Raw genomic sequence first — 144,179 nt, forward strand, 5'->3', positions numbered from 1 at the left:
TCCCCCACTTCCACTCTTATGGACATGTTCAGGGGGGGGGGGGGCGAGCTAAACTGGCGCCATTGTTAAGCAAGTCACATATAAGTGTCACTTTTTGTTTTTGTTTTCTTTTTGGCTTTTATCAGGCCGACAACATGAAGGCAGCCTACCAGCATATAAGACTTAGTAAAATGCAGCCCATATTATGCCTATATGAATTTTTAGGGCCCGTTCTGTATGAGGCAACATTTCTTTGGCTTTAATACAAAGGTCAAGACGCATCTATTGAGCCATCCAACAAAACAGATAGTACGTATAATCTCCGTGCCAACAGTCAATATGTGCGTATATTCTGTTGTCGCCTTCTGGTTGTGGCTGTGCAGTGCGTTCAAAGAAAAGAAAGGTGCTTGGGTTCTGCACGTGACCACACGCGACGCTGTGATGGTGTCACATGAAGGAGAACCTGCTTAGAAGCGTATTGGTTGCATTCCTTCTTCTGACAGAGGCCCCTGGGGAAAATGGCGCAGGCTCCAGCCATTGAAGGTGTCGAAGAAGTCAATCCTAGGGAAACGTCAACGGTCGGCAGCTTTACCACTTCAGTCGAGGAAGGCGATGATGTCGGACGCCGGTCGCCATCCATCGGTAGCCACGAGCTGGAGCTGGGCCCATCCTGTCCGCCGTTCGAACCACGAGCTCTGGAGAACGTAGTCTTCGCCATCAACAGCTTCGCCCATCAACTGCTGATCTACCTTCCACGCCAGCGAAACCTTGCCTTCTCGCCAAGTCACATCTATTGGCTGCTGGTTAGCGTATGGTTGGGTAGCAAGGGCACCACCCGGGAGCAGCTCGAGCAAGAACTGCGCTGCTCCGAGCTGCCCGCACCCGCTAACAAAGTCCAGAGCTTCTTCAAGAGCCTCATACGCTCACTGAAAGCTCGCGGAAGACAGCAGCGCGTACAGTTCATCAGAGCCCTGTACGTGACCTCGGTGGACAGCCTTCAGGACACCACGAGTAAAACGCTGCGCGAGTATTCCTACGTGTCCATCCGCGCGTTGCTGGTGGACGCCAGACCCGACCGCACGAGGAACGAGATCAACCGATGGTTCGAGACGACGTCCCGCGGGCATGTGCCCAGCGTGATGAGCGGGAACCTGCCGACCACTGGCGGGGACAGAAGGTCTTCGAAGGTGTGCCACTTGATCGCGAGAGCAGCGTACGCCGAGCACACCTGGGGCTCTCGGTTAGACCACCACAAGACGATTCTGGCCAACTTCTACAACAACGACACCAATCTCTGCAAGCCTCGCATTGTTCTCTCCACGTGGTACTACCACTACTGCACATCCAAGGCGCTCTCGGCTCGCTACTTCGTAGTCCCAGGCGTAGGAAGCAAATGACACATGCTGCTCCTGCTGCCCAATGACCGCCGCGGGCTGCACGCCGTCGAGTACCGGCTGGACACCGAGGCGCCGCAGAAGGCAATGAAGAGCTGCGAGGAGATGCTCGTCGAGCTAAGCATGCCCAACATTGAGCTCGAGAGCTCCGTGTCGCTGCGAGATGGGCTCAAGCGGGCTGGCCTATCTGATCTCTTCGACCCCGAGAAGGTTGACTTCAGCGGCCTGTTTGAGGAGGCTCGTGAGCCCCTTACCAAGTTCGTGCACAAGGCCAAGCTTAGGGTCGACAAGGTGGGCTACGAAGGAGAGTACCATGGCGTCACGGTGTTCACCGAAAACTGCGAATACCCCAGCGCGCCCATCGAGTTCCACGTGAACCATCCGTTCTTGTGTGTGCTGTACAAGCCGGTCAACAACACGACCCTCTTCATCGGTAGGGTCGTCGATTTAATTTGGTGACGGAACACCCGAGTCGGTGCAAGGTGGATTCGCTCTATACATAAGTATGTTAAACGGTTCTCCATCTTTTTACGTATTACTATATTTTTGAATATTACTCCGTGGTTATAAATAAACGAGTCTTTCATGTATTGTAAACATATTAGCACTTTTTTCTCGTTGGTGTCTTTATCTGTGAGAGTAAGTATTTGAAAAGAGCATGCAAGAAATACCTTTGTAAGGCACACTGTATTCCGCTGAAGTGGTTTTCGAAGCACGGTAGAAAACTATGAAGCGCACGCAGAGTGCTGGGATTAAAGCACTGTAATAGACCACCGTATGCATCATCTATAATGAGACAACTGTATTGGCCACAAGATTTTAGTATTTATTTGCAGCTACTTCGTATTAATACCGCTTTTTGCGACTAACCGTCTTTACAGATAATTCCAAACAACCTATTCAAACCATCCCTGAACCAATGTCAGTGTGTCAGTCAGCACTTTACAGCGCTAATTGGATTTCTACTCTTCCTTTGCAAGTCATGGGAACCTCCCGAGGCCGCCGCTGCCAAGCGGGTAATTGGCACAGTAATAAGCACGCCGCCGTAAAGCGTTAAAGGCAAGCTTTCATTAGCAGTCCACCCAAGGCGCAACTTCGTTCGAAAGACAAGCGTGGCTTAAGGGTAAGCTGTGTTCATATTCGCGCACGGGGGATTTCTGACACTCCTGAAATTATCGTCGCGATGAAGCCATTTTCGGCGCGACTTACGCATTTTGTCATGCGTCACTCTGTTATATGTGTGTGATTTGGCCAATTTTTAGGCAGAAGCATATTCTGAAATAATGGTTCTTCTATTCGCCCAGGTGAAGCTTGAGGCCGAGACTACTCGTAATCGTCCACTGTTCGCCGTTTCGTCTCGATCATCGTATGACCTGATTACCGTGTTTGTTGATCTGTTCGGTGCATGCTCCACAACTAATCCGTAAACGAAAGTGGCGCGAAGCACCTCACGCGATAGGTTTAAGACGCATGGAAACTGACGAACGGTAGGCGATTCCAAAGAAAACCTATAATGCGCGATGGATGTTAGCGTTTACGCGATTAGCATCTAAGCACTTTAACGACACATCGCAGTAGCATTGCCGAAATGCGTAGAAGCGAGCAGTGTGTTGCAGCCGAAGTATACTCGTTCATGCCTTCCCTCTCCACTTAACGGTAGTGTGCTGCGGAGTACCGATAACCGTTACTGGATTAAACAAGCAGTGCACTTCAATATTGTAGCTTTTGTGGAACAGATCTTTTATACGACCCATGTAAACGTGAAGAGTGCTGCTGCGTTACAGGTGCTGCTAAATTAAATTAGTGTATGTCTGTAAAAGCGTGCAGACAACATGAGCTGATCGCCGCGAAACAGCAAAGAATGAAAACTAATGAAAGGCGCAGCTCTGGGCAACGTACGCGAAATGACGGTTTCCAGATCCCGATGACGCTAGTAAGCTGTGAAAACGTATACAAGACCACGAATAAGGGGCAAAGGGGAGATGACAAAAAGAGGAATGGGCAAACGGTTTCTGTATACCAACCTTCATAATAATACGACTTCTATAAGCGGCAAACAAATGAGAAACAAAACGAGCACGCTGATAGATACAGCCAGCGAGAGATATAAATTGCGATTGTTCCTTCCCCTCTTCTCAAACCGATGATTCCTGTGGGCGTGCGTCAGCAATACATGGACGTCTGATATTAAATCACAAAACGGTGCCACGGTGACCTCGTCGTCGTCTCGCAATCGCTCACACGACCCGCAAGTCTGGGAACCCTCATTAGTTCCTCATTTCCCTCGTGCTCGTCGCTGGCCTTCTTCTTGCGCTCTGCGAACGACACACGGGACCCCGACACCGCCGGTAACCCGGCATTTGTCATTCTTCTTGCCCTTCCTTTATTCCTGACAAAATCTTTCAATGTCAGCGACGGGGATGGTCACAAAAAGAGGGAGAAAGGTTGGAACGATACCTCCCCGGACTGGTACTATTGCGAGGCTGCATGATCGACCTCGTTTCGTAGATTCGGTTTCGGCAAGATCGAGACCTTGCCTCCGGCTGCCGTAGTTCCACTCCCGCGGTTCCCCCATTTATTCTTTGTTTTTGTTTTTGTTTTTCGTGTGACCGCACCGCGAACCCCTTTCGCTGCGTCAGGTCCACGCGAGAGCGAAACGATGTCCAGTCCCCTTATGGCAGCACAATTTACTCGGGAAAATAAATGGCCATGACCGCGGCTATCAAATCAAAGGAAAATTTTTGTGTCTCTCTCTTTCTTTCTTACTTTCTTTTCATTTCATTCGTCTTGCCCCGTAAACCCCTGCGTCGATGTTCAGCTGCTGCTCGGTGCCACGGTCGTGACCTGTGGCGGGTCCTACGGGAGACCAATGGTGGGCAGAATCTTCGACTTCTATATATTTTTAAAGAAGAAAAGAAGAAAGTAAAAATAATAATCTGTGGAAAGAGGTACAGTGTGGAAGGGTTTGAGCGCATGGACACTGCCGAGGGGAGGCAGTACGTTCCCTGCAGCAGCGCAGAAAGGAAACCTTGCGAAATGGGAACAGAGTCGAATGGGGAAGACTGACCCCCGGGGTTCCCTATTAGGTTTCGCAGAAGACCAGGCATTCGAGAGGCAAACTGCGCTGCTGGACGACGTGAGATAGCAAAACTGTGAAGAATTCGCAAAGCAAAAAAAAAAGGGGGGGGGAGGTACGTAAAGATATCGTCAGCAAAAATAAAGAGTGTAGCTACTCTAACTGAGGACAACGTAGAAAAAAGTAGGATTTTTAGCGCAGTCTTGTAAGATAGGGTGCAACTTCTTTGCAACAGATTTTACGCGGGGAAAGGAAGAATTCAGAGAGCGAAGCTGCAGCAAGATCCGTTGCCTCACAAAACACTAGGTGCTTTTCTTCAAAGCGGCATTACTATCGGCTTCCACGTTCAGCAAAACTTCCGGCCTGCGAATTGCTTATGACTGCACAGACTGTCGTCGCACAAGTGTTGAGAATTTCTTTTTTTCTTAAAGGTGAGCTTCTCTGCATATTCGACCATATTAAAATAATGGCGTTTTCAAATAATGTCAACAGTCCAGTAACAGCTAGGGTGGCTCAATTTTTTCTGAGAAACTCGTCAATCTTTTTTTAAGTAAGCAATGAACTATAAGTCCAAACCGAAACAAACACCGAGCTGATCCCGTGCTGGCTATACGATGACGTCATGAAATATTCGACGCACCGCCACGGCTGGCCATGGCGTAAACACGGCACACGTGCTTCTTCAACCGTGTTTAGAAAAAAAATATGGCATATCCCACGTACCTGGGAATGCGAAGCATGCGGAGAGAAGGTAACCATGTTGCAACTTTTTTTTTATTGAGCGACACGTCAGGAAATGACGCTAAAGTATATGTACAAATGTTGCACGCACAGACATATGTTGAAGAGTTGAGGATGTTCATATAACCAGTTGTTTGCACTTGTGCAACGATGCCAACTAGAACATGCGTCTAGCAACACCAGAAGCTGATACGAAGCGTTGATGCTCGCGAGAATGCTGGTCCCAGGAACTATTACATGAATCAACTTCAACGCATGGCAACTGACCACAATTTACGTTAACCCGACGTGACGGCTGTATGAAAGGAGTACATGTGTAATGTTTATAAAACTTGGTAGACAGCACTGCGACCACTATTGACGTCTCACGAAGATTGGCGTCTATTTGAAAAATAGTTCCGAGGTCTGGCGTAGCTCTGTAGCAAAATGCTTCATTGCCAGACAGAGTGCTTGGGTTGAATTCCAGCTGGGACCCTGACTGTTATTCTTTGCATTCGTCGGGTCGACGCTACCGATGTCGGGTATTTCTTAACGCTCGCGCGTTAAAATTGTTCTCGTCGTTTCTGGATACATACTAAGTGTAAATCACCTGTGGCACATATCCGCATACCAGCGGCACATACCCTCGCGTTGGTATGTGCCACTGACAGGCGGGAAGTGTTTGACGACGTACGCGACGGGATTGTGACATTATTCAAGTCTTGACCAGCACGTCATATTCGTTAGACCACCTTACCCTCCCATGCTAATTTTTGTTCACGCAAAGACAAGAGGGTGACCATGAGCGCACCCAAACGTAAGCGGATAGATAGATAGATAGATAGATAAATAGATAGATAGATAAATAGATAGATAGATAGATAGATAGATAGATAGATAGATAGATAGATAGATAGATAGATAGGTAGATAGATAGATAGATAGATAGATAGATAGATAGATAGATAGATAGATAGATAGATAGATAGATAGATAGATAGATAGATAGATAGATAGATAGATAGATAGATAGATAGATAGATAGATAGATAGATAGATAGATAGATAGATAGACAGGCAGATAGATAGATAGATAGATAGATAGATAGATAGATAGATAGATAGATAGATAGATAGATAGATAGATAGATAGATAGATAGATAGATAGATAGATAGATAGATAGATAGATAGATAGATAGATAGATAGATAGATAGATAGATAGATAGATAGATAGATAGATAGATAGATAGACAGACAGACAGACAGACAGACAGACAGACAGACAGACAGACAGACAGACAGACAGACAGACAGACAGACAGACAGACAGACAGACAGACAGACAGATAGATAGATAGATAGATAGATAGATAGATAGATAGATAGATAGATAGATAGATAGATAGATAGATAGATAGATAGATAGATAGATAGATAGATAGATAGATAGATAGATAGATAGATAGATAGATAGATAGATAGATAGATAGATAGATAGATAGATAGATAGATAGATAGATAGATAGATAGATAGATAGATAGATAGATAGATAGATAGATAGATAGATAGATACGCTCAAGGTCACTGAAGTTCGCTAAGAAATGCTTCGCCTTTAAAATGTTGGCGATGTCATTCGAAGCAAAATCAAGCTGTACCAGCCCGTCTGAACTTACCAGTGACGAGTTCAGCCATGATTGCAGCCAGAACAATTGCCTTTTGATTTCGACTTGCCGGCGCGTGAAGCAGCTGACGTACCCAGCATCGATCTCCTCGTCACTCAATATTCAATCATTCAAACTTTATTTCCACCACAAATAATACAATATATGTGTTTAGAAAAAGTTGTTAACGATTTAGAGTTCGAGGTACTCTACTATGGCAGAGCATAAAGCCGTCCCGGGGGCACACCTAACAAGGCCGCGGAGACAAACTCTGAATCGCCGTTCGTGCACGTCTTAGGAGGCCTAAGAAAAAAAATACACGCATATCTAAAAAGTGAATGCTCATGACAGGACAAAGCAATGCACCGGCCGGATCATTAATTGTGGCCTTCTATCTTGTTCTGGTTAACAGTTTTTATCCTGTTCTTGTTAACCTTTTGTTCTATCATATCTGTTGATTGATGATTGGTTAAATGATGGTGATGTGGCCTTTATTTTGTTTTTTCCGATTAACAGCCTTTCAACAACCTTTTTGTTTCACATATGTTTCGGTTTCTACATCTGGCTCCGGGCGGTGGTTTATGAATCGAGGAACATTGTCGATCTTAACGTGATTCAACTCTAATAAAAGCTGCTTTCACGCAGATAGACTGTGCTCGTCCTTTCAGCAACATTGACAATGATTTGCTTCTTGACTCCTACACACAGACTACTTGGTTGTGCCCGCTTACTGTTAAGACTCGATGTCAACGACGACTAACACGCTACGCAGCTGACAAAGTCGAACAAATGTACTTGAGTCGCCGTCACCTCGTAGAAGAAAGCGCGCTGCATCTGTCGACTGGGCGAGGCGGGACTTCAAAATAAGTAGGCACGTTAGGTCACACCCGCGTTTACAAGCGTCTTTCCGGAATCGGCTAGCAATTTTTAAAACTCGTTTTCTAAAAAAAAACTAATAGACTAGCGGCAGTATAATTTGGCACTTATCCACCAAGTACCGAAGAAAATATGTGTAGAAAGTATTGTTGAATCGGTGAACACTAAAAAATTGCCGGAGTTTCTTGGTTTATCTCTGAATATTTACCTCAAACAGTCATCGAATGTCCATTCTTCTCAATGCATGGAACAAAGTTTCACAGAGAACGTTGTCGTGATATCTAAAGAAGCCCCATAGAATAATGCCCTATTTTCTATTTTAGATATTTTCTTACACAGAATAAAAACAAATACGTTATCGTTCAACTGCGAGTCGACTAAAAATTATTCGAAGTTTTGCCAAATCATCGTTATGCTCTGCCCAAGTTATTTTAATTTATTTATTTATTTATTTATTTATTTATTTATTTATTTATTTATTTATTTATGAATACTGCAACCCTAACATAGGGTTTTGGCAGGGTGGATATACATTTGATAAGTTTACAAATCGGCAAACAAATAAATATAAAACAGGTAATGCATTTACACACTCTATCATTTTTAACACAAAAGTGTTTTATGCCAAGGTCCACCGCGGCGTAAAACACACCATGTGTGTGTGTGTGTGTGTGTGTGTGTGTGTGTGTGTGTGTGTGTGTGTGTGTGTGTGTATGTGTGTGTGTGCATGTGTGTGTGTGTGCGCGTGCATGTGCGTGCGTGTGTGCGTGCATGTGTGTGCGTGCGTATGTGTGCGTGTGTGTGCGTGTGTGTGTGTGTGTGCGTATGTGTGTGTGTGTGTGCGTGCGTGTGCGCGCACGCACGCGCGCGTGTGTGTGTGTGTGTGTGTGTGTGTGTGTGTGTGTGTGTGTGTGTGTGTGTGTGTGTGTGTGTGTGTGTGTGTGTGTGTGTGTGTGTGTGTGTGTGTGTGTGTGTGTGTGTGTGTTTACTACGTGCATCGATGTAATGGTTAGCGGTCCATACGAGCCAATGTTATCCTTTTCTGCATTAGCTTTATAGATTAGGTTGATACTACTCGTTCGCCAACTGTTAGGTGTTATGCCTGTGTTTTAAGCATTTTTCTGCGGCTTTGAAGTGCCTTTTGAGTGCTACGTCCCACTTCGTTAACGAGGTTAATTAAAACAGCCTCAAAGCCCGGAGCAGTGCACTTTATAATTTCACGGGCGAAGATCTCAGCTTATCGGCATGTTATGGTTCATCATAAAAGGGTGCGTGCCACAAAAATTGAATAAATCCCATTACTCGCCATTGGTTCATACTGTAAGTTAAAGACTCGTTGCTACTGCTTAAAACATTAGTTTGCCTTTGCAGCGCCGTTCGAGTTCTTTTATCTAGAACAAGAGGCACAAACATGGATCTCTACAGTAGAGCTGTATACTTGAAACAGCACTCCTTGAAAGATGTCTGCAAAGTGATGGTGCTTTTTAGACGTCACCGTTACACCAAAAATCGAGAAGGTCACCTAATAGCCGATGAAGTAGGTGCTGCTGAAACACACTTCCTACATGCCGTAGAAAACTGAAAAAAAAAGAAGAAAAGCACTGTACTGTCTGGTCGGAATGGCAAAGAGTAACTTTTGCACTCTTTCTGTTTTTATTTACGTTCTTTCCTCTTTTTTTAGGATCATTTATCACTTGAAAGGCCAAAAATTCATACAAACAATTCTTGGCGAATACCCCTGAGTGGGTATGAGCCATAGTTGATGCATCATCATCATCATAATCATCATCATCGTCATCATCATTAGGGTAAGCTGCATTTCGACGCCGTTTTCCTAGGACGTTAGTGGAGCGGTAACAGCCTTCCCAGCATTCTGGGCTTCAGGTTTGATACCATACAGTGCCTCATCAAATAAATCACTTTCAAAACAATGAGGCGACTTACATCAGTTAGGTTCTTCCTCTTATCCTTCACCTTTTGACTGTGGCGCATACCCCCTGTGGGGTATGGGTCGTGAATTGGGTGGTTTTATAGAATGGTTTGAAGTGTTAGAATATTGCAGGTTATTTAATAGAAAGACTACAGATTACCTAGAAAATCATGGTTATTGATCTAATAGATATATTTATTTAAAAATACTTTTTATTAAAGCAATAACCTTGTTGTTTTACACGATTATTTTATAGACATGTTCGTATAATAATACTGATTAGTTAGTCAACCGATTAACTTCATTAATATAGCCCCTGACAACCACGCATGCCTTCGCATTGGAGAACCAAGAAGTATAGGCTCCAAAAGATAAAATGACAGGCACAGATAAATCCATTTCAATACCACGCAAAGGTATTTCTCAAAGGATTTATCGTTCTGTATGTAGTAAACCACCTGCAGGTCAAAAAGAAAGAATATATTCTTTTTTTTTTTCAGTTCACCACAGAACGCGCACAGTAACAAAGGTGCCTGAGCAGACCTGTGCTTGTAAAAATTTAAATTCAGTACCCGGTAGCGCACTGTCGTGATGGCTACTTCTTGTTTACTAGTTTGGCAGAATACTCTCTGTCAGGAATATAATAAATGTCAATAATCAGTGGACTTTCTCAGTGACGTGTCTCCAAAGACTTCCATATTCGCACGTCTGCGAAATCAAGTAGCAGTCAAATGAGCGGATGATGGAAAGTACTGTAAGATAGGTCCCCTTATTAGCGACTTCGCCAATTAATCGGCTATTTCTTTGATAAACAAGCCTTTATGTCCAGGCATCCAAACTCATCAAACTTTTCTCAAATGCGCAGGTACTAGTGCACGGAACGCCTTCATTACTTGGAATTCAGTACCAACAGAAAGTGCCGAACAGGGATGTAGAGAACTGCTATTAAAACAGCTGATGTAATTGCCGCATCCAACTTACGTAAGGCGAGCACTACTGCCAGAAATTTAGCCACAAAAACGGGTATGAAATCGGGTAGTCGAATGGAATAAGATCAATCTAAATTCGGGCTGAATATACCAACACCTGAGTTTTCGTCACATTGTGATGCGTCTCGTTATCATGCTTATTAGCAGTGATTTCGCTGTGAGATACACCGCCACACAATGCATGCTTCACCCCTCCCCAGTTCTATTTTCGTTTGTTACTCATTTTTCCAGTTGAAATTCACAAGGGCCAGGTCTTTCTCGGTTGCGTACTCCGTCATACTTTCGCTCACCGAGGAAATCCCACGGACGATCAGAGGGAGCAGTTCAGAGGCGCCATCTCGTCGGGACTTCCATCAACAGACAAAGTGGCCCCAGAATCAAATGTTGGCGCGCTTTTTGTCTTCGTGCTTTGTATAAATGGTCCCACATTAACCGTCCGTCACGTTGCGCTGCCCGAATATTTGAAAAAAAAAGGCAATGCCTGACGTCCCAAGAGTTTTTCCTGAATTAGGTACAGAACTTCAGTATTCAATTTAAATATTGGTTTGAAGAAACCAAAGCTTCAGTTTCTCCGAATCAGCAAAGTTACGTGACTGCATCAGCATACTTCGACCTGTTGTGTACTGATAATAAAGGGGGACATTGCCGGCAATACGATAGCCGCATGAACATAGAACAGCCTAAGAGTTTTATGTGTATTGTAAATATTAGCAAATCCATACGAGTTTCTAACTACACATTACGGGTTTCTTCGAAAAAAAAAAGAATCGACCTGGTCAGGGCTCGAACCCAAAACCAACATTTCGAAATATGCTTGCGAAGGTGAAGTACGTAAGCGGTACAAAAGCCGGTAAGGATGGAACTGTTTATCGGGCGAACCAGCTGTTCCCAGCAAATGTGTCACTCACAAAGCAACGGTAAGGGCCCAAGGTAATCGCCAGTCGTCGATAAAAGTGATAGCCCGTGAAACGCGTCCACTGACAGAACTTTCCAAATTTAACGCTATAGTATTCGCGTTAGCTCCAGGGTAAAACCCACTATACTCGCGCCCTGTTCTTACCGGACAGTCTGAAACAATCGCGAAGTTTCTCAAACATTGTAGCGCGGCCGGTACCTCACAGTCTTTCTAGATTATTCCCAACCCCCCCCCCTTCCAAAAAAAAAGCGGGATCGGCACTATTGCAGGCACCATCTGAGCTAGTCAAGCGATTACCACATCGCGAGGCAAGGTAGAATCAATGAGCAATTCGCTATAGAGCAGGAACGCAGAAACATTCTACACTAACCAAGCCTGAATCTCCCCCTTGGTCTGACGTTTCTTCAAGAAAGGATAAATACGGACTTGACAGGAGGTTGAACGGGACATAGACGACAGGAACTTCACAAAGCATGAACTCCCCTCTCAAAGTCAGAACGATAGAGATAAGCAAACGAAAGAAGTGCCTGCAGACGCGAACAGGGGAGTCAGGTTAAAAACTGCAAGGAATCAATAAAGATGGGACACCTTGCGACAGCGAGGGCCTCGCATTTCACAAGAGGTACGAGGGTAAGTGACCTTGCAGGCAAATCGTTTGATCAACGGTGAAGTTTCCTCCTATAAAGAGCAAATAGGGCGCTCTCCGTTAAGCGCCATATACACGGTCTGTGTGTAAAGAAGCACGGAGATTGTTAGCTCCGGAGAATGCTGTTCAACGAAAGCGAATAAAAAGAGACAATTTCGGTGACTTCTGAGGCATACTTCAAAAGAATATTGCTATATCTCTGTGCCAGAGAGTGGCAGAGGCCCATTTGCTATCGTCTTGTTTCCGTCATTTGTATCTCTTCTCCGCTGTTGCTGCTGCTGCGAGACGAAACGAGACACGCCGTAATTGAAAGTTGGGCTATTCCAACAGCATGGGTTAAAAAATGAAGAGGGTGCCGAGGCAAAAAATAGAGTTCCAACATTTTCACTCAAACTAGCTGGAACAGCTAGAGCATTCTCTTAAAAGCACCTACACAAAAGAAAGTGGTCGAGTCCGGTCTACAGTGACAGTCAAAGTGGACACTGGCAGTGTGGTTTCAAAATAACTGTCTGCCAAGTCGATCCCGTCCATCGAGATGCCATCGTCAGTGATTGCTCTGGTTCCAAGTTGCGCAGCAGCGGTTGTCTGTATAGCAAAGCGAACACGTGTCAGCTAGTACATAGGATCGGTGCTCCGCAGTGATAGCTGATATACCGGTGACTCAGTGTCCCTATGGGATTGCTATACGGTTTCATCCAGGACACTGCAATAAGGCGGACCGCAAATAAAACCAGATTTTCGGTAAATGTTTATTTTTGGGGGTTTCTAAAGCGAGCCCTTCTGAGTCTCACGACATCAGAACAGCCTATGCAGTCTTCGTTTTCTATTCTTTTTCGTTGTCGCTGTGCTCGGAAAATCGGGCCGAAATATATTCACTATATATAGCTGTACACGTCGCTGTTCTCTTGCACGTGGGCTAGCAATATATGAACGTCCACGAATCTTCCTAAAACGAGTTTTCCAATACTTCGTATCGTGTGGAACACAATTGAACGAAAATACTGCAGCCGCGTCGGCGTGAGGTGTTGCGAGGCGCGTCTGAAAGCGACAGCGAACACGTTTGAGATGCGCGTATACCACTAATCTGGTTTCCGAGATTCGAACAGGGGATGAAGGTTATTGCATCAGCGGCAGGTTATGATTCTTGCAGAGCACTTCATAAATTTTTAACACAGGTAGAACTTTGATTGATTGATGTGGGCGGTATGCTTGATATGGGCGGACCCGCATCTTTGGACAATGCCTCAGAGACGTATTACACGCGGTGCGTAGTTTCATTCAAGCCACTATATAGATGCTAACATAATGTCCACTTTAATAAATACATGAAAAGTATTTCTGAATTATATTAAAATGTGATGAAATGTAATACAGACATCCCAAATTATTCGGGTCAGGCACACACAGCTTTCTGGTCGGCTCCAAAAGTCAACTTATTTTGCTGAAACAGCCCTTATTTTTACTTGTTTGCTCTTTTTTTGTATAACTTTTCACACTGTTTTTTTTTGTAAGCAAAGAAAACAGTTACCTTTCATAGGTAACTTAATTCTTGGTGCATCCCCCAGAGTGGGCACAATGCGTATGTGCCACTGTCTTCAGGCTACAAACAAACAACAAGATGAAGTCTGCGTAATTCAATTGGTTTACTAAGCAAGGCACCGTCTGATCTATGGCCTACTTCCCGAAGAAGGTGGCGCCAAGACGTTGAAGAACCCACCAAGCAACCAACCAAGTCTGCGGTACCGAAGGCGAGCGCAAGAGTTATAAACATAAATTTAAAAAAAAAAGAAAAACCGTGCTTTAGCTCGCATAAAACGCAGTTGTTTCGTCTCGTTTTGCGACACTTGCGCGTTCAGAATGGTCAGCCTTCTTCGTTCTCCCGATGAAGAAGCTGGCCGATGTGATTGCCTGCAAGAACTGACGGCGTAACGGGCTAACTCAGTGCGATTTCCGGTATGGGATTAGTGTAGAGGCTGCGAATGTGTCAATTGATGTTCGGACAACTGTGTATTGCCTTTTCATGAAACACTCCTGATGACGTAGCCACTGACACGAATCTTAACCGAAGGCTTCTTCGTAAATCTGTGTACAAGAACGGTACGGTCAAGATATAACACAACTATACGAACACGTCAAAGCTTAAGAAAATCAGTTAAATAAAAAGCAGTGATACTTCGCAAACTAAAGACTTGCAAAACATAGAAACGCGATGGCCTGGCGAAGAGAAGACCGCCATCTTCCTTGTTTTACAAGTGTCCACGAAGCGGGGACCTCCGCTTCGTCAACACTCCGCGTCGTTGCTTAGCACGCGCCGTTGCCCAACAGCCCCGCCCACCGGTGAAGACAGTCCACACCAATTGATTCTAGAAACGTGGGTGCGCACCGTCCACAGAGAGCCGCGCCTAGATTCCCGCCAATTTCCAAGCGTGGTGCGAGCCAATCACGAGCTACGAAAGACTCACGCTTCTACTGGGGTAGCCACAGCCAGCTCTGCACGTTGGTTCTGGCGCTGGAGTTCAGACATTCTTGTATAGTTTGTTACAGGCGGTGGTTCGACTCTACGCCAAGGAAAAATCTAGCATCGGTGAAGAAGGTCACGTTGAGGCCCTAAGAACAACCGGCCTGGCTGTTTCTTAAGCTTTGCACCAATAGAGTCAACTTCTCCCTCATTCATTCAAATTTTACTAGGATCTACAACACTGTTCTCCCTGTGAGCAATTGGCCGATCCCCCAAAGTGGACATGAGCCATGTATGAAGAATATAATCATCATCGTGTGCCGTAGGAGCGCACCCGTCCTAAGTGCGGCCACAGAGGCAAGCGGAAAGCAGTGCATCAAGCAATGTTTCGATCTGGGATCGCCTGGCTGAAGCTCCAGACAAAGCTGAGCATCGCCATATTTTCCCTGCAATGCTTGGTGAGCGCTGCGTGTCATAAGCATGGTTCGAAGTACAACGGCTTTGAGAAGCAAATCATTCATGCCAGACGCAACGACTTTAACTTCAACTCACGCCTCCTCTTTCAGCTGATAAATTCCATCCTCCTGTTCTTCACGCTCAAAGACAAGGTGCTCCTGGAATTCGACATCGAGCAGCAGCGTAAGTCGGAGAGACTGAGCAGCGAATTACGTACGCTGCAAAGTTGACGAAGCGACGATATAGCTAAAACCTTGCAGTTTCAAAACGTGGGATGCGTGACTTGCTGTAAAGAATGCGATTAATTAGTTACTTATACTGATCTTGTAGCTCAGGTTGTGAGGTCCATACACAATGTTTTGCGACTGCGTGGGATTGTTAAACTTAATGCTCACCATCAGACAGCCACAATCCTCCACATATCGCGCCGGCAGTGCGACTGCTAGCTCGGATAAAAAAGTGAACCCGTGAGTGGTTTGCTGTCGCAGCAACCACACATTGGACTGCGTATGCAGTCTCCGTCCCAGTACGTTAGACGAAAAGCACACGTTCGTTGTTTCCATCGATGGCGTAGCCATTGCAAGCTATGGGGAAGGCTTGAGATACCCCAAACTTTTTTTTCAATTTCGCATGTTTATGTATGCATGCACGAACCTATAAAAAAATGTGACCAGCTTGCACTGGTGGTGCATGGCTGGCCAAACAGCACAACTTGTGGACGACTTTGCTTCTGTCGGCTTCTAAAAACTCGACGAAATTGTTGCTAGGTTTGGCTAGGAGTTTCACGGCTTGGCTATGTGGCGCGTGGAACAATTTTGCTTAGCAAGATGTCGTGGCTACCAGGAGCTAGCGATTAATTAGTGTGTTCATAATTAGCTTGGTCTTTATAAGCTGTATCTACATTAGCGAGATTTTAATTAGCGATGTCATGACTTACAAGTTCGTATTCAAGATCGTAGTTATGGCACCTTAATTACCAATATTTTAATATAAAATATATTAGCGATCTCTACAGTATAACATTAGCTAGAATTATCTTAATTAACAAAGTCTAGGTAACCAGTTAACGGTAGAACCTAATTTTTATGGTCTCAAAGATGACAAAAAAAGGACGAGAAAAACGCGCCCGTCAAGCAACGCGCTAAAAAGTCGGGGTCATTCATGACGATAATAGCTTCTGTGCACTTTAAACGACCTAACGCCAAGTCTAAAAAGCTGTGGTGCTAAACGGAGTAATTACCCCCCTCCCTGGTGGGGGGGGGGATTTCCGTCTATGCCTCTGATCAGTGCGCTCCCCTAGAAATCAGCACGTTGATGTGTTCTCGCAGCACAATTTAACAGAGAGGAATGTCGTTACGTGAAGCATACCTGGTTAACGTCGTTCCCAGCACACTGTAGCAGCTACTACTAATTTTCGTGAATTAGAGCTAGTTATGTTTCTAACTCAACCAATACTCCCCTAGTTGCTAAAATGTCAATGAGGCATGTTCTAATGACAATTAAGTGCGCTTTTTTAACAACGTACTAATTGCGTGCTCGCGTTTTTGGCTAATAAAGAAAGCACTCTAAATCTAAAAAAATGACATGTGACTAGACTCCAGCGCACTTCCGGAAGCAGCTCCCTAAAACAAGAGGAGGTAGCAAGTCAAGACAACGTTCCCACTTTTTGCGGGTGTGAGCGTAGTCACGTATTATTTTTCATATTTCGCGTGCTTTCTTCACCATTCGGGGAAAAATTAGCACTTAATTAGCAAGCTGATGAAAATAGTGCAGTCAGGTGTCATTTGAGCATGCCTACGTATGTCTCACCGACGTTTTAATAATTAGATAAGCACTTGTCGTTTAAAAACATTATTAGGCCTAAATAAATAAAACTCATTAACAAATATTAGCAGTGGCTACTACAGTATACTGGGAGGAAAATCTACTAAGCATGCTTCGCATAATGACTTTCATTTTTTTATAATTGTGCCGCATGACATTTGGGACACTTTGTGTATGTGTTGTCCAATGAGCAATATTACGGTGAATAATTCTCATATGTTGTTTTTTTGCATTTTTATATACTCTTTGATTGTATGAGATCAACTACCTCATTTCCTCTCCTTTCGTCTAAATTCACTGCAACAGCATGATCAGAATGCTTCTTGTACTGAAAGAACCGATATCTTGCAGCTCTCTTGCTGTACGTGATAACACTCGTTGTCCGCTTCCTCGCCGGCGTAGTGACTGACCTGGGCCTCCTCATCGGCGTGTACTTCGTAAGTGGATCTATGAATATCACTCTTCACATCTGCACTTGTGCTCTCCGCGCACCGCGTGCGCTTACATCTTTCAATGTGGTCCTTTGCTCGCGGTTACGACGAGGGAGGACGCTCAACGCTGGAATGGCCCTGCGTTTTAAAAGATTGGCTCAAATGCGGAGAAAAGGAAACTTTATAAACGCGCAAACTAGCAATAACAAAAAAGCAATGTGTAACTCGCATACCCGATCGGAATGAAGGTGAATGGCTCGTTAGAGGGCTTTAAACCAATACCAGCTTGAGGACAATAGTGTGGTTTCTCTCTTGTTTTCGCTACCGTTCTTAAGATGCATGTGCTATCTTCCCCTCGTATTTCTTCATAAAACACCTGGACAATGTCAACTGTAAGCGATGAGCCTGTCAGGATCTTGCGTTCTTCGGCTACGCGCTCTTATATCCGCTTTCGCGGTCGAAAACACACAAAAAGAACTGAAATGAAATGATTGCGCTCGATAGTCGGGGGAGACACGGCAGAGCGGTCGTGGGACTGCATGGCAAATTAGGCTTAGAAACAATTTACGAAATATATTCCTCACATGTCGACCAATCGAGAGCTTATTTCCTCGTGAACATTGATGAGAACCTACAGACAATAATACCAGAGAAAGTATAGGGGATGTTACTATAAGTAACTGTAACGTAAATGGAAAGAAAAAAAATGGACGAAAAGGTAACTTGCCAGCGACCGGATCCGAACCTACGGCCTTTGAATAAACCACGACCTTCGAACCTAACAGAGAAAACGAGCCCTTAAATTTAAACTTTCCTTTATTTCCTCATGACGTCATGCGAACGAACTGTTGGCGTCACGAATTACGTCGAAAAGATGAGAAACACCAGGAGAAAATAACACGCTCGTTCTCCATATCTTCAGAGGTTGTTTAAGGGTCATTTAAGCCCTGTCGTAATAATTTTCGCCTAGTTATGTTGAAAGACTGGTCGCAATTGTTATAATTCACGTTTTTATAAAGGTAGAAGGTAGTAACTGCGAGCTAAAAATAGTAACAGAAGCGGTTGCTAACCTTCCCAGACTACTCCTAACCTTTGGCTACCCATTGACTACCAGCATCGTTGGCAGTTGGTAGCTGCAACCATCACCACTTTTTGCTGCGGCAAGTGAACATGTATCAAGTGAACATGTAGTAACTGCAGCGGTTACTAACTTTTTCTGCCCAAGCATTGAATTCTTAAACTACAATGATCGTTAACGTCCAGTGTGGGAAGTTATAACCGGAATCGTATCGACATATCACTTTTCAGTGGGTCTAATCGGCGAATAACGTGTACATGAATCAAGCTGGAAAATCATATTTAGCGCCTTGTCTCAGCCGTCGTATGCGATTTATTGTGGTGGTAGTTCTATAGAAAATAAACATGACGTATTATTCATTTAATACAGTTGATTGACAGTCTTGCGCTACGTCCGGATGCACATAATCAGGTAAATGAGTATGAAATTATAGGTCAATGTTTATAATTAGTCGCCCTAACAAACAAGTTCTCACCGGCACCAAATGTGTACTCCAAGCTTGAAAATATTACTGCAGTAGCTCAGGAAATGCGTCTCAAGTGTAGTGAAGTTTTTGTTTCGGAAGTAAAGGTTCTGTAAGCTTGTATAGTGATGGCTCACTGCTGTCCCATTGTTATTGAGTACGACGTACAAGTAATCATTAAATATGTATCCTTAACACACACAGCTTATCGCTCTCCCATAGTCGAGTACATCGTCTCTAAATCGTCGAACACGTACTCTAAACCTAAATCTTCGAAGATTCCTTTTAAACGCATACTGTGCCTGTTCCTTGTAGCTCGACTGGGACGGCTTTCTGTTCTCCCATAGTAGAGTACCAAGTACTCTAAATAATTAAACACTTTTTTTAAAGAAGGCGGTCTTTGTATAATAACTCGTAGTTTTTGTCGTGATGTTCATCTTCAGAATTTTACTGTTACCAACAATCGCCCCGTCGCGGTGGTCTAGTGGCCAAGGTACTCGGCTACTGACCCACAGATCGCGGGATCGAATCCCGTTTTCAGCGGCTGCATTTTCAATGACGGCGAAAATGGTGTAGGCCCGTGAGCTCAGATTTGGGTGAAAGACCCCCGGTTGTCAAATTTTCTGGAGCCTTCCGCTACGGCGTCTCTCACAATCGCATGGTGGTTTTGGGACGTTAAACGCCACGTATCAAGTTATTGGAACCCGAACATGGCCACGTTTAACGCTAGAACCTTATCCAGTGAGGCAAGTCTAGCTGTACTATTCGAGGAGCTAGATGGCTGTAGATGTAATAGGGCTCAGTGAGGTTAGGAGGACAGATTAGGCCGATACAGTGCTACAGAACGGGCACGTCCTTAGCTATCGGGGCTTGGCTGTCAGAAGAGAACTGGGAGTGGGGTTCCTTATCCACAGAAACATAGTTGGCAACATAGATGAATAATATAGCATTAAAAAAAAGGGTGGTAGGTATCGTAATTAAACTCAATAAGAGATACAAGATGAACGTGGTACAGGCTTTTGCGCCTACGTCCAGCCATGATGACGGGTCAGTTGCAAGCTTCTATGAAGACGTGGAATCGGCAATGAGTAAGGTAAAAACACAGTATACTATACTGATGGGAGACTTCAATGCAAAAGTAGGGAAGAAACAGGCTGGAGACCACGCAGTGGGAGCTTATGGCATCGGTACTAGAAACGCCAGAGGAGAGCTACTAGTAGAATTCGCAGAACGCAATAATTTACGGATTTTAAATACCTTCTACCGAAAACGAGAAAACCTCAAGTGGACATGGAGGAGCCCTAATGGCGAACATAAGAACAAAATAGACTTTATAATGAGTGCACACCCAGGAATCATGCAGATGTGGAGGTGGTTGGCAAGGTACGATGCAGTGACCATAGAATGGTACGGTCTCGAATTCGCCTAGACTAGAAGAAGGAACGACAGAAACTGATACGCACGAAGCCGATCAATGAGCTAGCACTGAGAGGGAAAGTACAGAAATTCAGTGTCGCTTCAGAACAGGTACTCGGCTCTTAGTGAGGAAACCAACCTTAGCGTAAATGCAATGAATGATTATCTGACGAGTATCATTACGGAGTGTGCAGTGGAAGTTGGAGGCAGGATAGTTAGACAGGACACTGGCAAGCTTTCCCAGGAAACGAAGAATCTAATTAAAAAGCGTCAAATCATGAAAGTCTCGAGTACAACAGACAAAATAGAACTGGCAGAGCTTTCTAAGTTGATTAATAGGCGTAAGGTATGCGATGTAAGAAGGTATAACATGGAGAGAATTGAACACGCTATGAAAAACGGAGGAAGCGTCAAAGCAGTGAAAAGGAAATTTGGGATAGGCAAAAGTCGAATGTATGCACTAAGGGACAAAGAAGGCAAAATAACTACCAATATGAATAGGATAGTTAAAATAGCGGGGGAGTTTTACAGAGATCTGTACAGTAGCCGAGACAACCACGACGTTAATACTATAAGAACTAGCAGTAACCCAGATGACACGCCACCAGTAATGATAGAAGTCAGAAAAGCTTTGGAGAGCATGCAAAGAGGCAAAGCTGCTGGTGAGGATCAGGTAACATCAGATCTGCTGAAAGATGGAGGACATATTGTGTTAGAAAAACTAGCCACCCTGTTTACGAGCTGTCTCCTGACGGGAAGAGTACCAGAGTCTTGGAAGAACGCTAACATCATCTTAATACATAAGAAAGGAGATAACAAGGACTTGAAGAATTACAGGCCAATCAGCTTGCTCTCTGCAGTATACAAGCTATTTACAAAGGTAACTGCTAACAGAATAAAGAAAACATTACAATTCAATCAACCAAAGGAACAAGCAGGATTTCGAACAGTCTACTCAACAATCGACCACATTCATACTATCAATCAGGTAATAAAGAAATGCTTAGAATATAGCCAACCACTATACATAGCCTTCAGAGATTACGAGAAGGCGTTTGACTCAGTAGAAATAGCAGCAGTCATGCAGACACCGCGGAATCAGGGTGTCGACGAAGCATATATCAACATCCTGGAAGAAATCTACAGGGGATCAACTGCTACCATAGTGCTTCATAAAGAAAGCAACAGAATACCAATCAAGGAGGGTGTAAGGCAGGGGGACACAATCTCCCCAATGCTATTTACCGCGTGCTTACAGGAGGTTTTTAGAGGCCTAGAATGGGAACAGTTAGGCGTAAGAGTTAATGGAGAGTACCTTAGTAACCTGCGCTTCGCCGATGACATTGCATTGCTGAGTAACTCAGGGGACGAATTGCAACTAATGATTACGGAGTTAGATAAGGAAAGCAGAAAAGTAGGTCTTAAACTTAATTTGCAGAAAACGAAAGTAATGTACAACTACCTCCGAAGAGAACAGCGCTTAGAGATAGGTAATAGTGCACTTGAAGTTGTAAAAGACTACGTCTACTTAGGGCAGGTAATAACAGTGGAGCCGAACCACGAGACTGAAGCAACCAAAAAGATAAGAATGGGGCGGAGCACATTTAACGTTTATTGTTTCTAATTTTGCTCATGTAACCCCCCCTATGTAATACCCTCTCACGAGGGCCTTTAGGGGTATTATGAATAAATAAATCAATAAATAAATAAATAAAATTGGCAAGCACTCTCAAATCATGACAGGTAGATTGCCACTATTCCTCAAAAAGAAGATATATAACAGCTGAATCTTTCCGGTACTTAGCTACGGAGCAGAAACCTGGAAACTTACAAAGAAAGTTCAGCTTAAATTGAAGACGATGCAGCGAGCAATGGAAAAGAAAATGGTAGATGTAGCCTTAAAAGACAAGAAGAGAGCAGAGTGGATTAGGGAACAAACCGGGATTAAAGATATCATAGTTGAAATCAAGAAGAGAAAATGGACATGGGCCGGACATGTAGCACGTAGACAGGATAACCTCTGGTCATTGAGGTTAACTAACTGGATTCTTAGAGAAGGCAAGCGGATTAGGGGGAGACAGAAGGTTAGGTGGGCAGATGAGATTAAGAAGTTTGCGGGTATAAATTGGCAGCAGCAAGCACAGGACCGAGTTGACTGGCGGAACATGGGAGAGGCCTTTGTCCTGCAGTGGACGTAGTCAGGCTGATTATGATGATGATGATGATGATGTTACTAAAAAACATGTGGGAAAATTAGCGCGTTAATAAAGGTTACGACGGTTTTCCTAGCAGCCTTTATTTTACGGCTCATATACGGTCTTTAATGTTTAGTACAACATATAAAATTTAATTGTTAGGGTTAATTCAATGCTACTAATTGCTGTTAGTAACGGCAAGCGTACTAACAATTGCTAGCCTTCTAATTACTAACTGAACTGCAAGGTAGCCACGTATGTGACAAGTGCTCACTACTGAATGTTCGCAAGTACTCTACTGCCTTTTAGATGCAGAGCTTCGTATGTCGAACTCTATCCGGTGTGCGGCGTGACTACCCTTTCTGCGCATGTGCGCCCCTCCTCATTTCTCCTCCCTTACGTTCTCTCCCCCTCTCTCTGCTCTAGGCATCCCTCCCAACGGTGTTAACACACCCATTACGCACATGCGCCCCCTCCTCTCTCATACGCTCCCCCTCTCTCGCTTTGCAACGCCGACGCAGGCAGCGTCTGCTAGTCTGCGCTCTCTGCTCTATCCCTGTATCTCCTCTAGGCATCCCTCCCCGCGCCGTTTACACCCCCCATTGCGCATGCACGTCTCCTCCCCCTCTTTCTACTCTACTACAGCCCCTCTTTCGCCTCGCAACGCCGACGCAGACACCGTCTGCTAGCGAGTTTCTTGTTGAAAAAAAAAGCGACTGCTCGCGCTGCGCAACCGTTCACCGGCCACTCCGTGTGTATAGGCACTGGATCTTGACCTCCAAGGTAGTGCCGGTGAGAAATTTCTTCTGTGCATTGTCGAACAATGAAAATTCGCAGCGCGCACGTTAACTAAAAGCGAACTGTGGGTCTGTGCGTCCAATCAGAGTTTTCTCTCTCTCATTGCCCATTAGCAGCGATGGGCATGTTCCAGTAGAAAACATTCATCTATGACTCCGTGATTAGCGCCTCCCCATGGTTCTCTCCTGCGACACGCTGCGATGAGAGCCAGCGTCAACGCTGCCGCCAGTGTAAGCGTTAGCTCCCGCTGCTTCGAATCAACGCATGGTTCCCTTTAGCGGAGATGGTGTAATTTTAGTCAGTGCTGGTCTCGTTTGTCTGTTTGTTCGTTTTGAGAAAAAAATGCGCAACTATAACTTGTCAAAGGCCCCTTCCACCCAAGCTAAAAGAGCGAGCGTATTTTTCTGACGAGCTGAGTTCATGTGGGGCTTTGTAACCAGTTACAACAACTCCGTACAGTTCCGCAAAAGCCAGGGATCTTTTCATCCAGTCTGCGACGACAACCAACACCAACAAGAAAATGGCAAGGTCTGCCCACCACAAAACCATCCGTGACGGGGCAGTACTGTCGTGCTCCGGAGGATTAGCGACGCATTTTGCGCAAAGCGGATAAGATTTCTTCCTTTTTGTCTCCGTTCTGATCACTGGCTGGCTGGCATGGCCAGTATTATAGTATGGGCCTTAAAACGTACGTGTGTTGTTCGGTGAGTATAGCATCTGCACGCTGACATATCGGTTAACGCATATTTACCATTCGCATACTAAACTAAATAGAAAGAGTTTTAAAACGTTCGCTAGTACTGCTTACCAGGGAAGTGCGAATGGCATAGGGACGAACTCTGCGTAAAGCGCATAAGATTTCTTTCTCTTTGTCTCCGTTCTGATCACTGGCTGGCTGGCATGGCCAGTATTATAGTATGGAGCTTAAAACGTACGTGTGTTATTCGGTGAGTATAGCATCTGCACGCTGACATATCGTTTAACGCATATTTACCATTCGCATACTAAACTAAATAGAAATAGTTTTGAAACGTTCGCTAGCACTGTATACTAGGGCAGTGCGAATGGTATATGGACGAACTCTGCGCAAAGCGGATAACATTTCTTTCTCTTTGTTTCTGTTCTGATCACTGGCTGGCTGGCATGGCCAGTATTATGATTTGAAGCCTAAAACGTGCGTGTATTGTTTGGTGAAGACGACGTCTGCAAGCTGACATATCAGTTAACGCATATTTTAAAAAGAAACCAGTAGTGTCACATTTATTTATTTATTCTTGAAGTTAATCTTGTACGCTACGCAATCCATGCACTTCGCAAAAAATGCGAAGAAGAGTAAGCATCGAGCATACGGTTTCTTATGCAGCCGACACCATCTGAAAGCGCAAGCTTTTTTTTTTTTCTCAGTCGATTGTGCACAAGTTATGGTATGCGGCGTCGGGATCACGTCACACATTTTCGTGATCTGTGATGCCATTACATAATTTTTTTTGCGTCATTCGTGATGCCGAGCCGCCGACGGTCACTTTCTGCCTTTCATTAGTTAATTAAGGCGTGCTTGTTATTCGTTCCGTGCAGAGCATGAAGGCTCTTATAATCGTGAACGTTGTCTGGAAAGGAACCGGCGCCATCTTCGACATCGTACACGGCGCAACATTCTTCCCTCTCGTCTACCAACAACTACGCCAGCTGATAGTGAGTATACACAAATCGAATGCACGGCAGTGCGCGAACCAGCCAGTACAGTGTCTAGGAATATACTGCGGCAGTATATTTCTAGACACTGTACAGCCAGTTATTTCCACCTCGTCGCTACAGCCCAATTGATGACGTCCGGTTTCATGCACCGATGTGCCAAAACATCGGTGGGCAAAAAAAACTTTAGAAAAAAGCCCGCTCATTTGCTACACTTTCTTTCCCTTATTTGGCAAAATATATTCAAACAAATGTTCTTTTCAGCTAAAAAACCACCTTTTCACGGGGTTGCGTGCGGTCTAATATTAGCATATTCGTTCATTTCTAATGATTGAAAGTTTCTAGTAACTCAAGTTCGTATCGAAGCGAATTCGAATACAGCAATATTCGTTCGAATATTCGAAGTACCCGCATATTCGCACATGCCTTCTGTAAACCAACAATGCCACATCCCTTTCAGGACCACATCTTCAGCAACGAAGGCCTCGCAAGTGTTGTAAGTGCGCTTTGCCGCTTCCTTGATTTTTCGCAACACTAGCTTGTTACGTTTTCTAGCATCACACAATGCTTTTTCCTCAGGGGTACGAAGAAACGTTAACCTGTACGCTGTACCTCGGCCTTGCCTTACTGATGGTAAGGCACTCAATTTCTTTATCTCATTCTGACGCTACTTAGTTCACTAAATAAGGTTCGAAAGTTAGAATCGAACACGAAGCAAACTGACATAGCTGGTGTCTAGATCCAACTTGCAAGATCTAAAAGTTGGCTGCTTGCTGTACCGCAAACGCAGAATGAAACCACTTGCGAACGCCGAAAACACTTTTGTTACTCGACACCCACTTGTAGAGCTTTTCTCATAAACGCAACTTAAGTGTCTCCCAAACCTTGCCTTACTGGTGGGCACAGCGCGCACCGGAACTTGTTTATATTCTTAGATGCGAATCAGCTTTTGCTCGGGACTCTGTCCGTCCCTAGGCGACCGTCTGCTCCCCCACTGCGCATGCGCCAACTCTCCCTCTCTCCGCGTGAGTGCAAGGAGGTGGCAGAGCGCTGCCTCCATTTCGTTTCTCCTCCTCTGTTTTCTCTCTGTCACAGCTGTGCGCTCGTATATAATACTGCGCGCGTTCGCCCCGTGGCACTCTCCTAGCAGCGCTTGGTGTTCCTTGCTGCACACACACGGTAATACACACAAATGGGAGGAGGCGTAACATAAGCGGTGCACAACATATACACACTTCGCAAACAAATGAAACATACACGGAAACGTACCAATGGAAACACAAGTGAACACCAGCGCTTCCCTTTAGTGCGAGAAAGTGTAAATTTTTGTTTATTCATTTATATATTAGCAAATATTTGTTTATCTCGTATAAACAGCAGTAATCAAAGCAGATTACAAACCAAGTAACAGAGAATGGATAACTTACACGGAACATCACGGCGATGGTGACGGCAAACTTTCAGAGTGCCCCTGTAATCGTCACCGTAACAATATTGTAACGTTCATTACATGTACACCATTTCCATAATAAAAAAGAACACCGGCCCTGCACGGAAAGCGCAGCACATTCACAGCGAAAGCTGAATGAGCGGCATTTCTAGAGTCTAGGGCTACTAATACAAATACACTTGCAAGATACCCTTACACCATTAGTCATAATTTTTTGTCTAGTTTGGAAACACCCATTACGCCAATATTCGTCATTCTGCGTAGAAGCGAGGCACCCGCTACACATGCGCAAAGCATTTGATAACGACGATGAATTATGGCTGAGCCATTCGCCACGAGTTGAAAGCTTTTGGAACGACCCACGATGGAGCTCTCATGAACGCGTGGAGGGCCGCAGTCCGCGTTTTCCTGAACGCCCCCAACAGGTTTAAGAGAACCGCGCGCTGCAGGGAAATGACGCGGGACTTCAGGCGACGGTCAGGGCGCAGCTCGTCCCAACAGACCGACAAACCGTACGTGATGGCGGGTAAGATGACGCTGCGATATAACATCACTTTTTGCTTGGTGCGCAAGAGGCCACCGTGCATACAAGCTAAGGTCCCAATCTTTGTTATTAGCAGTTCCGTCTTTTAAGAATTCAGCGTGCTTAAAAAAATTGCCCGCAGCTTCCCTCGGGGGAACACTGAGGAGGATGCGGAGCATATAATTGGTTAACGGGGTGTTAAAGTGCGACTTACTTGGGTCGATGGCTAAATTGGTTAACGTGGTTGTGAAATGGGGTGTTAAATTGCGACTTACTTGGGTCGATGGCTAAATTGGTTAACGTGGTTGTAGGAGGGGGTGTTAAATGAGTGAACACGTACACACGTATGCGAAAGGGCGGCGCTGGTCGAAGGGACGTCGATCATTGTGTTTGTGGATTCGTTGGAATTCATTTCACCGCGACCTTGGACGTCGACGCGCCGTACAAACCAACCGACGAGCGGCAACTGAGCGAGCGAGCGCCGACCTTGAGTATATATACAGCACGACGGCGCATGCACTGTCAGCTGTTGAATGTTCTCGAAGCGCGACGCCACATGCGCGTCCACTGGAGAATCAGGAGAATTGTAGTTGTCGAACGCGGTGTGTAGAGGAGGAAGGGTGCACAGATGGTGGAGCAGTGAAGCGCGCGCGGTGTGTAGAGGAGGAAGGGATGCACAGATGGTGGAAGAGTGGGCGACGGCGCGACGGCGCATGCGCGCGCGTCAGCTGTTGAATGTTCGAGAAGCGGTGTGGACGGCGCGGACGGCGCGGACGGCGCACTACAAGGCGCGAGTATAAGATGCTCCGCATCTAAAAACGAGAGACGCGTGTCGAAAGTGACCCCAAGAATCCACAACGAGTCGTTGTAGGGCAGGTTTTTGTCATCTGGATTCGGGCGTACCAACGGGCGCCACTTCTACATGGAGGGGCATTATGAGGAATCATCGACAGTAGGCCGCAAACGTGGGGCGACGTTAATAGCCTTCGCACGACGGAGATGGCCCGATTGTTTTATATCCGCTGCAGCCGCCTTCGACACGCGGAACATACGACGCGCGGTGCGATGTAATGGACTTGGTCTTTATACGGAACATGACGGCGACGGCGAAAACCGACCGAGAGTGTCCGTATGATTGCTATCGCAATAGAAGTGGATGTATGCGCTAAAATGGCAATGCAAAGGACGGGGATGCCGCTGTTCCGCGCAGCGATGGTCATGAAAGGGTCGGTTAAACGTGGAGAATCTGACTGGTGCCAACACCAACCAACGCGCCGCCTTATGTTGGAAAACACGTTATTTCAGAGAAGCGAGGCAATGCGACATGTACGCTCAATTGTGTATGCGTGTTCGTTGCTCCAGTGTCGCGAGAGCCAGCATTAGTAGAATCCGGTGCGTTTGCACTTCTCTGTGCAAGCACGAGACTGTGCTCTAGCTGCAACTGATCATACATATACATACATACACGAACCATGCATATACAGATATAGCATTTATCCAAGGCACAGCTACAGACGATGCTTATAAATTTGTTGTTTTCCCACACTGCCGAGTCTCCAATACTACACTCTCTAAACACATTCTTGTGAACGCAAGCTAAGGTACCTATTCAGAAAATAATTTTTCTGGTGAATCAGGCGGTGCACTGCTGCTCAGATTTTGCACCATTTTGCAGCACAACAGCACACAAATATTAACAGAGGTTAGTTGAGAAACAAAGCTCTTTTATCGCATTTGCAGCATCTAAGTTAGTTTCACCAAGTTTACCATACCTGTCCTGTTGAAATGAAAAAGCCAGGGTAAACAGAAGAAAATAAATTGATAAATGTTTTTTTCAGTATGACACCATTTGAACGACTCTGTTACAATCATATTAACCACAGTTACTTAGAGGAGCTCATTCAACAGATATACTAGTATTTAATGAATATGCTCAGTAATACTGTGCGACAGCACGGCGGGAGACTCGCGCCTAACAAGTCATGCCAAATTTGGTGAATGCCAGCACAATTCCACAAACCTGAGCAAACAAGGAATAGCGTGCCTCATAGTCTAATGGCATTTAGAAACAAGTGGGCAATGAATTCTGGTGTTTTATATGCCAAAACCATAATGAATTTGTCAGCCAAGCCATGTTAGGAGAACTGCAGATTAGCTTTTATGTTGGTGTTCTTAAATTGTACTTAAATCTAATTAAACAGTTTTTGCATTTCTCCCCAATTTTAAATGCGACCCTCAAATTTGTAACATTTCTCTGCCAGGCTACTAGCATCTTACACACACACTCACAGCACAGATATTTGCGGCATCTCTATGCAGTGGCATCACATGCTACATTTTTGCCAAATTAACCATGTCTTCAACAGCACTGTACTGCTTTCCTCTTACGAGTGATTACAAATCTGACGCTGCCTTTGACAACTGACCACAGACAATCAGACATATGCTAATCGAAACTTATTAGACGCACGTTAAATCGCATGTCATATTTACCTTCGAAACCATGAACGAAACAGCCTGAAATCATCATCAGACAGGCTATTTTACCTTGAGGTGTCCTAGTATGCTTCATCTCCAGCTCTTCCAGCTTCACGTGAAATGGAGTCCCAATGAAACTTTCGTGTGCATGTTTTGTTTGCCTTAAGCAAACTGAAACTCTATGTTGTGAATGAGTGGCACCTGTATGATTATATTGAATATACTTAATTTATTTACTGATACTGTAACCACCATTGCTAAACTTGGCATCATCAAAATTGAAAATGCTGTTCATATAAATGTAGATTCCTCCAAGCATGGCAATTATAAATGGACTCGACGGTATGCTACCTCTCGCTTTTATTAAGATGGTCACAATACACTTATGGCACAACTTCCTTGGCGGTTTCAGGGCTATGGAACATACAGGATCAATCTTTACTACAGAGGGCTCTACATGGAGGATGCCCGGATGACAACGGTAGATGTCGCAGCTTCTTGTATCATTTCAAGTGTGTCTAGTACGTAGCAATTGTGACACTTCCAGTCCGGTGTTGTGTATAATGGAAAATCCTTGAACAGCAAGAGAACACCGGTGGAGACAACGTTCCGTGGACTTGTATTTGTGAAGTCCACTTGAGAAAAATGTTGGCTTCCGTGTCATTCCCTGTTCAACAATTTTTCATCCCTTCAAGATTCCATCTTCCCCAGAACTTGTGTCTTGTTTGAACACTGCATGTAGTATTGCTACAAAAGGTTTACAAGGATAGGTTTGTACAATTGCAAGGTTTGTGCAACACCACTGTGGTGGTATTACTTGCCACATTAAATGCACAACCCATGAATTAAGCGAGGTTTTCATGCATTTCAGATGCTAAATAGAATTGTAAAAAGTTCAAAAAATTTATCCTCGTACCAACATTGGTCTAGAAGCCAGAGCCAGTCGCTGAAAGCCTAAAGGGGCCCTTCAACACTTCTTCAAGTAATCAACGAGCAGCTTTATTAAGGGAAAATATGGTACCTGTGGCTATCTAGGCCATTTTCTTAAGGATGCAATTTTAAACCAGAAATATTTTTTAATCAGTTTACATAGAAATAAGATTAGACATTAGACATAATTAAATGTTACTTGCTATTGTTTATTGAGACAATAGATAATAAAATGGACAGTAAGTTATGTTTAATGCATGAATAAAAAGCAGAATGAATAAAGATCAAAGTGCTGCAACCAGTTTTCAACTGTAACAATAGTTAGCGATTTAGCAGCCCATTAAAAATCAACATTTACAGCACATCTACTAATTATCAAGAACAAAAGCATGTTAAGAAATTAAAGAAGGAAAGAAAGGATCTCCTTGCAGCACGAAGTTTTGTAGATTTAGTTTTATATAGCAAAAAAAAAAGAATGTTACAGCTATAGCTATCGTACAGCTTGAGAAATTGTCGCACCAAACAAGTGGGGCAAAAGCTTGTTTTGAAAAAAATTAAAATAACATATAAAGCTCATTTTCAGCTACACGTAGTAAAAGATATTCAAACAGTTTTGTTAGAAGATTAACAGCCAAAAGAGACATAACCAGCACGCTTACTGCTTTAGGATATGTCATTCAAAAGGAGCCCGTCATTAAATGAGCCTAGTTTTTTGTGCTTCTTCTCAATGAAAATATAGCTTGTGTTGGTGTCATAAATTGCTGTTGTGGCTGAAATGTCAATCTAAAGTTTAACAATTTTCGTCAGCACTTGTGGCAATGTTTGTGTGTTGAAAAAACGCTATATTCAGAAAAAAAATTTTTTCTTGGTTTTTCATTTTTAGCACCAGTGTCCCCCTTACAAGAGCTTATTAGCTAGTGAATCAACTGCCACAAAAATTTTTCGAATCCGTGAAGTACGAGCAATGTTGCAGTGATTCGTCACATGCTTCAAGTGCTCTCTCTCCCTTTTGTACTAGTGACACGGGGAGGGGGATGACAAGAGAGTGATAAGGTGACTGTCAGAACTTTTTCTCTGTATCTTCAAATGCACGGCTCACCTTCAACGTAATTGTTAGCAAATGCACAGGCATGTGGCGGCATCTCGTGCCGGCCACAGTAACTATGCAGCTCACAAAGCTCCAATCAGTCTATGCCTGTAGACTTTCTGTTCACAACTTGGCCATTTCGGGTATACGGCATCATTTGTCAAGAGGAGAGGAAGCGATTTCTAGCCGACTTTGAGGATCAATTGTAAATTGCAGGCCACATGATGTGCTGTAATTTTTGGCTTACGTGTTCTCAAGAGCCTTTACTGGCGATCAGCATTTTCTTCTGACCATGCTTAAAAAGTGTTGCAGGGGCCCTTTACCTTCACATACCAGTTTATAACAATAATTGTTGGGATTTAACATTCTAAACCACCACAAGAATATGAGAGACGCCGTAATAAACGGCTCCAGAGATTTCAAGCACCTAGGGTTCTTTAACGTGCACCTCCACACAGGCCTCAAGCATTTTCGCCTTCGTTGAAAATACAGCCGCCATGGCCGAGATTCAATACTGCGACCTGCTAGTCAGCCGCCTGCAGCCACTTGACTACCATGGCGGGCCACGTTCTAGTTTGGTGCCAAAAACAAAGCAAAATGTGAAAACCCAAAGATATACTTCACATTTTTGTAACGCCTTAGCAATTCAACTTAGGCTGCTAGCATATTCATTGTTGCTGTCTGTGCTGCGTATGCAAGGCTGTAGTACTTGCCTCAACGCCTAGTCATTTAGCATTGGCTCCACAAAAGACTACAAAACGCAGCTTTGTTATGAGAAGTACCAGGCATTCTTTATGACAACTAACCATGACATTCATCTTTTTTTTTTCTCTTCTGTTTTTCCAGATTCTAACGACAGACACAAAATAATTTAAATAAACATTTATTTTCATCTTCTCGAAAAACAACTGTGGTACTTGTTTCAAGTTTCAAGCATGCACCCCAAGAAAAGCACTGTTAATCAGCAACAGGGGACAGCTAGTTTCATTGACGTCACTTCCTTCACTACTGAGGGCCTGTCAGATAGAATGATGACTAGCGCAAATATCATTACAGCAGCACCACAAGAAAACAAGTTAGTGCATTATATATAAAATATGGTGTACACAGTTGAGCCCGCTCTAGTTGATCTAAACAAAGCAATGCAGCACCACTTCACACGAAGTCCACAATCAAGAGATGCTCCCAGTGACCAGGAGGTAGTCAAAACAAGGTTGCAGTTAAAAGCACTCGTCAGAGAGCAATGGCCAGTTGTACACTGCGGTACGAGGTGCCCGGATAGTGACAGCAGCTTGGGTATCGTCCAGTGGCAATGCGTACTGTACTATCCTGTGGACTGCATACTATCCGCAATAAACTAGTAGTCCTCAGTCCTTATTTCGAGGATGTTTGCACACCAACATAGTTCAGCACGTCACGACACATCCCCAGCAATGCTGCTTTTTGTACCAGCCTCCCTCCCACTGTATTATATGTCAAGCTAAATCACACTGGTATTACAGTTAAACCTCTTTATAAGAGACATTCTCCAGGCATCAATTCTTGTCTTTTATATGAAATGCCTCTTATAAACAGGGTCCCTCATATGCATTTTCTTATCAATCCGTATTTTACTGTAGGCACACTGGTGTCTCTTATACCCATTTGTCTCTTATATGAGTGTCTCTTATAAAGGGGTTCGACTGTATATTGCCAAGTGCTATTACTATAAAGATAGGGGGAAAGCAACTCACTTGAGCTAAGGTGTTACCAATCTAACAAGCTGCCATTACATATTACCTCTAAGCTTTCGGCCACATTTGTCGATTGCCAGCATTCATCATAGTGCCGTTATAGATAGATACAGCGGCCACACGTGGGACAAGTGATACAAAAAAAAAACATGTATTGCAGTTAGCGCACTAGTTCAGCATAACCAGTGAAGTGGCACATGAAAATGCTTCAAATGCTGTAGTTCCAATAGCGCTATTATAATGATGCACCATATATGCAAGTTGCAGCTATATATATTATATACTGTACACACACGCATGCACTCTTTGTTTTAGTCAGCCTTTCAAGATACATGGATGCAAGGTTACACGGCTGATGTTACTTGCTGGAGGGACAACATGGTCTTCCTAGTAATGCTTAGAGTTTGCAATTTACACCGTTGCTTTGAAAAATAACACAGTCACACACACGCAACACACTTGACAACAAAGCTAAAACGAAATGCCACTGAATCACAACGAGTAAAAATTGCACTTGGCAACAGCATGCATTGCCAATTCCACTAAAAAGCTTTGTATTTTGAGAAGGCTGCAAAGCCAACCTCATCACTGCTTTTTATAAGCAATATCCAGTCAAACAAAGTGACACAAGTGCCCACGTAACATGCGGGATATTTCTTGGGCAAAAAATTTACTCCCACCATCACCATAATCCCTTCCCGATATATGTATTAAAAAACATAACATGACTGGTCGTTGGATGTTTGCAAGATAAAGCAAGATAGTATACAGACGATGAATTATGAATGGATGCACAAAATTACCACTCTCAACATGCACGTTCAAGCACCAGCATGAACATAAGGCATGAAAGTAAGTTGAAATGATATACTAAAGATCAAGTTGATGACGAAATGTTCATATACCTTCAGACCTGCTTGTCTACCTCACCACTTCGCTCTCAAGCAACTTATTTGGTAAATTTCTGGACGCGAAAACATGACTGACAACTAATGACAAAATTACACTCACTGTTGTTGCTATGAAGCAACTGTTGAAGACACTGATGAAGACACGTCTATATCTATGCCATAGATACCAAAAAACAGCTAATAGAAATGTGACATTCGTTTCTCAGATGCTCAGATAAAAGTATCTTGACAAATTTACACACCAGTAGAAAGCCTCACAAATCACACAGCACTGCAAGCGTACAGTGCAAACCCTTGCACAGTCAAAAATCTGTAAGCTTGAGAGTCTCCAGATGCTACAAATTAAAGGCAGCATAACACACACATGCACACATATACTATATGCTCAGTGCATGAATTGTTCCAGATCGCTTGTCAACAGCCACAATCAATATTGTCGGTGCCGATCGCCAACCATGTACATTACTACTTCATGAAGGAAGCTGGTTAGGAGGCTACCCACATAGGAACAAGCCAACAATCTTAATAAATGTAGTTAAAGGGCTGCGATTTTCGCTACGTCAATTCTGTTCACGAATAGTTCTGCATGACCCTCTCGCAACTTGAGATGCTGCCCAGCATTGAAAAATGACTGCATGGACCACTCACGAGCGCAAATATCCAAAACATGCTACACATGCAGACAAGCAAAATAGCAATGCTGCAAGACACTGCCAACCTCAACTGTATTACAATCATTTATGCTGCGCCACTTTACTACATAGCTGCATCAGTGATAATTAAAACACCCACCACTAGCAATTTACTAACGTCAAGTAAAACAGTTTCTCGAGATTACCTTGATACACCACACACAAGCAAAGCGTGAAGTAGGAAACAAAGTCGCCAAAGGGGCCTGGCCGAGGAGTAAAATTTGGACTGTGGAGAGCACGCACACATTTCAAAGGCCCGAGTCCAGTTCCCTTTTGTGCGTGCTATACAAGTGTGCAGGCAGAGGCAGGCAGCTATAAAAGTGCATAGCTCATACAGTTGTATCACTATCACGTTGGTGTTTGAGAATTCTATTGGCTCCCCTAAGCCATAGTAAACTTTTACACCTCGAGGTGTGCACTTTGGTTCCCCACAACAGCCAACATAATTTCAATGCTGCACTTCCAATAACACGCATTACCTGCCCTATTTTCATAAATTACATCACCACCTCAAGCCTTAGTGATGAGAAAATTGCTGCAGACATGATACCACTTGTACGAGGATGACGCAGAAACAAGCGAACAGGACACACAAGAATCTTGCGTCTGCGTCATCTTTGAACCACCAAGCGAGCAAACGTACAAACTAGCGCAACTTTCATACAGATGGACTGCTCACGAGAATGGTGGCGATTATTGTTGTGCGAAAAAAAAGTACACTCCAAAAGGTACAAAATTGCCATAGAGCACGGTAATTGCCCTGCCCACGAAAAAAACTAATTCCTACCTTTTCAGCGTATGCGCTACAACCGCAAATGGTGCTGGCTTTCACCTTGTGTACTTGCGGACTGGCTAGGCCTGACCTGCACTTCATCCTCAGTGCCACTGCCAATACTGCTGCTGTCAATGTCGTGGTTTAGGGAATGTGCTGTGCTCACGTGCGTTGGGCATGAGCTACTAGTCGGCATGCCACTGTCCTCATGATGGAAGCTTGCCGTGTGAATAATAGGGCGATTAGCAGAGCCCCGTACAACGAGTGTAGCGCCTGTTGGCTGATGAAATGGCAACGGTGGGCTATCGAATGTTCCGCCGCCTCCACCACCAGAGCCCGCCAGCAACGGTGTGCGCTCTGTGGCATTGGCCCCTTCGTCTTCACCTTCCGAGTCAGAGTTGGGGTCCATGCCTGGAAGTACCACCTTGCGTTTGCAGATAGGGCATGTACGCCGGTTGTGCAGCAGCCATGGCTTGATGCATTTGCAGTGGTATGCTGTAGTGCAATGAGAACAAAGGGTTTGGTCTTTTACCACAAGTGCAAAACAGCGACAGTATCACGGACTAAGACACTGACTGAATTTCGTAAACTTAATTATTTATTATGCAAAGCAGGTATGCACTTAAACCTCCTTATAACGAACCTGGTTACAGCAAAATATTGGTTCTACTGAAGTAAATTAAAAATAGTCTTGCAATAGCTATACAGTTGAAGCCCGTAATAACGAAATCGCCGGGGAAACCGAAAATTTTCATTTTCGCGAGAATTTCGTTGCCGCGAGTATGAGACATAAAAACAGTGATACAGCCAGCAGAACGAAAATTTATTGCCAGCAGTCGGCCAACTTACTTTGCCGACCCTTGCCATGCAACAACTTCAAAGCTCTCCCTTCACACTGGAAAAAGTAGTCCATTGCTACGTCGTCATGTGCACTGAAGAAGGAACAAAGGGTGTCCAGCGCATCCAAAACAACCCGCTGGTTGTTTTGGATGCGCTAGCGCGTCGTTCTTGCCTGCAGTCTCGCTGTCAGCAGAGTTAGGGCTAAAGCCGACTCCGATGAAGCGCCGCGCTCGTAGTAATCTGATTGTGCATCCGGTGTGGCCACTTGTAGTAATCTGACCACACTGCCGCTTACAGCTTCGTTGCTTGCGACGAAGCACGTCGCCATGAGTGCACTAGCGCATTGTTCCTGCCCACAGTCTCGCTGTCGGGGGAGTGAGGGCTAAAGACGACTCCGATCGCCGCGCTCTTAGTAACCTGATCGCGCATCGGCCTACTGCTCCTAACTAAAGCGTAATTACATCTTAAGTGATCATCGAGCCGTGAACACGTCACAAAGTAGCAATTTTCTAGAGCCATGTCCTCGCAACGCACAAGCAGCAGACGACGATTTCCCGGAGCGAGCATAGGGCCAATGGCGAGGCGAGCTGAGGCAACATGGCGGCCACAGCCAATCAAGGGCCTCGAAACAACCTTCAAACATTTGCTTTCTGTGCGCTTGTTTTTAAAGGGAGGAGCCAGCTGAGGCGGGAAAGTTAAACATGAAGAAATGGTCTTTCCGATGAGCCCAAGATGCCGGCTCCCGGACCCGCCATCACGAAGCCATAATTTTTTGAAAATCACTGTTTTCTCGCGATTTCCATAAAAAGTTTCGCTACCTAGGTGAATGAAATGAATTTTCCGAAGCACTTCTGCACGGTTTTCATTGTAGATATTTTGGAATCAGATAGAAAAAGGGTTCCAGAAACTGCAGACTTGATTTTCAAAAAGTCGATTTTTTTTGCCATTTTTCGCGATCCCAAAGCCGCGTCCCCCCCCCCCCCCCTTCAGTAAAAAAAAATGGCGGTGCTCACGCTAGCGCGGCAAAAGCAGATGTTTACAAATTTTAAGTGCGCATAACACGCATACGAGCATATTTTCGACAGTTAACATTTGGTGGGAGGGTAAAATAAGGCCCGCGCCATGGTAGAAAATTCGTTAATGCGGGATCGCTGTCCAAGAAACATTTCGTTGCCGCGAGATACGTAATACGTGGGCTTCTATGAACGTTCCCCGCGGATCCGTAAATATTTCGTTGCCGCGGGGATTTCGTACTTGCGGTGTTTCGTTATTGCGGGTTTTGACTGTAGTGTTAAAAACAAACCTTTATAACGAAATTTTTAATATAAAAAACTTTCTTTTGCAGAAGATTGATTGATTTGTGGGGTTTAACGTCCCAAAACCACCATATGATTATGAGAGGCGGCATAGTGGAGGATTCCGGAAATTACAACCACCTGGGGTTCTTCAATGTACACCCAAATCTGAGCACACGGACCTACAGCATTTCCACCTCCATCGAAAATGCAGCCGCCGCAGCCGGGATTCGATCCCATGACCTGCGGGTCAGCAGTCGAGTACTTTAGCCACTAGACCACTGCAGCGGGGCTTTTATGCAAGATTCAACTTTGTTATAATGAGATTGATGAAGGTGCTAACATCCTCTGTAAAGTTGTTTGTGCCGCGTGGCACGGGTGTCTCGCGCAAAGCCGTAATTTGGGGTCACAACTATTGAGCGGTAGGTGGCATTGTGTTCGCGAGCGTTGATCACCACTATCATAATCATGGTTGGATCTGTAGTGCCCGCGGTGACCCCTGGCAGCAAGCCTTGGTGGTGGCACGAGAGAATTGAGCAAGTTTTTTTGTTTTTTTTTACGCGTGACGTTTGGCGTGCGAAACAATTGTCTCTCGGTTGTCCCTCGTGGTTTGTCCCCGGTGCACGGCACCGCGGGCCGTCTGCCCGGAGCCCTCGTGGTGAGTCAGGCATTGGCGACGCCGCCTAGTGTTTGTTATGCTGTTGAGTGTTGCGTAATGATGTGCAAGGTTATTTTAGCGTGTTTGAGCACAATTGATGTATAATTATTTGGCTGACGATATTATAGTTCTAAAAGTAGTTAAAGAAATGTGTGTGTTGTTTGGTTCGTTCCGACCGTATCAACTGCTTCCATTCACTCCAAGAGCTTGGCGCTCGCTCTCCACATCGAGATCCCACAGGTTTGAATGTAATGCGTAAAGTTTCCCAACGAAAATTGCTAGAGAGAAATGTGATCTGAGTGTCTAATGGAGCTACAGGTACAGGAGCTCAGCCAGCACAGGAACATTCACTTGCCACATCTGTCCCTTTGGCTTCGAATGGCTTTGCTGCTTGTACTACAAATGGCTTTGCTACTTGTAATAAAATAAAGAATAAAAATTTCGTTTCCATTGTAGGTCGAACCCGGGTCGTTTGCGTGGCAAGCAGATGTCCTACCACAAAACCACGATGTTACTTGCAGCTGCTTCGGGAAAAAACACTACATAAATACCATGTAGTGGAGGGAGTCTCCTTAACGCATTTCGTTCGACAGGTGTCACAACGAAAACGATTTATGTCCATCTTGTGGAAAACATTGCATGCCTTTCCAGAGGCGTAGCAAACAGCAAACGCTAAACAGCAAACGCAAAGAGCAAACACTAAATAATATGCTTGCGTCTGTGAGGCATTGTGAGACTCTTTATGGCAGAGGGAAGTGGCCACACTGCACAGTCACTGCATTACTATAGATACGTCGTGCTTGCATGCTTTTGCATTTGTGTGTGTGTGTGTTTGCAACAGAACATATTAATAAGTATGCACTTAGTGGTTGAAAGGCGCACTTCGCTATGTCAAACACTAAATAATATGCTTGCGTCTGTGAGGCATTGTGAGACTCTTTATGGCAGAGGGAAGTGGCCACACTGCACAGTCACTGCATTACTATAGATACGTCGTGCTTGCATGCTTTTGCATTTGTGTGTGTGTGTGTTTGCAACAGAACATATTAATAAGTATGCACTTAGCGGTTTAAAGGCGCACTTCGCTATGTCATTGAACTCTTAAGGGGAGACGCGGGTCGAAAAGTCGCGTTTTTTTTCCAAATTTCACCTTTTCTGTTTTTTGTTGCTTTATCATCTTTATACATTATATTTTGACATCTGAAAATATCACAGCGAAATAAGCATCAGAAGTCAGTGAAAAACGCGTCTGAGTGAGCGGCAGTGACGCGCGGCATCACGAAATTTACACAAAACGGGCTGCTGTTCGCGTGCTCGCGGGGCCGCGAAGAGAGCTGTCCGCCATATTGCGGCCGCTGGCTCGTGTAGAGTTGTCCTTACTCTCCACGATCCCGGTTCTTGAAGTCTCGTACGTTCACGAAAAATCTAAAAAAAAAGCAACAAAAACAGTCTTTTCCCGCCGTTTCAAACCGCGCGCCACTAACGCAGGGCCGCCATTGGCTGACAGCACCCGTGTTTTCTTGCCGTAGTTCGCTTCACTGTTTTCCGGAGTTATTTTTCGCTGTTTTCGTGCGATGGCAAGCCCGAAAAAGGCCGTTGCCGACCATCGGAAATACAGAAGTAAGAACAAGTTCAGAGGGAAGCGGCGGAGGACGTACAAGAAAGCCACCGCCAACAAAAATGTCCGCGACGGGCCAGCGGCCGGTAGGCCTAACATCGACCACGGCAACGTCGACCATGGCAACTGCGACGACGAGATCAACGCTGCAGTGAATTTTGTGAGTGCATCGCAGAAAAAGATCGCGTTATTCGAAAACGACGTCAGGCCGAATGCCGATCGTGCCGAAAGCGTAGTGCTGTGCGAGTTGGGTGCATTGACGGTCGTCGTCGCAGGCGCGGCATGCCCCGTTTGTCACGAGAGTAAACTCGCAGTTCGGGCACCGAATAAAAAGCGGAAAGGCCTTTCGGCGTTTCTGGAGCTACACTGCGAGAATGCGGAGTGCTCGGAGAGCATCCTTTCGTCCGCGTACTCGTCGAAGCGGGTCGCGTCAGATGGCGGCCGCGGTGCAAGCAGAAGCTACGACAGCGGGAGTTCGCGTGACGCCTTTGCCGTGAACCTGAAAGTGGTGCTTGCAGCGCGTGCCGTCGGTATCGGGCATGAGCAACTTTCACGATTTTGTGCAGTAGTTGGATTGCCAAACCCTATGCACCATAAGACCTTCCATGCTATCGGCAAAAAGATTCACAGTGCGGCAGTGAAGGCTGTCTGTGAAAACATGCAAAGGGCACGCAGCGTCACCAAAGAGGTGGCTGGTAACAGTGACGTGCCAGTCATGTTTGACGGCACATGGCAAAAAAGAGGCCACAAAAGCCACAATGGTGTGGGAACTGTAGTGTCCTTGGACACTGGTTTGTGCCTGGACTATGAAGTGCTTTCCAACTTCTGCCTGGCGTGCAGTTTGCATAACGACATGGGAGGCGATGAAGAAACATGGCAGGCGTTTCATCATCCCGTTTGTGAGAAGAATTGCGACTGTTCTTCGCATGCCATGGAGGCCGAAGCTGCAGTGCGCATTTGGCAGAGGACTGTGGACTATGAGACACCCCTGCGGTTCACCATCTTCCTAAGCGATGGAGACAGCAAGGCCTACAACGGGGTCTGTGATGCCAACGTGTACCCTGACACTCCAATTGAAAAAGAGGAGTGCACCAACCACGTGGCGAAACGTCTGGGCACCGGCCTGCGGAAGCTGCCAACGCCACTTCCACGAGGGGAGAAGCTGAAGGAGACCACCATCCAGAAGCTTCAAACTTACTTTCAGGTGGCCATTGTGAACAATCGGGGAAATGTCCACAAGATGTACACTGCCATATGGGCCTCATGTTTGCACTCGTGCTCAACAGATGGTGCTGGAAGTCACAAGTTCTGTCCTGCAGGCCCAGACTCGTGGTGCAAGCACCGACGTGCTGAGGCGCAGGGCCAGCCTGCACCGTGCCACACCCCCCTCCTGACCAAGGCCCAGGGTTTGGCAGTCCTCCCAATCTACAAGCGTCTCACAGATGCGAAGCTGCTTGCCCGGTGCCTCCACGGCAAGACACAGAACGCGGCCGAGTCCCTGAACAGCAAAATATGGCTGCTGTGTCCAAAGACCCGGTTTGCTTCCCGGACTGCTGTGGAAACAGCCACAGCCATTGCAGTCCTGTGGTTCAACCGGGGCCACGCGAGCTTTGAAAAGGTGCTGGAAGAGCTTGGGGTGCTTCCTTCGGAGGCCCTGGTTACCCTCAGCGACCGCCGAGACAGCATGCGCATGCACAAGATGAATGTGCGTCAGACCGCTGAGGCGAGAGCACACCGTCGCAGTGCAGCCAAGAGGGCCCGGGTGGAAGAGTCCTGCCGCACCAGCCGGGAAGGGAAAACCTACGGTGCTGGAGAGTTTTAGACAACTGATATTCCCTCTGGACATGTGTGTATGTGTTCAGCACAAGTTTCGTGCTACTGCGTTTTTCATTTTTGTAAATACAGACTTTCAAACTTTCAAACGCGTTTTTCTCATTTCGCAATTTTGGCCAATTTGCATTTTTTGCGGGAAGTGTTTCGGGCACTTAGAATGGTCATACGACGACGAAATTTGGCACACACATTGAGGAGAGTGCGTAGGGTGCCGATATCTACTTGAATCAGCACAACCTATCAGCTGTAAATATCTATTAATAAATTTAATGGTGGTCGAGTGGAAAAAAAAGGGTACTTTGCTACACAGATGTTTTTTTCATAGTTTCAAAGTTGGAGCACAATTTCTAGCTAGATATCGGCACTCTATGGCTAATAGGGAGCAAAAGGAGCCATTGAACAACTCTCTGCATGAACATTTAGTATGCGCGAAAGTTCCCGGAAAACTTATCAAGTTTCACCATTACTTGAAACACAACTCCCAAACTATTGCACTTATGTAAAAACTGATTACAGATTTGGAATCAGGAGGAAAAACTGCATCAGTGGTCCAATTTCTGAAGCTCTAAGTTGAATAACAAAAAAAAAGTGCTTTCGAGGAGCGTCTCCCCTTAAAGGCGAATCTTAAAGGTTCCCCAATTTTTTTCACTTGTTGCCAGTTTTGGTAAAAATATTTGCCAGTTAAAATACAGTTAAATACAATCCAGTATAACCTCATTACAACAGACCTCCATGGTGAAGAGGATTTTGGTCTGTTGTAAAGGAGTCTGTAAAATCCTAGCACTTTTACAACAAACTTTTATAGAAACACTGAATGGGTTTGTAATAACCAGAGAGAATTAAAAGCCAAAATGGACATACTATCAATGGGAGAATGAAAAAAATAATTTTTTTGAAAATCACACTAGGTCTTTGTGACCTCCCCCCGCCCTTTTTTTTTTTTTTTCATATCTGATTCAACAATATCTTCATTGAAAACTATGCAAAAGTTCTGTAAAAAAAATTTGCACCTATAGAGGTGGTGAACATTATTGCGGAAGTCACAAAAAAGAAAAAAATGGCAAGTTTCAAGAAATTGTGGCTCCTAGACGGCGCAACTGTTGAAGATCGTGCTACCTAGTTCTGTGTTCACGGGTCGCGATGTAGTTAAGGCAGCTGCAAGCGGAAGTTCAGTTATCAGATTACGACAGTCTGCGGAACATCGCAGACGCGCGTCTCGAATTCACTGTAATAGCGTCTCGTTGAGACTCGCTGCTTGGCAGCACTCAGACCTTGGAAAGAAGACCTTTGCACGACAACTCTTTACACTCGCAATCGAGTATGACGTACTTTAAACGTCGGACACTGCGGCCATGCCCACCACAACAGAGATTTCTGCTCAGTCGTGGCTAAGCCTAACATCGCTCTGGACTTAGCAGGCTAGATCATCACGAAAGCGGACATGATAAAGTGAAGAAGTTGTAATGTGCTTTGTCGAAAGCGATGAATTACATCACCAGCTGGCTCCTAAGAACTGCAAATGGGCATTTCGCGCATCATCGGCTGACCCCACAGCCAAGCTCGGTACACAGCAACCACTACGAGCAGTGGCTAGATATTTCCTGCGCCAACGCCCAAAAATGCAAGACCAAGCGCACCGCGCACCGTCTTTTTGTTACTCCCCACCCCCTCCGCCTCAGTTATGCATAACTGACCATTAACAAAGCGCAGATTGGCGGCCCTCATTCTTAAATCAATACGTCCACGGCCTGTCGTTGCTGTCCCGAAAGTATGCCGATGTAAAGTTGTCCTGACCAGCTTGCTGGCCTCGCATTTTAGTCGATTACATCTGAATTTCTATTGTACAAGAATCCATAGTAAACGAAGCTCAATCAATGGAACAAATACAGTGGTCAGCATAACAACACTAATTGGTATGTACCGTAATAAACCAGAATATAGGTCGAATTTAAAAAAAACACAATGAAAAGTCAATCCTCGTCATATATACCGGTCATTGGCAGAAAGAAATTTGGAAGTCTCGCAACAATCGGCAAGCTGCAGGTGAAACCCTCCATTGCCACCGTGACCATCAGCAGCGGCGCCGTTGGACAAGGCTAGGCAAGGCCTACAGTGTTCTAGAAACGCTCTGTTGCCTCGGTTATCTGCTGTCAATGTGCTGTTTCCTTTTTTCTATTTCCTTCAGAAACGAGTGGTAGTCGACAGCAGTTTACGATAGGCTTGAAGAAAAACGTTATCAAGTATGCCGAAGCGCACGGCAACCTGGCGGCACAACGGGAATTCGGTGCTTCGAAGAAAAGCGTCCGATACTGGAGGAGCAAAAAGCAGCGCATTACATCCTGCAGCAACCAAAAAAAAAACATTTCGTGGACAGACTACAGAGCACCTCGAACTACAAACGCAACTCACCGAACTCATCCCAGAGCTGCATGCAAGGTCGCTGCCTGTAACAGCAGAGTGCATCTGCATAAAAGCTCTCGAGATTGCGCACGACTCTGGGCTAACGAGGGCGCAATTCAAGGGATCGCCATTGTGGGTGCGCCAATTCATGAAGCGGAAGGGCTTTGCGCTGAGGTGGCGTACTTCCGTCTTTCCGCAAATGCTGCATTAGTAGCACATTGGATGGAACGGAAGACGATGCACTCTGGGACGTAACTAGTGAGAAACAGACGTAGTCGGACTCAACTTCGAACGAGTCTGAGTGACAGCACTTTGTGGCCCTCTAACGTTTAACTACAAAAGATTAGTGTCTAAATAAAAATAAATGTCACCACAGTCCAGCTGGTTGTGTCGCATATTTACCAAAGTAAGGGTGTGCCGTGATATTTTGTGATCTTCAAGAATTTCTTTTTCAGAAATTCAAAGTTTTGGGGGGTCGACCTATATTCCAGTTTTTACGGTATCCGCAAGTCTCTTGTAGCAAGGTTACACTGTATCCTGGATTATGTGACTTCAGTAGATTGTGAGAAAGTTTTTGCGAAATGTCCGCACAATTCATACTTTTTTTTTCGAAGCCCTTAATTACATAAATGAGAGAAGTGCACGAACTGCAGCAATAACAATGGCAATTTGAGTGAGAACCTGTAGTAGCCTGGACTAGCCCAACTTAAGCACAGCACCTACCATCGCGCGACTAAGCATGAGGACACGGGTTCAAATGCGAACCAGAGCCACATCACAACAAAGGCAAAGTGGAGAACACTTGCACATACGAGAGTTGGGGAAGAACGAAGGCGAAATTCTAAAACACTTATGTACATGGGGGAGAACCCAGGGCAATCAAAGTAGTCTTCCCACGAATGACGAGGGCTGCGTAACTGCATCCTAGTTTTGGAACGTACAACCCTACACAAGCATGGGCACTGCCCGAGGCAATGTATTACAAAACCTAGTTAAATTTCTTCAAGACCAGCCTGTCCAGTGGTGTGCACCAATGATACTACAAGGCGTAAGCACACAGAAGATTCTGACAACTTCCACGATCATCCACTTTACCACAACAGGTGAGGCGGGAGAGTGGTTTTTCCTGCAGCCTCTCTTTGCTTCATTATAAATGGCACAGAAAGTGTAAGGTGCTTACCGTGTGCACAAGGCAAAATGCGCAGCTTGTCCCCTTCCACATAATCCTCGAGGCAGATGGCGCAAGTCTCATATATGTCTCCTTTCTTGTACTTTGTAGTCGGCAGCTGCCTGAGAAACTTGCGGGACAGCCGGGACTTCCTCTTCTTGCGCCAGTCTCGAAAGCAGCGCACCAACTGCGGCAGAGATTCACAAAACTGCCATACAGTTGCGCCACCATACCTACAAGTAACTTGCAAAACACAAATGCACAAAGAAGTAGGTAACCTTGCGAGCTAGAGCCTGAGAGCGTCTCCTGCATGCTAGTCCTCGTCTGTGTAAATCACTGTTAGAACTAACGAAAGGAATTTGCACCTTGGTGTTCTAGGCATAAGATGCTTTGCTAGTAATAGAAAACTTACCGTATTTACTCGAATGTAACGAGAGTTTTTTTCAAAATCTCTCTGAAGTGATTTGGGGGTCCGCGTTATAATCGAACCACCTTAAATCGTGCCTTGGCGGTGCCACCCCACTGGTTACTTAAAATGGCTACGACAAACCTAGCGATCTTTCAACCTTGTGCTGGCAACATATGCACGCTGGCAACATCGAATCCAATCCAATCCTATTGTTCGCGACATGTTTTGCGAGCGGTTCATTTCCTTTGTGCTTCCGCAACTTCGGCTCGAGCAAAGTGGCAGCGCGACGAGTTCAGTACGATGCCCGCTTTAAGAGAAGTGCAATACTGATGGCTGAGGAAATCGGCAACTTAGCGGCGGCTCGACGGCTAGATGTGGTGGAATCTACTATCCGTGGGTGGAGGCTCCAGCGTGAAGCGCTCTTCAAGAGTGAGCCTGGCCGAAAAGGCTTCCGTGGACCTCGTTGCGGCCGTCACACAGAACTCGAAAAAAAAGTGGCGGAGTTCGTGATTGAGCAGCCAAATCGCCTATTGGGGGTCAACGTTGAGCTGATTCAGTGGAAAGCCCGAGACGTAGCTCGAGAGATGGGGATCCCGCGGGAGAACTTTAAGGCTTCACGTGGATGGGCACAAAAGTTAATGCGAAGAAATAGATTTTCCCTCCGGCGAACAATGTCGATAAGGCAAAAGCTACCAGCAGATTGCGAAGCGAAGCTAGTGGAGTTTCAGCGCTATGTGCTTGACCTGCACCGCTCGTCGCAAATGCCGTTGGGGCACATTGGCAACGCGGACCAGACTCCCGTTTTCTTGGACATGCCTATGTCAAGGACTGTCAGTGAAACAGGTGCCCCCCAAGTTCGCATAAGGACAACAGGCAACGAGAAGACGCGGCTAACCGTGATGCTAGCCTGCTTGGTGGATGGGCGTAAGTTGCCGCCATACATCATTTTCCGGCGCAAAACCATCCCGAAGGAGCTGTTCCCCAGGGATGTGATTGTTCCCTGCCAAGAAAAAGGTCGGGTGGACACTCCGCTTATGCTTGACTGGGTCAAGACTGTGTGGTGCCTACGGCCAGGTGCGCTCCTCCACCCCGCCTCCATCCTAGTTCTCGACTCATTTCGCGGTCACCTGACGCCCGAAGTGAAGAAGCTGATGCGGGAAACTCAGACGCAGCTCGCTGTTATTCCCGGAGGTATGACGTCCGTGCTGCAGCCATTAGACGTCTGCCTGAACAAACCATTTAAGGATAGAATGCGGCAGCTGTACGGAGAATGGATGCGAGAAGATCAGGCTTTGACACCTACGGGTAGGATAAAGCGACCTAGCGCCGCGAAGATTGCCGAGTGGGTGTCCGCCGCTTGGTATGGGCTGCCGCACGACATGATAGTTCGCGTGTTTAAAAAGTGCTGTATATCGAACTATATGGATGGCACGGAGGATGACCTCATCTGGGAGGAAGAAAGTGACAAAGAGCTCGAACACCGGCGATGAAAGCGACGAATGAACAAAACTCACTTTATATTTAGAAACTGGGATGTCTTTGCCACTACCATGTGCAGCAAATAAAGGTACTTTTTTCCCCCGCTTTACTCGCCTTACATTCGTGTTTTTTTTTTTTTCGGCACTGAAAAGTCACCCCTGGCGTTACAATCGTGGTCGCGTTACATTCGAGTAAATACGATAATATGAAACATTACAACAAAGGCAATTGTTTAATGAAAATTGGGTATTTTTAATTGCAAGTTGATCACATGTGATTTATAAAGCAGCCAAAAAGAATATCGATTCCTCCAAGTTTTCAACAAGGTCTCGCTCTATGACGTCTAGCTTCAAAGGAGCAGCATACGAACGACATTTTGGCTTCTGTACGAGAGCCTTGCGCATTATCAAAACAGTGCTCAACTGCGCAGCTAATGATTGGATTCTCAGAAATAATTAAGGCAAAGATGCTGTAGCTACAGCCTCTCAGTGAAGTACCATATCTTCATAAATACTGGTATACAAACTGCTAACACATTTTACAGCCGTACATTAACATATCATATTACCACTTCCGTAGAAACTAGAACGAGATGTACACACCATGACACTTACCATAAAGACTAAAAGTCCAAGGAGGCAGGCTCCAACAATCACTAGGAATGGCAGCAGATAGCTTAATATGCTCTGGAAAGTCTCTGGATAAAGCTTCACCTCGTAGCTGCAAAATTACAAAAATAAAGCAAATTATCCACACGAAATCATCAATGCACTGCACTGAGGTAAGCTAAAACTAAACGAACAATGATGAATAAATAACCAGAAAAAACACATGTACAGTGGAACTTCGTTTATACGTCCCCTGGTTTCACGATGACTCACATTCTATGATGAATCGGATGGTCCCGGCAAAATCCCCACAAAAATATTGCAATTAAACCTTGGTTATACGATGCAGTTATACGCCGACCCCACATTTTGCGACGACTTTCAGATTCCGTCCGAAAGAAAAAAAAACACATTTACTCGAATCGAATGTCAACCAAATATTCACATGTGCAAAATGTGAACTTTCGTTTCCCTAAGTTGACGATTAGAAAAGTAGAGTGTGAGACATCATGTCTTCTTAAAATGGGAAATTTATTCTTCTGGAAATTCATGCGCTTCTACATACGCTTTGACCAGGCACGTACGTATCCAGAGTCATTACCTAGTCAAGCTTTATCTACACAGAGTAGCTTCAGCCAGCAAAAAAGCTGCTCACGTTTTCGGTCCATGAAATCTCTTCCTGGTCAGCATACAGCTGATCTCCTGCCTTTGTCGCACTCGCACTCACAGGCTTGCGCACGCATAAGGGCGCAACACAGCTATTTCAACCGTGAAAGATTACTTTCGATTGATGTCAACTAGTGGAACATCACTAGTTGCACTTCAAAAAGCAACAAATTACAATGTGCACAGCTCAGTCGAGCACAAAGCCATCGTACGCAAACTCCTGTTTCGTCGCCCTTATGTGATAGCGATGACATTGTGTCTAATGGCAACGCGGTTTCGGTTTTTGTCTTCAGGCGCACACAATTTTGGGACTCTGTTTATTGCTAAAAAGATGTATTTAGATTCGACTTTTTTTAAAGGTTGAGAATAAAGATTCGCTCGCACCTCGTGTGTAATGCTGCCATTAGCTGCCACTGGTAAGAACAATTTAATCTACCTTCCTTACACCAAGTCATGCCATGGGCTTATTCAGGTGGTCTGTACCCGTTTTTTTTTTTTTTAAGCAAGGCTGCGTGTCACTGCCTATAATCTTACTTTTTGAATTATACGACAGTTTTGCGTGGTCCCCTGAAAGTCATATAGTCGGGATTCCACTGTGGTATCATAGGCCTAAACTGGAATGTTTTATTTTTTTTTGATAAAATTTATCATAAAGTTAGCACAGTCAAAGCCCACACATATCAAATGCAAGATTTAATATGTTATATATAACTTCATATAAAGCTTTTAAAGGAATTTTTATACTTTCAGAGCAAATTTTACTACTCAACTTGTTTTCACAGGAGTACTACCACCCTGTGGCCCAGTAATAGTCCAAGTATCAGGCACAGAAAGGTTTTTCTGCTCAAAGAGCACAACTTAAGCCAACTTACTCATCCTTGTATGTATATCGCTTGAGCCGAATCCCAGTCTCTTCACTCACAATAACAGCATAAATATTAAGGTCGTCAGTGTCTTTTAGGCCATTCCCTAATAAAAAAAACAACAGAAAACAAGAAAGCATGTCAAGCTCACCACTGCAATCATTGCCAAAAACCTTATCAAATGCATATACAAGGCAACTAACAATGCAACAACAATAAAACTCACTATTTCAAAACATAAAGTACTCACAACTTTCAGTGAAATCGTAGCAGGGCAATGTGAATGCCACACCTCTGCCTATATCGAATTAATTGGCTAGAGTCTTAGTGTTCAGTACTCCCTTCAATGCCAGTGCCTGAGCACATATGTGACAACAACCCTTATCTATTTGTACTAGGTTTCAATGCAGATGACAGCAACGTGGTACATCTCTGCTGGCTGTTTCCCTTTCAACAAGTTGGCTAGAAGTCCTAGATTGACGTGTCACTTGCTGAAATGCCCGACTGCATGCAATTACTTCCTAGTGCCTACTGCTTCTGCTGAACAAAGTACATTAGTAGAACGTCGCGTAGCAGACAAGAGAGGGGGCACGCGCAAAAGTCTTAAGGACATGGAGTACACACTTGCTTGTCTGTCATGCTGAGGAATTTGCCCAGTGCTCGTGGGATCCAAACGAAAACTGTGAAGGCCCTGCAGCTAACCGATAGAGTTTGAAAATGGGCTGTGTAATATGTAGTTCACTAGGCTCAGCCATACGTTGGCGAACTCACTCACGAATCGACTCACTCAGACTCAGATTGAGCCGCAAGCCTGAGTCTGAGTGAGTCCGAGTGAGCAATACTTTGGTGAGTCTGAGTCCAAGTGAGTCCGAATGAAGAAAATTTTCGAGAGTGTGAGTCGGAGTGAGTTCGGCTCGAGAAAGCTTTGGTGAGTCCGACTACGAGTGAGTCCAAAGCACGGGATATATTTGTCTGAGAGAGTTTCGCTCTCTTTTGCCGCCTCATGGTCCCCATGTCTACTCATCTTCAGCATTACTATCAGCCTTACCTGGATTCACTTTTATACTCTCGTCTTCTTACACATATTCTAAAGCAGTGTCTTTCCAACACCATTTCAATATTTATTGATCAGAGGGATGAATTAAGCAAGGGAGAGTCTTGACCCCCCCTTCCTACCCACCTGCTCTTCCAAGGCAGGTTTTGATAAATACCGTATTTACTCGCGTAATCCTCGCACTTGCATAATTCTCGCACCCCCCACTTCCCCCAACAATAATACGATTTTTTTTTCCTCAAGTAATTATCGCACCCCCAAAAACTGCCGCGATAATGTCGTCTGCTCGTTCCAGCCACTGATGATGATAGCGCACGCCATCTGGCGCCATCTCTTAAGCATCAAGCGTACTATTATTGCACAGAGATTCAATCCAACTCAAGTCAAGCCAAAGTGGCAAGACCGCATTACGGCGTGTTTTGTATGTTGTGTTGCTAATCTTGTCACGTTATGGGGCAATACTGAAGCTACACGGCTACTTTCAAGTTGAAAGTGATAGATCATGATCTAAACAACGACAACAGGGCCGCCGGTAGGCCTTTCGTAGCATACGAGTTTTGTGCTCGCTACTGGTGACGGCATCTGAAAGCCACAAGACGTGTTGGGCCTGCCGTGTGCCTAAAACTGGGATTGATGGTAAACTTTATTTCCTCAGAAGGAAACTGCTGACGATTCTGTTAAATAGTTATCAGCCCAATACTGACATCCTACGCTTACCTTTTGAGGGCTCCTGTTGAGCAACGAACGCTACTGCCACGCCCGCAACGCCCAGAAACTTGGCGTATGGTATTCTAATTCTTGACTATTTGCTTGCACTTTTTGTCTCAAATAAATCTTGCCTTGTGTTGAACCTGTGCTTTTATTGTTGAGGTAAGTTTTAATGAGTGCTTCTCAAAGCTTGCTGTTAGTTGCTGGTGTGAGAATCCCGATTTCGGGCCACTTAGTTTTTTTTTTTTGCTCTATACGTTCTCTGGAAAGTTTTCCCCGCGTAATTCTCGCAAGCCCCAACTGTGCATCGGTCTTACGCCAAAAAAAGTGCGAGGATTATGCGAGTAAATAAGGTGTGTCATATCTTGTGTGTGTAAATAACGTGTCTCGTACCTTTCAAGAAATGTGACCTTACTGGTTTGCGGGCATTCATAAATCTTATTGGAAGGTACTATACGAAAAGGCGTCAGGAACAGGCACCAATTACGAGCGATACTGGTGCTGTAGAGCATCGACATCATGGTTGAAAAACGTAATTATAGGCCAACGAAATTAGGAGTTGACGACTCACTTAGACTCACTAAAACTGGGATGAGTAATATTTTGGCGAGTTTGAGTCCGAGTAAGTTCGGTTGAAAAAAAATTTTGTGAGTGTGAATCTGAGTGAGTCTGGCTAAGAAAAACTTTGGTGAGTGTAAGTCCGAGCGAGTCTGGCTGAGAAAAACTTTGGTGAGTGTAAGTCCGAGCGAGTCCAAAGGGTGAGATATATTCCCCGAGTGAGTCTGAGTGAGCTCCAGAAGTTTCGCCAGCCTATGGGCTCAGCAGAAGCCCTCACTGGATGGCTACAGCTTTTCTAGAAACTGAAATCAAACTAATGCGTTCCAAGTTTAACTTCAGTCTTGGCTCACAATGATCAACGTTGTAGTGTACACGTATCCCGAAGGAGTACGGCCACCAGCGTGGGTCCGGTCTTAGCGAGCCGCAGGGCACGCGTTAACCTTCGCCGTGGCGGGAAACACGATACTGCTCAAGTCGCAACACTTTATTGTGGCAACACCAAACGCAGTACAGCCCGTTGCAAAAGGCGCGGCGGGAAAGCAAGTAGGCTTATCCACGCCACGGGCACAAAGTACTACACAGGGTGCCACGAGCACGTCTCCGCGGTAAAGGTAATCCACGGAGACACCGGGACAAAGGGGCCCGGTTGCTCGAGCGAGGGCAAAGGCGCTCGCGTTGGCTTCGAAGGGAGACGGGTCGGCGTAGCTAGGCCACGCACTAGGACACCGTACTGCCCTTCGGCCGTGAGTACGCAGCGGGGCAACAAAAGATGAGCGTTCGCATCGGGCGCGAGGCGCCGTCAGCGAAGTCCGACGAGCCCCGAGCGACGGGACTCGACGGACGGAAAAGAATGCGTGGCTCACCGTTTGAAGTCCCGGACTGTACTCACCGCTCCCGACGCAGCGCGAGAAAAACCTCTCGGGGGACCCCGCGCGCGGCGCCACAGTCAACATCCGATACCGGGTGAGGGAGTTAAACGTCACTCCGCCCTTCCCAGCGCGGCTGACAGCAAAGGAGGGCAGACATGTCGGGACATGAGAATTGGAGAAAGGCGGGAAAGCCCGCGCAAAGGCAGCGGGCCAGCCTCAATTCCCACAACGTAAGTGCACTTTGACACATTCTAACTCAAACAGCAATCTCCGATTATTAAGAGCTCAAATACATGCCAGCTGTAAAATAAAAAGTCAATGCAGCGAAGTTACAAATGGTACAGGTGCTGATGGATCAGATGCGAATGTGAGTTGGATAACAGTACCTTTGATAGGGTAGTACTTGGGCTCTGGTGTAATGTGGGTTTCAAAGGGGCCATTGTTGTGCGCTTTACGGTCATAAATCACAGCCACATCGTATCCCGCCTCTTGGGCAAAACGTGCCTGGAAAAAAAAATATGCGCGAAGGTAAGGTACAAAGTTTTCCAAATTCGTATCAAGGTTATAAAAGCACTCTGTGAGAAGCAGTTTTACACACCAACAACAGATGATGCAGCATAGAACACAGTCGAACTCAAGAACACAGGAGCGAGTACAGTTGACAACTGCTTATTCGGACATGCTCGTTTAATTTAACACTTTTGCAACACTGCCACTTGTCCCATTTAAGTAATGTAAACACACAACTAAAAAATTATGATGCCCCACAGTGCACTGTTGGAGAATTTTCGGACTCTAGCTGGCTTAACGTGACCAACTGTCCACAATGTTTACAATATTTTCAAGTTTCCAGCAATGAAAGCTTGATAGCAGCAAGTCTAACAGAGTAATATTAAATGCAGAAATTACAATAGCCGATCTTGAGGATTTTGTTTTTTTGTATACACGTAATAGCCATCTTTCGACTTTAGCCAGTCAGGTATTCACTAAATGATTATTACAGCCAAACTGCAAGCTAAGCTATGTCAAGCCAGCTCGAAGTCAGCTGGCTGTATGTAGCCTTTGAGAATGACCACGCATATGAGACGGACAAAGTGAGAACTAAACCACGAGCACTGCAGCACGACTTAGCCTGATGCTGTTCCCTTTTGGCATTTGAGTTTTCATTGGCAGTTGTTTTTCTGGCTAGGCCTGTGTCTCGGCTCTCCTGCTGACATGCGAGGCCTGATCATCTGAAGCTAACTCCAACGCCACTCGTTCCACCTGCGCCATTGATAAAAACGCGTGACTACAAGAAACTGACGGTGGCAAAAAAAAAGTTCCCAATTATTGCCGAGGTCGAAAACAGTCGACGTCAATCTGATTTTGCTTGGGAGTTTTCGCCGTGTTGGACGATGATGAGACCATTTGTCACATCCCTCAACCAGTGCAGGTGGACAGTGAGTGACTCCCGTGAAGCACTGCCTACACCACTGTAATCAAATGTGGATTTAGCACAGGCCGTAACAGCGCTATCGACAATCCACAGTGATAGCCAAACACTGGCTGAAACACAGATCACCTTGGTCATCTGTGATCGTTCTTGTGCGCTGTCGTGCATTGACAAGCTTTGCCAGCCACTGGGCCATTAAAGGTGTATCTTTTTTTTTTTGCGGACCTTAAATAGATAATTTAGACTTTTCAGCAGTTCCTGCCAACTCTGAATAAACACTTAGCAACTATATTTGCTAAATCATGCTCAAAGTGTAAACTTTCATACTTTTTTATAATATTACTATAGCTTCAAATTTTATGCTAATAACAAACCTGTGAGTCACATCTATAAGGAAAGTAATATTTACACGTATCCATGGCTCTCAACCTCATTATTAGAGATATTTCTGTACCATCATCAAGCAGTGATATTGCAACGTTCGTTTCTTAAGCTTTGTTATCACCCCGTCACACTACGTTCAGTGCAAACCGCGCCTACGATGTTTGAGAAGCTTCGAGACTGTAGCAGATCCTTTTGTTAAGATTACACCCACTTTGTGAACATCACGGATTTTTCTGGAACCTACGCGATAACGCTAGAATATTCGATGGCAAGAGTATAAATGCCGACACGCTTCGCCGCTGGTCAGTTGATCGACGGTCGACGCTCTGTTCGCCGCTGTCAGTGCCAGTGTAATTCAACTTTCCTTTCATGTGGCCACAGGTTTGCCCGAATAAATAGATTATTCTCCAAAGTACTGCCTGCTCCCCTTCGTCGACGTCACGACCTCGTGACAATATAGACGTGCTTGGTTATTTTGACAACTATTTCGACAACGGCAACAGAGCCACTTGCCCTACAAACACAGTTCATTAGAACCGTCAATATTTTGATCTTCACCTGCAGAAAAGCTTACAAGTTCACCCACCAGAATGACAAAAATGTGCGGTGTGTTCTTTTAGCTCGATATAATGCTAGCGCTTTGGAGTACAAAATGCAATGATGCGTATCACCAACTGCACTTCATCCACGCGACTAGCCAAGTATAAGGGCTGAAAAATTCATTAACGCGAGGTGTCGCTGGGGCCAACGCTTCTACAAGCAGAACTGTCTCATTCAATGCTGCAACTGAACTGGTTGCAACGAGTGTGTTTGACGAGTGCGCTTGTCAAAATGTCGGCTCCAGAGACATCTCGTGTCAACAAATTTTCATCCCTTCAATCTTCAATTTTTTTTTTAGGGGTAGCCAAGACTAATCCACATTTGTGCGTTTTGTCCAACATATGTTTCTAGTGTTTCATCAACAGTAATGTACAACTTCCTTTGCTATCAATGAACTTCTGTTTACTGCAAATCATGAAGCGTGACACTTCCTTTACCACCGTCTGTGCTAACTATAGCGGCAATAAAGCAAATTAAGTGCCAGACAATGAACGTGACGAGAAAACTAGAAATCACTCAACCACCAATTAGAGTGCAGTGTATCACTGCATTGGGCAAACTTATTCATCCACTTGTAAAAGAATGATGCCTACTTCTTGGTGAATTCTTTATTATTCACGATCCCAGTTATTCAAAACATTTACATAGTTCCCATCAAGCCCTATCAGCAAAGAAAACATTAGGCCACAAATCTATCAGCTCTTGCCAAACAAATTTTATGGCTTTGGCATGTGCAAAGCCCCTGACCTATGTGCACCAGAGCTAGTCACTATTCTTTATGAAACAAGGCAGTGGTGTCATTCATAGATAAGCAGTGACACTCATTAAGCACACACATAAAATTATACAACTAACAGCAATGTAAATACAAGGATGAAGGTAAACGAACTAAATTGTATTATTTGCCTCTGTGCTCATCTTTCAACATCTGGCTTAAAAAATAACCTCTCGTGTTGAACAGCAAGCATTTCTATTTTTTCATAAGGCACTCCAAGAAACAGCAATTCTTTCAGCATTAGTATGCCCCACTCACTTTGTCCGACAGCCCACACTCAAACCTGGCAATCAAGACAAACCAGGCAAAGCTGTCATTGGATGGAAATGGTGGAGGGGCAATTGGTTGACATGCTGCTAAAGGTGATGCAATGGTCAGCAAGCCCTGCAAGTGAAAGTAAGTAAAAAATTTTCTCAATGAATGCACTACAAAACCTAAAGAACTGGTGTAAAACAAAAACAAAGGAAACGCACTAAATGTTCCTTCGATGTAATCGGACTTGAACTAGGAGGACAGGCCAACCCCACTTCAGCTTCAATCTTATGTCTCCAATACTAAGCTTCAATCTTTTACTTCCAACACTATATTGATACACAGCACGCAAGACAAGCAGCATTCGTGACCAAGAATGCCCGTCTGATTAGGAGAGATAGCGAGACAAAGGTTGCCCCAGGCGATAATGAAAAACAATAACATGAACGCTAGTGGCGATGCGTTTGACCACGCCACATGCTCGTACAACGTATTGTACAGAGGTCGGACTGACCTAGCAATGCTACGTGCCTGACAGAGAGTGATGTAATGGCCTCGTGTTTATCAATATAGACCACCTCAAGGTTTTTTCCGTGTTGACATACTCGTAAAGTGCAACATCCAAATTGCATGGGAGCCTAGGTTGGCATGCTGATGCATATATAAAACTATACATGTATTATATACGCAGAGAGCTGTTACCCCTGCCTTCACTCAATGTTTAACAATCTGTAAAGCACTGCCACAAGTTCGTGATGAATATGCCAAGAAAAATACAGAAAGACCTCACTAATGAAGTAAGGGAAAAATTTTATTTATAATGAAAGTTGATGCAGCAGGAGGCTAAGAAAGCAGCATAACTTCTGGTCGACATTTTCACGAAGCAGACTTCCTCCCCGCTCTGCCTTTCAGTTTCAGTCTTTCAGGACATTTTACTACAGACTTTCTACAGATCCATAACTCTGGAATGACTTTGATGAGGACAGGAAAGCTAGATGTCGAAATTTTTAGACATTTATTTTCTCTCTCACAAAATTGTTTGCCCTATACAACGTCGAGTCACATGTACAGATTCTGTAATGATTAGCCTCTTCACATTTTTTTTTTCTAACGCTTTGGGAAACTACATGGGGCCTAATAAAACTTAAAGTCTCACGAAGTATTGCAAAACCTTGCCAGGTCGTGGCAGATTTTCCATTCACCTCAAACACACACTCAAGTCAGCTAGTACACAGCCCATTTTGAACAATTTCCATTGGTGAGCTAATCGTTGAGTTCTTTACCCGCATAACTATACAGTTAAATAATACATCGCATCCAAATATCCTCCCTAGTCCCAACAAGTATACTACATAAATACCATCATTTCTCTGATAGGACAAGTGCCCGCATTCCAGCTTTCTAAAAGTTTGTAGTTAGGTTAGCCTGCTCGGTTGGACTCGAGCCACAAATGCATGGTTCTGTATCCCACCACTTCCATGCCGGACGCATTTTTGCAGCCACATCAAAGGACCATTTTCCAAAATGATAAACAGCTGTCGACATATGTGACTACACACTGCATGATCGTAAAGTGGTAACGCCAAAACTTTCACTCAGCTGGCCCACTAAATTATTTCCTAATAGAAGGTGATGGGCTGAGCCTCCATCCCGCCAGCTCACACCATTACCTTCTCATGCAATAATTTGCACCAAGGCGATTCCCACAAATCTTGGCTGCATTGTTTTCATTCATACTTTCTCATCCCATCTGTCTACAATAGATCACACATGCATCTTTCATCAACAGCCACGGACACAAACTGACTGCAAGATTTGTACAAATTGTGCAGAGACTCATGATGACGAGATGATAAGACATGCATTACGAAGTGCTGCCCGAGTAAACTTTATCTGGTAGACAGTACCACTTATCTGTGCTTCCCATAGCCAAAAATCTCGAGATTCCATCATTTCCGATTGCCAAGGGTGTCAAATTTCAAGAAGTGAAAATTGAAAAAAAAAGGGGTCAGTTTTAGCCTCTTACAGGAACTCCTTCATCCGGCACCATAGCCGAGAAGCTCAGCTCTTGATCGAAGAAGTGCTTTATCTCTGGTGTGGAGTTGCTGTGAGGAATCTGAAAAACAGTGAGAGAACCACTTTTAAATGAAAGCTGGAGAGATTACCCCACCAGTTTGCCAAGCGCGCGATTCCGGGGAACATGTTATTCCAGGAAACATGCGAGCAAAGCCGATTAGCATCACAGGAGCATTCTTGACAGGCGTAAACATGAGGAATCAACTTACGGCAACAATCTCAGCCGCAACGAGCGTTGCGTGAAAAAGTGCCGTGAGGCTGATGATGCTGTATACATAGAGGATGGTGATGTGGCACGGCATTCTGCGGTGAGGAAACATCACACCGTCAGCACAAGCGGCTCTGCCTGCCCTTGCCGTCGCATGGGAGTTTCCTGGAAAAAAGAATATAAATATATATAATAAAGTTTGCAAGAGCTTAGACCCCAGGTAAGGGCATCACCACATCAATTAAAGTTACAGCTGAGAAGTAGTGCCATATATAGACAATTTTCACAAGGGGGCTGCCATTTTTTTCTCCACAGCCCCGTCTAGCGTTAGCGATGTTTTGCCACTGTGCCGGTGTGTAGAAACCTGCGGCAGTGTATGCAGCGTATGTGCTCAGTTTACAGGGTACTGCTTTTCTCCACGGTAAAAACACAGCAATGCTCCAAAACACAGCAACGCTCTGCGAGTGTAAAGGCCCTAGTTTGTTATAGCTGGCTTTGTGGGATTCTGGGGGTACGCACCAGGGTTAAATGTTTGGACAACTGTCAAAGTAATGGGTGAAAGGTAAATGTAAACGGAGGCGAGCAAATACGTACGCCATTGGCCAGTTGCAATTAAGAGTTCAAAATGACTCTGGTTCATTTGCCTCTTTGCTGCAGATGAAGGGTACCAGCACTTCACCAGAATTACAACCTGGTGTAATAAAGAAACGGTCACAAGAACAGACACATGTAATGAATTATTTGTCGGAGAAGAAGGCCCGTGACCTAAGTAAAGTCACTTTGAAGGACGGTGCACCTCGCTTATTTCAACTACCAGCCTTTTGTGCTTTTGATAGTTGTCGCACCCAAACACAATGCCGCGGTAGCCTGTCGACCTGTTCTCGGCTGATATTTCAATTTCAGGCTGCAGGACTGCTTTAGCGAATAAGAAAAAAAGAAGCACATTGACACGCATGCAAAAACAGGCAATCCTCAAACACCAGTGGCAGTGCCAAATGGCCGGTGGAGAGAGACGAAAATGCACCAATTCGAGGCTACGCCCCCTCTGTGAAAACGGTCTATAGACTACATTTCTGCACTGAAAACACAAAATTTCACCTCAACGGATCTTTGCGCAAATTGAAGCAGCAATTAGCGTACAAATGATCCTTACAAAAGTTGCCAAGGTTGGCAGCCTCACGCCAAGTCCAAAAGGGCAATTATATCACAAAATTTCCATTGCATGCAATTGTGTGAAAAACCACAAACAGCGTGCAACACTATAATAATGGAACACCTACGATTCTGCCTAACAGGTCTTTCTTGCTGCTGTTCACTATGAGTAATTCCGCTGAAACTCTTCTTTCAAATTGAAGTCCAATATATTGACTGTGAATAATTTTCAAACAATCTGTACTCTAACAACAAAACAAACACTTCCTATTTTACAATGCAAGTGACCTGATTACTTCCACAACATCATGAGCATGCGACTTTTATTGATTACATGGCACATTATATCAAAAACCGTCAGAATTTTCACTATCACTTGCAGTCAAAACACAAATAAATCACTTTTGTGCACTCCCTTTTGAGCCTTATGAATGGACGAGCCATTATTATTCCTTATCAGCCATCCTTTCTTCATGCCAGGGTCATCTAAACTGTGTTGCGAAGTGCTATATATGGGTCACACAAGTCCTTCAGACAACTGCCACAGCACACAATGCAGAAAATTTGGGCGAGCTGCAATTACTTCAAGAGTTCAGAATGTTTGAGATAATCAGGCTGTCACATGACAGGCTGCACAGAGCGAAACCCCAGTTGTGCTAATATTTTCTTCAACTGATCATGCTGCAGAAGTACAAGCTGCACAATTGTTCTACTCACCTAACATCTATTTATGGGATGCTAACAAGATAGACTAAGCTAACTAGCGTAGAAATATTACTCTCAAAGCCTTTTTTTTAATTCACAACAGGAGGTCAAATAATCACAACGAAGATGATGTTTGACCCATTTTCTTATATTGTGCCAAAATCGTAGCGACACTGCCACTTAGTTTTTAATCATTTGACACGCTTTGTTAAACAATTTATACATCTATTTGTATAGACTAGGAACCATGAAAAAGCGAGGTACATCGAGTTTTGGATTAATTGAACCTTTGTTATTACAAATATGTCTTCATTTTAAAGTGTACTGTTGCATATGATCAATTTTCTGAAGGCATTACCATGTTTGATGAGTCGTTCAACGTGTCACTTCCTGTGCGCCATGTCAAAAGAAATTTTTCTGTTTGCAAAATGAACATAACAAAAAATGCATTTGCACTATATTTCTAGCCTAAGATTTAATTCTATTTATGCCAATACAAAGAATCATTGACTATGGGATAAATATATATTTAATTGCAGCTTAATTGGGATTTGATGCTATAACACATAGATCAGCATGATAAAATTATTTTTGCAGTATAATATTGCGTGTCTTGAAATAATGTATTGATCTTATGCATTTACAGACAGTTCTTTGTAGGTGGCATCTCAAAGGGTTAATTTCAAATTTTTTCTCGTTTTTGTTTAGGATACTGTGGATGAGCAAAAATGCTGGTATTTTCAGGGTTTAGTTTTATTCTTTGTTCTTTTCACATGCTATTCAGCAGCAGCTTCGCCAAGCAAAAATCAACCTATCTCGAACAGATAGGGTCAAATCTATGCCATCACAGTGAGTCAATGCAAGACAGCATTTGAGATAATTTTGAGTTTGCGCACGGGGCCCCTATGCCACAGCAGAATGATATCAAATTAAGTATTGATTAGCGGTGGCACTGAAAATTTGAATGAGATCACACACACACACAAGCTCTGCTGGGACAACAGAAGGTTGGGGAAGTTCCAATTAAGACATCTGCCTGTGCATCAATGTAACAGTAGATTCGAGACAACTATGTTTCTCAGATCTCAGATCATTTACACAGTTTCAAGATCTGCACACTGTAGGCAGCTCCGACATCTTTTCAAAAACATACGAGATAGTTATCACCTACACTCGTAGCATGCAAGATTACCAATAAAAAAAAAAACAACTGACACAACGCCGATCTGTCACACCATTTCGGACTGAAAGAAACAGGTGCAACTGTTCTTATAAAATACTACGAATGCAGGTGTTGCTGTGAAAGTGGACGACGCCGAAACCCGCCGCTCGACTTCAATCACTCAAAATAGCACGCAAGCCGCAGATATGAGCATTGATTGTTAGCCGATCGCATGACTCATGCTTTCTTGGCGCCGTCCAGTAGCGTCAAGGGAAAGACAACGCTACCACAGGCGATCAAGAGACTATAACATCGCGCAAAAACAGCTGAATGCGCCCGTTTTACGCCACCCTGAAAAGCCGCAGTTAAATATCACCGACTACCACGAGCTTTCCTTATCAGGCCGCGAGTAAAATAACGACACGCAGTTCACAGCAGCGAGGATAAACGGAGGACGAGAAGTTTATCGTCGCAGTTGAGTGTACACAGTACAATGACAATACGGACTGTTAGTGAATGCACCTAGTCCGAAGTATTGCGGCGGAAGCGGCTAGCTCGTGACATGCGCGTTGCGCCAGCACAGATCCACAAACGAGCAGAGCTCCATTTACGCGGCCACAACGCGTTGTGCGGTATAACTGCCCACACTTACAGCATAACGCTCGTGTCCGTTAAGCACATGACTTAGATGTAGATGAAGGGACCGGACGGGCGTTACAACAAAAGAACATGCGCGGTTCCCAGCGACTTCCTCGTAGACGGTGAAACCACGCGCCGTTGCAATAACTGAGGTTGCAGACGTCACAGCGGCTCGAATTGTCTTGGCGTTGACGCGATCACCTATTAAAGCTGTTTGTGAAATCAAAACAAAGGAGTCAGCACACAAGAACCACATAAATGGAGCAAGAACTACGGTAGGGTAGTGCGAATGGCAGTAAAGAACACAACGGAAACTAACGAAAACGTCATTCCTCTGTAAGCCTGATCGTGCTCTAAACCTAAAGTCAACGTTGTTTAAGGTTAAAACAATAAAAGGCACGCGAGTCAACAGGGCAAACATTGCTGTGAAAGCAGCAACGACAATGATGCACACCGACTGATGATGTTTGCTGACGCCTGCTTGGTGCCAAGGCCACTAAGTGAATTAGGCTTAAAAAATATTAACACGGGAAGCAGAACCACTCACCAAGCGAGTAGGTCTCCGTTTGCAAGTCGCATTCGAGTTCTAGTTCGGTCTATTCACACACAGCGAGCTGAAAGCACACACAAAGTCACGAAAGCAAAGTCTTGTTTGCGATCCAAGCTCACCAGGAAAAAAAACCGCACTAATTCAACCACGTGATACGGCATTGCGAGATGGCAGCGGAAGCAGTTTCGTATTTCGTGTATCACGTGACCATGACCTACTACACTCCTGACCTGTTCAGATAGCGGGGTTCCTATGGGAGCGCGTGTCCCCGCTCTCGTTCAATCGCTCGCCGTAGGTGGCGCTACCTATAACCTGTTCGTCTGTTTCTTTACGGTTGTTTTGTAGGCGCTGGTATAAGAATGCCTGCATTCTGCAGTGAACTGGCGGCATATATGTGACTATTTCTTCCCATACATTGCTGGTTAAGCAAGGTGTTCAGAGCGCTTGAGTATTTATAGCACACTGGTTGACAAACGTGGGAACCCGTAGATTTACACGATGTAGGGCAGCCTATGCGTGGTCGCGTGCATTTTATTGCAAAAAAATTCTGAATGTCTTTTAGTATTATTATTTCTGAATAATTCTAAATTTTGGATCATAAATACGCACTACGAGTGCTTTGTTGGTCAAAATTTGACCACAAAGAGTGAAGATGACGTCAGCGAGCAGGTGCTGCCTAGCGCCACGCCGCTCGTAGGTTACGGCCCTAGCGGCAGAAGGTATGAACTAGAACGTGGGCGCTGGAAGAGGTGCTCTCTGGGCAGGTCAGGAGTGTAGTAGGTCATGCACGTGACAACAAAAAAATGAGCAGCGTTTCAACAACTATAAATGTACACTGTAGATTTATTACATTAATAACTTTTAGTAATTATACATTGAAATAATTTATAACATTTCATTTGGTACTAGAGGTGTTCTGTGGTACTAGTTGCGCAATTAGGCGTGATTGATAAAACGTAAAAGTTGCGCGTATTCTGTCATGGCGGTTTTCTCTTGTCCGTGCGTGTTTTGCTCAGCGCGATCTGTCGGCACCTGTGGTTGACTTCGTGTTCACCGTTTCTTTTCGTTCAGTGTGAGCTGTTAACAAGGAGATGAACAGCTATTGATCAACCTCTGCGTCGGAAGACGTCGGTGCTGCGGAACGCAAAACGACCGTTGTGCGCACCACGTTGTGTTACCGGAGTAATGCCGACTTTGACTAGCAGCTTCCCGTTTGCGTCTCCGACGGAGAGCCGACCGAGAAAGCACTTTCTGTCGGATACATAACGTCCCAACAGCTCTTTCGTGTCCCGCTCTGATCCTTGCGCCGTTATGATTCCAGTGTCGTTGTGAGCGGCAGGGGCGAGTTCAGTTGCGTCTCGTGCCGTGCGCGATCGCTGTGCCTCGATATGATGGAAGAATCGTCGTGCGATGCCAATCACGGATTCGTCGACAACACCGAAGGCAACGCTCCTCAGTTTTCTGACCGGCTGGGACTCCTTACGGAGTCGAGTGCCGGCAGTGCTGCAGAAAACATGGAGGAAAGCCGGTCGTCTTACACGTCGAGCCATCTCTGCACCGACGACACGGCGAACGAGGCTGTCGGCGAAAACGTGTTGGATAGCAACGACAACTCGACACAGCACAGCGATCAAAGTGACGAAGTTAGCGGAGACGGCACCGCAAAGGTGTCAAACAGCGTGGCATCGGAAAGCGCGCGCCCTGATCCGAATGCAGTGTCGATAACGTCTGCTTTGGAAGATGATACGAAACAGAGTGCTTGCGTTGCGGGTAAAAACGTCGCCGGTGAACCATCTCGCGAGAGCCGAAGCGAAGACGACAAGCCTTGGTGCGCCGAGACTTCCAACGACAAATCGGAGTTGGATGCCGAGAGCGGCGCCGGTAGCACCAGTGGCCACAAGCGGAGGCGTTCCCGTTGCGTGCCTGTTTACACTCCGGGCACTCGTGTTGAGGCGAGAGATTTCCAGGACAAATGGTGAGCTGGCCTCGTACTTTCGTTTTTCACGCGTCTTTGTCCACCATCACACTGTGGAAACTTGGGGAGAAAAAAAAATATTTTCTAAAGAAAAAAACAAGCTTCGACGGATGTTGAGCGAGTGCAGTGTAGTTACGCTGTAGCGCGAGGCGATGCCTACCTCGAGCGCTGCTAACACTAAACTCGACAAAGACGACGAGCTTGTTCCATAGTAGGTCTCTCAACCCTCATTTTTTCTTTAGATCGACCTGAATGTGTGTGTGTGTGTATCTGCTCGCTTGTTGTGTAAAGGCGTCTGTGTAACCGCTGTACCGGAATGCGATTGTTTAAGTGAGGAGTTTCTTTCATAAATTCTTACGAAGTTTCGATCGTGACGGCTACTATATTTATGTCCTTATCGCGAGGCACGCTTGTGTCCTCTGTGGAAAGGAGATTTTCACGTAACTGGAAATAGACGGGTTCGAAAGATTCACTCGTAAGCATTGCGGTGTTCGACTTGCCTTTTGTGTACTGCAGCATCGTTCGCTAAGCCAAAAATTTGGTCGGAATTGCATAGCGTGCAAACAAAGTCTGCGTACGCACTGTTGTGACCACACGAAGTACACATTTGACTAGGGCAATGTTATTAAGCTTTTCATTAAGTTATTGAAATCGTACGCCGGGGATCGACATGGTTTCGAAAGCACGCGGTTGGAGTAACGTGTTAACAATCTGGAGATGTAAGTAGTATATTTTTGGAGGCCGAGGTTTCTCGATACCACATCTGTAAAGCGAAATCATCCAGGCAGCTCAGTGGTTTGTTTAGACGGCGTGTATTCATAGCTAGCACTCCCGCTCTCCTGCAACTCGTCTGATTCCGCGTAAGCAAATGCACATGCTGCCATTCTACCAGAATATGCCTCCCTGTGCTCGGAAAGTGCATGTGCTCGGAAGTGCATGTGCTCGGAAGTGGTGACTGGAGTATGTGAGGTGCACGTTAATAAAGAGAGGGCAAAGCATCTGTGATTGTCTTGCCAAACTCTGCATACGTTTGTGCAAAATATCAGTGGTTGGCATTTACACGATAGCTAACATTTACCGGAAGGATATTTTATACAGTTATGTTATTACTGAGACGTTTTACTTCAGTTACTCCGGCAAGGTGACAAGCTTTTTGAGACCACACATTTCCACTCTATAAATGCACCTTTGAGAGTACCTGGCTGCGGAGTGCGCACAACTACTGCATGCAGGTTACATTATTACATATTTTTGTCAGGTGGCCTGCTTGTTCTATTCGCATTACTGTCGTTCTTGCCACACATAGCACCATCAACTACGTGACTTATCTTAACATGGGGTAGTTTTGTTATATGTGAGCAACTGTCACGTCTGGAAGTATCAATCCTGGCCATCAGTTCCGTCTGTTATAAGAAAATACGAGCCGGTCACATAATGCATGGGACAGATAACCGATGGTCTGTTTGAGCGACAGAATGTATACCGAGGGTTAGGAAATGATGGCAGAGTTGGATGGAGTGATGACATTTAAAACTTGCTGGCATTAATTAGAATTGGCTCATGCAGGACAAGGCAGATTGGAACTTATTGGGAAAAAACATCTTGCTATAAGAAAAGATAGGCTGCTCATAATTATTGCCTTGACCTAATCATAGGATTTTCCACTCTTTCGTCGCTTATACTTTGTGAGTGAGTGTGGTGACAGGAGTGAGTAGTGCTGTATTGGCAAACTGGCAGTGAAATATATTTTTATTATTATTGAAACAATTGTGATATAGTGCATACTCTTGAGCTCATGAAGGCTATTTTTGTAGCCAAATTCTCAGGAGACACGTGTTTTTCTAACTAATTGATTTAATTTTCCATTCTTAAACCAACTGCGGTGGCTTTGTTGTTCTAGTGCACTGTCAATCGTGAGGGTGCAGTGTTGATTCTTGGCCTCAGCAGCTGCATTTCGGTAGGAGAAAATGTGAAAATGACTATGTACATATATTTAGGTTCATGTTAGTGAGATCCAGAAAGTCAAAATATACGCATAGACGCCATAATGGTGTGCCATGTGACAGAATTTTTGGGTTTTGGCATGCAACACCCAACATTTTGGCATTTTTCATTCATTCCCTATCATCTGCAATAACATGTAAGCTAGTCTCGGTAATGATGTCATGTCACATCTACTGGAAATTTCTTGAGCCATAAAGGTGGCAGGTGAAATGCATCTCTATGTGGCACCTGGGTGTTTTATTCACAAACTTCATTGGGAACAGAAAAAGAATAAAGCTGTTACTTACAGTCTCTGAAAATGAAACCATATTATACAAAGTTCTTGATCTATCGAAGGAATTTCCATTTCCCTGTAGGTGCGCCTAGGGTTCTCATCGACCCGAGTTAGTCAAACTTACTTAACAAGAATTTTTTCAAAATAAATGGGTGAAATGCAGTTATTTTATTTGTTCCTAATTTTGACACAGTGTTTTCTTCAAGTGTGCCCTCTTATGCTAATGGGTTAAAACGTGTAGCCTCCCCATGCATGACCAAACGTTCCTTTAGATGAGGCTGCACTTTGTGCCCGCTCATGAAAAACGAACTTGACAGTCAGTAATGCTTTTGTTTACCAGGTAGTTCTTGTGGTGGTTGTGCTTTGTCCCTGCAAATTCACCGACTGGAAAACTGTGGTGGTTGCTCTCATTATTTCATAGTTTACACGAGAGACTGTATAGATCATTGCCTTGCTTGCTTGTCATCCTGCTTGCACAAGCACCGATCTCACTCTCCCTAGCTTAGCTTATCAGCAGCCTGTTGTAGCTTCAGTGACATGGTCTGCATCATCTGGACATAGGAAGCTTCATGTACAGGCCACACTCGGGGCATTTTCACATGCACAGGCGAGTGCTTGTGGTAAATACAGTGCCATAGTAGCTTTTGGGTATTGCTGTGTCACAGTTATATATTTTTAAGGTCCAGAAAATATCCCTTTCCCAATTTAACAAAATCATGCAAGCATTGTCGTCACTTCACTACACTGTGTTTTAACTGTAGCTTTGTACAAAATGCATTTGTAATTTATGGTAGTACCTGGTTTTAAGTTGTTTCTGTTTCCTTACTTTTTTATTCTAATTCTAACCAATTTTTTTAAGTGTTAAAATATTAAATGGAGGTGTAATATGAACCAAAACTGCAGTATTATTTCAGGGCATTTGGAAGCAGGAGCTGTGGATTAAGTTTGACCATTTCTTGAGCATTTTTAGCGTTCAGAAGACTCGTGTTGTTGCATCTCGCTGCCATCAAAATGTGGCTAAAATGCCTGAAATTGAACCCGCATCTTTGAGCTTAACATCGCAACACCTTAGTTACTTAGCTACCACTGCTCATTTAAAAAGTGAATGTAAATGTGCTGTGGAAACTGTGTAATTGATTAAATCCATATGTATGTATAAAGAGATCCAATTGGAAATGTTTGCTTGCTGTGTGGTTTACCATGGTTCCTGACATGGTTGTTGCCAGGGAAGGATACACTAGCCCCTCTCCTCAGAAATTCGGATGGAGGGTGGGTGTTTTACCAAGAATAGATAATGAAAGTACTGGTTTTTCAAAGTCTTAACTGCTCCCCCCATCAAAAAAAAAAATATCCTGTCTATGAGCCTGGTTTCTGAGAAGCTTTTTCATCAGTTTATATGGCTGTGCAAGGGCCATTGCATGTTTTGAAGCTGCCATAAAGTTGGCACACAAAGCTTCGTGCAACAAAACACAAATCCTGCTTCTGGGAAAGCGTCTGGTGACTTCAATTTTGGGGCCTTTAAAATGTCATTGGGTGCCACAACAAATCGATCACCTCGCTCTTTATCCCGTTTTTGTAGGAACTATATTAGACTATGTCAAGAGGAAGACATCTGTTGCCACGACAAGGACAAATACTCGTGTCAAAATTCTGGGCTGAGCTTTTTTTTTTTCCGGTTGCTGTAGATATTTCTGGATCAGTTTAGGCTTTTTCTGCATTTCGATAGGCTCATATTGTTGGCCAACATCAACCTGCTGCTCACTTGCCAGAAATTGCATGTGCGATTGAGCTCCCGTAATAACATCCTTGGCACACCCTTACACTGCAGGTATGCTGCTAAAATTGTAAGTGTCGACGAAGAGAATGGTGACGTGCTCATCCACTTCGCGGGCTGGAGCTCTCGTTATGACGAATGGCTCTCCATGGACAGTCCACGGCTGCGGCTTGCCGCTAACCTTCACACGCGCAAGGACGTGAAGAAGCATCGTTTCAAAAAATCGGTGAGAATCAGTCTGATAACTTTCACCCTCTGCCTATGTTACGTCTGATCAATTTTTGGGCATGGTCTCGGCTGTTTCGTTGGTGCCAACATTTATATGACAAAAAATCAAAACTTCTCTTCTTGTTGAAGTGGCTTCCATATTTGCGACATGCACGCTTTTAAACTGCGAGTAGTGTTCCCTCTGAATTAGTGTGCTCTCAGTCTAGCATTGTTCGTTTGTTCCACTGTCCTTAATTGTTCTATCTCTTGTTGTCTAGACAGGGTGCCCAAGCTATTTTTAGCCAGAGTTTAAAAATACGCACGCAATTACCACGCGCCAAAATGCATGTTGCTGACCGTTGGTTGGAGTGAATCAGACGATTTTTTGTGTTCTTATCAATCGTTTAATTAGACCCTTTTAACTAACTTCTGAAGAAACGAAGGTGGGTCAAAAATTTCAATAAAAGGTTGATATCTTTGCAAAATGTCCAATTAGACAGTTTCAAACTTTATAGGTGTTAATTATTAGTGTTTTTATGCTAACTTGAAATGCCCACAAAATACCAAAAAATACCATGTGACAAACCCACCGGCACGCCTACGCCTGCTGTGATTCTGGTGCTTCCAAATGTTCTGCGTACGAACAAAACGCTGTCTTCACGCCGGTTCATGACAGGGGTAAGCAGTCACAGTGGTTATCGCTTTTGGGGCTGATAGCGAGACGTGTTCATTGCAAAGCCGCCACCATCGTTGCGGCTCTGTCAAGAGAGCTCAATTGGGCAAATGTTATGGTCGTTTGTACGCGAAACGTTATGGAGCACTAGAATCATCGTGCACACTGGCGCGCGAGCAGGCTTGTCACGTTTTTTCTTTTTTTTTTTTTGTGCATTTCGCAGGCATTGGCAGTTAGTAGGAAAACACAAAAAATTAACAGATATAAAGCTTGAAACCATATAATTCGACGTTTTGCAAACATATGAAGAACTTTCGCATTGAAATGTCCGGCCCATTTTTGTGGCTTAAAAAAATAAAAGTAACCTAACTAGGCACTTTATCAGAACACAAAGAATAGTCTGACTCGCTCCAGGCAGCAGTCAGCTACATGCATTTGATAGCCTCGTGATTGTGTGTGTCACCATATTTTTAAACTCTGGCTAAAGATAGCTGGGGCACCCTGTAAAACACTATGACATCACACCTTTTCCTTTTTTCATACATATATATTTTTTTCTGGTTCATCAAACAATACATCACTTGGTTAAGATATTTTCTATTTGACAGCAAAAAGATATGTTAGATTGGTCTCATCAGTAAACTCTGTGCATATGCCATTAGAAGTGTCAGTGAGTCTGGTATAATGAAATAACTCAGTGCTAAAGCTCTTTGGGGTAGCCATGTATAATCATCAGCTGCTTGCACTGAAACATCTTGCATGCATGTACTCCTGCAGCAATACAAGAAAGGGGAGGAGGTGTTAGCAAGGTGGGGTGACCGCAGGAAATACCCGGCAAAAGTGATAGAGGTGAAAGACGATGGTATGTTGACCATTTCTCATTCTGCTATTAAATACAGTGCATACGCCTGTGCATTGTAATTAATAAGCCTCATGGGGCCAGATTTTAAAAGTGACTTGGCAATTTTTCTTGTTCCAGAATTGTACTCTGTGATTTTCTACGATGGAATTGTGAAGACCCTGAAGGGAATCAATATAGAAAAGATGCCCAGTAATCAAAAAGGCAGTGTGGTAAAGTCATCTTCTCTTCGTATTGTTAGAATTGTGTTGAGATACTGCAGCAACGCAGAAGTTTTATGTGATAGAAATGGACACTGCGGAAGAACAAGTTCTAACTTCAAAAAGGGACTCTAAGAATGAATATCAAGTAGAACTGCATTTGTAAACTGGGAATTTGTAGTTGTAGGTTCTGCTATTAAAGAAAGGAAAAAGTCTCAGTAAGCCATAAATTTATCAAAAGTGAAAGGCATAGGTGAACCGGGTTAGTGTGCTTGAGTTAAGTGCTCACAAATTGTGGATCCAATCGTCGGAGCATTAAATCAGTCGCTTTTCTTTTCCTGGCCGTAGGATGCAGAGAAACGTTGCTGTAGTTCAAGCGAAGTACTAGTTATCTAAGAGGCGCTCCTTCGTAATCCCACAGGCGTTTCCTCGCCCACCTCAGAAGGAACACGAAAGCAAGGGCCACCGTGATTCATCAAGTGACTCTTCAAAGAAAAGCCACAGCAGGCATGGAGAGCAGCGAAGGCTGTCCGAGGGAAGCAGCACCAGTAAAGCACAGTCCTCCGTGGACGCCAAGAGGAGTGGTGAGAAGGTGACAAAGCCCAGGCCGTCCAAGCAGAGCTCAAGGTCGGATTCTCGAAGGCAGGAAAAGAGAGGTGTGTTCTTCCTTCACTTTTATATTAGTATGTCCATTTGTAAAAATAGCTGCGTGGTTAAAGTGCACCACTCTTGAAGCTTGGACTGCCCTCAGCATAATTAAGTGCTCCATGGTGTTCACGTATTAGTAAGATTTAATCCCTGCTGAATTTGAAAAGCAATTTGAGAGTACTCACAAGTGAGCTCAAATAGCTCTTCTTGGTGAAAAAAACCGACACTGTGACTGCTAAGCTTCTTAACATGGCGAGCGGACGTGGTGACATCTTGCACAGTATGCCGCGTCATCTGCTGCAGCAACACTGCCAAAGTGTGGCCTTCTCGATTAGTTCCGGCAATGGAACGTCTTGAGTTAATCACGGAGGCCATGCTTGAAGATATGAGAGACACTTACTCAAGTAGCAAAGGGTGAAGGTGCGTCTGTCATTTTGCAGCCAAGCTGACTACGTCTCTCCAAAATGCGAAATCTCTGCAGCCCCCCCCCCCCTCCCCCCGCACTGTCTCGGGACGCTACAGCTGCACATGGCTGAGTATAAGCGCCACTCAGCTAAACATGCCTAGTTAGCAGCCGAACTGTATACGTTCAAGTGCAGAATGGTTCTGCGAGGAAAGCCGAAGATGACATAGGTTTCCACGCCCAAACTTTCGGCACACTCGTGAGGACAGAGCAAGACAAACTATTCTTTTGCATATTCCAAAGCTCCTGTTGCTACAACCAAGGAAAAATTATGACACCACCGATAGCGATGCTGACATTTGCTACCCACGAAGTTTTATTGAATGCTAAAACATCTTCAGTTCTCCTAATAAAGGGATTTGACCGTAGTCGGGTTTTGACAAGAAGATTAATTGCATGCTTTTTCCACACCCAGAAAGCAACTCAAGGCACCAAACAGCAATGCTGTTTTATTGTCATATTATGCAAATGTCATTTCTTTCGAATGACCCTGAAATGTCCAGTGTGACAGGGATACTAGTGTGTTGCCTGCTAAGCATAGCAAGTGGGAAATGTGGATGCCTGTTTTCTCTGCAGAAGCCAGTGCTTCGCCAGCCACAAGCACCTCATCACAGTCCAAGAAAAAAATACTGCTTGTAGGGGGTAAATTCATGGCCAAGAAATCAGCCTACCTTGAAACAGCAACAAGCTCCAAACGCAGGAGGGATGTAAGTGCTTGGAAGCAATGCATATGTTGAGGCACTTGGCAATAGTGCCTTTACCAATCATATTGTTAGTTGAAAACTTGGTACAGGATAAGGCCCTTATTCTTTTGTAGCTGTCCAAAGCAAGAATCAATAAGTATAGGTATTGGGTTTAACCAGGCTATCAGATCATCCTTACAGTATGCGTAATCTCTCATGTTATTGTGAGCTTAACATTTGCAATTTCTGTGCATTGGTAAGAGCGAAGAATACAAAATGACGGTGGTAAGAAACTCCTTCATATGAATTTCTGGTGAAAAATGCTCATCTGCAGTCTGTGCGCGGGGCTTGATTGCAGCTTATTGATCTGGCAAGAGTACATTGTGTTCCAAAATATGCTAAAGCTCAGTGTGGCATTGTAACACTCTACTTGCATCTATTCAATAACAACTCGTATTTTAGTGTTGTAATAAGCTTTTGTCGAGTGTCGGCAGTGTGTTGCCAAGAAAGTACTCTTGTGACCAAGCTGTTGGTTCATTTGAGGCAACAGCTGGCATGTAATGAAGGATATAGTATAATCTCGATGATACGAATTTAAAAGTAGCACGCAAAATATTCGTATCATCCTGAATTCGTATGAACCAAAAAACAAGTTAAAGCTGATCATGAAGATGAACAACTTGATTGGGGTCAACTACTTCTTGCTAAAAAAAAAGTCCATGATGTTCTTTTGAACTTTTCTGCTTTCGCCGCCTCTCAATAAAACGCCGCTATTTCCTCACTCGCGCTGCTGGCGCTATAAGTCATGTTCACACTTGGCATCAAAGGGAGAGAATTGAAGTGGCTTAATACTCATTGAAAATTTATTAGCTTGGCCTCTTAAGTGGCCGGAAGAACGTGCCGCGATGTCAAGAGGAAAAAAAAACACAGTCCAAGAGAATTCATACTCGAGAATTCGAGCGAAAATACCAGAGCGGCCGCAATACCATGTCCGCGTTCACAAATGTTCACATTCCTTCAGCCCCTTGTGTACATGCCAACTCCGCCGTCTTTGCCACTAGAGAATATATCCCTGAGCATTAAAATCCCCACCAAGTTCTAGTTATTCATGCAAAGCACTGAAAAGAAGGAGTTTACACCTTTACAAACATTGTTTCGGGAGATACGTCAGAAGAAACGACACGAGCAGACGCGTCGGCAGCGGCGGCGATGGCGACGGATTTATCCGGCAGTGCAAAAGCGAAACACGTTAGGGCATGCCAAGTCGCTGGTGCTACACTTTCGTCTACTTCCGGTGTTTGCAGCGATTGTAATCCAAACCGGGCTCTCGATAAACGAGTCTTTTTTAGGGCCGTGATCGTTGTTGTGCTGCGCAGGTAGTTCGCGATTGCACCGACCGCCATGCACCCGCTGCCGTCACCTTGGTCACCGTCTTGAATGTAGGGCTGCTTGTTTACATCACGTGGTTTGAGAGCTAGCACAGCCGGTGTAGGCAAAAGCAGTAACAGAAAGGCGATTCGCTATGGCGTGGCGGCAAACTTGATCACGGACCGATTTTTTCGCGTCGACCTCGTGGCATGGTTTTCCTGTCGCTTTTCCAGTGGCTAAGCGAGGAAAATTCTAGTGAGTTTTGCCGCACTTACTCCCTTTAAGGCCAAGTGTGAACGGGCCCTCTTCCCACAGACAAGCTGCATTTCACCGCTCAGTCGCGCGTTTGTATCATACATGTCTGCTTGAGAAACCGTTCGTATAACCCTGAATCACGGCGTATTTTATATAATGTAGTTCATCCGAACCAACCTTAAAATTCGTATCCACGAAATCGTATCGCGAAACCACGTATCCACGAAACCATAATCGTATCGAGATTCTGCTGTAATCACTGCCCTTAAGTCAAACCTTGCTATGCAACATATGGTACATTCAAGAGATTTTTACCATACTTGAGGCACGTTTCTGCCAATCAAGAGGTCTCTTGGCATGGTGGCAAAAAAAAGCCTATCGCACCAAACATGTAGATGATGTCTGAGTAGTCAGGAGATTAGAGGGACACTTAATTGAAACAATACTCGGTTTAAATTCATAAACTTCACTCTGAAAATTTTAATGTTATATGTTTAACTATTGGAAGTTCATTGTCAGCGGAAAAAATCAAAGGTGAAGTCTCATTTTAAATTTAAATGTCACAAATTTCAAAATGAAATTTTCTGAAACTATGTATGCTACGTCTGTGGCACCCACAGATGATAAATGTACTTCATTTTTACTGATTGGAAGCTATTTAGGACCCAGCGGACAAAGTCAAAATCTATGACATCATGGTGTTTAGGGCGGGAGTCTCGAAGTGGCGCTTCCACTTGCGTTTTCTTGCTCAGTAAGCATTGTTTCGTGGTAAGAGTGGTGTTTTCGGAATTGTGAAATATTACTTTACTAACGCACACAAAAAAATTGTTTTTCTTTAAGTGTTGCTTTAAGGCTCCAAGCTCAGGTGCAGCACTTTGAATAAACCAGGCAAACTTGTTTCAAGTGCTCCATTTCTACAAGCTCAATATAGAATCACTTTCCAAGGCTGGAAGTGCACTTTTACCATACTCCTTGGAGCCATGTGCTGGTCTGCTGTCTCATTTTTTGCTGCTGGCTTCGTGCAGCTCTAGCTAAGACACTCTCTTTAACAAGCTTATGTTCGGAGTTGTGAATCCTTGTTTTGTTTTTCTCTGGTTTCTGTGGCCTGTCACATAGCTGAGTCTTCAACCTACCCATGACCCTGTGTGTGTTGTTTTGTGCAGGGCAAACGTAAAGCGAGTCTTACGGGGGATGAGCCTTCGCCAAAACGAGAGAGAAAACCATCGGCTGCAGTAAAAGGCATGTTTCCTCACGGCTACTGTGAAATAGTACCGTGCTGTAACTCTTAGACACAGTTTGAAGTGGTGGTCGTATCGGTGTAGAAGTAAAAGCCTTACACCCATTCAGTCACCTTGTCGAGGCAATTTGCAATGTGCTTACAAAAATATACTGTTGGGCGAGTTGGTAATTTGTGAAGGAAAATAACACATGCTTACATGCCTGTTAAAAAGCATGTGTCGATTTTTGATGTAAATTTCATTGTATGTTGCATAGCGCCGAAGTTTGAAATGCTTTCTATGTAAAATTTGCATTCTGTTTACATGTGAAAATAGGCAGTTTTGCTGTGTGCATCTCTCATTAGCTGTACCCAACTTGTAAGCATCTTACTAGTCCACTGGCATGGCGGGAGAGAAGGGGGTTTAACCCGCCTTCTGATATTTTTCAGTTATGCAGGTGCATATACTGTATAGACTTGCGCAAACAAACACCTACATGAACATACATAAAGTGTACATGCTGTTTGTGTGTTATGATTACGACATATGCCCTACTTAAATTACTAAATAGCACCTGGAGTGGCACCGACATCTCCGACTTGTCGTACAGGACATTTCTGGAAAAGGCTTTTATAACACCCCTTGTTTGTGAGTTATACCGTAACCTCACGCAAGTTGCTGCATTGTGCAATTCGTTACACTACTGTGCGTTTTTCTGCTGTGCTAATTGCATGCCTTGCATTTATTAACAGATCTTGCAGATGGTAGTCCTCACTCCTCACCTGATTTTACACACTCCGTGACGGCTCAAGATTACTGTGCATCCTCTGGTAGGGCACTCATTCCATCATCTTCATCTTTTTCTTCCTCACTGTGTGCTTTGAGTCTTTATTTGGTTTTGTAAGGGTACCCTCAATAACTCCTCGGGCTTGACGCAAAAACACATTGTTTGTGCACATTACAGAGCAGTGAACATCTTAGCCAGATTTTGCAGTTGTGTGCAGCCTGTAGACTTCATAAATGTTTCATTAAAGTAGCTCTGACTTCAATCTTCAAAGCTGAGATTGCTTTGTCATACATGTCTCCTATATACAGAGACTACTCTGAGCAAGTGTGAAGCATGGGAAATGTTGATGCAGTCGATCCCGGATATATCTAACTCGGATATATAGAATTATTAGCTATATCAAACTGTTGAAAAGTCCCCTTAAATTTTCTATGCAAAATTATGGAACCGGTGCACCCGTACATCGAACTCTCGCACAGCGGGACATCCGCTATATCCAACGCTGCACCGCACCGAAGCCCAGAAAGTGCATTCTTCCTAGCAAATATTGATCAATTTTCGGCCACGTTTTAACAAGTTTTCATCCTTTTCCGCGCACAGGCGACGAAAAAAACGGTGTCATTTTATTGCACTGATCTGGTTCATTGCACGCCTCATGCGTGTACATCAGTACATTTGATGCGCGATCTGCAAGTCTTATCGCGCGGGCATAGTTTTTTCCAAAATACCGATTGCTGAGGGCACTGAAAGAGAATGTGAAGTGACTCTGTGATCTCAGTGCAATGTTCACATGTGATTCGCATTCTCTTCCTTGTTTGTTGGCACACAATGGCATGCGAATGCGAGGCTGAAAAGCATGGCCTTCTAGATGTGCAACCTTGTGATGTATTTTTGAAGCGTTTTGGGTTTCAGAACGCGTGTCTCGGAGGCTACTTTTTTTGTTGTTGTTGTTTAGCATCAAAGCTGCTAAAAGCAGCGGCTGCCAGCTACAAAGCCACAGTGACATCGATATCGCCAACATGTCGACAGTGAAAACTCCGACAAACTTGGCGTTGCGTCTTTTGCACCTTGTGGCCTTCTCGCCTCGTTCCTGATAAATCCTCATTCGGGAGTTGAACTAAATGTTGACTCGCAGATAGCGATAAAAATTATCACTGTTATGGCTGGCCCTTGGAGCGACGTCAAGTAAAACACTGTCGTAAACGTTCCTTGCGGGCCAGGTGACGACTTCGGGTGCATCGTGACTGCTGACAATGGCGTTTGATGCCTCAGTAAATTCTGTGACTTGTCAGCATTTCCAGGCACCATCTCCGACAGTAGCGACTTCATTGGCACAGATTACGTTTCTGACTGCAACGATGCTGAGATTTTGGCTGCCATTGCCGGTGCCACGCATTTGTAGCCGTGCAATTATGAATGTGCCAACGCCTTCGCTTCTGCTGCTAACCAAGCTTTTGCCGTGCTACAAATCTTGCATAGGGGTTCTGCGTCAATGAATGTTGTAGCCGAAGGAGCTAAGTTCGCTTATTTGAAAAGTTTCAGTGATATTAAGGATAACTGTAACTTGGCGGCGTGCAAGAAGCAAGGCAAGTTTACGGACAAAATAAAGTGAAGTAACCTGCAGTTCGCACATTGTTTTTGAATGAATCGTTATGTTAGCTCTTGTAACGATTTCTGAGGCCTGAAATTCAATTCAGGCCTTAAATATGCATATTTTATATTCGAATTCTTGATATATCGAACTATTCGCGATCCCCTTTGAGTTTGATATATCTGGGATAGACTGTATTTGGCTTTTTAAAAAATTAACGCCACTTTAGACATGGACAAGGGAATGTGCAATGTAGGGCACTGAACTGCCGGCAAAGGTTTTACTGTGCAGGCACAAATATGGTATAGCATAAGGAAAAAAAGAGGGGGGGGGGGCTGTCAGTCAAACGAAGATAATTGCAAATACGTACTTCATTAGGATTGCTTGAGGAAACAGCGTTCTTCGTCAGAAAAATTGATCGATGCGGCACTAACACACTTTGAGTCTATGTGCACCATTGTGATTACCTGCACTTCTTCATTGTGCGTGTTAGTTTTATATCTAGGTGGGAATGACCCATTGCGCTCAACGATAGCAAACGTTTTATTTTCACTCAGTTTGAGTTGCAAATGTCATTGCCCTGTCCTCGCGTGTTGTCAGTTTCAGCCGTCGTCGTCAAACTCGTCGTTGCAATCGTCCTTGTATTGCCTTGGACATAGCCTCCTATATTTTTCATGCCCGCCGAGTGGGGAGCGGAGCAAGGCGCCCCCGCCTGTACCTTCTATTTCATGCGCTCGCCACCACACGGCGCTGTCACCCCATACCCACTCCCAAAACAGACGACGCGACTACGCTGTTGCGCGCGTGCTTTTGGAGAGAAACTTGCGTTTGTATTAGAGATGGAGCTGTAAAATAAATGCGCAGGTTGCATTGGTGTTTCTTCATGACGCACAGGGGTGATAAAAAAAAAAACGCGAACAGTGCGGCATGATCTTTGTATCCCGCTGTGACCCTGGTGGGAATAAAAATAAAATATACTAGAATAGTTTTATTCTAGTGGCTTTTAATTATCATGCAGGATATAACAACCCGAAAAGAAATTCGAAACAGCATAGAATGTAGATGCCGCACTTTTCGCGTTTCTTTTTATCCCCACAGTACATTGAAAGCAAGCAACACGAGACATATTGTGAAAACTGGACCTTTCACTTAGGCCCCCAGCTGTGAGATCAAGCTCACAGTTTCAGGGTCTTTCGTGAAAGCGGCTTTATTTCGAACAATTTGGCGATGTCATGTTTGTCTGACGCTTTTAGAGCGAAGTTGGTGAATATTGGGCGGAAGAACTTTGTCAGCAACAGTTTGAGCAAATTCTCCTGGTGCCCTGGCTTCGAACACATAAAAGCTTTGTTCTCGCGGAGGATTTCAGCAGCTTTGTTCACAGCCTCCTTTAGAAGGTGATGCATACGCCTTCTTGTCGCTATAAGAACTTCGACAAACTTCTGTAGTGCTTAGAGAACATCGAGAAGTTGTGCGGACGTATAAGGAAGTCCACAGTGGTCTTGGTGTTTAATGAGCTAGTCCGATGGGGTCGAGGCGCTTGGCTTTGTTAAGAGCGCTAATCACTCCTCACATTCGAAGTTTTCTCGTACGGCTCTTGCGAGGTAGCCACCGACCATAGCCAATGCGGCCACATCTGGAGTGGGAAGTAGAGGCTTATCTCGGTTTAGCCGCTCTATGAGCTCTCTACGTGCATCTGCAGGGAATTCCTCGCTGGTTTGCACCCTTGTGTTTTTCTGTTGCGGCGGCCATTATGTTGCTTGTACTCGACGCCGATGCGACACCGGTCTTGAGGGTTTTCTCAATGCCTGGGAGCACGGCACGGACGTCCGTTTGATCATTTGATCCTGCTGATTTTCTCAGCCAGCCAAAGAACGACTCGGTAGGGTCCGATGACATTTTCCTCGTCAAAACGAAGTGAAAAGACATCTCTTCAAGAAGATATCTAATGCACTCAACGTTCGAACGAGTTGTGATCACAAGACCCTCGTAAGTCTCTTTGGTTAGAAAGTTCTTTGCCAGGCACTGACTTTTGAGATCGGCCAGGTAGTCGAGGAAGCTTGTCTCCAGCCAGATTAGCCGTTCATTGCCTGCAGATCCAAACTGCTTGCAGTCTGCATTCTTCTGATGTATGTGCTGGGTACAGTTACTCACGCCCATGAGTACGAACCAGCGGTGCATGGTGTCCATAAATTGCACCGCCGCTCCGACACCCGCGAAGCTTGCGTTTGGCCGCCTGTTCTTGCAAGAGCTTCAGTGCAGCTGTCACAGGAGGAGAAAACACTTGCACTGCTCTCTGCACGTTCATTTTTTCTATATTCGTAGGGAATACGTGCTTTCTCGTCAAAAATTGTACTGGCTTTACAAGGCTGCCTTGCTGCATTTTGTAGAGGCTCTTCAAATGGTTTGATGATATTTCGCCGCCTTTTCCGATGTCACAGGACAAAAACTGTGATCGCACGTTTTTGATCAGGTGGCACTGATCGAACGCAAGAAAGAGCTTTCGATTCGGTTTTCCAGGGTGGTCAGTGCAACGCTTGAGGCTTCCGTTGCACAGAAGTTGCATAGCCAAGACATTGATCTTGTGGTTGTCTGTGACAATGCGCACGACAATAAATCCTTTTTCTTCAGCTTCCTTCAAAACGTGTCTCATGAGCATGTGCAGCTCACGGCCTGTGCAGTTTCTCGTGAAAAAGTATGGCACAGGTATTTTGAACGAAACTGAAACGCCGTTAAGGACGAAACACAAGAGTGAGTTGGCCAGCACAGGCTCATTTGTTGTTTCTTTGGGGAAGTTCACACCATAGTCCACCTCACCGATGAAGGCATCTCTTTGCTTATGATAAAGTAGCCGTTGTTTGACTCGCATTTCGTCTACAATTAAAAAGCATGCCCTCGCTTGCAACGAGGGATGAGAAGCGAGTTCTGCAGACAGCCTTTGCTTCACGAGTTTGGTCACGCCAACTTCTTTCGTCTACAATTAAAAAACATGCCCTCGCTTGCAACGAGGGATGAGAAGCGAGTTCTGCAGACAGCCTTTGCTTCACGAGTTTGGTCACGCCAACTTCTTCACGTGATGAGCCCATAAAGCGCTCGAGGTTACTTCGGCAGGGAAGCCGAAGAATACTTGTGCTCCTTACGTGTTCTTTTGCCCGAGTCGAGAGGTTACGCAACACCACAGCATGACGTACTATCGACTCAGACCACGTTGCTTTCTTCTTCGCGAAATTCTTAACTTGTTCCACTAATATTGAAGCAGCCAGGTCTTTCTCTTTCGCTTTCTCCACAACTTGTAGGAATGCAGACACATAGGATTCTTCCTTGAGCTTTTGCAGTTCCTGTTTGTACTTGTCGACGGTGTTCTTGAGCCGCTCAATTCGCGCGTTCAAGTCTCGCTCCTTACGTCTCCACTTTCGTTTGTCCATTGCTGAAACCGAGGATAATGACGACACCTGCACAGCTCTGTCCACCTGCACGGTCGCAGTAATGCAGTGCTTGCTTGCGCCGTTTTCCAGAGGTAGTGGCAGTTCGCTTGCGGTGCAATTCATCAGTGATAAATCTTGAGAGTCGACGTCGACGGACGCCAAGTCATTGCGAGGAAGTGAAGGGGTCTCCAGTCGGCTCTCAACTGCTCTTCGTTTCCGCGGTGGTGTGTTCACTGGCGCAGCTGCCTCGCGTTTTCTCACAGACGCGTTGCTTCTGTCTCTCTTTTTCGAAGGCTGCAGGTACGGGGGATACTCTTCGAAAATGCTGGGAAAAGCGTCTTTCTTGAGTTTGCGAATTTTGCAGCCCTCCTTGAAGTCGGAGGAACCGAAGTGGCTGCTGCATACAGTCGAGTAGCACGACGTCGTATTCGGTGTCCAGTCGTCCCGAGAAATGACCTTTAGCCATTTCGCTCAAAGTTCCTGATCGCTTGGTATATCGTGGAACGATATACCAAGCGATCCGGCGTACGTTGTTTGCTCGAAGACTTGCTGCGTGGTACGCAGCAGTACGGCATCTTGTCGGGTACAGAGCACCCTTACCGATTCCACACTGCAGATAGAAAACCGAATTGGTATGTGAAAAGTAATGCAGCATGAATATGCACAGTAAATCCCAGTTTTTAGAGTAGCAAACAATATAGATTGTGACGGCGCTAGCAACTCACACATAGACCCGTAGAATAGTAAACAAACGGTCGCTTCATTCAGTGGTACTGAACCTTAAGGATCAGAACGCTGTTAGAACAATAAACGTTCATGTAAATAATTCAGTGTAAAATGCTCAAGGAATTAAAAGCGACAATTTAAAGCTATGTATTAAACGTACTTCCACTTGCACTGTTCCGAATTTGTGCTACGATGGCATAGGGCTGCCTCTTACACTTACACCAGAGACCACGTTAACATTAGCGGTCAGATTTGCAGCGATATGGCGTTCTTATCACGTTAAATTGCATGTACCATTTGTTGTTTTTGAATCTTTACAGGCCGCGTTTTATTCCGCGAGCACTGTACACATTGTCTGCGAGTTCTGTCATGCTTTCCTGATAGTCCAAACAAAAAACATAATTAGAACCGTTGCTTCCGCAAGACACACAAGCTTACCTGCGGCAAACACGACGGACACGGAACAACTTTTGCTTGTAGAGCCACTTTTGTAGGTACTTCGAGGACTTCGAGGTGCCTCAACACGTTGCAGCGCAGCGAACTATGCTGGAATGCTGACTATGCTTGGTACGCTCCAGAGCATGTACGGCCAAGTATGGGGTGCGAGCGCCCCTTGCGGAAAAGGCAGGCGTAAATCAAGAAGGAAGAGAGAAGGCAGCGAACGGCCTCCGCCGCTCCACTGCGCGGGCATGAAAAAATATAGGAGGCTATGCCTTGGAGCCACATCGCACAATAAAATTCGCATTTAACTAACACTTCGGCTTACTGCCATATTCCAAGTTACCATTGTGCAGGCTATACACAAGAAAATATGCGGTCACTACTCATAATAGGTCCTTGGAAAAGATATTGTTATGTAATACAAGAGGGGGGAACACACACACAATGATTTATTAAGGACGAACTTGTGTCCAGAAAAGTAAGTATGATACAAAAAAAGTCTTCTAAAGCCATCCACACACGTGTCCCTTTCTAGCACCACCAGGTCAGTCTCTTGGCTCATGCCCGTGCACGAGAGACGCTGTAGACACCCACACAGCGTCTCGTTGATTCTCTTAGTAAATATATTGTTAGGAGCAATATCTGCGGCAATATTTTTGGAGATTTTCTTTTAGAGATGCCTTACTTGTTTCAAATTATCTCTGAGGCTTCATAAGAAGGTGATTCGGGGCAGCTTTATTCAATAAAGATATTTTTTTGCTTTCGGGCAATGCCAGCACCTCTTGTGTTTCCAAGAGAAGAATTTGGAGATGTTGATTTTGGGCTTTTAACCCACTGACTGCTTTTGCGTGGAAGTTTGTGTGTGTGTGTTTTGAATGTGTGCCTAGGGAAATACACTCGAACCTCAATGTAACGAACACAGATATAACAATATATTGGTTTCAATGAAGTAAATGAAAAATTGTTTGCAATAGATATAGTGTTAGAAATAATCTTTATAACTAATTTTCAGATATAAAAAACTTATTTTCTTACAAGGTGCTTCTCTATAATAATCAGATTTGAGTGTATTATTGCAGCTATACACCAGTTTGTCACCTTCACTGCTTATATTGGAGTAAGATGTATCTTGTAGTAAAATATTTTTTTTTAATTTAACACTACACTTCGAGCACGAAGTGTCCTCACAGAGTCGCAAGGTCAACAAGACTTCCTCTCCCTTTAATGTTAATTAAATTTTCCTCAACTTATTTTTCTACTTTTCCTTTCTTTTACATCCCAAGGCTTAGACGTCTCGGCACCTGCGCAGTACACGCCAGATGGCAGACGAAGTAAGCCTTTATCCTTGCTCTGCACTGTTTTACCTTAATTTCGTGTAGCGAGCATGCCTTGCTCAAGCACACTAGTAAATGAGCTCGAATTCAGAGCATGCACATTTCTATTTCAATAATTTGTAGGAAAATATTTCTGTTAATAAATAATCCTGTTGCATTTGTGCACAGCCATACATTTTTGGAAGGCCTCTTCACTGTAGCAAAAAATTGCCTTTCCTTTATGTACAGGCCTTTATGGAGCCCTGCGACACTTCTCTTGACGTGGTAAGGAATTGGTGCCCATCTGTAGTCAAGGCTGATGAGATTATGTGAGCCTTATATTAATGCACTGCTTGCAACAGGGAATTTAATTTTATGTCAAAAGGGGCAAAGATAGCATACTGTCTTCTACTGTACAGCTAGTAGGCTTGACTGTTATATTCTGGCTTGTTTTTGTTTTTTGTTTTTTTATTGTAAGGGAATTGTGGTAGTGTCGTCGCTAACCTTTGGTTAAATAAATGTGTCCATATGCGCGTTATCGAAAAGTCTGGAAAATAATGTACTTAAATGCCTTATCCTCCGGTCTATCGACAGCTGTCTGCTTATGCTTCATTTACCTTATATTTGGTTAAGTGGAGGTGGCACTCTGTGTTCACATGCTCTTTCAAATACTGCATGCTTGAGTTAGTCGCTCGTATCCCAAAAAGCCTGCTATGACTACTTTCCTATGTACATTATGATCTGCAAATTCGCCATTACACTTGCCAGCTCGTTCTAGCTCTGTTCTGTGCACCTTGTGAGCTAGGTGCCCTGGTGTTGTATTTCGCTTTGTAATTGTACATCACTTTGTATTTTGCATTTAGCAAATTTGAAATTGCTGCTATGTTCCCATCTGGCTACTACATATCTAGTTAACAGGTGGCTTATCTACATAACAGGCGGCTTGGGACAAAGGTGGTCGGCACCAGGTACAGTCATATCTCGTTATAGCGAACCTCAGTATAGGTATTTTTTCAGATTGACTTTTTCCAAAATCTCTCTTCAAATGTCTATTGGTTTAATGTTAAAATATTTTGCTACCACGAATTTCAGAATACAGAATGTTTCAGAATAACATATAAAATTTTATTCCCCTTACATTTTCACAACATTTCAAAATAACAAATAGAGATTTTAAGTTACTCGCGGCTGAAAAAAATAATACCCACTCTGTAGTTACTACTATCATCATCATCAGAACGCCAGCGTATTTCTCTATTTGCCCGCCCTATTCAAATGCTCGATAGCACTATCACCATCATCATTACTTAAAACTTGTTTTTCGCGTCAGGCTAAGGTGGCTAGTCGGGCTTCGCCCTGTTGCCTTTGTTTTCATCGTGCCGCTTTACCTGCGTGCTGGTTTCTAGCTTATTTGTCTGTGGTTGAATGTTCAAGATGAGCTCCGAAAGCAGCACAAAAAGAATGCTACAAAAGCGAAAAATGCAACATGAATGACCTATTAGATGAAGTCGATGATTGCCCGTGCATGCTTCACTAACGCTTGAACACTACACACAGTGCAACAACGAAGCACGCATGTGAGCTTAGCTGACAACCGATAAAATTCATACCATTTATCGGGATAAGAAAACGGCAACGATGGCAAAGACGATATGAAACAGCGCGCATGAACCAACGTTCACGATCGATATGAAACGCTGATGCTGACAGTGCGTAAAAAGGATGCGCACACTTCGTTTTCAGCAGTCGAGCTGCCCACATCAGGCTATATCGCACAATTTCTCAAATAAACGTGCACTGGTTCCGTAATATTTTGTGTTTGTCTTTTCGTGCTTATTCGTACATAACACGGTCACGAATGTATACACAGCACAGGTAAGCAACTCGCGTGTTTGCCTTGCGCAAACTTTCAATACCTTCATTACAACGGCTTTTCAAAATAACAAATGATTTTTAGAGGTCCCTTGAGATTCGTTGTATTGAGATTTCACTGTACTTGCACAGCTCAGCCAGACCACACCACGCAAGCTTGCACTTTGAGCCCAGTAGTGCATGTTGCTTCTTCTGCGGAGTCATGTGGGCACCATGGCCTCTACAGGTCGTGCCACCCTTCACATTTGAACTGGCAGTAGCATCCCACATGTTCAAAAAAAAAAAAGAGAAAGGGAAAAAAAGAAGTCCAGCCACCTCCACTTTCTGTAAATTGTTGAGACAGCAAAACTTGTGCCCATCCTTCACGAGGCTATATCGTACTCTTATATTTTTCAAATCTTCCGTTCGTTGGTGCTCAGCTTCGGCCTCACACAACCATTGCAGTCGGCTCGCCGACAACAGACATGCCCATTCTCACGTCAGCTCTCACTGACATTCACGTGGGGTGCTTTTTTCATGGGTAGAATGAGAAATGTTTGCCATCTTGAAAGCACAAACTTTCGAACACCAACACTGATGCACTGTTTTACACTCCGCTGCACCTCACCATTACTGCATTTCATCGCATGTCCTGAAGGCTCACCTCTCGACATCTTCTGCCCTCACTTCTTGCAGCAAGCATTTGCTTTTCATGGTGCATTTAGCCCTTTCCCTACCGAGGCTTACTCCCATTGCAATACGAAGCTACGGGATCAACGCTACAAAAGCATTGGAGACTAAAACTTCAGCTAAGAACACGTTCCCTGTTAAAAATTAGCGAGGCCATTGGATTCATATGGGGACGAATTGCCAGTGTGCATTTGTGTTTCTGCTGCAAACTGCAGACGGTGGCATTCTGTCTCGGGCTCATGGTCTTTCGATGCATTCACTTTTGCATGGTCCAGTTTCCACTGTCCATATCGGCATTGCCGCGCTTGAGTCCTTTCTGCTTTCTAGCTTTTTTAAGGAACACAAACAAGCTGTGTCTCAATGTATTTGTCTATAATTTTATTATTTGGACTGTGTAAGCACATAAGTTTGCTCCACCCACTGTGCCGTCTTTTGGCGAATTCCACTGGTAGATCTGGAGTGGCTGCCGAAATCTTGGAGCGAGCACTCGGAGTGTGCCAAACGAGATCTGTGAGAGGAACACATGAATGCCCCGCGTGAGGTCTCTCCGGAATTTTATTACGCATACGTTGCTATATTGGTACCGGAAACGATTTTCTTTTCTGCTCTCGACGTTTCAATGACAACTGTGTCGCCACTGCAAAGCTTGCATTTTGACCACGCAGTCTCGCGGAGAGCAGGTCTATCCCTTTCCAATTTTAGGAATGTAAACAAGAGCACAGGGTTACTAGACCGCCTCAAAAAACGCTAAGGGCAACCCAGCTGCCCAACTGTACCGGAAATGACGGCAATGCACTCTCGGAGTTCTGGCGAAATCCGTCTCTGCAAGACGGAGAACACGGAACACTTCGTCGCGGAGTGGACTGCTTTGAATCTACCAGTGGAAAATGTGAACTTGCTCTGAATCTACCAGCGAAACGCGGATTGTCAGCTTTGGAGCAAGAAAAGTTGCTCCTGCTCGAGGAGTTGGAATTCGCCTTTTATGTTCTCTCTGTTTTTTTTTTTTTTTTTTTTTGTCCGTTTTGTCTGCATAAAGTCACAAGCCATCCTAGATTGCCTGTTCTCGGGACATGTGGGCTGGATGTAAACATCTTTGCAATAAAATTAAAAGCTGAGGAAATGTTTGAGGCCATGCTGCGTGGCCACACTACTTTTTGATGAGACCACGCTTCTTGCTATGAGCTCCTTGGGTAGCTTTAATCATGCTCTCGCAAAGAGAGAAAAAAAGTGCATGTTTTGTTCGATCTAAAAAATCTGTTGCACTTCACAGATTCAGTAAATATTTGTGACAGCAGATTCGTGAACCAGAACAGTCCAGTAGTGATGTATTTTCATTATTACTTAGAGAACTGTTGCAGGGCTCTTTTGAGTGAAACTTTGTGAATGTAGCTTTATTGAGTATGTGTGTCTGTGTAAGTGCTGCTTGTGTTTATGTGGTTGCTGTGAAAAAAAATGTCCAGTGGTCCTTCCCTTCTTGGACCTTTGAAATTTGCATTCTTCTAGAAATCAGACGTCTCACCTCGATGTTTTCCACACAGTTGCCCCCAAGGAGTTTATTATCGAAGAGGATCACAACCACTTCAAGTGTCACATTGAGGGTTGCAACAAGAGTTTCCGCAAGGAACCCCTCCTGGCATCGCACCTCAAACATTACCACGAAAGAAAGCCCCCGTTGGCGACAACCCCTGATCGTACCCCACCAGGTGCGACTCCAGAACGGCCTCTGCCTGTCCCCTGTGAAGCGGTTGAGTTGGATCAAGAAATAGCAAAAATCAAGTCGGAGCATCCTTTATCGATTTCTGTGCCTGAGGCTACACTCGAAGAGCCGGGGGAGGGTCTCGGTCAGCAGGAGGCAAATGGACCACGCATTGTCAAATCATCTGCATGTGCTGACATGGCTAGTGTTCCTGGAGTATTGGAAGAACCAACTGGAACAGGTAATTTGCCAAGAGTGGTTTTCTTTGAAGGTGTCCGAGACGTGATATTTTCGTAGAAAATCAAAAAAAAATTTTTAATATATAGTGCTAATAACTTATTTTGCCTTTAAAGTAAACACCCTCTAGCAAAGGTACCTATCCTATAGGTCCTATATCGGTCGAATATGTCATATAGGTCGATCCCAGCACAAAATACGCTTAATATTGAAAGAAAGAAAAAAACACATGTAATGGCCAATTTACCAGAAAGTACCTTTACTGTGAAACAAATGTGGTTTGGAATTCTGCACAGTGACAATGCCCCTTATTTATACATGTAGGTACGCTCTAGTTTTATATGCTAGCAGGTCAAAAGATATGCCCAAGCGTTATCTTTTTTAATTGATGCAGTCATGATAGGGAGCTTTCGAAATGTGTGCTTCTAAGTGCTAAAGTAAGGCCATCTCAGCAGCTTTAATTGAGATGTACTATGTTATTATCAGCCTGCAGTGGACGTAGTCAGGCTGATAATGATAATAATAAATTATTAACAATCATAAACGTAGGCCCCAAAAATAAGTTCACTACTTTCGTACTGCTATGGTGGGACCCTGAAATAAAGTTTTCTTTTGATTTATGCATGTCATGATACAATCTTTCTGCATCTGCCAGTTAACTAATGCTTCTGTGGTGCATTTGGTTGGCCCTGATTGTAGCCACGCGGGCCACTGTAACCAGGGTCACCAGCATCTCATTGCAGAAAGCAACAAAGAGTATCTGGTGAGATGGAGCGGCGAGTGCGCCCCTGCTGAGACTTGCAGCTCTTAGTCACATTAATGTGATATTACCCCAACACTTCCCTCACACACTCCAAATGCAAAGTTTGCTACCAGATTCCTACGTTCCTCCACAAACTCAGTCTCTGTTTTCTTGAATACTACATTGAACTTTTCTTGCCCACCACCTATTTTTGCTGAAATCTAGGAAAAAAAATCGCAGCATATCTACGGAGTGAATGATGATGAGTGGGGCGAAGTGTCCATCCATCTGTCTGTGTGTCTGTCTATCCATCCGTTTGTCCGTCTGTCCGTTTGTCCGTCTGGCCGGTTACACGTGACAAGGTTAGACTAAGAGGAGCTTCGCCCCTAATAATGCAGACCAGGGCCCAAATAGATTCACAAGACAATAATAAAAGCACAAAATTGGGCTACCAATGGCATAAGGCTGATAGTAGTCAAGATGACGGCAATGAAGGTGGTTGACTTCACTTGCCCGTATGTTCTAAATTTCCAGAAGTGTTTCTGTCAATGACGAGTATATAAATCAGGAACCCACCCCTGAAGCCGATGTATTATATTCTAGTTTTCACGATAGTGATTCTGACATTTGATCCAAAGCAAGGACAGTCGGGTCGTATCATGACCGCAACCACTATGTAATGCAGGCATAGTTATATAAAGGTCAATCTTTACAAGGATTGATGGTCACGATCAAAACAGCTGCATTTCTGTACAGTCTGCACGATCAAAACAGCTACACTGCCTTGGGGTGCACTATTGTGCCGTCGTTGCCATAGTTCAAGATCAGCTACAGTAAAAGTGGTTTTTCACATTGTGTTATACATTTTGTGCTCACATGTAAAGCACCATTATTCACACTTTGTCAGTGGTGGCGAAGGTAGCATAATGCTTACAAAACCCAATGCTTTATGCTTTTAATCACGTTTGCTTGAACCTGCACTGCCAGCTTAAATTTGCACTTCTCTCTTCCAGGTGCACCAACCTCTGAGCAGCAGCAGCAGCCTGTAGTGCAGACTGTACCAGAGCAGACCTCTGCACTGGAGCATTCCCTAAAAGCTCTTCTGACACCTCCATCAGCCACTGAGGCATCACAGGGAGCAGCAGCAACAGTGGTTCCCGCTACAGCCACATCGACCCCCACCGCAGCAACAGTCCCACTCGCCAAGCCAAGGCGCATGCGCTTCATACCTCACTTCACGACACTGGTCGAAGGCCGGGAGAAGCGCAAGATTGCCAAAACAGAGAAAGCGCTGATTGCAGACATGGAGGCTGCAGCCAGTCGCAGGACGTCGGCTGGATCTGCGAGTGACCGTAAGCGCAAGCGCACTTCGAGCACACGCAGCGACAAGTCTGATGATGGGAGCAAGCGCACCTCCGTCAAGGAAGAGAGTGGCCGTAAGGCAAAGACCTCTGAGACAGGTGAGCATTTTTTGCTGCTGCCAGTAGCTTGACAATTCAATTCGTTATCAGTAAAAAAAAAAAAGGCTATGCTGATTGATCCTTTGTACTAATATATAGTGTACTGCCAGCTTCTTGCACAGGCTTTAGCTCTAGCTCCTAAAAACTTAAAAACACAGTTGCGAAAAATTAGAATAGTAAGTAAGATATTTCAATGCAGTAAACTACCTAAGTAGCTTAATTTATTATGTAAGATCATAATGGTATAGCATTTAATTGGCGCCTATGCAGATTGTTGCCAATTAGTTCAATTCAGCACAATACTGCAGCTTCAGTTGCCAATGCCTCACGAAGCAGTGCTTATTAAGTCTAACAACGTATTCTTAAGTAATGCATACAGGTGGGTTTACTGTCATTAAATCACCCTTTCAGCTTCGTCAGCAAGCAGCCTGTCACTCTTACAAGCGCACTCTAATTTGTGGGCTTTAGCTTATGTCCAGACAAAGCTCAGAGCTGTCCTAATAAAACTTGAAATTTGGCGAGATAGTGCTTGGCTTTCGAATCCATGAACGTGTGTACATGTGCATCTGACATGATCTGTGTTCCTTCCGATGTCTAATGTGTCCGTTGTCCATACAGCTTTTGAGACAATTCTTAGTAAGGACAGTGCACCAAGGCTCCACGACCACATTGATATCTTTCTCAGAGTATTAAAAAAAAGCCTAATGGGAGATACTGGATACGTCAATGGAAATAATAAGGGCATCGAAGGCAAATAACAATTTACATCAGAGTGAAAAGTGTGTTTGGTAATGTGTATGAAATATCAGTATTTCAAATGGCAGTGCTCTACTAATAGAGAAATTATGGTGAAGGTAGAACATAGTATGCACCACTAGTGAGGCATTTTGAAATGAGGTCGATGACATCAAGAGTCCCAAGTACGAATAATCACTAGTACTCAAACTACTTCCGATAAAAAATAACATTTCGTGCATTACATGACATACTAAATGCTGCTTGTGCATTTCTCTTTGATTAGTGGAAAAAAGAACTTGTTTCGGAGTTACCATGGCAAACAGCATGGTGGGGGGGGGGGGGTTCTAAAGTTATGTTTTCACAGGAATGTGCTCCGCCCAGGTGGTCGCATGTCAGTGTTAGTTTCTGCCATCATAGTCGCATTCTCGTGGCTGTTTTTGTGAGCCATCCCTCTCCGCACCTCTAAGTCAAGTCCACGGGCACCTTCTCCACGACTCCTCAGAGGGGCTGAACATTGGTCTAAGATGGATCACTCAAGTGAATGTGGGTTGATCATGTTGCATATTGGCAGCACAGCGCACGAGCATCAAAAGCACATGCTCGCCAAACAGCGCTGGCGCAAATACACACATGCACATTGTGTATTCCCGCAACGACAGCCGAATCACATGCAGCTTCCCAACGCTTCTACGAGTATCAAGTGCTTCCACAGAAAACATTGCGTTGCAATGCAAGCAAGCAGCAGTGGACAGCTAATCAAGCATAACGGGAAATATTCTTGCATGCGTTTCCGGTGGAGTCTTCATGTTGACGGATAACGAAAGGTGCTGGCATAGAGTCCACTGAAAGCAGCATTGGGGAATTCTTAGGTTACGATTCCTTGAGAGGCAGGTGATTTTAAGAATTGGGCTAGCAAAATGTTGTACTCTAAAGCCTCATTTTCTTTCAAACTGATCATTTTCGTGGCATGAAACGAGCACTACAAGGCTTCTGGAAGGATATTTCAAAAGTCCACGCGGAGTTGTATTGTCTCTATTTTTGCTGTTCTGTTCCTGAATGGCTCGACTTTACAATTTGGATGGCTTAGCAGTATTTGTGTGCCTGCAAACGTGTTGTCCTGTATGCCATGTTTACTAGTGTAGATGTATAGTATTAGCTATCGCAGCGCATTTTTATGGGTAAATAACATTGCCTGCGCTTACTTTTACACAGCCAAGGAAAGTGCGGGCCACGGACCCGAGAGCACGCCTGCAATCGACTCTGCTGACACATCTTTGGAGGTCAAAAGCGACGAAGTTGTAATGTGCGCGTGCAATTGTGAAGAGGAGAGTGGCCTCATGATGCAGGTACTAATTCTGTCTAGTCCTCCGTGAGTCCTGTACATTCGCGGGCACCTCCCCTTTTATTCATATGTGTTATACTGAGCGATCGTCAGGCTCTTTGTTCTCTGTCATTCAGGTATCCTTGATCGCATTGAATTTCTCTGCTCACCAATATTGTCACTAGTCGCCGACCTCACAGCAGCTGTCGCTTCTCTTTTTCTTCTGTTATCCTGCAACGAGTGCATTGTGAATACAAAGAATTCAGTGTTGCTGGTTCTTGTCTATCTTGACAGTGCGAAGTCTGCCTCACATGGCAGCACGGAGCGTGCTTCCAGATTGAGGAAGAGAAGGATGTCCCGGACAAGTACATCTGTTACATGTGCGTTGTGCCCAAAGGTAAGAACGGGCGTGCATGAAAAAGACTGCTTATTAGTGCGTGCTTGTGCCTTTTCTTGTAGTATGTTTGCCACTGCATGCATGTAAAGCTCTCGCTTATTGACCATGTTAACAAGGCATAGAACTGCCTAGCACGTGGGGCATTCTTTTTGCGTGCAGCTCTGGAAAAGTTGCACAACTTTGTTCCTCGTTTTCACAACTTATCTTTATTATGAAGTGTCTATCACTTGCTTCCCATGCCAGTGCACTGTTGATGTTACTCTACAGCTGGTTTTATTTCCGTTGTGGCATTTACTACAGAAATTTTGGCTGCTGCCACACCTTCTACAGGCCTTGAATATGTGAAATTATGCCAAAGCTAAGTGCCATAGAGAGTTTATTACAGTGTGGCAGCCACGAAGTTGGTCTGAGTAAAACGTTTAACCTATCCCCATGATTCAAATTATTTTTCTTCACTTAAACACTTTAGTGGCACTAAGTACTTGCAGGTGAAGTTAAAGTTTGCTAGATTAATTTCAGATCGTTTTTCGCAAAGTTCGTATCTTAAATATGTGAGGTAGAAAAGCATGAATGCCTTGTATATATTCATTCACATTTTTTCCTTATGCACTTTTTACTTCGTTTTGCATGACAATCTGTCAAATGTATTAGGTGTTACTGAGTACTCAACCATAATTTATTCAACAGAATTGATGCAACAACATGAGGGTTTTCTCCTTATGTTCAGGCTTTATTAATGGCTCCACTTGCCATGATTTATTTGAGTGCTATTAAACTGACGCTCCCTGCATAATTTCTTCAGTGAGAATTCATGGCTTATTGGCATAGTTTTTGCTAGAAGTAGGTACAGAATCAAAACCCCACAAGTATAGTCTAGTGGTTCTCGCTGAGGAAACAAGACTGCTTTCGTATATATGTGCAATATATGAATTTGATTAGATTGAATATGTGGCTGTATTACAAAAGTAGCCAACTCATGACACGCCCAAGTTTTTGTTATTCAGTATTCAGTCAGTCTTATTTCTGCTCATGTGACTTTTCTTATTCTCATATTGAGGGCACGTATCTGTCAGTTCATCGTGAGTTCTGCACAGGTCACTACTGTGACCTGCTTATGTTCACAGTATTACAGCGTTGAAGTGTTCAGGATGGCTAGTTTCACACTTCTTGATTGGAGCAAATGAGAAGTCCGTGCACTTCTTTCTAAATTGCCTAAAACCTTTGTGATTCTCATTTTTAGATAATACGGACTTGCAGGCCGCAACGGAGTGCAACCAAGAACTTGTCTCAGGTGTTTAATTTCTTTGATGCTTTTGACACGGGCTTCCTTTGAGTGCTATTATACTGACGCCTTTTGCATGCTATTGCTTGAAGTCTTGCTTGCTGCATGCTGGTCAGTGCATCATCTTCAGGCTTGCCCACTGCTCCTAAAGTTGTTTTCATGGTTCATTTTTTGCTTATTAACGCAGACTGCTTTTCTTTTTCTCTCTAAATATCAGTGTACTTGTATTTAGATGCTAGTTAAAAAGAACTCAGATATTATCACATTGGCCTTCCCCATAATTAATTGTCTTGGTTGTGCAGAGAAATCCAGGAATTAAATTACTGCTTACATCATTTCTGGGCAGTGGTGGTACGGGGAACTTGGAAGATTGGTCTTGCTGCGGTGCTTGAAGATGATGTTAGTGATTGGCTATAAAGTGTGCCTAGCAGGATAGGACGTAGAAAGATAATTAATTGTTAATGTTTTACATTTCAACACTACAATATAATAATTAGAGACACTGTGTGGAGTGCCCTGGCGATTGCGACCACTTGGGCTTCTTTATCGTGCCCCTAAATCTAAACACACAAGCCTCCATTATTGTGCCTCTATTGAAATGCATTTGCGGTAGTCGGGGCTTGATTCCACGATTCCGTTTCAAGTAGTCAAGCTTCAAACCACTTGGCCACTGTAGCGGGTACAGAATAGGATAGTTGTTAAAGCATTGGCTACATATAACACTGCTGTGATTGCACTTCTGAAAGTGAACTTGTGGGGAGAGTCAGATCTGAAAGCTTATTTTCATTCCAGTAATATAGTGGAGGTTATATAAGGCTGAACAAAGTGGTTAAAGTTTGCACATCAGTGGACATCGCTGTTAACTGAAACACCAATGTACTTCACCAATCACTTCCTGAGAGCAATAATCACTAATCCTTCACTAATAATAATAATAATAATAATCACTAATAATAATCACTAATAAACACCAATCACTTCCTGAGAGCAATAATCACCTGCTAAACATGGCCATCTTCAGAAGTTCTGCTTAGGAGATGTAACTTTGTTGACATCTAACCGCATTTTTAAACTAATGCTAAGTGTTCTATAAAATATAAGCTTGGGACGTAGCTAGACCAGTGTTGCAATGTCTCCATGTTTTTGTGGAATGGATGAGAAGATAGAAAAATGTGGTACATGCACAAGGAACTTATTAAAACTTTGTTCAGCTCAAAAAATTTATTACAGATGTTGTGTGCAGCACTCAAACATTTGCGAGTTTCACGAGCTCATGCTGCTTTGCACTGCGAATAAAAAGCACAGTAGGAAACGTCTGACCCCACTTATTTTTCTTTCTCTGTGGACCATTACAGCTGGCACGCAAGAAACTTCTCGGTCAAAGCTGGACCCAGACTGGTTCCGTCATGGCAAGCTGGCCTCTTTCGGCTTTCTGAAAGAGAGGCCCGCTAACTTACCTAATCCGGAGTATATGAAGGCCTCTCACGACCTCATGGGCTCTGTGCACAATGTCCGGGCTGTGCTCCATAGCATCAACCATAAGATCAACGTGGCGAGGTAACAAAGTTTTATGTAGTGCTTTTAGTCATTTGATGAGGTTTTATGCTGTATGTAGGAAAAAAATGTATTGTGTGCTTCTATTTTTTAACTCTCTCTCCCCCTCTTTCTCTCTCTTTTCCACTGTGTAAAGGCGTCTTTCTATAGTGAGTGAAAACTTGCTGCCCTTTTTCTGTTTTGTGCGAATCACTACAATTTAAAATTTCATAAAGGCACTGTAAAAGTTGTCATTGCTTCAGTTGACGACATGTTTTTTTTTGTTCTCAGTGCTGCGTAGCAAAGAGAGGCACTAGCTTATGCATTGGCTTATTTTATCTTTCAGTGAAAAGAGCCATCCTGACTTGAAGTACTTCACTAAGCCATGGGTGAAAAGAAGTGTTGTCAGAGAGGTAGTTGATGTCCTCGAAAAGCACAATGCCATACCAACTAGCCCTGAAAAGGACGAGCTAAGGCCAGGTGGGCACATGCACCTGTCCACTTATGACCATGCTTACTTCGCACCTGAAAAAAACACGGCCACCACAGAGCTGACTCAAGAAGCTCCGGATGTCATTATCAGCACTGGCGGTGACAGCAGCGCAGGTGATCTTCTGCTACAGGTAAGAACGAGGGAGCAAAAGCTTGCATTCATGTGCCTGCTTACGATTAACGCGTTTCGTGTTTTAGGGGCGAAGCTTCTTACACCATGGGTCATTTCATCCTCCGTACTCAGTTGTAAAGAAAACATTAGAATTCAATCAACCAAAGGAACAAGCAGGATTTCGAACAGGCTACTCAACAATTGACCACATTCATACTATCAATCAGGTAATAGAGAAATGCTCAGAGTATAACCAACCACTATACATAGCCTTCATAGATTACGAGAAGGCATTTGATTCAGTAGAAATATCAGCCGTCATGCATACACTGCGGAATCAGGGCGTAGATGAAGTATATATAAATATTCTGGAAGAAATCTACAGGGGATCAACTGCTACCATAGTGCTTCATAAAGAAAGCAACAGAATACCAATCAAGAAGGGTGTAAGGCAGGGGGACACAATTTCCCCAATGCTATTTACCGCGTGCTTACAGGAGGTTTTCAGAAGCCTAGAATGGGAACAGTTAGGGATAAGAGTCAATGGAGAATACCTTAGTAACCTGCGCTTCGCCGATGACATTGCATTGCTGAGTAACTCGGGGGACGAATTGCAACTCATGATTATGGAGTTAGACAAGGAGAGCAGAAAAGTGGGTCTTAAAATTAATCTGCAGAAAACGAAAGTAATGTACAACAACCTCGGCAAGGAGCAGCGCTTCGAGATAGGTAACAGTGCACTTGAAGTTGTAAAAGACTATGTCTACTTAGGGCAGGTAATAACCGCAGAGCCGAACCATGAGATCGAAGTAACTAGAAGAATAAGAATGGGGTGGAGCACATTCGGCAAGCACTCTCAAATTATGACAGGTAGATTGCCACTAACCCTCAAGAGGAAGGTATATAACAGCTGTATCTTGCCGGTACTTAGCTACGGAGCAGAAACCTGGAGACTTACAAAGAGGGTTCAGCTTAAATTGAGGACGACGCAACGAGCAATGGAAAGAAAAATGGTAGGTGTAACCTTAAGAGACAAGAAGAGAGCAGAGTGGATTAGGGAACAAACGGGGGTTAGGGATATCATAGCTGAAATCAAGAAGAAGAAATGGACATGGGCAGGGCATGTAGCACGTAGACAGGATAACCGCTGGTCATTAAGGGTAACTGACTGGATTCCCAGAGAAGGGAAGCGGGTCAGGGGGAGACAGAAGGTTAGGTGGGCAGATGAGATTAAGAAGTTTGTGGGTATAAATTGGCAGCAGCAAGCACAGGACCGGGTTAACTGGCGGAACATGGGAGAGGCCTTTGTCCTGCAGTGGACGTAGTCAGGCTGATGATGATGATGATGATGACGACTCAGTTGTAGTAGCTGCCTCTTACTTCTCACAGTGTTTACGTGATAGCACTGCCCTGTTGCAGTACGTGAAGTAATCACTAGATGGCGTGGAGGTGCACGTTAAAGTGCCTTGATGCCCGCGCGCTCCGCTGAGGGTGAGGACAGCCGCGTCGTCTGCTACAACGGCCCCGCCATTACGACTCTTGCCGTAGCGAGGCAGCGCACTATCACTTGCGGTGCTCGCATATGGAAGGAAAGAAATAGACGTTGGCACGCGTGTGTGTGTGTGTTTTTTTTTTTTTTTGTGTGAAACCTGGGCACCTTTTAGTGTTGTTGTAAATGTTAGATGGAATAACGCACGTCATATAAACTGGTGGCCTGTGCTTGTGTAAAGCGCCAAGGCTGGCAGACTCTTCATTATTTTAAAAATGCATTCTATTTGCTGGGGCAGAAAAATATTTTCGATGTTTAAACAAGTACCTATTTTCTTGGGGCAGTCTTAATTTCAAGTGCACTAAGGGTCATTTAAAGCCTTTATATACATGTCAACAGCAGCCTATGTATCTCAACAAAGATTTCACTGTTACAAAGTTACCTAAGTGCAGCTCTGAGGGCTTATTTTGCTGTTTACAAGCAATTTACTAATTTATTATAAATGGCTTCATACCTATTGTACTCTGAAATAGGTCTCCATGCCCAGAGGTGAGGTGCCGAGGCATAGTACCGTGCAAATATCCTGTTAAGAAAAGATAAGAGCTACATTAATTAAGCGAAGGTTGTTACGTCTTATTGATGGTGTATGTCGCGCCCTGTAGGAAAGCCAACTTTCTCTGAGGACTTGAATGATCGTTCATGAAGTGTAAGAAGAAAAAAAACGCTTACAGCAATCAAAATCGAACTTGGGTCCCTCGCGTTGTTGACCCGACACTTATCAGAGAGCACTATTCCGACTCACGAAGATTAGATTTGGAGGGTGGTGCATGAACGTGCAAAATCAGAAAACTCAAGCACTCCTCCGTCTAATGAACATATTCAAGCAATGCCAGTTCATGTCTAGCTTGTTATTTTGCAAATGTAACACATGCAGCAGGTACCGGCTTGGTTATTGACGTGAGGAAGATGATTGTCCTTTCCCCGCCCTTTCTACAAGGGATCGGGGAAGGTCTTAAAATACCATACTTAAACTGTGCTAAAAATTTCTCCCCACAATAAATACCTCTAATTCGAATTTAAGCTTCATATGCCAGAGCTACACGTGTGCGCCATTGTAGAGGGCTCAAGTCAAAGGACGCTTTCTATGCAGTCATGCATAGAAAGCGTACTTTGACTCATGCATAGAACTCGTACTTTGACTCACTTTAAAAGCGTACTTTGACTCATGCAGCGTACTCATGCATAGAAAGCGTATTTCATGCAGTCTATGCAGTTCATTGATGATTACAAGAAATATAAACCACAACACTCAAATAGCACAATTTCTTTACATGCAAGTGAAAACGATGCGTGGCGTAACCACAAAAACGTTGGGAAATGTAGCTTTCCAAATGCACTAACAGCGTGCCATTAATTGACCTTCTAATATTAGTAGAATTTTTCAAATTTGCGTGGTCTGGTTCACATCTTTGTGTTCGCATTTCCTAGCTTTGTCCGTGACTGTCCACAATTTATGCATTAATGTGGACGCAGCATATGAGGACCTATTTGGTGTTAGCTTCGTAGAAGTCGCAGGTACAGAGAGTACCTGCAATCGGTGCTGCTTTATGTAATGCAATAAAAAAGTTCAAACTTAAGTTTGAATTGGAACAAGGTTGGGACTGCATTTAGTTACATTTTTTCCAGCCATCCGCACGGTGTTGCCCGTAGTTGCTCTCTTCAAAACGAGCCTGCAAATAAAATCAGAATTGGAGATTAACACACTGGCAAAAGAACAACGAACGTGTGTCACTGTCAATAAACTAGATTTTCACATATGCGTGCAGTATGATTCGCAGCTGGAACTAGCAAATTAGCAGGAACTAGCAACTAGCGAACTACGAATTTTTCGCAGAAACGGCATGTTTATGTTCAAGCGGTGCGATTTCACAAAAGACGTTCAAATTTCGACTCATCAATGCGAACGGTTGCACGCATTGCACGCTTACATGCGCAGGCGCCTCGTAAGCGTTGTTAAATCCCCCCACCACGCACCCGAGCCTATGTTAATTCCCTGCGAGGCCATATGTGCGCATTTCTCCTTCAATTTCCTCTTATGTGAATTACGTTAACTCTGCGTGCCGTACTCTTGAAGCTCGGCAGCAGTCAAGTGCTGTGAGATTTCGATACTCGCTCGCCGGCACGCGGGCTGAACTCGCTCCCGATTTTCTGCCCTTGCATATAATTTTCTCCCCCCTCCGCTTTCTAAATTCTCGCCTGTTTAACTACACCTCCTGCGTCCTCATCTCTTGCCTACTTTTCTTCCTGCTCAACTCTGCCAGCACACGGTCGACACGTACGCTGTCGGGTCGAGTTGGCGTGCGAGTACGGTAATTTCACGTCTGTCTTCGACCGCGGGGCAAACGGTCGCGACAGTGGCAGCCGGTTTCGCCAGCACAATAGCTGCGAAGCGCAGTGCACGGAATCAGCAGCCTCGGGTAAAGAAGGAAGGGGGGGGGGGATTTCACAACGCTGCTGCCAACTTGGGCACTGAAACTAGTCACTGTTTTTCTGAAGCATACTCGAGGCGCTTGAACCAGCATGAAATGTCATCGACACGGGGGCTTTCGAATCCCCCGTACTTGACGCTTCTTATTTAAGCGTAGTCTTTTAACACGAGCACGCCGCACGGTACCCTGCACAACATTTGGCTGTCCTGTGTTTACATAGCGCACCTAGATAAAAACAACAGCGCCCTAAACAGTGCTGACCCGTCAGATTGCGACGCACTCCAAAACAAAAAATATTTACGTACGCTGCATTGGTACGACATATTAGTCGATTGCCACTTGTCTCTTTTGATTTTAGCAGTCCAAAGAAGCCTTCTTTTTGGGCCTCTCAGAAACCAGTACAGCTTCCATCCGCTTCCCGAGTGATTCGAGCACTGCGGCACGCAGCAGCAGCTGGGCATGGTGATGCGGAGATGGGTGCATAGAATGGAATGGACACTGCCGAACACCACCACACATGCCAAGCAAGAACTATCGGCCGTTAGTGTCAAAATGGCGGTTGCACTGACGCCAAAGTCGAGGCGGCGGCATCTGCCCTTGCAAAACCTGACACCACTCTAGCGGGGGTGCTCGCATCGAGGCACTCTACGTTGCGTGTGGTTTAGTTTGATAAGATGGCGAACAGACAAAAACGGCTGAGTTTAGCTGAGAGCTCATGAAGTTTCATCCCAATCATCATTGTTCACTCTGTCGATATGCTGTAGTTTTTGTTTAGACAGCTCATCTACTCACTTTTACAGATAAATGTTTAGTTGAGTGTGGTTTATTGTGATTATGTTCTGTGGGGTGCATTTTGTTTAAAGGGCATCTTACCACATTTGGGCATTGTAAACAAACAAAAGTGTTCCACATATTTCTCATGGACAATTGTATATTTAAGTTATGAAATGTCTGTGTGGCATGCTGAATTAACATGAACAACATTTTGGTTATGTTGCTGCTGTCTGTTATCAACACATTTAACTGACACTGACAGGCAAAGCTCAGAGACTAGGCAACAGGCATCGGCTTTTGCACGCTGCCCCACTCAAGTGCTTACCAGCAATTGGAGCTCAGTATGTATGTTCAATTTTATGTCGGGGGGTGAGCCTAGTTTTGCAAGTCAATCTACAGTTGTAAAGTCGCATCTGGGGAGAACTTTACTGATATAATGTTTCACAACATTTAATTATCGGACATGTCAGAATAAACTTGACTGTCCTGCTGCCACGACTTTAGGACCTGAACTTCACCACGGGATTGCACTCTCTCCTTATTTGCTTTGCATAGCAACCAAGTAACAGAGGTGCTTGGCAATCTCCCAAGTGTTGGAGAAGAGCAAGCTTGGAGAAGAGCATGAGTGAGCGGTGCCCACTCGTTAGAGCTCTGTTCTTGCGTGCCTGTCTGTGTTGAAGTGAAAAGCATACGTTTGCATTATGAAACGATGACAGCTTAATCATTTTTATAAGTTCGAAGTCCTTTTAATTTTCTTTTTCCTTTTTCATTGTGCATATGTACTTAAAAACACCGGGAATCAGTTTTACTTATCCAACATACGCACTTAGCTGAAGCTGGAAAGACAAGGGGATAACATAAGAAGCAATTAGTCAACGATTGCTGGTGAACTGGCTTTTTTTTTATTCTGCAAGTTTTCGTTCATTAGTGTTTATTTCTATTTTACCATTCAGCACTGAAGATGACCTAATGTTTCTGTTTCAACTATCCTGGCTGTCAGTTTTATTCCTAGAAGCTATTAATTGGAGTATGTGAGGGTTGAAGCCACACTCTGATAGAAATCGAATGCAAAATCGCTTGTGCAGGACATGGCCATGGAGGCTTTTGAAGTCGGCTGCGTCGAAGAGGTGGTCAACAAAGGGGAGGAATTAGATGTAGTGGGTTGTGAAGAGGAAGTCGCTTCGCTGAACGCTGATGAAGACATCAAGGGCAGCGGAATTTCGACTCTGGCAACACCCAGTTCTTCACCGACAAAAAGCAGCAGTGCAGGGAAGCAGGCCAATGGCAGACAGGTTGAGAACCTGGATGTGGAAAGCTGCAAAATAAATTTGTTGCATCATGTCCTTGATCTGGAGGACCAATTGGAAGAGAGGATGAATGCCTTGGAAGAGCAGCTTCGAGGTGAGCCGATAGATATTCAAAGAGAGACACTGAAATGGTGTCCTAATTGATTTTAGGCTAAGTTATCTTTTTGACAACTTCATTATCATTAATTTCATCATTATAAGTTCATTATTAATAGGGGAAGTGAAGGTCAGAGTTCACTTTTACTTTATTTTGCACTACAAATCCAGTACCTGAACCATTTCTCGGGTTTCAAAATGTATTTTTCATATTTTGCTGCATTGGCTGGATAAACTTTCCTGGAACTAGCGGTAGGTCTCTGGCACTCTAATGCACAATGTAATTTTTTTTTTTTTTTTGCTGACTAAAAAAGTATGTTAGCTACAGCAGGACAGATTCGAAATGTACAGGGTAATGGAGAGCTGGCATGTGAACTTGAAAGTAGTGTGTCTTTTCATGTAATTGTGTGCTTTCGCGCTTACCCACCATTTTATTTCAGCAAGATTGGTATCTGTAAAGTTGTTCTCAGTGTCCTTTGACACCAGGCTTTGCCCATCTGAAGATGTCTACACATTGCTTGCACAGAATTTGCAATTACAAAATGTATTTGAGCTTGCACACACGGCAGATGAAAGGTGATGACTGCTAATCTTGAGCAAACAGTGTTTACCCTTGCCTAGTAGTGTAATGCTGACTAGGCATAGGTGTGCATTTATTTTTATCCCATGAGCACTTATACCCATGCCACATGGGCATAGAATCGCTTGTGCAAGACATGGCCATGGAGGCTTTTGAAGTTGGCTGCGTCGAAGAGGTGGTCAACAAAGGCGAAGAATTAGATGTAGTGAGTTGTGAAGAGGAAGTCGCTTCGCTGAACGCTGATGAAGACATCAAGGGCAGTGGAATTTCGACTCTGGCAACACCCAGTTCTTCAGCGACAAAAAGCAGCAGCGTACGCCTGCAGATTCGGTAGCGAAGGCATTCAGTTCCCGAATGACATTTTTTTGGGGCGGCGCTGCTACATGTCCAAAGCGAATGACTTTTGACTTGATGATGTGAATCGCAGCGCCTTCCTCGTGAGCATTGGGCGAGTAGCAATAAAAAAATAAACAAGCGTTTACAAGCTTCATACACATCAGATCATAAATAAATGTATATATAAGCATATTATGCTGCCGTTAGATTTCGTTCGTTACTTTGTTTTACGACGTTGCAACTAACCATGTAGCAACTTAAGCCAAAGCTAGTCAGATCCGCAGCATAAAAAGAAAATGGTGCATGTCGCATTTATTTCACGGCGTCTACCAACTGAAGAGAAGTTTTTAAGCACTTGTTTAGGTGATTAGTGTAAATAAAATACGTAAAAAGTTTTCTTTTACTCGAATCAAATGTCATTTTATATAATTACTTCATTAGCTGTGCCGTCGTGAGTACGCATTTCTCGGTCGAATGAGTTCTGGCGATGGCATTAGGTGACGAATGGCATTTGGGCGAATGCCATTTCGTTCATCTGTGTGGCACCGTGCGAATGACATTCAATCAGAAGGCATTAGGAGGTAAATGCCATTTTCTCTGCCCGTGTGGCACGGGTATTGCCCACATGATTGAAATGGGTGTCACTACACCTTAGCAAAGAATGCTACCCATTAATATAATGGTGGTGTTTAAACACATGACAGACATGATAGACTGCTACATGGAAAATCAAGTTGAGGTTAATTGCGTACTAGTGCTATGCCAACTTGACTGTTTGTAGGAACAAGCAGTTTTGCAGCAAAGCTGTAACAAAAGGCACGCCTCCTTGATTTTCGCGGTGTCCATCTGCAGGCGTACGAAACACACCTGGCAATGGTGTACCTTGACGCAACCAAGTAGAACCCCTTGGTGCCCCCTATAGTGTGTTGGACAAATAGTGAATTAGAGAGAGGGAGGGGGAAAACATGTCTGTACATGTGTCTTGCAAAAAAAAAAAAAAAAAAGCCTCTTAGAGCAGTAGGTGAAAGAAGCTAATGGACAAAATAACCATCAGTACAGTACATGTTCCTCCACGTCGCTTGACTCAGTCGACTGAAGTGTAGGTTGACTGCACATTGTCAGAACGCCCGGAAAGCAGCATGCTGAGACAATAGGTGCACCTGTGAGCTCTGCTGGGCACCCAACCTTCATAAAATGGAACGCTTTATATTTTGCATTGTGCCTTGAAGGAAATGAAATGGACAGCATTTTTTCACGTTTGTGCCATCACATCTTTGACACTATTGGTTACCACTTTGTTTGTGCAGTGTTATTTATATCTAAATGACTTGGCTCAATCTTTTTCTCTCTTCTTTTGTGAACAGTGCTTGAACGTGAGAGCTACATCAGCAGTGGCACAGATCCAAACATAACAGAAGAAGAGGACATGATGCGGCTGAAGTTATCACTCAAAGGCCTCATGAAAGACTTGAATGCAGTGCATCGATTGACACTGTTCCGGTGACGTGGAACCGTGCTGTTGACGGACAGTGCGCGGTTGACCGCACATTGTACATTCGTGTGACCAAGCCTTCAGTTCGGTCTGAAACTGAGTGTAGATATATTGTAGTATACTTTTTTGCGCTTTTTTTCTTCCTTCCTTCTGTGTCACTATCAGCCACTAGCATGTTTTCGAATAGCGATGCCAGTTGAGGAAGAACATGGGCATTTGTTACACTGCTGTGAACTCTTACACCTACTTTTGTAAATACTGCTCTGCTACTTTGTGTAAATTTAGGGGGGGGGGTGAAAAAAAAACTGCAATGTTTTTGTGGAGTTCGTGCGCGGTCATGCTGGTATTTATTTGTTCCTCTTGCAAAGTCATTGTGTGTACCCAGCGTGTGAAAGCTTGTCGAGTGTTTTTCAACTGCTTGTGTGTATGTGCATATTACGGATCTATTGTCATCCTATTTAAGTAGCTGCTTTATCATTTGTTACTTTGTATGGCAAGCTCTGTAGCGATTGAACTCTCGTAACTACACAACTGGCTATCTTGCCAAAGGACTCATGTGAATCATCATGACTTCAGAGGACTAAATGCTGCCAATAATTGCTATGAAATTCTTCGGTGCTGTTCACTCTCTCTGTGCAGAAAATTCTTCTTTCTACAATTTTCTTTTGACTAGTATGGCTGCAAACAATGCCTTTGTCTAATTTCTTCCCCATTAAAAGCGAAAATAGTACAATTGCCTTACAACATGATAATAAATAAAATGCACACCCTCAATTTTACTAATTATAATACCAGTCGTTCATTTTAAAAAGGACAAAGGGAGTGTTAGATGTACCTGCTGGGGCTTGTGTCCTATGCCCTTTGTCCATTGTTTCATTTTGAAAGCCTTGTCTAAATTTTTTATGTGGGAGCAAATTATGCTTGTGGATGCTGTTTGCAAAACTTGTTCTATCATTTGTTGGGTTGACTGCCTCACAGAAAAGTTTGTGCCACACGTGTGAAAAGGGTCTTTGTACATGGCCCCTTTCTTATGGCAGTTACACCTGGTGTGGTTGTGTATTTCAGGGAACTGTGTGAATGTAACTGCACAGTTACAATGCCGAAACGTGATTGACTTTTTCAACGTTCATTGTGAAGGATTCTTAAAGGATAGTAGCCGTCGCATCACAATACCTTTTAATGCGCTCTCAAAGGTCAGCTCGGAAAGATTTTCCATGGAGTCTCTCTGGTGGGTGGCACGTATGCAGGTCTAACTGGGTGCTTGTAGAACTGGTGACCGTGGTGCCGTGTGCATTTAAAGGGGTTCTGAACCATCGCGCTCGGTGAAAAAACACCTACAGCAAAAAGCAGATGCTTTTGTGAACAGTTCAATCAAATCTTGCTGTCATGCACACGAGGGAGAGTTCACAAGCTGAGGAAGAAGTTGACACATTCTCAAGCCTGCTCTTTCCTATAGAGACCTGTACACTATATTGAGGACTGTTGCACAGCATATCTTTCATCCCACTTTCATCACTGGGATTGCTGATAGCTGAAATAAACCAAGTACAGCATTTGGATCAGATCCGATTCTTGACATTGGGTACCACCATGTGCTAGGTAGGCTTCATAATCTATAGTTTTAAAAATTACAGGGTAGTGGCGCTAGCGCGCATGATGACGTGACGTGAGCAAATGTAGCTTTTCTTCCTTTTGTGACCGCTCCCCTGCTCGGTATACTAGCTTCCAGTACACTCAGCAACAAACGAAGAGGGCAGACTTTTCAAGTATTCAAAAAACTTTCTTGTGTACCTCTGTTTGAAAATTGAAAACCTTTTTTGTAGCAATTGGTGAAGCGGTAAACTTTAATAGGGCAATCGTTAATTACTTGGCAAAATGGTTCAGGACATTTTTAGACAGATAGTAAATATATATTAAGTATGCAAATGTTCTGATGGTTGGACATGAACGTAGGGCCTTTACCAACCAAGCACTTAGCACTACTTAGCACAATTTTCTAATGGGCTCATGAAATTTCCTATTGCTAGGCTTGGCTCGTTCACTTGGCATCTGTTGATCTGCTTGGCGTGTCTGCACAATGCTGTAGTGATTGTAGTGTTTTCCATCTGTCTCATTTTGCACATAGATCACTGAGCTGTGAGGGCTACGCCACCCGTCCTATCACCCAACATAGTGCTAATGCATTTCTCTTGTATTATTCACGAAATCAATGCTGAATTTTTTCTCATTCATTTTCTGTAAACAAAAAAGTTGTTTTTTTCCACGACTACTCAAAGCCAACACTTGGTGAATCCAGAAATGTGTGGGGTTCATTAGCATTTGTGTTTGCAAGCATGGCATATTTTTGTCAATTTAGGGGCATTGGCTAATTCCTTTTGGGTTATGTTGAGTGTAGATGGATGGCTGCTGTGATAGCCACTGTGGTAGTTAATCAGCTGTGGATTTGACAAATTGGAAGTAGTGGCGTTGTATATTCCACGTGACGAATTCGAAGCAATAATTGAAAGCTTGACAGTAACATAGATTTCTAGCTCTGATTTTGCCAGTAGCTAAGGTACTCGGCTGGGGCTAAGGTACTCGGCTGTTGACCTGCAGGTCGCAGGATCGAGTCCCGGCTGCGGCGGCTGCATTTTCAATGGAGGCGAAAATGCTGCAAGTCTGTGTGCTCAGATTTGGGTGCACGTTGAAGAACCCTAGGTGGTCAAAATTTCTGAAGCCCTCCACTACGGAGTCTCTCATAATCATGTAGTAGTTTTGGGACGTTAAACCCAACATATCAATCAAATCAATACATTTAATCTGATTTACATTTATGCAATATCAAACATTAAGATGATTTAGGATTTCAAGCCAAAACCAAACTTTCTGATGTTTATCAGTGTCCTGGGATAAATGTCTGCAAACAAGTGCTTACTGATTCTTGCTATATTCAGGCTTTCTTAGAAGCATAGGGACTGTCGCACACATTCTTGTTGGAGAACTAAGACTAAACAAAGAAAAATAACGCAGGCAGAGGAGTGTTGATGGCCTTATTGCCAATAACATTTTCCGAAAGTTAGAGGCCCCACAGGTGAAACCAGAACACCAGAATGCTCCTGTTTTGTGTAAACAACCTTGGCAAAAATAAATCTAGTTTTGTGAAAGGTTAAGGTTGCATAAAGGTGGTTCCGTGCATAGTCGTACTAAAAAAAGTTCTACAGTCAACAAAAAGATTTATATCAATACAAAGTCTGTGCTGTGTGGTACAGTGTATGGTGATTATCCAGGACGTTTTGTTGACCGATTCTCGCAAGGGTAGATGACCATAGTCCATATTGTAAAGGTTGCTCTCAGTGTGGTCAGACAGGAACAAGCACGTACACGGCACACAACACTGTTGCGGAATTTGCTCCACACTGCCACCACTTGAGCGGCATGTGGTAACCTCTGGTGTAGATATAGATTGCGTGATATCCTTTTTTGCTATTTATTGTAATCAGTATAGCCACTCATTGTACAAGTTAATTCTTTGCTATATACTAAAACAAGTCGTAGTCACAGACTTGAGTGTTCAAGAAGCCTTGAAGTGCAACTACTTGGTGTATGTTCGTGCATGCGTTTGTAAGCAAAATTGAAAATTTTAGGGGGTTGGGCTCACTTCTCTGGATACACTGGTGTAGATTACCTAAAAACAATCTTCCTTGCATATAAGGATATTACTCTTTCGCGATACCAAAGCTGCCACGCTTGCTACAAAAAGGCACTTAGTAAGCGTTAAAGCGCTCAAAAAGAGGGAAGGAACACGTGTGTGGCGACACCACCGTAAAGTTTCTGCACCAGTCATTGTGACGTCATAGATTTTGATGGGCCTGCGTAGTCCCTAATCAGTGAAAACCAAATGCATTGTCCTTTCGAGGGAGCCATAAACTTAAAATACTAATTTATGAAAAAATTCGTTCTGTCAATGCTGCCAAAACGTGACAAATACACTTTAATACCTGTGACGTCAAGCGAGAAAATTTGGACCGCGAAAATTGAAAAAAAAAATTAAACTTCGACTGACTCTCCGTTATAATGGTGAACCTAAAACGGTGACTTTAACGACACATTTTAGAGTTTTCAGAATGTAACTTATTTATCTAGGAGGCTATCTTGAAACTGCGGAAAACGATCGCGTTCACTTGCCCTCGCGGCTAAGTTGATTCCACCGGGGCTCTTTAATGGGTACTTATATATAAGTAAGCGATTTTTTTTACGTTTTTCTCTTTTTCATTTGCATAAAGTTTTTCATAATTAAAACGACACAAAATGAGTGGGCGACCCCGAGACGTGCGTCAACAGGTTTCGACTCTCACGGCGCTGCGTAAACTTTGTCACGTGATCTTTCGCTTGGCCCATCGCGCGCCGAGTGCTGGCGCAGCGTGCGATCGCGCGAGTCTGCAAGTTGCGGCAGTCCGCGCTCGCGTGTTGAATCCGCTTGCTTCGAACTTCCTCATTGTGCGCACGGCAAGCCAGTTGAAAGCGCTCGCTGCGGGAACGCTTCGCCGCTCCCGTTTCGATAACAGGAGCGCGACCGTTCGGACGTGTCTGCAAACCGTGCCGTCCAAGCTTAGAAAATGTGCAACGTTCTGAGTGCGGCTTTGTTTTTCCTTATCGCCTGTTGCATCTCGCCCGTTGTGTTTGCATCGGACCCTGCATCACCGACAGCGAGTAATGTGACAACTACGCAGCCTCCGCACGTGTCCACAACTATATCGCCCCAAACAGGTAAATATGCTGGAAATTACGTTCTGTGCAGACTGGTGAATAATTGTCAGAACTTCGTGTGAGTGGCTTTCATCCTACCCTTCGCTTTCAACTACGGAACTCAACTAGTGTCGGCGGCACCTTGGATATGCCGACTGAAGTCTTTCCACTTGCCCTTCGCCTCCCGAAAGCTTCCGTTACAACACTGTATTGCAGTCATAATGTATTGCATTTCCGTTGCCCCGTAGAATGGGCTTATCGGCCGGAACGACTGGATGATTAGAGCAGCCTTGAACTGTACCCTCCTTTCTTAATTTTGTTTTTTTTTTTCATCTCGCTTTGCTACCTATATGCAAAGCTTTCATTCAGTACATGTTTATAAGTTACTTCGGCCGCAGAGGAAAACTTTTGGTAGCTTGGCACGTCAAGAGGTCGGCAGTTTGTGGGTTTTCCCGCACGGTTTTCTCTTTGGCGTACGATAACGCATCATCGCAAATCGATTCACCTCGTCTAAGGTAATAGGTTTTTGCTTGGCGACGGATGCTGTTCCGCGACGCCGAAGTTTTAGAAAGCGGATCGCGCGCTCTATGTGGATCTGCGCGTCATTCAGCCACCATATGTGCGCAGCTATAAGCCACTGCGCAACGCGGACTTTGATCGGTCGCGGCGCGTTTGTACAATGACGACTTGATTGACATCTGGCCGTGACTAGTGGGACGCTTGCCTTCCTGCCATTTGCGATGTTAGGCCGACAGTACCGGCTGCGCCGTTCTGGCCTGTTTGCATCTAACAATGCGTCCTTGTGATACTACTGCTGTATAGAAGCGGCATTCGACTTAATTGTGCTTTGCGGTGTCCCTCAGCCGTAACATGTGTGCTCACCTGTGTCATGTTGTGAAAGAATCGTTTAGCGCATTTTCCCATGGTTTTAAAGTCAATTGGGGTGACGTGCGTGTGTCCAGAACATTTAGTTCAAGCTAAATTTGAATATTATTAACCAGTTCTTCGTCTTCCCAACAAACGTTACTCGTGTGTGTGTGTGTGTGTGTGTGTGTGTGTGTGTGTGTGTGTGTGTGTGTGTGTGTGTGTGTGTGTGTGTGTGTGTGTGTGTGTGTGTGTGTGTGTGTGTGTGTGTGTGTGTGTGTGTGTTCAAGCTAGCCTGTCATTCAACAATTTTATGCGAATGAATCCGTGCGCATGCGCTAAATGTGCCGCTCCCCAAGGGCTTCCAATGTGCATTGTGACTTATCAGTGGTGCGCAACAGATGCCTACAACGATGCGAGCCTGTTATCACGTTTAATTGCTGAGCGCTCTACATACCATACAACTTCTTAATTAGCTGCTTGCAAAACATACATATCAGGCTACTGGTACGGGCTGATACCATGAGGCACTACGTACATCGAGCCATTTGCCTGTATTGTTATGGTGATGAATTATGCCTTGACAAAGACAAGTCCACTTATCAATATATTGGCTCTGGCAGCACCATTGTTCAAAAATGTTTCATGCCTGCAAGCTTCTATCTTCCCTTGAGTATTTTTACTTTACTTTGGATACCGAGCTATCAGTAGATAATTAAACAAAATAAAATTTAATGATAGTTTTTTTCACAGTAGCAGTCTTGGTGAAGTTTACTCAATATTTAGTATGGACACACTAATATCCATGCCTTTTGTTACTGAAAAAGTCTCCATTGTGTAAAGACTACTAAATTGCTTTAAAGATTGATGCTCTATCAAAACCTTAAAGATGAGTACTTTGGAGAGCATGGAATGTTTTTCACTAAATGAGGTTGTGGTGGCAGCCAAGCCAAGCCGCCAGGCAGCGCTACCCTCCGCTGCTCTCCGCAATCTCCAAAGAAACTGAATAAAACAAGTTGATTTTCTGGATCCACGCCGTGCGGTCGTGTCTGTTTCTCCAGTGCGTACGCACGTCCTAACAAGATAATTACTTGTACAATAGTTATCAAACAAAAAGCATTCATGGCAATTGTTACTCCTGTAACAATACTGTACACCAATGTGTTGGATCCGTAAAAGTCCTTTGTGCAATGATCTTCATTTATGAAAATTTTCAGAACATCCATTTACCAGGTTGACGACCTCTCTTTACATACACATAAATGGGTGTCTATTCAGGTGTACTCTGTTGCAAGAGCTGTTATTGCCACCTATAACTCGTATTGCTATTGTGTTATACTCACTTATTTTTGCCAAAGTTTCATTCACTTAATTTTTGCTACGTATCAATTTCTGTTTGTCAAAAAAAAACTTAGCGACATTGGAGCATTATCTGCTCTGCAGATGTTCAAATCGCTAAAAATTTGGAAAATTATACAAACATCCTGCCTAACTCTTCTCTTTGGGGAGCATAAGCTTGCAAATCATATTTGACTGAGCTTGCAGATGTCAGGTATTTGGAATTTCCAAGATTAAAGTGAGAAAAAATGTTAAGCGCACATGGCAACAATAATTTTGGCGTCGAAGGTTTCTGTTATTCAAGACCCAATTTTCTTACTAGTATATTAGCCCTTTTGCTGCCTTCTAAGAAGAAGAGAAGAATGTACCCAAATTACCAAAGTATTTTGCCCAATTTGTAGACCTTTTATTGTTGAATGAAATGGTACCATTATTTCAATTCAACTATTTTTATTTTTTTTAGTCTAGTAGGGAACAGATGTGTGACTTCACATGGCAACACAATAAAAGATGGCAGTAAAATGAAATCCGGGGCACAAATGGTCCAACATGAAAAAAAGTGGCCATCTAGCATCACAAAATACGTGTACAGTAAACTCTCTTTAAGTGGAACCTGAAGGGACTAGGAAAACGTGTTCCGTTCAACAGGAGTTTCGTTTACTGAGGGATGAACAAGGGTGGAGAATCCAAGTGTGAAACCAATCATGTTACGGCAGTTGTTCCATTTAGGCAGCAGTTCGTTCAACAGATTACCATTTAGTGAGAGTCTAATATATAACGTGTATAGTCTTCATTGGTTCCATGTAGTACCAACTTGTGTTGATGATGAATATAGTTGTAATTCGGCATTTTGTTTAAAAATTTTATGGCTATATTCATCAATGGTAGCGAAAGGGCTAAACATTTTCACTTTGAATGACCTGCATCCACATATCAATTCCATTGTTGGCATGATCGATCATGAAATAAAGATTGTCTCTTTCACCCTACAGCAAAGCATTGAAGGTGAAAAAGAGGTTTGCCACTGCGCCTTAAAGTGGCACACTGCTTACTTGACAAAGCCTAGCAACATAGCAGCACCATTTGAGTGGGGTGTAGTGGTTTATTCTTCTGGCTTCATTGCTTTTAGAGCCGAACACACGTGTTACCCCTCGGGAAAGCTTTTAATCAGCCGCTTGCTGTTAATAATGAGATGAAGGGAAAGAGGAAGGGCATGAATATTACTTGACTGCCATTAAAAGTACTTAAGTTATTCTAGAAGTAATAAAGTGAATCTATTAAAACACATTGACATCTTACGTGTAATCTGTGATTTATCTTGAATAAAGTGCAATTCTGTATGCTTGCCAAAGACGTAATTTTTTTTTTCACCGAGCAGTCATCATTAAGAACTTGTACTTGTTTGGTGTGAGAAGCTTGTGACGAGACGATAGTTATAATTTTCAAGTTGTTTTTTGTTTCCTTTGTGTACTCGTGTAACCTGCTTTGTGGATCTAGCAGTCATGTTTTCATACTTCGGTGTATTGTTTTTGTGCATTTACCAGTTGTGGCAAGGGCTTGTGACAGCTTGTACTTTTTCATTTTCAGCATGTGCACAGAAGACAAACACGTCTTGTGCTGATTGCTTAGCAGCTGGCACTGGGGTATGTAGCGCAAACTTTTTAATGACATTGTAACTAAGCAAGCTGTGTTTGTGCGAAGTGTTCATACCTGGCAGAGGCGGCAAGGTACATCTTTCCTAGAAGCTTTTTTAGCACCCAATATTTTCTTAAGGAATTCTCGTTATTCCAGAAAGAAATCACTAGTAATAAGAAAAAAAATATGGTTTCGCTAAGCCTCTTGTTTTGATCTATCTCCTGCATTTCTTTTTCAATAGCCAAAGATTGCAGGTGAACTTTTTGACATGCATTTTAAATTTTTGCATTAACATTGCTGTTTTTCTCGTTTTGCTCATGAATTTCAAGGTAATTAATTTGCATAATTCAGTTAATATAGAAATTGTGTTCGTTGCCATGAAACCTGTATACAGAACTAAACAGTATGACACATATTAAAGGGGTACTGACACAAAAAATTTGGCCTGACGTTTTTCTGCTGCAGTGCGTTGCTGTAGGGTTGTGAGTCATGACACGGCACATTGTTTGCTACAGCATGTGATAGATAAATAACTACAGGCCCCTCATTATCGATCAGTTTCGGTTTGAGAGAGTTCCAAAAACTGGGTGCAACTGTCGCCACCTAGCGTGCGCAACTCTTGACCACGTCAGCACACAGAACTGTGACGCAGTTGCGCATGATCCACATTAAGAATTACTTTTGAATAGGAAACGACACTGGAATGTCGCCAAACACAAAACTTTCTAAGCGTGCACTACGGCCACGCACTCGTAACCAGCCGCCGAGAAATATAGACTTCGGAAACTAACGCGGCAAAAGAAAAATGGCGGCTATGATGTCATCATAACTTGTTTTCCTGACTGCCGCGTGGTGACGTGAGGGAAGTAGGGGGTCACCTCGGGGTCATTTCCAAAGGTGTCTATAGCGCTATAAAGTCGGTCGCTCACGCAAACTTCAAAATTCATTTTAAATACCTTCCAAGCTGTATTCGCTGTTGATATCTTGCAGATGATATACGAATGTTCACAAGAATTGACCCTGCAGGCTATCTCCGCCCCGAAAATTTGTGTCAGTACCCCTTTAAAATAAAGTTACCGGCAATAGCTTCATGTTTAAAGCAATTAACTGTTGTCATTTTCATGCTATAGGTTAAGTGAATGCACAGTGGTATGAGATATTGTAATTTTGTGGTGTCTGCACTAATTTAAAATTAAACAGTAAGGTGCAGATTTACACTCCTGCTTTATTTAAAAACTTGTGTTTACCATGCTATCCCATACTGATAAGTTATGCATTAATGTGGTAATAAGTGCTTTGTACTTGAACATAATAAAGTAAAGGAAAATTTGGAAGTTGCTGCTGCCCCCTGTATGAGGTCTAATAGTGTGTTCCAAAATACGTAGATGTCCCTTCACTGACTTTTTCCATTTCTCTTCTTTACAAACAAGGAGCTGTAGTATTTGTTTTGAAATTATTGTTTGAATAATGTGCCACTTTGTCTGACGAGGTGACACAGTAATGTACATGGATATATGAAGATGTTGGCAGTAAATATTTGTTCACTGCTTAGAAGCTCTCGCTACCAAATGGAAGCTTTGTTCCAGCTATTGTAAAACATTGACCCTGTCGCATCTATTTCTTCTTCGCACATTTCAGTGATGCAGTTTATGCTTTGAGAATACAATTTTCTGTCGAAGCCAGTTGATCTTAATTTATTAATCCCAACCACATTTGCTGAAATCCAACTTTTTATTTCGAGAGTGCTCCAAAACACTACAATATGTCTAAATGTTTTCTGTTTACTCGTGGTTCGTCTCTCTAGTGTTACTACTGTTCGACAACGAGGAGGTGTGGCTTTTATCCATACAAGAGGCTAATTCCAAGCCACGATGAGTGTGCCTACTTCTCAGAAGTATACTGGGGTGTCTGCTTCAGTAAGTTTTTCAGCGGTTGAAGCCTTTCGCGTTTAGATGGTGATATCCTTATAACCTTGCTTACTTGATTGTCCTAGTTCGTTCTTGTATTCTTCTATTTTCACTGATACAGACCTAAAATACCATCAAAGTTCACTATAATTAAGCTGCAAACACAATGATTTTTTCATTCATTGAGTGGCCTTCAAGCATATGTATTTGTTTTATGTGGATATTGGCGAGAAACATTTTATTTTTGCTTGATCTGCAAAAATGTATATTTATGTTTTTCATATTGGTAGAGCATTTGTAGTAGGGATGCTTTGCCATAAACAAGTTGTGCTGGCATTATTTATTAATGCATGTTTCTGCAGTAAGGTCTTGGCTGCCCCAGCAGTTAATCAATTAATGCAAAATGTGAAGATGTTATTTTAGGTAAGTGCACGTTTATAAACACAGCCTGTCTAAGTCTACTCTTCACCCTATGACAGCGTGCTCTGCAGTGTAACGTTTAGGCCCCAACAGTTGTGACTTGTAAGCATGCTATAGCGCAAGTTGTGCTGGCAATCAAGGTACTGCTGAACTCGAGGTAGAAAGTTCAATCCCGGGCATGGCGGACAGATTATAGAGGGGCAAAATGCAAAAGTTATCTTGTGCTTAGATTTAGGGCCACAGTAAGCAGCGATGTTATATCTGTGCGAAACTGAGCCTAGAGGTGAAACCTGCTACATGCAAGTACATTTCTGCAGAAATCTCATAATTTGAGTCAAGCTTGCGGTGAGAGATGTTCTTGCTGTTTTTCGGAGGAAAGAAAGACTAACATGCTCGCAGCCATACTTAAGTTAGAATTGTAATTTCTGAGTAAGGAACTGTAATTTAATTTCAGTTAACACTGTAATCACTGAAGAACCTCGGGTGGCCACAATCAAACACAGTTTTCCGGTAGGCCATCACTCCTAATGGTATGGTTTTTTTTATATAGTGCCCAGGGGCATAGCCAGAGGGTGGCACACCAAGCACGTGACCCCCCCCCCCCCCCAAAAAAAAAATATTTTTTTGTCTTAGCATAGAGAGCGAAAAATGGCCAATTTAAAGGAGTGCCCTTCTCAATATCAAGGTGGTGCCCCCCTCCCTCCTCCAAATTTCTGGCTACATGCCTGATAGTGCCACTACTTTGTTCACGCTGGCTGTAACACAAACACTAAAAGGGTGTGCTGTGCCCTCTTCATCTTGTGTGTCCGGTCAGAATTTTGCGCTGTTTCTTCCCTGCAATGTTCAAACGAGAGCACTGCACCGGCCCGGGCTTGGTCAGTCAGGCTGGGTACCAGATTGATGGATCGGGCCAGGCTCGAGCGCCGTGAGCTTGAGGAATGGGTCGGGCTCAAGCCCGATTCAGGCCCGTATTAGACCCAGGCTTAATTTTCTTCCCCACCACAGTCGCCGCTTTTTCTTCCTGCCACACATCTCATTCTCCTTCATCATCGCTGTCGTGAGCTGCAACCACAATCGCGAGCCAGAGACTGCCAGATTTGGCTGCCCTGTTCGCACTGAGGCCTTCCGTCATCGGCTACAAGGCAGCCTACTCTACCGATTCCGATCCTTGCGTGGGATTGCTCTCCGGACGCCCGACACGCTCCATTCAATATGGAGCGCTAAAGGAGCCACCGGCTTATTTATTTCAGCGATCTAATACACAGTTGTTTTGGAAGCCCTTCGATCGTTCTTGCATTAAGATATAATGCTCTCAAAGATCGAAGGCTGTCACAGGAAGACGACAAGATAGTCATCTTCAGGGAAGAGCGAAGACGCCGGCTCGCTCGCCAACAGGTGTGGCTCGCTTTGACAGATATGTCATTGGTGGGGCAGCCACTCGGCGAAAGAGGGGTGGGTCAAAGAACCTTCTTGTTTTGAGCGTGAAAACAATGTGTACGTTAGGGACAGTTGTCTGCCGAGGAGTGAACACGAGAGCCTTATCTAACACTGCCCAGCCTGTTGTATTCCTTGTATTGTTGTATTCTTTGCCCTTTATTGTTTCGTTTTGCAAATATTTTATTTATATTTGTATGTGTATTACCACCCTGCTTCGACCTTGAGTCTGCAGTGTTGAATAAATAAAACAAAATACTCAACAGCCCCAGCTCGTATGTCATTTATGTGGACTCAAACTATAAATGTGTGCCATTTTTTCCTCTTTTTCGAGTATTATGTTTTAGTCGTTCTTTTAAATACAAAACTTAGACTGCGTGGTTAGCCCTGCAAATATTTTATAAAAGTGTTACTGGCTTAATTTACCAAAAATATACACAGTACCAGAGAAAGTTATGACACTGGAATAGGTTCTCAAAACTCTCTAGAAAATATCTGGTGCACTGCAGGTATCTTCTTAATAACAGAAAAGCAGACACTGTCGTTTACGCTCAAAGCATCATTAGCTGAAATGGGCCGGGCTTAAACTTTTGTGTCCAGACCGGGTACAGGCCATATTTAAAAACATCAGGCCGCGCTCGGGCAGGCCAGAGCTTTGCGTTTTCGGGCCAGGTCGGGCCTAAAAAAAACGGCCCGTGCAGTGCTTCAATTCAAGCTATGTAAAGCCTATGTTATGACGCGAAAACACATTTGGCAGCAGTGGAGGGCAGGGTAGACATTACTGTGAAATGGAAATAAGTGTTACATTTAGTGTTTTACCAGGCATGCAGTACTGAAACGGGCAAGCTTCTGCAGCGCTCACTTTCCTCTGCAGACTTGCACAAAGATTGAAAGCTATGTGTTAGGGGCACTAGCTAGTGTTGAAGGGGGAAGACGATTAGAGTAGATGCTTGCGGCTTTCATATTTATATTTAACTCCCATTGTCAGCGGCACTTAACAAAACTGGACACAAGCACACGTGTGTTCACTTTGCTGCCGAATGTGTAGGTCAATAAACTGGACCAAATCTGGCTAACCTCCCTGCCATTCCCTCATTTGCTGTCCCACTCTTGTTCCCGTTTGGAAACAAGTCTGCATTCTGCTACTGCTGCTGCTTGTTTATGTCATTGTATTTCCTTCAATGCAGTTTCCCTACAAAGCACAGTCATTACCATCAGCGTGGTCGTCGGCACCATTCTGCTCGCTCTGGTGGTTTGCTGTTGCTGCTGTTGTCGCAAGCGCCAGAACAGCAAATGGCTGCGCGACATGGCTCGCATGGAAGAGGAGAGGAAACAGCGCCAGGAACGTGCCGACGAAAGACGAGCTGAGCGCAAAGCGCGCAACGACGACATCCGGCGCAAATATGGCCTCGTGCGAGAGGATACGCCTTACACTCGTTTTGACCACTGATTTCGCTCCTGCGAAAGGGCTCCCTTAAAGGAGTGGCCGTTGCACTACGAGCTCAGTCTTGGGCATGTAAAGCCAGCCATGCAAGCTGTGCTGGCATGCAAGAGGGTACAACAGCAAACAGCCCAGCCACCAAGGCACAGCGTTTTCTTATGTTACCTACTTGCTTTACACAAACTTGAAATGCTGATGTACTACATCCAGCAAAATTGCAGTGACATATCAATTCGGCTTGCTGCACCACCTTGCCTGACTAAGGATGGAGCAAACTGCCCTACTTGAGCAGTTTTATTGCGTTGTGTGTATTGATGGCAAAACACTAGAAAAGCGTGTGTGAAAGGACACTCGTGTACCTGTCTGCTTTACTGCTGCTGTTATTTTGCCACATCAGTTTGCGGGGCCTCTGTGATTGCTTTATGGAAATCATTATCAAAGGCAACAACATTCTGTATGGTTGTAATATGAGGTCATAGTGAAGAAGTGAATAATGTATCATAAACACCCTGTGTCTTTCGACCTTCAGCGCTGGTGGCTGAAAGGCAGTGTGGTGTAAACAAACTGTGGTATGTGTGTGTTTTTTCAATGACTGAATGTACGCCAAACCTAGTGCAAATTTAAAAAAAAAAATATCTGAGGAGGCTTGAGTACCTTTATATAGTTCATTAAAGCCCTCCAAAAAAAATGGAGCATGTCAAATGTTCAACCTCACTTTCTTAATTTTTCTTTCTGCCTCTTTCAGCCAATTCTTAATGTTAGTATAGAGTACTTAGTTTTGTTTTGCACCTATATTTTCTGGAATTCTCAGGTGTACATTCCTTATGCATTATTCAGCATGCATGGTTTATTGCATGTTACCAGGGCAAAGTGACACAGTGGCTAAGAACTTTTACAAGTGCAGTCTTCCCGTTTCTGAAATGAATGAATTTTTCAAGCATTACTGCATGCAGCCTCTGTGAAGGGTTTTACTCTTGTCACCTATGGTGTAGTAATCTGTGTTTGGAAGTTCCTAGAAATATACATTTAATGTGAACCATGCATTCCAAGTGAAAAAAAAAAAGAGTTTGCTATCTGTTCCTGATTATCTAGTTAAACTTTCTTGTTTTCACTAAAATTCATTTTGTTCCTGCCACTTCTGCCCGTCATGTCACTTTTTGTTTTCCTGTAGTAGTAAAAAATTCAAGGCCACTAGGCCTTGAATTTTTGTTGAATTTAGGTACCATCTATTAAATTCTTTCTAATGTCTTGTGTTGAACCTTGCCGAACTTTCATTTAAAAAAATAAACAAATTTTACGTGGCCTTAAGCTTTTAGTAACAGCATTACACAATTCAACGAGACAAAATTGCACTTGCAGAACTGTTCCTGAAAAATCGTATTTGTAGTAACTGTAGAGCAATGTTAATGTCAGTACTCTGATGACCATATTCTGAGTAGCTCATTTCATCTCTAGATGAACTGTGTATGCACAGCAGGCACTGGTGAAGTGTATGTGATCAGGCAAGGCAGTTGACTGAATTTTAATGAGGTTCCCATTTATTGTCCCAGAGAATTCCTACTATGTGCAGGTGCGTAATCTCTTGATTGCATTGCTGCATTTGATATATATCAAAATCAATGTTTTTAAATATAGTGCACCAGTATTCTAACCAAGGTGACTGGGCACAAATAAATTTGTGGTGAAAGGCAAGCAATATTCCTGCTTGCTGATCTGTGTGGACATGTAATATACAGAGTTTCCCACATAACTTGAGCCAGAAATTTGAAAATGAAAGACATTTCAGGGGCGAATTGAATCAAACACGTACTACTCGCACTTGCCTGTAGGTACTCGGGCTATTTTTTATTTCTCTCTATAATAATAATTAATTATTTTTAATTACCTATTTTTTAAATTATAAGCTGGAAACCAAAAATATGAATACTGAGATGTAGAGCACTTTCAGAAACCACCGACTAAATTGTTTCCTGTGCGATACAGCGCTGTTATTTTTTCCGCTTTGTAACGAAAGCCTATAGCAGCACTATAGCAGTGTGCTTGCGGTCCTTCATACGGCTTCTTTTCACATTTCACGGACTTTCTTTAGAACGTGGAAACAATAAGAGCGCGAGATGTATCGTACAGGAAACAATTTAGTTGGTGGTTTCTGAAAGTGCTGTACATCAGTGTTCATATTTTGGGTTTCCAGGCTATAATTAAAAAATAAGTAATTAAGAATTCATAATTAATTTGTATGGGTGAAAATAAAAAATAGCCTGAGTACATACAGGCTAGTGCGAGTAGTATGCATTTGGTTCAATTCACATTACAAATGCCTTTCACTTTCAAATTATTGGCTAAAGTTATGTGGGACACCCTGTATATGTAACTTATCACATGTTTCTTCACTAGCCAGCATATGATGTGCTGGCATCTCTACACATGGTGCTTTTTGTTGAACATTTCGATGAAGGTGTGCACTGCAAGTAGCCTCTCCTTCTGAGTGTTTTTTTTTCTACACCGGACACTGATAGGGGTGTGCCATTCTACAGGGAAGCATTGAGTTACCAATAGCATCTGTTTCAAAAATGCAAAACAGAAAGAGGAGCAGGATTTTTTTATTTACTAGGAATAATCAATAAAAGTCTTCCATATTATTGTTATTGTGTCTTGGCATATGTAGAGTTCTGATAAGCTCTTCAACTTTTTCTGTGCCCTTGCTCCTTCTTTATGATTATGCAGCTCTGTGTCATGATTGATATTGAGTAAGTGCTTGACAAAAGTGTATGATGACTGCCGGGCCCTATTATGCAGCACCTCATTCCACCAGATATTTGAGTTTGTCTACCATGTTAGCGTAACACATAATGACCTTAGCATAACTCTTAACCCTGCTTGCATTCTTCTGTAATCCCCTTTGGATGCAATTTGGTCTCGCACGAATGTGATTGCTATTTTTAAAGGCTTTAATTGGTGGTTGATAGCTACGAGGGCCCGAATGCTCACACTGAGTGATAATAAGCATCGCTTATTCAAACACTCCCTTTTTCTCAAGGCGATCCTTCACTGTTCTTCTGAGGCATTATAGCATTGACAATTTTGTTTGAAAAAAAGAAGGTACAAAATATTTTAAAATAGGGCACCATACCAAGTATTTGAAGTGTTGCACCATTTACTGTAACATTGGTCTCCTAGAGCATAGTCAGCATAGCTAATATGGTCACAGTAACATAACGCAGAGCTAACCAGTTAGTGTGCTGGTTGGTATGAAAGTATTAGTGAATGAACTCAATTTTTGTACTGAAAGTGACTGAGGTTTCGGTTTTCGCTTTATTTGCGCCGAACCAAACAAAAAGCCTCGTACTTCGTTCATATAAGGTGCTTAATTGCACCTGAATCCACCAGATCAGTGGAGTGATGTACATAAACATTAAGATGGACCATCTCCCCGAAGGGAAACCTGGTGGGATGCGAAGCAGCAGTGGTGCGCACAGCGTTGACCTGGTTGAAAGGGGCGTTGGCACGGGTGCTGGAAGAACGGTTTGAAGCGAAACTCAGTGTAGCGTTTACTCGAGTAAATGTTCGACACGCGAAAACATGGAAGGCGGGACGCGTTGAAGGCGCTAGCGCTCGGCTTTTTTGGCTCGCGTCTCGTCGGTGTTACCCGCGCACAGTCTCTATTCTCGAACGTGATCGGTGTTCTTGACTCGCACCTGACCGGTGTCGCTGGTCTTCCACTGCCAACGCTTGCGTTCGGCTTCCCTGGCTCGTGCCTCGTCGGTGTTGATGTCGCCATTCGCGAACGCGATCGGCTTCGCTAACGCTCGCAACGCCGGCGACAGCCGGGAAAGCTACGTACACACTAGCGGGATACGTACATGGTACGTACACACTAGGTCCGTACACACTAGTGCGCTGTCCACATTGTCGGCGCCGTGATATTATCGAGGCGCACGTACCCACCGGCTCGCGGCTTTTTCTCGCCCACAGATGGTGAGTGGTGGCGCGTGTGAGATGATGCCCACGTGAGGAGTGGGCGCGAGCGGTGGAGAGCGTGAAGCGAGAGATAGCTGGCACACAGCAGACGAGGGAGAGAGACGTCACCGCGCACTGCTAGGACGGCATGAGCTACTTGGCACCGCTCCAACACCTGCGGCGAGGGGAGAGGTGTGGACGGAGGAACAGCGTTACACAGGCTAGTCGAAAAGCTGCTTTGCATCTAGAAGTGTAAAGACATGCTTTCGCAATGTCTTGGATATCCATGCATGCTCAGTTGTACCCTCTGGGTGGTCCATGCGCGCAATAATATGCCGAGTGTCCATGTTTAGAGTTTTTATGGGCACAATAATAAAAGTTCACAATTGGCGTATAGTTTTTGTGATTGACGACGAACATCTATCGTCATATTTGTTTAATTAGCACTTATGAAAAATATATCCCCCGAAAATATCTGATAATGCGATGCCCGAAAAATGACCAGTGGAGGCTGCTGAACCAGTGCACTGTCTTCAATAACTGGCTGGTGGTGCCAGTCTAAAACGGCCAAGTGTGCACTGTAGGTTTTGAACAATGTTTTACGCACTTCGTTGAAAAGTTATGGTACGTAGCTGGCTTTCTCGACGTTAGCTTCAGAACTGCACTAGTCAGTAGCTCAGCCATAATTATCTTTCAAAGAGGTGCGTGTGTGTGTGTGTGTGTGTGTGTGTGTGTGTGTGTGTGTGTGTGTGTGTGTGTGTGTGTGTGCAACATTGAAAATTGGGGCGGAAGTGAAACTTTTTCGACTCCCGACTATGCCAGCCGCGTGAGAGACGTGTTAGTAATATTTTAAAATGCATAACTGTTCTTGTAGCGTTAGGTTTGCGTGTTTAGGAGGCGAAGCTCCTCACGCCGTGAGTCGTACGTCGCGTGTCGTAGATGCCAGTTTTCAAGTCGTAAACTTGCATTGCATTTAAATAAAAACATTTCTCTTTCCTTAAGTGAGCAGTCATAGATTACAGACAAGGCCAACTTTATACTCTTGTTTTGGTCGGTCGCACTGTGGCCTCATAGGACTGCGCAGTTTTTCGCACAGGGTTGCGTAGGAGGGGGCAGGAGGGAGGACCGTGTTGTCAACTTATACTCAGTCGGACCTTACACTACAGTTTTCAATGCGCAGGGTTATGATTGTGTTTTAGATGCGGAAGCATCTTATACTCGCGCCTTGTAGTGCGCCGTCCGCACCGCTTCTCGAACATTCGACAGCTGACGCGCGCGCATGCGCCGTCGCCCACCATCTGTGCCGCGCGCGCTTCTCCTTCGAGAACATTCGACAGCTGACAGCGCATGCGCCGTCGCGCTGTATATATACTCAAGGTCGGCGCTCGCTCGCTCAGTTGCCGCTCGTCGGTTGGTTTGTACGGCGCGTCGACGTCCAAGGTCGCAGTGAAATGAATTCCAACAAATCCACAAACACAATGATCGACGTCCCTTCGACCAGCGCCGCCCTTTCGCATACGTGTGTACGTGTTCACTCATTTAACACCCCCTCCTACAACCACGTTAACCAATTTAGCCATCGACCCAAGTAAGTCGCAATTTAACACCTCATTTCACAACCACGTTAACCAATTTAGCCATCGACCCAAGTAAGTCGCACTTCAACACCCCGTCAACCAATTATATGCTCCGCATCCTCCTCAGTGTTCCCCCGAGGGAAGCTGCGGGCAATTTTTTTTTACGCAATGGCGACACCCGTTTGTACTTTCTAAGAACTGCTTACATCTAATCTTTAGCCCCGGAAATCTGAGGACAAATGGCCTGTTTTAATTGTTTTAATTTTCATTTTTGCACCCACAGTGGAGCTTATTTTCGTTCGGGCTCGACCTTGCCCAACTGGAGGGGGAGGGGTAACTTGGCCCCCGTGCCTTATAAGTCATGACACTTCGAACGCGTGGCTTTCTTTCAGAGTAATATCGCGCTAGGTAGCCTTCATGTGCGCGCGTCTCCGTGTCTCCCTATATCGCGCGGGCACGTCGCGGCATCCCGTGGCGGCCGCGGCAACCATGCAGCTCCCGCCGATGCTCAAACCAGCCAATGGCCGTGGACATTGGGTCTGTGGCGCGGTCATTTAGGTCTATCGCACGAGTGATTTCTAGATGACCTTGAGAATCAGTTGTAAATTCCGTGCTGCGTGCTGAGCTCTAATATTTGACCTAAGGGGTGAACAAAACGTTACCGAACGCTGTCATCTGAAAGAGCGCATTTCTTATACATTAAATAGGGATTATTTCTTAAAAGATATTTGGCCTCAGCATTTGATAACTACATCAGTACATATCTACAGAACGACTCAAATGACGCCGATTCGGAAATATATAGAGATGTTGTGCCACGGTATCTGTCAACGCATGGTGACTCGCACGGTATGCTTCACGAAAGAAGAAATGCCTGCAGACTAGTCCGGTATCTGTAGCTTACCCTATCAAAGCGTTATTAATTGCAATAAGCGAGTAATTAAGTAATGCGAGTACCATTTAGCAGAGTCAGACATTTTATTCCTTGTGAAGCCGCGGACCCGCGATGTAGTGAAGCATAATGTCTGTGACGTTGCGATCCGAAACCACAATGTTATTTTGAGGCAAGCCAGAAGGCTGCGAAAACACTGCAGCATACATAGTTAGAGTATGGTCGTAAACTGCACGTCCAAATATGAGGAGGATGACATCGTCGACTTGCGTGAGCAGACCAGGAGACGTCATAAGACATCGATAGTTGCATTACCGCATCATTTCTCAGCAGCCAAACGTCAGCGACCATTATGATGACGTTTGTGTAAGGTGGCGCTGCCAAGCGTCTACCAGCTTTTCTTGCCTGGCATCCTGTAACGTTGTTTATATGCCTGCAAATAGAGTAGACTCTATTAAGTTGTTTTGCTTGTAATTTCATTCGCTACCCAACTGGACTAGCTGTCTCGCAGCGAAAATGTAAAGAAAAAAAACGAGACCATTGGTTGACAAGGATAGTTTTTGTAAATAACTGTACCTTCTGCCTCGTTTAAAAACATATGCGGGGTCACCTCGTCAATTATTTTCTATCATTCCATTGCCCAAAATAAAGCCACAACTTGTTCCGTTTCATAGCATTTGTTTTTGTTTATTTTTATTTTCATCTTAAGCGGTATTTAGTTTTATAGATCTTTTGCTGTGGTTAATTGTCGGAGAAACAGCCGGTGTAATCCACATGCGCACAAGCTCATTCGACATTTTGAATACGAATCGCACAGTCATTTGCTATCCATTATTTATACCGTTGGACAATTCACTTTTTGAAGTCGTCGGATATTCGTTTCGTTCGAATGCTATACCATTACATGCACTAATACAGGTGAACTAGTTTCCATTCCACGTAGTAGATTACCAGGGTTAAAATGATATCTCGCCTTTGAATGATTGCGAACTTGCTGTCTGTGCTTACGCAGTGATATTTTATTAATTCGCCAATCCAAATAATCCCATTCAACAATGTACGACGCTGTCGCACTAAACTTCGCTCTTGCGCATTTGGTGACACGCCGTTCCTTCGTTTCGTTTATAGTTTTATGATCAATGTTACGTGTGACTTTACGTGGCAGAGGCACATGGCAGGGTACCTGTGATGCAGGTTGACGGTTTAATAAATTGTTGCTCGGAGGGAAAGCTTTGGAGCAAAGAAATGACGAAGCCGTTTAAGATGTGAAAAGAAAAGTAGAAACTTTAAGCCTAATTAACAAAAAAAAGAGATGAAGTTGCGATGCACAGACACCGAGTCTAAGCAGACAAACTGAAACTTGTCCTAAAAGTTATCCGGCTATAATGTTTATGAGAATCAACAGTCACCGGTGGCGTTGATGGTGGCGGTGGCTTGGTGGGTTGAGGCAGCGGACACTGGCGATGTCTCAGCAGCTAGAGTCACGCACTGACCAGCATGGCGACGCTTGGCGGAAGAGGAGGTAGCCCTTGCCTTAGCAAGATCTGCGGCCACTTGCCGATGCTGGCTCGTTTCGAGGAGATGATCACCACGCGGAAGATTCCTCGCTCCAAAGGTGGTTCGGGATTGGAGTCGAAGCCCGGACACCTGGGACGTGACCTTGAACTGTCACGGCCGGAACTCTCCAAGGCCGTGTATCTCCGAGTACACCGTGGGCAGCTGGAGCGTCCTGGCCTTGTCTGACATCACGCGGTCGGGTCCGGAACCCGACACCGCAGTCGCGCGACACCCAGGATCTGCACTCCAGCCAGCTCAATCTCGTTTGCTTGCTTGCTTGCTTGTTCCTTTCTTTTTTTGGCTCTCACCCACTAAGGGTGATTGGCCAAGAAGCCGGTGGTTAATGCAAGTAAATACCTAGAGATTTTCTAGATTAGGGGAATATGATTACTGTGTTTTGACTGTGAAATTGATTTGGCGCAATGTAAAAAATAAAAAAATAAAAAAAGTAATAAAAAAGGGGGGGGAGAAATAATAGAATTTGTTGAATATCTGTGGTGGAATCGTTATATGAAATTCTCCTGAAAGTTGAATCATTGCAGTGTATCAGCTAAATAATAAGTGGTAGTGTGACTAGTAAAATTCGAGAGCTGATGGCTGACTCAGCAAGGTAATCTTCTTGTGTTATATATGAATTCGCAGAGAGCCCTGCAGATGTTCCTGTCGCTATGTCCCAATGAAATGGCCCCAAAAGACAAAATATTGGGAGTATTAAGTGATATTCCTAATTTTTTGAATAAAATTTCGAAGCAGTTTTTTCTTTGATTTTTGAATCGGTGACATGTGATAAGAAAATGGTCGATATGTTCAGGTTCGTTACAGCTTGAGCACAGAGGGGATGGCACCAGACCGGACCTGTTTAAGTAGAAATTAAGAGGTGGTACACGGCAACGTAATTTTGTTACCAAGACTTCCAATTTACGCGTGGGACACCATTTATTATTCCATGTGAATTGCAGGTGCGAGAAATCTGGATTCGGTATAATGGTTTTTGATGAGTCTTCAAGAAGGGAAAGTTTTCTAAACCTCGCTGCTGTTACATAAGCTGTAGGAGGCATGATTGGCACAATCGGAAGATCAAGAGATGTTCGCGCAAGTTTGTCAGCCATCTCGTTTATAAATATACTACGATGGCCTGGCACCCATATCATTCGCACTAGACGAATGTTTGGTGGGATTAATGATTTAAAAGTCTCTAGTACTGCTGGTGTCGACGACGATGATAAGAATGAACACACGGAATACGAGTCAGTCACTATCACAGCTGTCGAATGAGTCGCAGGAAGTTTACGAATAGCTAGTAAAACGGCCGTTAATTCCGCTTCAAATATTGGTGTATAATCTGGGAGGCGTAATGAAAATGACCAGAATAATGAGAGAGAAAAAATACCCACACCTGCCTTCTCGCCACTCATAGATGCATCCGTTGCAATTACTGTATTAGTACCTAATCGAGACAGGTGTTGTTCTAATAAACCAATCAAATATTTAGAGGGCAAGTGTTTAGCGTTCATGGGGAAGATATCGTCAAATTCTATTTGGACTTGGCCGATTGGTTTGACAGGTGGTGTGATCTCGAATATATTAACATTCAAAGTATCTAGAAGTGTTTGAACAAATAGCACTTGGGGTTTATATACACGGGACCAATGTTCATTGAAGAAGACACCAGGCTCGGCAAAGAATACAAATTGTCGCCTTCTTAAAGTGGATTCAGAAAATTTTAAATAGGTGTTTACTGTTAAAATACGAAATCTGCAAGCAAGGGTGGGTATCCGAGCTTCTTGATACAAAACATTGTTAGCTGTGAATTTTGGCACACCTAAACAACTACGTAGCGCTTCCCGCTCTAAAAGAATGAGGGGGTTTATTTTGTATGCTGGTCCACCAGAGAATAGTACACATCCGAATTCAAGAATCGGACAAACGTACATGCGATAAATCATGATCATCGTATCTCTGCGAAGACCGGAACGGAGGCGGCTAAGCCTACTTATCATTCCAACAGCGCGTGTAGCCTTAATTTTAATATATTCAATGTGGTCACGCCAGCTCAGTTTTTGGTCGTACAGTACACCCAGATATTTAATACAATTAACCTGGGGTATTATTTCCTGATGGTACTGAAGAGAAATAGTAACTGGTGCGTCCAACGGAAAAACTATTAGAGCACTTTTAGTTACGTTCAGGTTCATATGAATTTTCTGAAACCAGGTTTCCAATGTTGCCAAATAACACTGTAAAGTCAAATGTAGTGAATAAATATCGTTGTCAGATGCAAAGAACGCGATATCATCTGCATATACATATACGTGTACCTTATCACTCTGTGGTATTGAACTTAACAAAATGTTAAATAGCACAGGCGATAGAACAGAGCCTTGAGGAACACCTCTCGTTTGGCTATACTTCGGCGTGGAAATACCTCGTTGGAAGCAATAAAATTTTCTGTCTTTTAAAAATTCGTATATCCAATTTGTTATGTACTGCGGGAACGTAAGCTCTTTTAGGACATTGATAAGAATAGCATGTTCAACACTGTCATATGCCTTGGCTAAATCAAGGGTTACTAGGGCCGCATATTGTCGTCTGTGGCGAGCAAGCTTTATACGAGCCTCTAAATCAACAAGCGCCCACCATATAGAGTAACCTGGTCTAAATCCAATCTGGCACACACTGAGTATCGCATTATCTGTTATGAACTTCGTAACTCTAATGTAGAGCATCCTTTCTATTAACTTAACTACGTGTGATGTTAAAGCGATTGGCCTAATGTTATCTATCTGCATTTCTAGTCCCTGTTTTTTTAAGAAGCGGTATTATTTTTGCAAGTCTCCAGTCAGGAGGTATCCAACTATTTTCAAGTGAATAGTTGACAACGTTAAGAAAGTCTTCAGGAGAGATGTCGAATAATATTTTTAACATTTCCGAAGTGACGCCATCTGGTCCAGGACCTGTGTTTGGCAGAATACGAACGACGTGCGCAAGTTCATCCCTACTTACTTCAATAAAATCATTTCCGAATGACGGTTTTGTACACTTTATTTTGATTTGTGATGTAAATCTCTTCTCCAATTCTATTGCAATTTCTGTTAATGTATTTTCCAAATCAGTTGGAGAAAAAATAACTGAGTCAATATTTACGTGTGCTGTAATAGCTTTACGATTACGGAGAAATCTGAATAGAGCTTTCTTGTTGCCACTCTTGGATAAGTAGGTGTACCGTTTTTCTTCATAATCGTCTTTCGCTAATGAAGCTGTTCTCCTAAAGGTAGCTTTAGCAAATAAATAATTTCTCCAATTAGTCGGACATTGGTTGGTGAGGAGTTTTTTCCATGCAGCATTGCGGCGTCTATAATCTCTGGCGTAATCCGCATTCCACCAGGCAGATATGAATTTTCCCTTTGTTGAAGATATAGTGAACTGTGATTTTTTAATTGTACACTTTAGGGTGGAACAAAGGCTCATAGCTTTCATATTTGTTTCCATATTGGGCAAGGAAGACAGCGTTGATTGTAAGTTCTTTTTAAATTTAGAGTAGTTTACAAAACTTTGCACCTGGCGATCTACCGTCACTAAAGGAATGCTGACTTCAAATACCAGGGGGCAGTGATCACTACTTGTAGCAGTATCAAGAACAGTCCAAGACGATATTGTCACACTTGAGCTGGCAAATGTCAAGTCTAAGACGGACCTCGAATTACATCGAACGAATGTCGGAACTCTGGAGTTCCAACAAATAAGGTTATTCCGGTTAGTCCAGTCCCACAACCGTTTTCCTGATGAATCAGTGCGGAATCCCCATGAAACGTGATGGGAATTGAAGTCTCCCGCAAATAGCATACTGTTTCTGCAAAAACTCGCAGTCACGTCAAGGGCTCTTTCATCTTGTATTCCAGCCGGAAAGTAGTTGTTGACTATAGATAGTGGCGCGCATCCGGGAAAGTGAACTTCCAGAACCATTACTTCATAATCGTGTGATATTTGTTGGTAAACTAAGTGTGCTTTATGGCAAATTTTGGATGAAATGAAAAACATTAATCCTCCACCACGTGAGTCTCGGTCAAATCGAAAGCACTGATAGTCTTTTAGATAGAAGTTTTGATCAGCAGACAGCCAAGTTTCTTGTAAAATTATGACGTCTGGAGATTGTTGAGAAATTAGGTATAATAAGTCTGTAGTTGCAGAGAGAATTGAACGGCAGTTCCACTGAAGTACTCTAAGGTACCCTATGATGATAAGCAAGCAGTAGCAACTGCTTGATCTAAGATACTATCTTTTAAGAAGTCCGCTTTTGTCATTGGTTCCTTCACACTCTTTTTTGTTTTCGGATGAGAAGAATTATTAAGTTTGCTAGTGGGTGATCTGGTGCGTTTCAAAAGGCGAGCATCCATATCTACATCCCGATTAATTATTGATTCTGAATGAGATATACCTTCCTGCTCAGTTGTGTTTGGACTGGAAAGCATTGCCTCGTTATCGATAGAGACATCTGACTGATGTTCGGCAGGTTTACTAGTTGAGGCACTAGGAGGTTGGATACGCTTAGTTATTCGATCAGATGCACCCGACATCTGTGAATCCATAATACTATTGAGTGAGTCGGACAGATTGAGTAAAAATTTTTCTAATACTTTTTCTACGGTCTTTTCTACCATAGCAGAAATGGACTGAGAAAGTGATGCATCCATAGAAAGAGGTGGACGAGCTGCTATACCGGCATAACCCTGACTCCTGCTTTGAATTTCTGCAATTGCTTCTCTACGAGAGCATCGTCTCCTTTCAATGATTTCAATCACCTGAAGTTCTTTTGATCTTGCAGGGCAGTTAGGATCGTCTGCAGCGTGATTTGCCTTGCACAAACAGCATGTCTTATTGTCTGATTGACACTCAGCAGTACTATGACCAGCCCCGTATATGGCCCCGCATATGCGGCATCGAGTCTCCGATCGACAACCTTTAGTACTGTGTCCAAAGCGCCAACATTTAGCACATTGCAGCGGACGGGGAGCCAAAGCTTCGACCTTATAGATAAGCGGCCATGCCTTGATCTCCGAAGGGCGATCTGTACCAGCGAATGTGGCAATTACAGTTTCAGTGGGAACTTTCTGTTGGTTTTCCTGTTTGGTACAGCGGTAAACAGAAATAACACCTGCTGGGGAAAAGATGTCCAAGACTTCTGCTGGGCTTAGACTTGCATCTACCCCCCGAACCAATCCTTTGCAGCAAGCTAGATGAGGTGGGATAAAAGAGCTCACCGGATGTGATGCAAAAGTAGTGCACTTCAGAAGGTCTTGGATGCAGGCCTTGTCTGGTGAGCAGCATAGTATCCCCCCGCGTCCAAACTGACGAACCTCTGTTATCAGTAGAGAGTGGGGAGTGATCGCACGAAGTTCCGTTTGGAATGTCTTGGGGTTTTTCATGCGGATGAACCCACCGGTGGTCGGCACCAAAGCGACAGGAACGCTACGGGTTCCATTGCGGAGAAACAACTCCAAAGGAAGATCTTGAGAGGGAACAGAGGCTGACCAGAGGGCAGGCCTCTGGCCCGGAGAAGAAACAGACATGAAATAAGAAGAAGTTACACTTATCAATGCACTAAAACAGTTGCGGAACAAGAGGTGGATCTAATAGAATAAAATAGAAGTAACCGCCGGCTACTTGACCGCAACCCTGAGGATGGAACAAGGAACGCAGCCGCAGGCACCCGATCGCAGGCTGGCTCGTAGGCAGCTTCTTCTTCTGCAAACCTGGCGATCGCCAGGTTGGCGGTGGCCTAACCAAAGTAAAGTCGTTCAATCAATCTTGCTTGCTTGCTTGCTTGTTCATTTCTTTTGTGGCTCTCACCCACTAAGGGGGATTGGCCAAGAAGCCGGTGGTTAATGCAAGTAAATACCTATAGATTTTCTAGATTAGGGGAATATGATTACTGTGTTTTGACTGTGAAATTAATTTGGCGCAATGTAAAAAAAAGGGGGGGAGAAATAATAGAATTTGTTGAATATCTGTGGTGGAATCGTTATATGAAATTCTCCTGAAAGTTGAATCATTGCAGTGTATCAGCTAAATAATAAGTGGTAGTGTGACTAGTAAAATTCGAGAGCTGATGGCTGACTCAGCAAGGTAATCTTCTTGTGTTATATATGAATTCGCAGAGAGCCCCGCAGATGTTCCTGTCACTATGTCCCAATGAAATGGCCCCAAAAGACAAAATATTGGGAGTATTAAGTGATATTCCTAATTTTCTGAATAAAATTTCGAAGCAGTTTTTTCTTTGATTTTTGAATCGGTGACATGTGATAAGAAAATGGTCGATATGTTCAGGTTCGTTACAGCTTGAGCACAGAGGGGATGGCACCAGACCAGACCTGTTTAAGTAGAAATTAAGAGGTGGTACACGGCAACGTAATTTTGTTACCAAGACTTCCAATTTACGCGTGGGACACCATTTATTATTCCATGTGAATTGCAGGTGCGAGAAATCTGGATTCGGTATAATGGTTTTTGATGAGTCTTCAAGAAGGGAAAGTTTTCTAAACCTCGCTGCTGTTACATAAGCTGTAGGAGGCATGATTGGCACAATCGGAAGATCAAGAGATGTTCGCGCAAGTTTGTCAGCCATCTCGTTTATAAATATACTACGATGGCCTGGCACCCATATCATTCGCACTAGACGAATGTTTGGTGGGATTAATGATTTAAAAGTCTCTAGTACTGCTGGTGTCGACGACGATGATAAGAATGAACACACGGAATACGAGTCAGTCACTATCACAGCTGTCGAATGAGTCGCAGGAAGTTTACGAATAGCTAGTATAACGGCCGTTAATTCCGCTTCAAATATTGGTGTATAATCTGGGAGGCGTAATGAAAATGACCAGAATAACGAGAGAGAGAAAATACCCACACCTGCCTTCTCGCCACTCATAGATGCATCCGTTGCAATTACTGTATTAGTACCTAATTGAGACAGGTGTTGTTCTAATAAACCAATCAAATATTTAGAGGGCAAGTGTTTAGCGTTCATGGGGAAGATATCGTCAAATTCTATTTGCACTTGGCCGATTGGTTTGACAGATGGTGTGATCTCGAATATATTAACATTTAAAGCATCTAGAAGTGTTTGAACAAATAGCACTTGGGGTTTATATACACGGGACCAATGCTCATTGAAGAAGACACCAGGCTCGGTAAAGAATACAAACTGTCGCCTTCTTAAAGTGGATTCGGAAAATTTTAAATAGGTGTTTACTGTTAAAATACGAAATCTGCAAGCAAGGGTGGGTATCCGAGCTTCTTGATACAAAACATTGTTAGCTGTGAATTTTGGCACACCTAAACAACTACGTAGGGCTTCCCGCTCTAAGAGAATGAGGGGGTTTATTTTGTATGCTGGTCCACCAGAGAATAGTACACATCCGAATTCAAGAATCGGACGAACGTACATGCGATAAATCATGATCATCGTATCTCTGCGAAGACCGGAACGGAGGCGGCTAAGCCTACTTATCATTCCAACAGCGCGTGTAGCCTTAATTTTAATATATTCAATGTGGTCACGCCAGCTCAGTTTTTGATCGTACAGTACACCCAGATATTTAATACAGTTAACCTGGGGTATTATTTCCTGATGGTACTGAAGAGAAATAGTAACTGGTGCGTCCAACGGAAAAACTATTATAGCACTTTTAGTTACGTTCAGGTTCATATGAATTTTCTGAAACCAGGTTTCCAATGTTGCCAAATAACACTGTAAAGTCGAATGTAGTGAATAAATATCGTTGTCAGATGCAAAGAACGCGATATCATCTGCATATACATATACGTGTACCTTATCACTCTGTGGTATTGAACTTAACAAAATGTTAAATAGCACAGGCGATAGAACAGAGCCTTGAGGAACACCTCTCGTTTGGCTATACTTCGGCGTGGAAATACCTCGTTGGAAGCAATAAAATTTTCTGTCTTTTAAAAATTCGTATAACCAATTTGTGATGTACTGCGGGAACGTAAGCTCTTTTAGGACATTGATAAGAATAGCATGTTCAACACTGTCATATGCCTTGGCTAAATCAAGGGTTACTAGGGCCGCATATTGTCGTCTGTGCCGAGCAAGCTTTATACGAGCCTCTAAATCAACATGCGCCCACCATATAGAGTAACCTGGTCTAAATCCAATCTGGCACGCACTGAGTATCGCATTATCTGTTATGAACTTCGTAACTCTAATGTAAAGTATTCTTTCTATTAACTTAACTACGTGTGATGTTAAAGCGATTGGCCTAATGTTATCTGTCTGCATTCCTAGTCCCTGTTTTTTAAGAAGCGGTATTATTTTTGCAAGTCTCCAGTCAGGAGGTATCCAACTATTTTCAAGTGAATAGTTGACAACGTTAAGGAGGTCTTCAGGAGAGATGTCGAATAATATTTTTAACATTTCCGAAGTGACGCCATCTGGTCCAGGACCTGTGTTTGGCAGAATACGAATGACGTGCGCAAGTTCATCCCTACTTACTTTAATAAAATCATTTCCAAATGACGGTTTTGCGCACTTTATTTTGATTTGTGATGTAAATCTCTTCTCCAATTCTATTGCAATTTCCGTTAATGTATTTTCCAAATCAGTTGAAGAAAAAATAACTGAGTCAATATTTACGTGTGCTGTAATAGCTTTACGATTACGGAGAAATCTGAATAGAGCTTTCTTGTTGCCACTCTTGGATAAGTAGGTGTACCGTTTTTCTTCATAATCGTCTTTCAATCTCGTTCTGCCCCCGACTGGTCTTCCTCTTCTTCCCTCTCGTGCATTGGCAACGCAACCTTTCGCGCAAACTTCCTCTTCCTTTTGGCGGGCCGCTGTTTGATGCGTGACGTTTCGCGCCAATGTCATCGTCTTTCCGCCGCTCAATCGGGAAGCACCACTGCCGTCGCCTCCGAGCACGTTGTACATAACACCACGGTGCCACCACACTTCACAGACACCACCACGTCACTATACTACACCACAGGCCCTGGCCAATGCCACCTAGATAACTTCAAACCTGCTCACTGTGTCGGCCACAAGCTCTGACGTCATTCCGATTTGACCGGTGTACGTGTTTCGCTGCACCGACGTGCCTACGCTTGCTGTCGTCGCTCGACAGACATGGATTGCCAAGCCCGACGAAATATTTCGTGGCGTGCTTGTTAGCGACTTCAGATGACCGTCTTTTTCTGTGTCCGTGAACTGCAGGGTGGACATGTGATGCGTTTTGTGCACTAGTTATTCGCTGTACGGATGGAAGTCTGAACGGTTGGGCGATGCTGCGGGGTGAATGGTCGCAGCAAAGGGACCGATGCTGGGAGTGTTCTTGTTTTCTAAGGACAACCGAAGAACGAAATGGGAGCGGGTCGTTCGTCAAGCTGACGTCGACATTCGTTTTCTTCGTGGCCCGAAGGTACGTGTGTCCGTACTAAATACTTTTAAGTCGTTCCCCATCGCCACCATGTTCCGTTCTTGCTACAAAATAAAGGTGTCGTGCGTGCTTTTGATTGGTTGGCGTAGGCCCTGTCATTAAATTAATAAACACGCGTAGCAGAACATTCTTAGGTCAGGCGTTTTTCCTTCATGGTCAATAAACATTTTGCAACTGACGATTAGCGCGCCACGGACTTGTATTACCTCTGTTCACTTGGGTGATAAAAATGGAAGGAATGCTGTTGAATTACTTCGTGAATCGGTTTTGTGCATAGTATTTTCTTGCCGGTGTTCATATCACGTTATTGCAGGGTTATTGCCGTCAGCACCTTAGTCTAATATGGTTCCTTGAAATTTAGATGCGCGTAGACACTTAGGACAATGCGCTTTTTTAATTGGTTCTTAGGTGTGTAACCTCTACGTCAAGCTAGCATAATTAGGAATTACTTCCGAAAATATACCAATCCATGAACATGCAGTGCGGTAGAAGTGCCCACGGTGGCTACACAGTTTAATGTAAACCCAGTATTAACAGTTTTCCCAGGCCCTAAGCTATATGACCGACTATACGCACCACTCTCGCAGGGGCCGAAGCAAAAGAGGAAACACCGCTTCTTGTGTCGGTCACAAGAGATTTTTGCGAAACGAAAAATTTTTTTCTCTTGCAATGGTCATCGCCCTGATATTGGGCTGAATACCAAACTTGTGGCAGCAGCACGCACTCTCCTCAATAACCACGTGCCTATGAAGACACATGTTGGAATACAAATAAAACTGCAGAAACTTTGCAAATCAGTTAAGAACAGTTTCCCTGCATGCTCTAGATAGTGTGTATGTGCGTGCGTGTGTAAGTAAATAATGATAAAAATTTGCCGCATTTATTTTGTAAATGTGTTGGTGCATCAAATTTTGCTCTTCTAGATCGACCACACGTCCGGTAGCGTTAATCTATGGCTTTTTCGTGGAAGAAATGGCTCACAGGTACTTTGAAGCGCAATACCTTACCTAAACCAGTACCTTTTTTTTTTACCCAAAAGGGAGAGTAAAGCTGGTAAGCATGTAAAACTTGCCGCGAACGCTTTATCCTTTAACAGGAGACGATGCTGGCTGTGGATTCACAGACTCCCGTACGCGCGTGAGCTCGGGCAAAACGAGTGACGTCATGGCGGCAGTGAGCCGGCCTGATAATCTTCAAGGTGGCATTGCCCAGGCACTACGCGTTGTCAGTGCATGTTAGCGAGCCCCAAGAGAGATAGAGAGAGCGAAAAGCAAAGGCGGTGATGTTGCAGGGAACCCGATTTGCTACCCTACATGGGGGAAGAAGTTGATGAATTTGTCTAAACTTCAGAAGGCATCCACTGTGTCGTATCTAATAATCGCATCATGGTTTGAGCGCTTAAAGCTCCGCAGATAATTAAATCATATCTTGGCACTTGAAAAGCAGACTGTGCCGACTAGGATATGGCTATATATTGCCGCACGTTTATCGTCCTGACGAGCAGGTGCAAGAACGAACCGCTCAGTGGAATTCGAGTCGCCGGTGCTGGACATTGTTTTGTGGTCGCGAGTGTGAGAAGCGCCCGCACTTTGGAACCCTTGCCCCATCACTTAGCCTTCAGGTTGTACAAATACTCGGCGCAGGACAATGGAATCGAGTTTATCGTGCGTATCGCGCCAACCCCCCGGACGTGCGTTTATTGATCAGCGCGGCCATTTACGGGCGTGGATGCACGAGGGTCTCAAATGCGTCGTCCTGCGGCCCGTGTACCAAGCCGATGACCCCTTTCCCGACTCGCCTCTTGACGTGAGCGGGAATGGCGAGACTGATTCTGAGAACTGCTAATAATATGTCAAATCTCGTTGCACCTCGCCAAAAACGCTGCAACGCGTATACCACCGATCATGTCACAACTATGCACTCGGTATAACCTGAAAACAAGAAACTTTCAAGCGCCATCGGATCATATAAAAAAACGAGGCGAAAGCTGTTATGACAATAGCCGATTTTTTTGTGTATAGTTGTCCGCTGATCCACTGTGGCACAAAATTATATACATACATATATATATATATATATATATATATATATATATATATATATATATATATATATATGAGATCTAACAGACAGTAATGCCAAGGAATGTACAGGGGAAGTTATTAAAACCAATGGAATGTAAATAAGAAGAAAGAAAAGTGGATGAAAAAATAACCAGCCGTGGGCAGGAATCGAACCTACGACCTTCGAATAACGCGTTCGATGCTAATAATAAGTTCACGTGCTACGTGACGCCAAACATGCGAATAAGAGTGTTTTCACACTCGTCGTTTGGCTTATAGATGGCGCTGACTGTCACTCCTACTTCTGATTGATTGATATGTGGGGTTTAACGTCCCAAAACCACTTTATGATTATGAGAGACGCCGTAGTGGAGGGCTCCGGAAATTTAGACCACCTGGGGTTCTTTAACGTGCACCCAAATCTGAGCACACGGGCCTACAACATTTCCGCCTCCATCGGAAATGCAGCCGCCGCAGCCGGGATTCGAACCACTCCTACTTCTAAATTCACATATAAACCCAAAAAAGCGGATGGAGGGAAGGCCGCTGTGGTAGCTCAGTGGTTAGAGCATCGAACGCGTTATTCGCACACACACATATATATATATATATATATATATATATATATATATATATATATATATATATATATATATATATAATGTGTGTGTGTGTGTGTGTGTGTGTGTGTGTGTGTGTAAGCTCCTTTTTCAGAAAGACGCTATGCAGACGTCACGTTAAAAATTTAAATATATATAATTCTGAAAGAGTAAAACAACAATTAGTCGTCCAACAATGCGAATTTCGTAACTAGCGGGACGTTTACAGCTGCCAAATCATTACAATTAAAAGAAATCACAGCATACCCACGGAGTGAATGATGACGAGTGTGGCGAAGTGTCCGTCCGCGCTTCCGCTCGTCCTTGATTTTGTCCAATTCCGTGCGTCAAACAGACGACGGACGGACACGGCGTGCTTGCTGACGACTGTACGAGTTTACTGTGGGCTATATCAAGGCTTTTCGACCGGATCTGTTCAGCTTTTGCAGTGAATGTGTCTTTCATTGTCATCTGTGTCTGTGTCGAATTTCGCGACCCATATTTTTGGAACCTAGCATTATTCAGGAAATAACACCGGATCGAGGACTGCAAGTTGAAATTCCATTTTTCGTTTCCCTTTCCTTCTTTCTTTCTTTCTTTCTTTTTTTTCTACTTACTTATTTACCTACTTACTTAACTTTACTTTAACCCCGCCGTGGTGGTCTAGTGGCTAAGGTACTCGGCTGCTGACCCGCAGGTCGCGGGTTCTAATCCCGGCTGCAGCGGCTGCATTTCCGATGGAGGCGGAAATGTTGTAGGCCCGTGTACTCAGATTTGGGTGCACGTTAAAGAACCCCAGGTGGTCTAAATTTCCGGAACCCTCCACTACGGCGTCTCTCATAATCATATAATGGTTTTGGGACGTTAAACCCCACATATCAATCATTTTACTTTACTTACTCACTCACAATATGACTGTACCGATTGAAACGAAATACAGCACGCGCATGCATTGACCCATTGCTGAATGTGCGTCCTGGCAGATTGATCCATTCTGTAACATGTCCCATTTAAATGGAGCGGCGCGATAGCGTTATAATCTCGATTGTTGTGCACCGCTGGGAACACCTGTGACATTGTTTTTGACGTTGTGCTCTTTCATACATGATTGTTTCCATCCGGAAAGGAAACTGTATCGATGACTAGCGTATAGCGCGTTAATGAAATTTCAATAGATAAGCTAACCACAGCAGTCATTCGTTAGTAGACACAAGGCTTAAGCGCCATTAAACCGACAGCATTAGACCATTAAAGTGGAAATAAGTCATTAAACTGATGCGCGCGTCAAGCGCGCATATGTTTTATCGAGACCAATCGTATTTCACTCCAACTGAACTTATCAATTATCAGAAGCCAGTCGCGCTCCGAAACGTCGCCATGTTAAAACAAACATCGAGGGGAGTTTTTCTTCTCCTTAATTTGGCATTTCGTACTTTTTAATTATGAGCTGCTAACCATGAGATAATAAACTTACAGTATAAGTTTTATATCGTTCAGTCTATTTGGCTTTACTGTATAATTTACGGAATGCATCGAGTGGTACTAGGTCCTGTAACTTCTTTAACCGCATTTGTTCTAAGCTTTATTTTGAACGATAATCTGAAGATGCGTAAACTGTTCTTTCTGTCTTCTTTTTTTTAGGATGGGGGGGGGGGTCTCAAGGGTCCTTATGTATTCAATCATTTTTCGTTCATGAGTTCCCCCGGTTAGCCTTAAGACATTATACCGTGGGCGGGGAAGAGGGTATGAGATTAAGAAAAATACATCCTTGTCACTACACGCTTGTTCAAATGACAGCCATTTCTCATGAACGATATATAATTCTGATAGAAGCGTAATTTGTATATAAAGGCTCGTCCCGATCTGGCATTTCCTAATTTCGCTTTTCACTATGGTTGTATATGGTAACTTTGAATATGATCTGCAATTTTAATTATTAAAATATTCGAAATAAGGTGTTTTGAATGAATGAATGAATGAATGAATGAATGAATGAATGAACTTCTCTTGCCGAAGCAGTACTCCCGAGCGGATACGGGAAGATACGCGTCACACAAGACAAAATGATCTTCATTACATGAAATCCTTCGGCTGTGGTCGCCTTTCGGCCACTATTGACTGCAATTTATTTCCTTATTTTGTTCTCTCTTTTTTTTCATAGTTAGGCTAAACTAATTCCCAGTTCAGCCCCTTTTATTGATTTCTCTTTTAGTATGATAGAACCACCTAGGCTGTCGGTGAATATGGCTTATTAAATAGCTAACTTTCAGTGGTAAAGGAGGTACTAAGTGTTCTATTCGGTCGTATGGTATTGCCGAATTTCTAGTTTTCCGAGTTCGGCTTCTTATGTAGAAGATACGTATATAGGTCGTGCCTACCGGCTCTATTTATTACAGATAAACGTAATTGATTTTTTCTGTATATTTTCCAATATTGAAATGCTTCTTTTTGTCCCAAAGGATACGAGCATATTCCTATATATGCATTACTCGCGTTGGACGATCTGGCTTGATACCCGCGAATTAGTATAGCAAGTATATCTGCAGGATGTTCTATGGCATGTAGTAATTAGGTATTACGAAAAATCTCACGACACGGGCACCGATTCGGTCCGGTTCTGGCGTGCACCTGGGGGGCTATTCTGGACATTGTCGAATTCCGCCATGTTGTGAGATTCCGCCATTGATCGATGCTAATTGACCAAGTCAGCTGCTACGACCTCTCTGATTGGCTTAAAATACCACCATTACAAAATTTGACAATATGGCGGAATGCGACAATGCCCAGAATAGCACCCCTGTAGTAACACTATGGTGAATGGCATGGCGTGTTACATAAAGCGATGACTTTTGCGAAATATATTGTGTAATGGGCAGTTTTCGCAAGCTTTCCGGTGCGTATATATAGCCCGTGCAATAGCTGCATGGGCTTATTTTTGTTGTTATTTTTTTCTGTGTATGAGTGAATGCGTTCGTGTGCCGGAATGTGCAGAAGGAGTGATCACCTTCATCCGATGCCACTCTCGCATCGCGGTATCAGCGTCACAACTGACGGGTACAACATCAGTTCTAACATACTGATTTGTGTAAAAGCTGCTTAAAATATGTTAGCACGTAAACAGCGTGATGCGATTCTTACAAATGCGTCTGTTATGCATTTTTAATGTCATGCACGGAGGTTCACATATCACGTGAATTCTGAAAGCTAAAAGAAAAAAAACTGTTGAAAGTAAGGGCTCCCCATCTCGGGCTTTTTTCTCTTAGCCACTTCGGTCATTCCTTGTGATTTTTTTACCGCGCTGGAAAACTCTGTAGTCAACGAAGTATGTTGCGGAGCCTTTCACGCTCGAGGAACAAACGAACGCAGCGCACGTTGAAGTGTGTAGCGAACACGTGGGCATCTCCTATACATTGGCGAGCCCACCAGTCGTATCTTACAAATAACGACAGTAACACGACCAATAAAACATTAGTATGCCAGTGAACGAGAAACAGAAAACGTACACTATATGCAACACGAATGCGGCGTACGCACAAACACGCACGTACACACTTTAAAATATGTGGGGGGGGGGGGTATTCACTATGGGACACTGTCTTCATCAACATTACTAGATGGATCTAGTAACGTTGGTCTTCATATATTTGTGGAGATATTCAGCACAGCGTTAGGGAACTGCGAACTTGGATCCCTAGTGTACGATATGATGACGCGTTAAATCGGTGAGGCGTATACTGCGATTAATTTTTCGTGCAAAAGCCACAAGCGCCTATTGGCTACTGGCGTTGTACATGTTCGAAAAACAATTTGTCCTTCACGAGTCTTGCATTCTTTCCTCTTCCCAGGTCGTCGTGCCTGTATATATGCCATGCTAAAGCCGATTTGTTTATTAGTATTATTTATGTCGCGTCGTGCACAGCTGCATGCCGTGTCGGTAGGTGCGATGGCGGGGCTCGTCCGCGTTGCACCTTTTGCCGCCGGCGAAGCGTGTGCGCGTGCCTGTCCGGGCGAAACAATGCGTTCGACTGACTCATCGCTGCTGCCCGCACATGCCTCGCTCGCTGCCTTTAGTCAGCGTCGGCGGCAACCAACACGTGGTTTAGATTTTAGCCTTGTCGCGTACGGAGCGCGTTAGGCCGACGCTCGCACCGGCGTTGGGCCGCACCGCCGAAAGCGATCGCCGTCCACCTGGAATCTGTCAAGTGATCGTCGTTACTTGTGTGTGATCGCGATACTTGTGGCCACTAAACACATCGAAGAAATAAAACTACAAAAGGCAGTAATCTACACGGATTTCTCTAAGTGCAGTAAAAGCTCTGCAAGCTCTTGAAAAAACACAAAAATCCCCTCCTTGTCTCGCTTTACTGGCTATTATGCACACTGTATACGCTCAAACAACGTGTCGTAATGTGCTGGGTGCCAGGGCACCGCGAGATCTAAGGAAACGTGATGCCGGACCCACTTGCCGCATCCGTCCACGAAAACACTGCCAACACAAGCGTATGTATCCCGGCGCTTGACCTGGAACCCTTTTCTCAAACGTAAATACTGGCAGAGCACATGGAATACACACACACAGAAAACAAACTACACGTTATCAAGCCACACACACCTTGGTAATTGGCCGCGAACATCAACATCACGTCGCACAAAGGTAACAATTACAAGACTAAGAACAGAACGTACACACTATACACATTCATATATTTTGTCTGGGGCCGATCTATCGTTATGAGAGAAGATGTGGTGCAACAGTGTTGCACATTTATGTTTATTATGTAATGATGATTGTAGTGGGTCATGCAAATCTCGACACACACATTGTCAGTGCTAAGCACGAGACGCTCGGCCGGACTGTCGCTGATTTTGATAGCTAGGCCTACGCTCCTACCTGGTCTTGGATAACAGTTTTGACTGTCTCCGTTCTATATTATAATTGGTGGAGGTGCTGGGTCTCCTTGCAATCCTGGAGTTGCGAAGCCGGACTCTACCTGCTGTCATGACCACTGCATCTGCCACAAGCCCTCCTCCTATGGCTTCCCAGGCCATCGTGTGCTCCGGTGCGGTCCGTCAGCGGGATCCTCCCATATTCAGCGGCACTGACGACCACGACGTCGACGACTGGCTGGCTACTTACGAACTCGTGAGTGTCTTGAACAAATGGGACGAAGCCACGAGACGGGCCACTGTCGGCATTTACCTCAGTGGCATTGCCCACTTATGGCTTCGGAACCATGAGACCGACGTTCCCACCTGGACAGCATTCAAAGCAAAGTTCAGCGAAGTCTTTGGTCGTCCTTCTGTCCGCAAACTTCGTGCGGAGCAGCGCCTTCAGTCGAGATCTCAACTGCCTGGTGAGAACTTTACAAGTTACATAGAAGACGTCATTGACTTGTGCAAGCGCGTCGATGTGAACATGACAGAGGTGGACCGCATCAAGCATATTTTTAAGGGTATTGACGAGGACGCTTTCCAGATGCTCATTTCAAAAAGCCCTGCTACTGTCGCCCAAGTTACCGAGCTCTGCCAAAGCTATGATGAGCTCCGCCAGCAACGTCTCGTCACCCGCCGTGCTGTCCCACATCAGGAATTGATGTCCGGCTTAACTCCCTCGCAAGACCCCGTCCTCCTCTCGCAGATCAAAGATTTCGTGCGCGAAGAAGTTGCCCGCCAACTCTCGCTCGTCTCTGGCCTACCGGAGCGCAGTGCACCGCTTAGCCCTACTCTACGGACTATTATACGAGATCAAGTGTCTGAGGTCCTTCCTCCGCAGCTGGTGCCA

The 144,179-nt window shown here is 44.1% G+C and overlaps 5 protein-coding genes and 1 pseudogene across 11 annotated transcripts; 4 read left to right on the forward strand and 2 right to left on the reverse strand.

Moving 5' to 3' along the window:
- The first annotated feature begins 1,379 nt into the window (after positions 1-1,379).
- On the forward strand, positions 1,380-1,832 carry LOC142767020 (antithrombin-III-like). Its single transcript, XM_075868238.1, has one exon. The coding sequence runs from the start codon at positions 1,380-1,382 to the stop codon at positions 1,830-1,832; it is 453 nt and encodes a 150-aa protein (XP_075724353.1).
- Positions 1,833-14,969: 13,137 nt separating this feature from the next.
- LOC142767027 (uncharacterized) lies at positions 14,970-28,358 on the forward strand. Its single transcript, XM_075868244.1, has 7 exons — positions 14,970-15,107; positions 15,216-15,288; positions 17,281-17,366; positions 24,886-25,002; positions 25,463-25,498; positions 25,582-25,635; positions 28,338-28,358. The coding sequence occupies exons 1-7, from the start codon at positions 15,033-15,035 to the stop codon at positions 28,356-28,358; spliced, it is 462 nt and encodes a 153-aa protein (XP_075724359.1). The 5' UTR covers positions 14,970-15,032.
- Positions 28,359-35,173: 6,815 nt separating this feature from the next.
- gzl (godzilla E3 ubiquitin protein ligase) lies at positions 35,174-62,676 on the reverse strand. Of its 2 annotated transcripts, none has more exons than XM_037412423.2 (9): positions 62,537-62,676; positions 58,333-58,496; positions 58,074-58,163; positions 56,054-56,179; positions 52,991-53,108; positions 49,425-49,521; positions 47,893-47,998; positions 45,403-45,577; positions 35,174-36,073 (listed from the first exon to the last, which is right to left on the reverse strand). In XM_037412423.2, the coding sequence occupies exons 2-9, from the start codon at positions 58,441-58,443 to the stop codon at positions 35,610-35,612; spliced, it is 1,287 nt and encodes a 428-aa protein (XP_037268320.2). In that variant the 5' UTR covers positions 58,444-58,496; positions 62,537-62,676; the 3' UTR covers positions 35,174-35,609. The 2 variants fall into 2 exon arrangements, with proteins under 2 accessions (XP_037268320.2, XP_037268319.2); XM_037412422.2 differs by having other exon boundaries at positions 45,403-45,598.
- An 860-nt stretch (positions 62,677-63,536) lies between these two features.
- LOC119166815 (uncharacterized) lies at positions 63,537-104,996 on the forward strand. 6 transcript variants are annotated; one of them, XM_075891444.1, is made up of 18 exons: positions 63,537-64,514; positions 68,621-68,792; positions 70,224-70,308; positions 70,426-70,517; positions 70,927-71,161; positions 72,193-72,323; positions 75,086-75,161; positions 75,892-75,969; positions 83,390-83,437; positions 87,499-87,897; positions 89,649-90,095; positions 92,046-92,179; positions 92,449-92,551; positions 93,792-93,842; positions 95,189-95,390; positions 95,713-95,989; positions 101,808-102,123; positions 104,406-104,996. In XM_075891444.1, exons 1-18 carry the CDS (start codon positions 63,928-63,930, stop codon positions 104,543-104,545), a joined length of 3,573 nt encoding a protein of 1,190 aa, XP_075747559.1. In that variant the 5' UTR covers positions 63,537-63,927; the 3' UTR covers positions 104,546-104,996. The 6 variants fall into 6 exon arrangements, with proteins under 6 accessions (XP_075747559.1, XP_075747561.1, XP_075747560.1 ...); XM_075891449.1 differs by lacking the exon at positions 63,537-64,514 and adding an exon at positions 64,616-64,725; XM_075891446.1 differs by lacking the exon at positions 93,792-93,842.
- Positions 78,693-79,897, reverse strand: LOC142809417 (uncharacterized; annotated as a pseudogene).
- Positions 104,997-108,963: 3,967 nt separating the features above from the next.
- Positions 108,964-118,645, forward strand: LOC119159607 (pituitary tumor-transforming gene 1 protein-interacting protein). Its single transcript, XM_037412421.2, has 4 exons — positions 108,964-109,279; positions 113,048-113,103; positions 114,900-115,011; positions 118,044-118,645. Exons 1-4 carry the CDS (start codon positions 109,129-109,131, stop codon positions 118,304-118,306), a joined length of 582 nt encoding a protein of 193 aa, XP_037268318.2. The 5' UTR covers positions 108,964-109,128; the 3' UTR covers positions 118,307-118,645.
- Positions 118,646-144,179: the final 25,534 nt, after the last annotated feature.

Source organism: Rhipicephalus microplus, chromosome 1 (assembly GCF_043290135.1).
Source record: "Rhipicephalus microplus isolate Deutch F79 chromosome 1, USDA_Rmic, whole genome shotgun sequence".
Classification (NCBI taxonomy): Eukaryota; Metazoa; Arthropoda; class Arachnida; order Ixodida; family Ixodidae; genus Rhipicephalus; species Rhipicephalus microplus.

What these genes read in the sequence shown, in the direction of transcription:
- LOC142767020 (XM_075868238.1), top strand. Translation starts at nt 1,380, where the DNA reads ATGCTGCTCCTGCTGCCCAATGACCGCCGCGGGCTGCACGCCGTCGAG.
- LOC142767027 (XM_075868244.1), top strand. Translation starts at nt 15,033, where the DNA reads ATGTTTCGATCTGGGATCGCCTGGCTGAAGCTCCAGACAAAGCTGAGC. An exon ending in ATTCGACATCGAGCAGCAGC is followed by an intron (nt 15,289 to 17,280) that starts GTAAGTCGGAGA and finishes GATATCTTGCAG; the next exon opens with CTCTCTTGCTGTACGTGATA. An exon ending in AACAACTACGCCAGCTGATA is followed by an intron (nt 25,003 to 25,462) that starts GTGAGTATACAC and finishes CATCCCTTTCAG; the next exon opens with GACCACATCTTCAGCAACGA.
- gzl (XM_037412422.2), bottom strand. Translation starts at nt 58,443, where the DNA reads ATGTTTCCTCACCGCAGAATGCCGTGCCACATCACCATCCTCTATGTA. An exon ending in CGATATACATACAAGGATGA is followed by an intron (nt 47,999 to 49,424) that starts GTAAGTTGGCTT and finishes GTAATTTTGCAG; the next exon opens with CTACGAGGTGAAGCTTTATC. An exon ending in CATTTTGCCTTGTGCACACG is followed by an intron (nt 36,074 to 45,402) that starts GTAAGCACCTTA and finishes ATTGCACTACAG; the next exon opens with CATACCACTGCAAATGCATC.
- LOC119166815 (XM_075891444.1), top strand. Translation starts at nt 63,928, where the DNA reads ATGATGGAAGAATCGTCGTGCGATGCCAATCACGGATTCGTCGACAAC. An exon ending in GTAATCAAAAAGGCAGTGTG is followed by an intron (nt 70,518 to 70,926) that starts GTAAAGTCATCT and finishes GTAATCCCACAG; the next exon opens with GCGTTTCCTCGCCCACCTCA. An exon ending in TCGAAGGCAGGAAAAGAGAG is followed by an intron (nt 71,162 to 72,192) that starts GTGTGTTCTTCC and finishes TTTTCTCTGCAG; the next exon opens with AAGCCAGTGCTTCGCCAGCC.
- LOC119159607 (XM_037412421.2), top strand. Translation starts at nt 109,129, where the DNA reads ATGTGCAACGTTCTGAGTGCGGCTTTGTTTTTCCTTATCGCCTGTTGC. An exon ending in AACTATATCGCCCCAAACAG is followed by an intron (nt 109,280 to 113,047) that starts GTAAATATGCTG and finishes TTTCATTTTCAG; the next exon opens with CATGTGCACAGAAGACAAAC. An exon ending in GCTTAGCAGCTGGCACTGGG is followed by an intron (nt 113,104 to 114,899) that starts GTATGTAGCGCA and finishes TCGTCTCTCTAG; the next exon opens with TGTTACTACTGTTCGACAAC.